At 35.9% G+C, this 144,179-nt stretch overlaps 1 protein-coding gene and 1 pseudogene across 1 annotated transcript; both read left to right on the forward strand.

Moving 5' to 3' along the window:
* The first annotated feature begins 24,368 nt into the window (after positions 1-24,368).
* On the forward strand, positions 24,369-95,669 carry LOC125752887 (uncharacterized). The gene is made up of 6 exons (XM_049096287.1): positions 24,369-24,415; positions 30,254-30,532; positions 66,104-66,183; positions 71,860-72,082; positions 74,015-74,131; positions 95,409-95,669. The coding sequence occupies exons 1-5, from the start codon at positions 24,369-24,371 to the stop codon at positions 74,061-74,063; spliced, it is 678 nt and encodes a 225-aa protein (XP_048952244.1). The 3' UTR covers positions 74,064-74,131; positions 95,409-95,669.
* Positions 62,109-63,832, forward strand: LOC112661464 (60 kDa heat shock protein, mitochondrial-like; annotated as a pseudogene).
* Positions 95,670-144,179: the final 48,510 nt, after the last annotated feature.

Consider the following 144,179-nt stretch of genomic DNA (forward strand, 5'->3'; position numbering starts at 1 on the left):
GGTCCAATAAAGAACTAACAGAGGGCCTTGTGGATGGGGCCATCGTGGGCCATGACAGCAGCAGCAGAACAGGAGGGGGAAAGAAAGTCAACCTCAGAGGGCGGCTAAGAGGCCTGTATTCCTGAGCACCTTTACTAAGTACCCTTTGGCTTATCTGGAGGACACTTGGGGAGGGTGGACTTGTAGAAATCTGCAGGTGGGAGCTAAACTGGATCACAGCATTTTGTTACTACTACTATAATGATATTTCACTCCCATTCTGGTGTGGATTGAGTCAAAGAAGTAATCTAATTTTAAATTTGTCTCAGTGTTCATTATTCGGAAACAAATTACTGTTCAACTTTTGGTTCTTCAGTGGATGTAATATGTTGACAGCAGGCTTGTTGCTTTTAATAATTGCCACTCACCTGCTTGGAGTCACATCCTAGACTCACCATTGTCCACTATTGTGGACATGGGTGGAATGAGTCACACACATACAGACAGTATCATATGTAGGACATCTGCCGAAGACAGACACACCTTCTTTCTTTCTTTTCTTTCTTTTCTTTCTTTCTTTCTTTCTTTCTTTCTTTCTTTCTTTCTTTCTTTCTTTCTTTCTTTTCTTTCTTTCTTTCTTTCTTTCTTTCTTTCTTTCTTTCTTTCTTTCTTTCTTTCTTCTTTCTTTCTTTCTTTTCTTTCTTTCTTTCTTTCTTTCTTTCTTCTTTCTTTCTTCTTTCTCTTTCTTTCTTTCTTCTTTCTTTCTTTCTTTCTTTCTTTCTCTTTCTTTCTTTCTTTCTTTCTTTCTTTCTTTCTTTCTCTTTCTTTCTTTCTTTCTCTTTCTTTTTCTTCTTTCTTTCTTTCTTTCTTTCTTTCTTTCTTTCTTCTTTCTTTCTTCTTTCTTCTTTCTTTTAAGATTTTATTTATTTATTCATGAGATAGAGAGAGACAGAGACAGAGACACAGGCAGAGGGAGAAGCAGGTTCCACGCAGAGAGCCCGATGTGGGACTCAATCCCCGGATTCCAGGATCACACCCTGGGCCAAAGGCAGGTGCTAAACCACTAAGCCACCCAGGGATCCCTTATTTGCTTCTTTCATGTTTGAAAAGTGAGTATTATTAGCAGATAAGATTTTTTCACATTCATAGAAAAGTACAATGTTTGCCTTCAGAGAAGAAAATGTTTGTAGAGAATAGCCTACCCTTGACTGTTATATGGAGGAAAGATAAACCAATGTATTTACCTGGTTTTGTCTATGAAAAAGCTTTTGACACTTTTCTTGCCAAAGGTATACTTTAAGGTTGAAATAATATGGTAATTGGGGCAAATTTTAGTTATGAGAAGTCTATTGGCTGAATCAAAGTCAGGGCAATCATAATTCTCTGGTTGTATATCCTTGGGGAAGTAATGTTAATGACAATCACCTTATATTACCTCTTTTTAAGGTGGTTATAATAATACCTTTTTAAGTCACAGGAATTTTGTGACAAATGAGATAATATGTGTTTAAGCACTTTGTAAGGAAAACAAAATTCTTTTAATTGCTTGTTAGTAGAAATTGAACTAATCATGGTAGAGTCCCTGAGAATTGCACCTGACTGACATTTATCCACAGTTTCTGTAACTGAACCATAAAAGAACTATTCAGTGATTTTCCAAGTGTGAGGATGATATAACTTCTTTTGGGTAATTAATAGGGTAAAATGATAGAGTATTCTTGAAGTTATGAACAGAAAGACAGATGAAGAATGTTTCTTTGGGCAAAGGTCCTACAAATATATATATAAAATGGTCATTAAACACATAAAGGAAAAGTTCTAGATAACATTTTTGATACAGATCTGAAATTGGTAAGCATAACAAAAAGGGTCAGATAGTAAATATTTCAAGCTTTGTGGGCCATATGGTCTCTGTCAAAACTACTCAGTTCTGCCATTTTAGTGAAAAAGTAAGCACTAGAATGATGAGTGTGGCAGTTTTGCAATAACACTTTGTTTATAAAAATGCACATGTCCAGATCTGGCCCATGGGCCATCATTTGCCAAGCCCTAGTATATAGTAAAAATAATGATATAATTCTGGACTATTTCCTGACAACTTTAGGCTAATAGAAGACAATGACATACAAAAGACTTTGATGGGCTGGCAAACTGAGGAACTCTGAGAAATTAAGTGCTTATATATTACCTAGGTAAGAAGACTTGCAGGACATGGGCTTTGTTTGCCTTCTGAGGAACAAACATGGGTTGCATGATGACTGGTTGTTATACTTCAATAATGCTATAATGGTGAAGAAAGTTTTTAAAGACCCAATTAGACTGATCAAAGGATTGGAAAGGTTCTTTATAAAGATACACTTAAATCATTAGGACTCACAATCTGGAAAGAATAACTAAGAGGTTATGTGTCTGAATTTAATAGAAATAACTTCATAGATGCTAATAGGTTTCATGTGGTTATTTATATGGTAAAGATAGCTTGGGGAGTCACTTCATTGAATGTTTTTGTGCATGCTACTTTAACAAAAAGACAACATTATAGCAGAAGAAGAAATAGAAGTTCTTTAAAAAATCATAGAGCTCAGATACTCAGCATTTCATGCTTTCCTTATGTATTGTCATTCAGATTTTTTCCGTACATATATATTTTTGCATTGTTCTCATAGCTGAGATATAATATTTTTCTCACTTACATTATAGTATATATTTTCATGTCATCAGTCATAATTCTATTCCATTTTGGTGTTCTCTTCTAATGCCTTTGACTTTTCACTCTTTAGTATTTATTACCATTTGATGTCTTCCTAATATATTTTATGTTTAGCAGAATTTTCTCTCCTGCACTCCAGATACTTCCTTCACTTGTCCATTGCATGTTCTTAGTCTACAGTTACTTAACATGTCCTGGAAAGAAATTACCATTAACCTTGCTCAGAGCTATTATGCTTCCTTTACTCATCATCTTTTCAAATGATGTCATAAACCAAACTCTCAAACAAGATTCTGAGGGTGAAGATTTCTCCTGCTCTGCTGAGTCCCTAAATGAATATATATTAAATCCTGTCACTTTTACCTCCTTGAAACCAACGTCTTAGACTAGCCAATAATTTTGTTCATTATTATTGTTGCGAACAACCCTTCCCTGTCTTCAGTCCATCTTCCATCCTGCTGCAAAAATGGTCATTCTATGTATACATCTGATTCTGTTCCTGGTTAAAATCCCTCAGTGACTCTCAATAATAATCCAGACTCTTTTAAACACAAATAACAGAAGTCTTACTTAAGCTGGTTTACAATAAATAAGACTTCTCTTGTTCACCAATTTAGAAGGATGTAATGGGCTGACGAGATCCCCGCTCAAATGATGTCATTTGGTGTCTTAGCTCTGATTCTCTGTTTGTGTATCTCTATCACTGCTTTCACTCTTTTTCTCTGCTTCATTCTTTCTCTCCCACCTTCCTTTCTCCAAATCATTTAAAGAGTAACTAAAAAGTTTGACATGTGTCTAAGTATCTCGGAGGAAAAGTGCATTCAAGAAAGAAAAAGAAACAGTTAATGTAGGGAAAAGAAGCCTAATGGTCTAAACATTGCTCATGCTAAACTCACGGATTTGTCTGGACCAACTGAAATCCCACTTGAGGGGCACCTGGGTGGCTCAGCTGTTGAGCATCTGCTTTTGGCTCAGGTCGTGATCCCGGGATCCTGGATTGAGTCCCTAAAAAAAATCGGATTCCTTGTAGGGAGCCTGCTTCTCCCTCTGCCTATGTCTCTGCCTCTCTCAGAGTCTCTCATGAATAAATAAAATCTTAAAAAAAAAAAAAGAAAGAAATCCCACGAGATTTAGACATATTACTAGACACACAAATGATTTTTATTTGAGTTATAATTTGTATGAATTAATGCATGTAATTTATTTCACCATTTAATTTATTCCAGTTCACTTTTGTTTCTGATTTTTTATTGAGCAAGTTAACTAAACAATATGCACCGATACTTTCTCCAGTCATATCTTATTAAATAAGAATATTAATAACAAAACATGAAAAGTGCTTTGGATATCTAGAATGTATAGACTGATACAAAACATTGAGAAATTTGAAAGTTGCATGTGTACACATAGATCCATACATACAACAAACTTTTTATTGTTTCATATATTCCAAACTATGTAATGGTGTTCAGTTCATGCTTTCTAAGTTAATATTCTTGAAACAGTAAATTGTAGGTGCTAATTATTATGGGAATCCAATACATCGATAATAAGGAAGAAAATAACAATTTTTAATTCAAAAGTATAGATTCAAAATGTTATTTATCACCTAATTTTTTACTCATAGTGACATCTGTAGATCTTTCATACCATATACTACTGCATGTTACAATGGAAACCAGTATAAGGAGGGCATTAACTCAAACTCTGGGGTGGTCCTCTGGGTAGGAACAAGGAGTATCAATTTACATATGCAGAAAGAGGTTTCAGGGCCTTTTTGCCTGCTGATGAAGATGGTTAGCTATGTACAGATGCAAGGAAGAAGGGTCTCCACAGCAGATCTCTGAGGTGAGTCTCCATCCTGATCAATCCACCAGACAAAGAAGGAATACTGCATTAGTAGATAGGATTTATTCATTCCCACGGTGATTTATGTATTTATAGACATGTGTTTCATTTTTTTAATTACTGAATCTTGAACCACTTAAAGCCAGACTATGCCAATCATCAACTACAGCTGTCTTAAATTTCAAATTTCTTGACAGTATTTTTAAAGTTTTCTTTTAAATTTTCATATACATAGATGCCCAAAGTCCCAACACTTGAATTCTCCCATTTAGAAGTTATATGAAAGACAATACTAATATTGTAATTCCTTATATGTATGATAAAGTTGTTATTTTTACAAGGGAAGAACATGATCTGTTATTTAAACTTTATTTTCTCTTTTTCAGGTGATTACTTTCCAATATAATTGAGACTGAATCATTAATAACTATCTAATGCTACATAAAGACATAATACTACATTAAGCATTATGAGTATTTACCTTTGATTATTATGTTAGTTTTTTATTATTTCTTGACTAATGATATTGAGATGAAGAAGGAAACATATACTTAATATATATAATTAGTCATCATATTTGTCAGATTATATTTTTTTATTTTTAAAGATTTAATTTATTTTATTCATGAGAGACACAGAGACAGAGGCGGAGACACAGGCAGAAGGAGACGCAGGCTCTATGCAGGGAGCTCGACGTGGGACTGGATCCCGAGTCTCCAGGATCAGCCCCTGGGCCGAAGGCTGCACCAAACCGCTGAGCCACCCGGGCTGCCTGGTTATATTTATTTTTAATAATGTGGAGGAGGTTATCAAAAAATAGTACATTAATATTTGCTAAGATTGGATATGTACAATAGAAACATTCTTAAATTTGACCATATTGCTAGAAACAAACAAAAAAGATAAGATCAGGTGATCATCAGATAACTTGACATGGAGTTAATTAACTCTGTAACTATTTTATCTATTTAACTATATGATAAGAAATCATGGGGGGGGGGTACAATATAGTCCTAAATATTGACTCTGAACTTGAGAGACTAAAAATGAATAGCAGAATTCACAGAAACTTTGATAATGGTAATAAATGTAACACCACATTAGGGAAACATACTATTTTCAAACCAAATTATCAGAAAGCTCTGGTATCTCAGGAGTAACTCAAGGATTTTGAACTCTTTGGCTTGGAACTTTATTAATAATCAATATATTTAAATACTTAAAGTTGTCTTAAAAACAAATGAATAAATTCCTCAGTTTGAATACATTAGAGAATACCAGGAGAATAAGTTTTGCTAAAAGGCACAGGCACTTGAATTCATTTTGGTGCAGACCTAAAACTAAATCTCTAAACCCACCTCAAAATGCAAAATGAATTTCTTGTAATGCATAATGGGTTTTCATCTGAATTCACATCTGCACACAGGCACCCATGTAAAATGTATGTCTTAGTACACAACCAGAACACATGTGCATCAGGTGCCATTAAATGCCTAGTATGTCTCAACTATGTGTCTGTGAGCACATCCTCATCACAGGGTAATAGTTTGTTTTGGGTTTTTTTCCCCCAATAAAAAGTAGGAGGCATAACACACTGTGCTGTGATAATTGCATCATTTTAACATTTAAAAATTTTAGTAAATATGTTATTTTGGTATTGGGGGTACCTGTGGCACAGTCAGTTAAGTGTCCTACTCTTGGTTTTGGCTCAGGTGGTGATCAAGCCCTATGGCAGGCTCCTGTTCAGTGGGTAGTCTGCTTGAGATTCTCTCTCCCTCTGCCCCTCACCCTACTTGCTCGTGTGCTCTTACTCTTTCCCTGACTCTCAAATAAATAAATCTTAAAAAAAGGAATTGAGAGCAGTTGATTAAATTCACACGCTTTAAGGTTTCTAGATCAATTTAGTTCACCAGCATATGGTATTGCAAACAATCAATCAAACTATGAAACAATGTCTGGTTACTATGCTTTAAATATAGAGACTATTTCTGGATGATACATAGAACAAACTATTGCCAAAGTTATTCTTTGTAAGAGATCCTAGTTCTGGGTAGGAGGGAAGATTAATTTTTTTAGTTGTATTCCATTGCAGACTTTTTAAAATAAAATGGTTATTATTTAAAAATTTTACTATGTGCCATCTGTAACTTTTTAAATTAATTGTACAGCAAAATGTGGTAAATGTTATAATTAGGAATTGTTTTTTGAAATGTCATTTGCAACTTCTTGATCGTGGGAATCCAAATGGTCTTGATTCTACGCAACCAATATAAAGTGAGGTGGAACTTTGAAACATAAATATTCTTGTCAATAACCTTTTCATAGGAAAATATTTCATATTTCAACTCAGGACATACTTTATAGAAATGCATTTGAATATTATTGTTTTTGTTGTTGAGCTACCACTAAAAATTTCATCTAGGGAAAAGTTTCAATTGCCATTTTTTAAAAAACCACTGATAAAAGGCTTGACTTGGTGATACATTTTTGGATCATTCAATTCTTACAAAATATATATGAAGTGAGAATTACTATATCCATATTTATTTATTTATTTATTTATTTATTTATTTATTTTTTACTATATCCATTTTTAGTGACAAAAATCGAAGCTCAGAAGTTTATAGCCTTCTCTAAGACCAAATGATTAGTAAATGTCAGAGCTGTGGCTTGATTCAGGTGTTCTAAACTCTGTATCCAGAATTTGCTCTTTTTTCTCACGATTTTTCACATGGAGGCATGATGTACACATTTTAAAAAGTATGTGGTTGAAACTATAAGACAAAGATATACAATAATTATAGGTGTTCCTCTTCAAGAAATTGAGAATTCAAAAAATGAGAAAGGAACGGAAATTCTAGCCCAGAAACCTTGTGAGGAGGTGGTGTGGCCTTAGTGCTCTGAACATCAGCGCAGATACCCATGGGAATCTCTGTCTGCATGTTGGCGCCCAGGTATCTGTTGGGTTCATCAGGCCTAAGTCCCTGTTTAAAGATTCTTTCTGCTCTCCCTGTTGCTTTAGGATTGAAACTTTGACTTTTTTTTCTCAGACTAGTGCCTGAAGTATAGTAAGTGCTCATTCACAAATTTCTGATGAATAAATTGTCCCTCTTTCCTGTCATCCACTCAGAAACAGCTTTTGTTTTCTTGAACCCAAAACTGATTATTAAGACATGATTACCTTTTGTTATAATTGTATAGAGCACCTAAATATTTAAATATTTAGAGATCTAAAGGGAAAAGTAGCAATATAATAGTAGTAGGGGATTTTAGCACCTCATTTACATCAATGGATGGATCATTCAGACAAAAATCAGTAAGTAAACATTTGCCTTAAATGACATGTTAGAACAGATGGACTTAACAGATATACACATAGCAATTCATCCAAAAGCAACAGAATGCGTATTCTTCTCAAATGTACAGGAAACAGTTTTGAAGATAGATCATGTGTTAGACCACAGACCAAGTCTCAGTAAATTTAAGAGTACTAAAATTATATCATGCATCTTTTCTGACCAGAAACTAGAAACTAGAAATTAATTACATGAAAAAAACTGGAAACTTCACAAATATGTGCAGATTAAACATTCTGCTGAATAATAAAGGGGAGGGGTGAAAAAAAAGAAATGTTTTGAGATAAATGGAAATATACCAAAATTTATGGGATGCAGCAAGAGCAATTTGAAGAGGGAAGTTCATAGCCATAAATGCTTGCCTCAAGAAAAAAGAAAAATCTCAATCTAAATTTACACCTCAAGCAACTAGAAAAAGAAAAAGCTCAAAATTAGGAGGAAGAAAATAAAAAGAGAAGAGACTAAAAAGATGAAGGATCGGTGAAATTAAGAACTGATGATCAGGACACCTGGGTGGCTCAGCGATTGAGCATTCGCCTTCAGCTCAGGGTGTGATCCTGGAGTCCCGGGATAGGGTCCCACACTGGGCTTCCTGCATGGAGCCTGCTTCTCCCTCTGCCTCTCTCTCTGTGTGTCTTTCATGAGTAAATAAATGTAATCTTAAAAAAAAAAAAAAAAAAAAAAAGCACTGATGATCTTGGAAAAGATAAACAAATTGACAAATCTTCAGTTAGATTGACCAAGAAAAAGGACTCAAATAAAATCATTAATGAAAGAGATTTACCGCTGGTACCAATAGAACAAAGGACTGTAGAAGACCACTATGAATACTTGCTTACACATCAACAAATTGGACAACCTAGAAGGAATAGAGAAATTCCTAGAAAGATAAAATCAAGACTGAATCGTAATAAAATAGGAAATCTTACCAGCCCAAATTCTAGCAGGAAACTGAGTCAATAATCAAAAACCTCCCAACAAGCAAAAGTCTTGAGCCAGATGGTCTCATTTCTGAATTCTAACAAACATTCAATAAAGGATAATACCAATTCTCAAAATCATCCAAAAAATAGAAGCAGAGGGAACTCTTCCAAATGCATTTTATAAGGCCTCCATTACCCTGATAGCAGAACCAGATAAGGATAGCACCTAAATAAGTAAATAGTCAAAAAAAAAAAAAAATACAGGCCAATATCTCTGATGAACATGCATGCAAAAATCCTCAACAAAATATAAGCAAACCAAATTCAATAATACATTAAATGGATTACACACCATGATCAAATGAAATTTATTCCAAGGATGCAAGGATGTTTCAACATCCACAAATCAGTCAGCGTGATACACAGCATTAATAAAATGAAAAATAAAAATCGTGTGTTCATCTCAACAGATGCAGAAAAGAGCACTTGACAAATTTCAAAATCCATTTATGATAAACACTCTAAACAAAGTATACAGAGAATGTACTTCGACCTAATAAAGGCCATATGTGACAAGCCCATGGTTAACATCATATTCAATGGTGAAAAGCTGAATGCTTTTCCATTAAAATCAGTAACAAGGGGGATCCCTGGGAGGCTCCGTGGTTTAGTGTCTGCCTTTGGTCCAGGGTGTGATCCTGGAGTCCCAGGATCGAGTCCCAGGTCGGGCTCCCTGTGTGGAGCCTGCTTCTCCCTCTGCCTGGGTCTCTGCCTCTCTCTCTCAATGTGTCTCTCATGAATAAATAAATAAAATCTTTAAAAAAATCTGTAACAAGACATAGATGTCTGCTCTTGCTACATTTGTTTGACTTAGTGCTGGAATTCCTAACCAGAGCATTGAAGGGGGGAAAATAAAGCATCCAAGTTGGAAAGGAAGAAGTTAAACTATTACTATTTGAAAATGACATCATATTATATATAGAAAACTCTAAAGACTCCAACAAAAATCTGTTAGAACTAATAAACAAATTGAGTAAACTTGTAGGATACAAAATTAACATGCAAAAATCTGTTGTGTTTCTTTCACTAATGAACTATCAGAGAAATTAAGAAAATCCTTTTTGTAATTGCATTAAGAATAATAAAATTCATAGAAATAAATTTAACCAAGCATCTGAATGACCTATATACTGAGAACTAGAAGACATTAATGAAAAGTTGAAGAAGACACAAATAAATGGGAAGCTATTCTATGCTCACAGGTTGAAAGAATTAATATTGTTAAAATGTCCATACTACCTAAAATGGTCTATAGATTCGATACCATCCCCATTGAAATTCCAGTGACATTTTTCACAGAAATAAATAATCCTAAAATGTGTTTGGAACCACAAAGGGCCAGAATAGCCAAAGCAATATGAGAAAAAAAGAACAAAGCTAAACATCATGATCTCTGATTTCAAACTCCATTACAAAGCTACAGTAATTAAAACAGTATGGTATCAACACAAAAACAGACACATAGATGGATGGAACAGAATAGAGAGCCCAGAAATAAGCCCACACACTTAAGGTCAATTAATTTATGGCAAAGGAGCCAACAATATACAATGACAGAAGGATGGTCTCATGCAAAAAAATGAAACCGGGCCACTGTTTTATGCCATACACAAATCAAGTCAGAATGAACAAAAGAATGTAAGACATGAAACCATAAAAATGCTAGAAGAAACATAGGTAGTAAACTCCTTGATATAGTCTTAACAAGGATTTTTTAATTTTTATTTTTTAAAAGATTTTACTTATTTATTCATGAGAGACGCACAGAAAGAGGCAGAGACAGAGGCAGAGGGAGAAGCAGGCTCCATGCAGGGAGCCCAATGCGGGACTCGATCCCCGGACCCCAGGAGCATGACCTGAGCCAAAGGCAGATGTTCAACCACTGAGCCACCCAGGTACCCCAGCAATGACTTTTTATTTTAATCTGACACCAAAAGCAAAAGCAACAAAAGCAAAAATAGGCAAGTTGGACTACATCAAACTTAAAAGCTTCTGCGCAACAAAGGAAACCATCAACAAAATGAAAAGCAACCTACCTAATAGGAGAAAAGAATTGCAAGTCATATATCTGGTAAGGGCCTGATATCCGGAATATGCAAAGAAATCATACAATTCATTAGCAAACTAAGATCCATTTAAAAATGGGTAGAAAAAAAAGAGCAGAAGATCTAAATAGCTTTTTTTGTTGTTTTTAAAAGAAGACAGGGACATGAAAAGATGCTCAACATCATTAATCATTAGGGACATGCAGATCAAAACCATAATGAGATATCATCTCATGCCAGTTAGAATGTCTATTTTAAAAAGAACAAAAAATAACAAGTGTCGGTGAGGATGTAGAGAAATGGGAATTTTTGTGCACTGCCAATGGGAATGTAAATCGGCACAACCACTATGGAAAACAGCAAAAAATTAAAAATAGAACTACCATATGATCCAGCAATTCCACATCTGAGTATTTATCTGAAGAAAATAAAAACACTAACTCAAAAAGACATCCGCACCCCCATGTTCATTGTAGCATTATTTACAATATCCAAGGCATGGAGGCAACCTAAATGTCCATCAATGAATGAATATGTATGTTCGTATTATTCAGCCATAAAAGAAAGAAACCTTGCCATTTGTGAAAAACATGAATAGATTTTGAGAGCATTATGCTAAGTGAAAAAGTCAGGCAGAAAGACATATACAGTATAATCTTTTTTACACATGAAATCTTAAAACAGAGAAGCTCATAGGTATATAGAACAGACTGACATTGCAGGAGGGGATGGGCAGATGGGAGAAATGGGTGAATTATTTTTTTATTAAGTTTAAATAAATTGAATAAAAATTTAAAGAAGACATGTAGAGACCTAATTCCACAATTGTTCTAATTCTCATGTTTTATTTGCCTTCTTGCATTATAAATCTTCAGCTATTCATTGGCCCCCATGTTCATGTTCAACTAACTAGTCAAAATACCAGAATATAACTTGTTATTTTAGGTTGTATTCTGAACCTCCCACCCCCATTCCACCGATGCATGCCAATTTGCCTTGCTAGGTATTATCAGGATCCCATGTTCTATCTTGTACTCCCAACCTCCTGAGGAGCTTGCAGCTTACGTCATTAACCAAGTGTTCATCCCACTTAGTTTATAAGTTTCGTTCCAGACCAGGCCTACTCCATAAACCCCCGCCTGTATATTTAAGTAGACTGTGTCCTGGCCTGAATCATCACACAGAATAGTATTTACCATGTTATTCTGTGCAAAGTTTCTTCTCTAGCAGATATTTGACAAAATGGGGACCTTGGAACATATCTTATGGTTCATTTATGGTGGTGTCACTAAGAATAAACTCAAGCTCTTGAAACTCCATTTTTTCCTCTCCTCTCCACTGCCATGTCTTCTAGTAGCTTTGCTCTCTCACGTCATCCACTACACTTCAGAGAAGCTTCAGCTCTGCAACTAATCTTAACCACTGTACAATACATATAAAGCCAATAAAAGCCATTTAATTCAGGCTTAAATATACGAATTTTTCTTTCAGTAAATTCTAGTTGATAATTTCTTTTCATCCACAAATTTCTTCCAATGATCTTGTTAACATGATTATTCTGGTATATCTCATTCCACTGTTTTCCATTCAGTTAAACGTGTTACTTTAGTTCTATATTTCATTTGGTCTTTGGAGGACTAGTGTCTTTTCTTTTATTTCTCAGTGTTTTCTTCCCAGTCTTTGTAGCATATTACAATGAATGGAGTTGGACTTTTGAGTCCAGCGTTTTAAGTCTTAGGACTGATTTCATCACTACACTTAGAACCTCATGTAATTTATTTTACTTCAGGAGACCTCAATTTCATTATCAAAAATTGGGAGTATTGATGTTGAAATCTCCAAGATCCCTGTTACATTACAATGTGACTATCTTTTGAAAGGTGTTGCTTTTAATGCTGACTCTGATTCTTTGGATTCACCAACCTATAGTATATTTTCTGCTATTTTTTTTGTCCCCATTAAGTATAGGTAAATCCACAAATTTTCTGCAAGTATACTCATGACTTCATATCACTTTAGGGAAGGATAATATTTTGTTACAACTGGTTGGGAAATATTTCAGGATTCTAAGGGGTTTTAACTATCAACTTCAGAAGAACTCATGTTGAACATGAATAATTGTATATTCTTTTATTTTTTTAATTTATTTTTTATTGGTGTTCAATTTACCAACATACAGAATAACCCCCAGTGCCCGTCACCCATTCACTCCCACCCCCCGCCCTCCTCCCCTTCTACCACCCCTAGTTCAATTCCCAGAGTTAGCAGTCTTTACGTTCTGTCTCCCTTTCTGATATTTCCCACACATTTCTTCTCCCTTCCCTTATATTCCCTTTCACTATTATTTATATTCCCCACATGAATGAAAACATATAATGTTTGTCCTTCTCCGACTGACTTATTTCACTCAGCATAATACCTTCCAGTTCCATCCACGTTGAAGCAAATGGTGGGTATTTGTCATTTCTAATAGCTGAGTAATATTCCATTGTATACATAAACCACATCTTCTTTATCCATTCATCTTTCGATGGACACCAAGGCTCCTTCCACAGTTTGGCTATTGTGGCCAAGGCTGCTATAAACATCAGGGTGCAGGTGTCCCGGCGTTTCATTGCATCTGTATCTTTGGGGTAAATCCCCAACAGTGCAATTGCTGGGTCATAGGGCAGGTCTATTTTTAACTCTTTGAGGAACCTCCACACAGTTTTCCAGAGTGGCTGCACCGGTTCACATTCCCACCAACAGTGCAAGAGGGTTCCCTATTCTCTGCATTCTCTCCAGCATTTGTGGTTTCCTGCCTTGTTAATATGCCCCATTCTCACTGGTGTGAGGTGGTATAACATTGTGGTTTTGATTTGTATTTCCCTGATGGCAAGTGATGCAAAGCATTTTCTCATATGCATGTTGGCCTATGTCTTCCTCTGTGAGATTTCTCTTCATGTCTTTTGCCCATTTCATGATTGGATTGTTTGTTTCTTTGGTGTTGAGTTTAATAAGTTCTTTATAGATCTTGGAAACTAGCCCTTTATCTGATATGTCATTTGCAAATATCTTCTCCCATTCTGTAGGTTGTCTTTTAGTTTTGTTGACTGTATCCTTTGCTGTGCAAAAGCTTCTTATCTTGGTGAAGTCCCAATAGTTCATTTTTGCTTTTGTTTCTTTTGCCTTCGTGGATGTATCTTGCAAGAAGTTACTGTGGCCGAGTTCAAAAAGGGTGTTGCCTGTGTTCTTCTCTAGGGTTTTGATGGAATCTTGTCTCACATTTAGATCATTCATCCATTTTGAGTTTATCTTTGTGTATGGTGAAAGAGAGTGGTCTAGTTTCATTCTTCTGACTGTGGATGTCCAATTTTCCCAGCACCATTGATTAAAGAGACTGTCTTTCTTCCAATGGATAGTCTTTCCTCCTTTATTGAATATTAGTTGACCATAAAGTTCAGGGTCCACTTCTGGGTTCTCTATTCTGTTCCATTGATCATTGTGTCTGTTTTTGTGCCAGTACCACACTGTCTTGATGACCACAGCTTTGTAGTGCAACCTGAAATCTGGCATTGTGATGCCCCCAGCTATGGTTTTCTTTTTTAAAATTCCCCTGGCTATTCGGGGTCTTTTCTGATTCCACACAAATCTTAAGATGATTTGTTCTAACTCTCTGAAGAAAGTCCATGGTATTTTGATAGGGATTGCATTAAACGTGTATATTGTTCTGGGTAACATTGACATTTTCACAATATTAATTCTGCCAATCCATGAGCATGGAATATTTTTCCATCTCTTTGTGTCTTCCTCAATTTCTTTCAGAAGTGTTCTATAGTTTTGAGGGTATAGATCCTTTACATCTTTGGTTAGGTTTATTCCTAGGTATCTTATGTTTTTGGGTGCAATTGTAAATGGGATTAACTCCTTAATTTCTCTTTCTTTAGTCTCATTGTTAGTGCATAGAAATGCCACTGACTTCTGGGCATTGATTTTGTATCCGGCCATGCTACAGAATTGCTGTATGAGTTCTAGCAATCTTGGGGTGGAGACTTTTGGGTTTTCTATGTAGAGTATCATGTCATCGGTGAAGAAGGAGAGTTTGACTTCTTCTTTGCCAATTTGAATGCCTTTAATGTCTTTTTGTTGTCTGATTGCTGAGGCTAGGACTTCCAGTACTATGTTGAATAGCAGTGGTGAGAGTGGACATCCCTGTCTTGTTCCTGATCTTAGGGGAAAGGCTCCCAGTGCTTCCCCATTGAGAATGATATTTGCTGTGGGCTTTTTGTAGATGGCTTTTAAGATGTTGAGGAATGTTCCCTCTATCCCTACACTCTGAAGAGTTTTGATCAGAAATGGATGCTATACTTTGTCAAATGCTTTCTTTGCATCTAATGAGAGGATCATATGGTTCTTGGTTTTTCTCTTGCTGATATGATGAATCACACTGATTGTTTTACGAATGTTGAACCAGCCTTATGTCCCGGGGATAAATCCTACTTGGTCATGGTGAATAATTTTCTTAATGTATTGTTGGATCCTATTGGCTGGTATCTTGTTGAGAATTTTTGCATCCATGTGCATCAAGGATATCGATCTGTAATTCTCCTTTTTGGTGGGGTCTTTGTCTGGTTTTGGAATTAAGGTGATGCTGGCCTCATAGAACGAATTTGGAAGTACTCCATCTCTTTCTATCTTTCCAAACAGCTTTAGTAGAATAGGTATGGTTTCTTCTTTAAACGTTTGATAGAATACCCCTGGGAAGCCATCTGGCCCTGGACTCTTGTGTCTTGGGAGGTTTTTGATGACTACTTCAATTTCCTCCCTGGTTATTGGCCTGTTCAGGTTTTCTATTTCTTCCTGTTCCAGTTTTGGTAGTTTGTGGTTTTCCACGTATGCGTCCATTTCTTCTAGATTGCCTAATTTATTGGTGTATAGCTGTTCATAATATGTTTTTAAAATCGTTTGTATTTCCTTGGTGTTGGTAGTGATCTCTCCTTTCTCATTCATGATTTTATTAATTTGAGTCTTCTCTCTCTTATTAATAAGGCTGGCTAATGGTTTATCTATCTTATTAATTCTTTCAAAGAACCAACTCCTGGTTCTGTTGATCTGTTCCACAGTTCTTCTGGTCTCGATTTCTTTGAGTTCTGCTTGAATCTTTATTTATTTATTTTATTTTTATTTATTTATTTTTTTAACTTTTATTTATTTATGACAGTCACAGAGAGAGAGAGAGAGAGAGAGAGGCAGAGACACAGACAGAGGGAGAAGCAGGCTCCATGCACCGGGAGCCCGACGTGGGATTCGATCCCGGGTCTCCAGGATCGCGCCCTGGGCCAAAGGCAGGTGCCAAACCGCTGTGCCACCCAGGGATCCCTGCTTGAATCTTTATTAACTCTCTTCTTCTCCTGGGTGTAGGATCTATTTGCTGTTTTTTCTCTAGCTCCTTTATGTGTAAGGTTAGCTTTTGTATTTGAGTTCTTTCCAATTTTTGAATGGATGCTTGTATTGCGATGTATTTCCCCCTTAGGACTGCTTTTGCTGCATCCCAAAGATTTTGAACGGTTGTAATTTCATTCTCATTAGTTTCCATGAATCTTTTTCATTCTTCCTTAATTTCCTGGTTGACCCTTTCATCTTTTAGCAGGATGGTCCTTCACCTCCACGTGTTTGAGGTCCTTCCAAACTTCTTGTTGTGATTTAGTTCTAATTTCAAGGCATTATGGTCTGAGAATATGCGGGGGACAATCCCAATCATTTGGTATCGGTTCAGACCCGATTTGTGACCCAGTATGTGGTCTATTCTGGAGAAAGTTCCACGTGCACTTGAAAAGAATGTGTATTCAGTTGAGTTTGGATGTAAAGTTCTGTAGATATCTGTGAAATCCATCTGGTCCAGTGTATCATTTGAAGCTCTCATTTCTTTGGAGATGTTGTGTTTAGAAGATCTATCGAGGTTAAAAAGTGCTAGATTGAAGTCACCAAGTATAAGTGTATTATTATCTAAGTATTTCTTCACTTTGGTTATTAATTGATTTATATATTTGGGAGCTCCCACATTTGGGGCATATATATTGAGGATTGTTAAGTCCTCTTGTTGGATAGATCCTTTAAGTATGATATAGTGTCCCTCTTCATCTCTCACTACAATCTTCGGGGTAAATTTTAGTTTATCTGATATAAGGATGGCTACCCCTGCTTTCTTTTGAGGACCATTCGAATGGTAAATGGTTCTCCAACCTTTTATTTTCAGGCTGTAGGTGTCCTTCTGTCTAAAATGAGTCTCTTGTAGACAGCAAATAGATGGGTCCTGCTTTTTTATCCAGTCTGAAACCCTGTGCCTTTTGATGGGGTCATTAAGCCCGTTCACATTGAGTTACTATTGAAAGATATGAGTTTAGTGTCATCATGATATCTATTCAGTCCCTGTTTTTGTGGATTTTTCCACTGGACTTCTTAAAGGGGAATTTTGAGAGTCCCCCTTAAAATTTCTTGCAGAGCTGGTTTGGAGGTCACATATTCTTTCAGTTCCTGCCTGTCTTGGAAGCTCTTTATCTCTCCTTCCATTTTGAATGAGAGCCTTGCTGGATAAAGTATTCTTGGTTGCATGTTCTTCTCATTTAGGACCCTGAATATATCCTGCCAGCCCTTTCTGGCCTGCCAGGTCTCTGTGGAGAGGTCTGCTGTTACCCTAATGCTCCTCCCCATAAAAGTCAGGGATTTCTTGTCTCTTGCTGCTTTAAGGATCTTCTTTTTATCTTTGGAATTTGCAAGCTTCACTATTAAATGTCGAGGTGTTGAACGGTTTTTATTGATTTTAGGGGGGGGAATCTCTCTATTTCCTGGATCTGAATGCCTGTTTCCCTTCCCAGATTAGGAAAGTTTTCAGCTAGAATTTGTTCAAATACATAATCTGGCCCTCTGTCCCTTTCGGGGCCCTCGGGAACCCCAATTAAACGTAGGTTTTTCTTCCTCAGGCTGTCGTTTATTTCCCTTAATCTATCTTCATGGTCTTTTAATTGTTTGTCTCTTTTTTCCTCAGTTTCCCTCTTTGCCATCAACTTGTCTTCTATGTCACTCACTCGTTCTTCCACCTCGTTAACCCTCGTCGCTAGGACCTCTAGTTTGGATTGCATCTCATTCAATTGATTTTTAATTTCTGCCTGATTAGCTCTGAATTCTGCAGTCATGAAGTCTCTTGAGTCCCTTGTGCTTTTTTCTAGAGCCACCAGTAGCTGTATAATAGTGCTTCTGAATTGGCTTTCTGACATTGAATTGTAATCCAGATTTTGTAACTCTGTAGGAGAGAGGACTGTTTCTGATGCTTTCTTTTGAGGTGAGGTTTTCCTTCTAGTCATTTTGCTCAGTGCAGAGTGGCCAAAAGCGAGTTGTATTGGGAAAAGGAGAAAAAGAGAGGAGAGAAAGAAGGAAAGAAAAGAGAAACAGAAAAAAGAAAAAAAGAAGAAAAAAGAAAAAAAGAAGAAAAAGAGAAAGAAAAAGAAAGAATGGGAAAAAAAAGGTGGGGGAAGGAAACAAATCAAAAAGCAAAACAAAACGAAACAAAACAAAACAAAACAAACAAAAAAAACACGGGGGAGCATCTTCTGATTCTGTGTACTTTAAGTCCCTTGACTTCCCCTGGAACTTGTCCGTCTCGCTGGTCTTCTGGGGGAGGGGCCTGTTGTGCTGATTTTCAGGTGTTAGCACCTGGGGGAGCTGCTCTGCTCCTGCCTGGTGCAGGGCTCAGTGGGGGTTGTTTACCCCGTGAGGCCGCAGGAGGAACAGCCCCAGTGGCGGGGCCAGCTCTGGAGCCCTGGAGTCAACCCCCGCAGGAACTCCGGAGCTCTCCGTCTGCAGGGCCTGGAGGCTCCGGGGCGGGGCCGCTGATCTGCTCAGCTGGGGCAGGAGCGTCCTCGCTGTCCTGGGCCCTCCCGGCCTCTGCCTGTCCCGGGGGAGGCGGGATCCTGGGCTGTGTCCTGGCGCCCTGTGCTCCCGGTCTGCACTGGTGGATTCGCTCTCAGGCCCCACAGCCCCCTCCGCGGAGCCGCCCCCCGAGCCCCCCCGAGCTGCTCCCGGCCGCGCAGCCCCCTCCGCACGGAGCCTCTTCCTCCGCCCGAGCCCCTCCGAGCTGCTCCCGCCCCGCAGCCCCCTCCGCGGAGCCTCCCCCGAGCCCCCCCTCAGCTGCTCCCGCCGCGCAGCCCCCTCCACGGTGCTCGGCGCACTCTCCCGGGGCGCAGGTGTCTGTTAGTGTCCCCGGGAGCCCGAGGGCATCCCCGCCCTCCTGGGTCCTGCTCCAACTCCCTGCGAGCCCCTTTCCGCCTGGGAAGGTCGGTGCAGCTCCTGCTTCTCTGGGACGGGGCTCTCCTGTCCTGGGGACACTCGCCCCGGCCTCAGCCCGGCTCCTCGCGGGGCCCCTCCCCCTTGGAGGCCTTTTGTTTCCTTATTTCTTTTTTCCCGTCTTCCTACCTTGATAGAAGCCGAACTCTTCTCACTGTAGCATTCCAGGTGTTCTCTCTTTAATTCTCAGGCCGAATTCATAGATTTTCAGGAAAATTTGAAGGTTTTCTAGGTAATTTGGTGGGGACAGGTGATTTGGAGACCCTACTCTTCAGCCATCTTGCCCCTCCCCCTCCTGTATATTCTTTGAATTCACTTAAAGTTGATTTGAGATCTTCTACAATGTTTAGCAAAAGGACAATTGCTAAGCCTTGCTATCTGAAAAACACTGGGGGGGAAAAACACGGTTTATGCTAATTGACAGATGGCTCACGGCCATAGGTTCCTTTTCATAAAACTTTATTTTTTTATCCCTTCATTTGGGATGAGGTAATCACATTAGTGAACTTTTCTTTTTCTGGACTTAATGGTTTTAGAGGTTTATGAACGACATCACATTAACTCCCGTGAGAAAATGCAACACATTAAGGCCAACACTCCCACTGGTGAAGTGATGTATGAAGTACAGATAGTCAAAGATGACTTAAATATTGCCCCTACCAATAAGAGTTTTTGTTAAGCAAGAGAAAATTTGTAAAGAGATATAATAAAAGGATTAGTACGATAACAGGGGATTTAGAGAAAATATTAAAATTTTGTCAGATTGTTTCCGGTTAGCTATGTTTTAATAACCTTGTTTTCTAATGTGCAAGGCTAGGAATAGATTTTAACAGTGTATTTATACAGTTTACATTACTTTTCTGAGGAATCTGGACTGTAATTTAATGTTGAATACTGTGAAAGTGGGATAATGTTTTGGCAATAAACTAGGCTTTCACATTAGCCCTTTCATTTTTTTTTAAAAATTTTGTTTATTTTTCATAGGAGACACAGAGACACAGGCAGAGGGAGAAGCAATCTCCTGAGAGAGCCCAATGCGGGACTTGCTCCCAGGACCCCAGGATCATGACCTGAGCCAAAAGCAGATGCTCAACCACTGAGCCCTCCAGTGCCCCTTAGCCCTCTGATTAACACTAGGCAACACACCACATTTCTACGTATGAGGCCAGCCATGGTTAAATGGAAAATGTTTCGTGTCGATGATAAATAAATTTATGGAACACTTACTACAGATCAGACACTAATTTTACTTCATTCACATAGTCCTGACAATAACCCTTTGGAGACTATCATGATACACACATCAATGAAAAAAATAGTGAAGAAACAGACACAAGACAGTAAAGGGAGTCACCTACTTAGGAATCATCACACAAGTGGGTTTACTTCAAAAGTTCACATTCTTAGTCTCTGCCTGTATGTCCCCTTCAGGTAAGAAAGCTGCATGATCCACTTCAAGGAGAAAGGTTCAGGGTCACAAGTCTCAGATATGAGCTTATAGGTGGAAAGTATGGCTGTAGGAGGGAGCAAATGGCTAGCAAATCACAGACTGTTCCTGAGACTGTATGAATCGTTTATTTTGATTTCTTTAGGAAATGAAGCCGAGAGAATATATGAAAAAAATATATATATGAAATGCATAGTTCACTTCTTTGAGTGAGGACTCTTCTTGCCTGGTGTTCAGCTTCTGCCCCATGGGTAGGAAGTACCAAGAATCGCATTAATAAACATAGATCTTACAAAGGCACATGTATTTAATTGGCATCTTTTCAGTGTGTGCATATGGGGTGCCTCACACTGAGAGATAAGTGCATGCCCCGGTGGCGGAAACATAGTTTGCAAAATAGTTGTACTGAAAGTTTGTTCTCTTACCATCACCTCACCATCAGAAATAGCTGGCATGATCACAGTATCAGAACAGCTGTGCTATTTAAAAGTGTTTTGATTCCTAAACAGCCTCCCACTATTACTCCCTGTTTTCATCCATTTGTACAAATGAGTTATTATTTGAACATGAAACAGAGCAGGAGAAAATATGAAAGAAATATGCTATGGTGCACATATTTTCAGGCACAGTGGTCATGGGTGCAACTGATTTGCTAATTACACTCAGTTTATACATTATTAAAAGATGATTCTATTACCAGGAAGCCAGAGTTGAGACAGTCCAGATTGGTCTGTGACAGTTTCCTTCTGTTTTTTTCTTTTTTGACATAATTTAATTCTGAGTCAACAAAATGTTTTTCTGTATCATGCATCTTGACAGTATTAATTGAATACTTCCCCTTAGAATTTGAATCATTGACAATGAAGCCAAAATTTTGTTTCTAAAGGTTAATGATCAGTCAGTAGTTTTCTTCGCAGGCATGGTTGTTCCCTATAAAAAGGATCTTATTATATTGTCACACAGTTTAATACTCAGCTTGCTGGGTGAGAAGGAAAACGGATCCATTGCAGGGTGAACGTAGTGTCATGATTACTGAGGTCAAATTTGCTTGTTCAAGAATCTGCTTTGAATTTTGGTTATTCAGCTGTGTTTACTAATAAACTATGCAAGCATATAAACAAGGATCCTAGAGACACAATGGCTAGACTTTCTGTTTCCAAAATATTGGCCCAAAGTGCAAAGTCCATTCACAGAGAGTACATTTCTGTTGGCTAAGCAAAGGATTGCTAAGCAAAGGAGATGGAATTATTCTAATTTTGTGGTAGTTTTGATGGCATATTCCAAACATCTAAGGCATATCCTAGGTATTACTACCAAAGAACAAAAATAGACTGAATCGAATATAAATACATACCTTTAACTGCTACTGAGAGCTTAAAGAAAAACAAAGGAGGTAATGATAACATCTTAGAACTCAAAGGGATTTACATTTCAGTCACTGACTCAATTTTCAATTAAAGATTCTTTTAAAGAGCTACTAAAAGTTCCTCATTTCGTTTGTAAATGAAGGAAAGAAAAAATGATTTTGAAAGATTAAGACTGACTGTTTATGGGAACTAGAATGGATTTTTCAGGAACATCCAGAAAAATGCCATTTTTACAGGAATTTTTTCCTAGTTTTATAACGTGGATCAGTGGTTCACTTCAGTATTCTCTAAAATTTCATGGACTCTGGGTTTTGATCCAAACATAAATATTTGGGGGGGTTAAATATTAGCCAAACCTTTGGAGAAGATTCTTGAATCTCCTCCGTATCCCCTTGGGACTGTGGCAAACCATTTTCAGCCTTGTGATAGAGTACCGCTGCAAATACCTCTATCAGTTTGCCTCTTTGAGGCCCATTCTAGTTTCAAAGCAGTGATGTGCTCAGGATTTCACACCCCCAGGGTCAACCCTTAACCAGTGGAAGATTTGGTGAGTGACAATTGGTGGATGACAGGCAAGCGCCCCATAGTTTCTCAGAAGGGAGTCAACAGAAAGGAGCATCATTTGCCACAGCAGAAACCCTCTCATTAATATACATTTTCCTGGCATTTCTTCCATTTCTGTCTCACTCATCTTACTGCTTCCCCATTCATGTATTTCCTAAGATCACCTAGACTCTATGCACATGAGTCCTTGTCTCATAGTTGACTTTAGGGATCACAAACTGAAACACATTGACTTCCAATTTCTATGAAGAGATACTTAAACATTTTCTAATATCAATAACCAAAAATTCAGTAGGACTCTTGAACATCAAAAACTCACTGAGCAATATTTTGATGAATTAAAGTTTAATGATTTAATGCCATATGACCCACTGCCTGTCTTTTGGTACAAAAATGAAATGAGAGTTGCTCCCACTTGTCCTAAATTTTTGGTTTTGGTGGTTTGTGAAACTTAAATGTTGCTTTACTGTTTATATTTGAAGAAAAAGGAGAGGAAGGAAGAGAGGGAGAGGAAGAGAATGGGAAGGAAGGAAGGAGAAAAGAAATATGGAAGAAAGAGAAAGAAGGAAAGAAAAAAGGGAAAAAAGAAGAAAGAGAGAGAAAAGAACTTGGCCAATTCTCTTACCATTAAGAGAACAACTTACATGACTGATGCCAAGAATGTGGAGATGTCCTCTCCAATAGAACATACGCCAAACCACTTATGTCCTCTGCGTTTAACATGATTTTTTTTAACTGAGTAATTCTAATTTTGTTTTTAAAAAGATCACAATTTTAGATGAACTATTTGCTTTATGATTCTCCTTTTTTTCCCTCAATAGTACTTCCCATTTACTTTAAAATATGAACAAAGTAAGCCTATCATACTATATTTGGTAAGAAATTAAATGAAATGGTATTATTTCTGCATCTTTTCAAGAACTACTAGCAGCCAATAAAACAGGAAATTCTCAAGTTCTGGAGTTTATATTGGTTTTCTTTTTTCTTTTTGTAGTGAAAATATATTAATACAGTATATAGGGATTTTTTCCCCTCAATTAAAATCCCGAAGATACTTACCAGTGAAAAAACAAACAAACAAAATCTCGAATTAGATGTTTGAGACAAATATAAATAATAATAGAAAAACATAACAAATAATCATTAAATAATTTAAATTTAATTTTATGTAATTAAGGCAACAAAAAAATCACAGGGAGAGGACTGAAGGAGACAGGTGAATAAATTGTCAGAAAGGCGATTTAGTCTGCCAAATCCTAAACAGACATAGATCTACCCAATCTAATCAAATGTCACTTGAAAACAGTCATGGTCTTGGGGCCCTGGGGGCTCAGGGGTAACCCCGGGTCCCGGGATCGAGTCCTGCATCCAGCTCCCCACGGGGAGCTGCCTCTCCTTGTGTCTGTGTCTCTCATGGATAAATGAAACCTTTTAAAAAAATAGTCATCAAAAAAAGGTGAAAGCTTTTTATAATTATACTTGTCTCATAGACAAATGAAATGGCTATTTCAGAGAAATTTTGTTTTCCCAATTTGTTATGTCTTCCTGTTGACATGCTCGTTACTTTATAGGGTCAAAGTGTCTCTTTGAAAAAACTTTGCCCTTTTCACATCCTCTCCCTTAAATACAGAACTTATACATTTTTAAAGTAGTATATCATTAAGAACCATAAATGAATTGAAACCTTTATGAAAATTTTCCTTTCCATATATTGACATACATACAATTCAAAAAAAGCCTGTCTGAGGCCATGGGGCTCTTCTGTTTGATGGTCGCCTTCCTCATCCTCTTCGCCATGTGAGGCTCCGTGAGGGTCACCTACCCGTCCCTGCTGCTTCGACTTCAGGCCATGCCTGGTGCTGGAGTGTGTTAAGCTTTACCATTAAACACAACGTTTCTCTAAAAAAAAAAAAAAAAAAAAAAAAAAAAAAAAAAAAAAAAAAAAAAAAAAAAAAAAAAAAAACAGACAAAAGTAAATCTTGCACCTTATCTAGCCTCAAGGTAAGAGTCATCACCCTTTTAGTTTGTAAATACATTTTGTTAGGCATTACATTAACTAAAAAAAATTAATATTGATTGATGGATAATTTCCAGCAATCCATATCATCACAAATAACACACTTATTATTTTTATGGTAACTGTATGGGCGTTCATCTGAATAGTAAATTTGCAGGATGACCTCCAGGCTCAGTTGAGACTAGCTTTCCTATCTCATTTTCCTCCCTAAATTCTTTTCTGCCTCCTCTCTATGATGAAAAAGGAGAGAATTACCTCTTGATCAAAAGCCAAGAATATGACTAAATTAAATGAAAGTTGTCCTCTTTCTTCCAAACCTTCTATATTTTGGCTAAAACACTTCCTGGAGACAGGAAGCAATTAATTACGTGTTTTGATTTTTTATCGTCTGCCTCTCCATCTGGTACTTGACTGCACATTATATATAGGAGGGTGTGAACAGAAGATGGTGACGATGTCAACTAAGACTAACACTTTTGCAGTATGGAAGTAAAGAAGCTGATAACATAATTATGACGTTGAAAGACAAATTATGGAAACATGCAACAATGAATAATTGGAAAATTGGCTCTGTAAGTTGGAGTATATTCTTAGTTCAAAGATGTGAATGAAAAGTCATGTGTAATGAATTTCTTTTCATCAAACAAAATTAGAATACAGTTTCTCAGCAATATTAAAACTAACATTTAGGCTTAATATTATTTTAAAAGCCGCAGCTTTTTAATTAATCATTAACCATTAATTTTTAATTAACCATATTAATTTTAAATAATAAACTATTAATTATGTAGATATTCAAATAGATCATTTCTCTATATATGAATATTAATTTCATTTTAAAGAGAAGAGATCTAATAAATAAAATAAAGCATTAGAGAAAGAAGGTATAGTGTGTTGACAGATGTCCTTTAAAAAAGCCAACACCATGTCCTACTCCTTGGAACTTGTGACCTCATTTGTAAAAAACCAGTCTTTGCAGATGTAAATAAATATCTCAAGTGAGACTGTACAAGACTATGCAGGTGGCCTGGATATCCAATGACAATTGACCTTCTAAGAGACAGAAGAGGAAAGAGAACAGAATAGAGGCCGTGAAGCATAGAGGCAGAGATTGGGGTTACTTAGCGAGAGAATACGTGGAATCCCCAGAAGCCAGAAAGAAGCAAAGAAAGATTTCCTTTTTAAAGTCATACATATTATTTTGCATTCGGACACACATGGGATGGGGGCAAGAGTTTTCATAATGTATTTTAGAAAACTGTCCGTATTTTCTCATGTTCATCTGAATAGAAGACCTAGACACAAAACAAGTTACCCGAGCACTCAGTCTTTTTGAACCCTGTATCCAAAAGTCAGGCCTTTCCCCCCCCTTCCTGTTCATAATCATTATAAACAGAGTCCATAGGCTTTAGAGACCTGCCATTCCTGTGACAAGGCTCTTGAAGACCCTGAAGCCTATGGTACATGAAATGTGGTGCTGAAAGGAAGTGCAGGGCTATTTTTTTTAGAAGCAAAAGGGATTGAGGCTCTTAGAATACTTCTTTGCCTTCTCTACTTACATCCACTGCCTAGATGCAAGCCAGAGTATTCATTTGTCCAAATCGAATACCCACTAAATAAATATATCATGGGCAGCAACTCGAGATTCATTTTGGCCAGTCAACAGGTTGAAATTACTAAGTGTCCACTGGTCACTGTGTGCGTTATAAGAGTATTTGCTGGCCAAAGATGTGGCCCTTACTGTGGTCCAGGTCATTGCCTCCAGGGACATAGAGCTTTTGAGGAGAGTTCAACACTAAACACATCTTGATTTTGGGCTTTTGGCTTCCAGGACTGTCAGAGAGTAATTTCTGTTGTTCAAAGGCACTGATTTTCGGTAATTTGTTACCACAACCCTAGGAAACTCTTAGAGAAGGTGGCAATGCATTTTTTTTTTTATAGTTTACGTCTTCAATTATCATTTATATAGTCAGTATTACATATTAGGAATTAAAACTTCTATTCTTTATATTCTCCAACACTAGTTAGTGTAATTCTCACAACAACCGAAAGTATGTACCAGGAAAGTAGAGAAGTGCAGCACACATGACGTCACTGGCTGGGGGTCCCGTGCCACCCAAGTGGTGGGACTGGGATTTCTAACCCTAGCTGGGCTCTGGGGTTTATGTGCTAAATTGTCCTCTTAGATGAATTGAGGCAAAAACAGGTGATAGAATTCAAAGTAATACTCCACAAAGATGCTTTCATCTTCTTTTGAATAAGACTGTGAAGACAGGGAATTTGAGTCTTTGAAAATCAGATGGGCCACACAGGAGGATAAACAAATATATCAGTAATGAATCATGGTGTTCTTCAGGTCTGTTTTCTCCTTCCTAACACCAAAGACTATCTGGCTTATGCTGGCAAAAAAATCCAGTTACACATCTGCATCTTTCAGGTTTCAGTGGATTTGGAATTATGCAATGAACCTTCCCAACTAAAACTGCATGGAAACTAAATGCTTTCACTTACCTGACTGTGTCATTACTTTAGCAGATTATTTTAACAGGTGTAAGGAGGAGAAGATACTTATGAATGCAAACAAAAATGAACAAAATATTTCAGCAGATTAGAGCTTGTTTTTATGTTTTCCCTGAAAACCCATAAATTTAAACCAACCTTACAACTTTCTCTTGAGGGACGCCTGGGTGTCTCAATCGGTTAAGCATCTGACTTGATCAGGGTCCTGGAGTCAAGTCCTGCATCGGGCTCCCTGCTCAACGGGGAGTCTACTTCTTCCTGTACCCATCCCTGCTGCGTGTGCTCTTTTTCAAACAAATAAAATCTTTAAAAAAAAAAAAAAAAAACCAAAAAATTTTCTCTTGAAAACAACCATCCATAATTTCAAGGCTGGTACTCATGCACACTCTCTCCATATATATAAAATATAATTTATAAAATATAACAGTTCTATATTCATAAAATAATATGTGTATACTCTAATATTTTTTCCTTAAAAGTTGTTTAACCATATTCTTGTTTTTAATACATAATATTTTGCTTTGGTTCTGTGGCCTAAAAATACAAAGCAGTGGATCTACCCAGTTCGCTCACTGATCAAGAAATTCAAAGCATAAGAAGCTTGCCAGGCAGAATGTTGGTGTATTATCCTAAATCCAATAACAATTGTCCTTTTAAGAGATAAAAGGGCATTCTGTCTCAGACATTTTCAAGAAGTAGGAATTTTTAAAATAAAACTCTTATGAACATAGGTCTATTTATTTCAAATCCATTTAAGTCAATATTGATTTTACATGCAATGTCCACTCCTGAAATAAACCTGTTACAGATGGTCTGTATACCTTTGGCATATGAGTTCTTTCATCTCTAAATTTTACTAACCATTTCTTATACTACCAGTGTGACTTTTTACGAAGTATTTACAAAGGCCTGGACTGATGAAATGTTCTCATGTGACTGTTTCTGTGGCTTCTCTGTCCATGTCCTGGCTCCCTGAATTGAAGTACTTACTACCAAGAATACCAGTCCTAAGCTGTTACCATATAGTGCAAGTAAGTGGTAAAGAATGAATTAATGGAAAAATATTTGATTTGTTGTATTTTTAAAATATCAACTGAAATATTTTAACAGTCATAAATTAAATACATATGTATCTTTTTAAAAGTTTTTATATGGAGTTTTACTTCTGCATTCTTTAAATAAAGAAGAGTGGATTTTTCCATTTTCTTTCTCTCCTTTTTAAATACAAACTTACAATATTGATGTATCAAAAACATGTAGCAGCTACCACAGAAAACAGTATGGGAAGTCTTCAAAAAAATTAAAAAAAGAACTACTATGTAAAAAAAAAAAAAAAGAACTACTATGTGATTTACAATTCCATTTCTGTGTATATATCCAAGAAGAATTGAAAGCAAGCTTTCCTTTTTTATGATTGTATTTATTTATTTATTTTAGAGAGAAGGTGAACTTGCACACATGTGGGGGAGGGGCGGGGGGACAAGCAGACTCCTTGCTGCGTCCAGAATCCCACGATGGGCTCCACATGAGTCTTGATCTCAAGACCCTAAGACCATGACCTGAGCCACAGCGAAAAGTTTGTCACTTAACTAACTAAGCCCCCCAAGTGCCCCAAAAGCAGACTTTCAAACAGATCCTGTAACTGCCATGTTCACTGTGGTACTATTCACAGTAGCCAAGAGGTGGGAGCAACCCAAGTAACCTTTGAGGGATGAATGGATAAACAAATGTGATGAATACATGCAATGGAGTATTAGTCACCTTTAAAAAGGAAGAAAATGCTGTCATGAACTACAGTATTGAAGGAACTTCAGGGCATTATGCTAAGTTTGATAAGCTATTCCAAAAAAAAAAAAAAAAACCCACTGTATGATTCCTAGAATAAGAAGTCTGAAAAAAAAAAAAAAAAGAAGTCTGTAAAGAAGAAATTAGAGTAGTGTTTACCAGGGACTAGGGCAGAGAGAGAGAAAGGGAAGTTGTTGGTTAATAGATACAGAATTTCAAATTTGAAATTTGAATGATGAAAAAGTTCTTGAGAACTGTTTCACTACTATTTGAATAAACTTAACATATTGAATTTTACACTTTAAAATGGTAAATTTTTATATTACGTGCTCTTTACTGCACTTGAGAAAAAACACGAAGAAGAAAATCTCTGAAGCAGAAAGATGATTCATTCTTATAATATAGTTCACATTGCAAAGTAATAAAATGAAGGTATATTTTAAAACATCTGCCAGAGGAATTTCATTTTGGTTCCTTAATCAGGTACTTCTTAGATACTATGTTAGATGGTAAAGTCTAAGGGAAAGTTTTTGATCTAATTCTTCATGAGGTTGGGCAGAAATCCTTAAGCTTAGTGAAAAACGCTATAGAAAAGAAAGAAACCAACAATGAAAAAGATTTGATTTGACTTGCTTTGGTTGCATATTATTGATCACCTGTCATCATGCACCTAGCATTCGTGGGTTAGCTTATTTATTTGAATGGAATTAAAACAATATTTATTGGTAAAATCAGTAATTTTTTATGTTCAGCTTATTGCGGAAGAAAGAAGTAACTCATAATCTTTTCAGGTGTTTTTCTATCACCTCAACTTTTAATATACAAATGCTTTCCATAATTGCTGAAGATCTGTAGGTGTTCCTGAGGAAATGAAAATTTGTTTATAGAGGTCAACTGAAAATCCTTGAGTGTGAACATAGATAAGCATTGTTAATTGTCACTCAGAGTTTTTTTTAGTTTTGATCATCTTTGTGTTTCAAATAATTTTTTTTCTTTGTAGAAAGAAAAATAAAAAGAGGCAAACAGAAGAAAATACTTAATGTCTCCACAATGAACCTCTATAAGACATCAGCGTATGTGTCTGTTTTCTTTCTTCATCTACATCTTATACCTCCACACACACATACATGGGCACACCCCCCCACACACAGCTTCTATGAAACCAAGCTATTGTGTAATTCATTCTCTTTGGCTTTATTTGTCAGGAAGTTGATTATTTTTTCTGCCCTTTTATTGATGGAGTTGCTCTTTGGTGTGCTCTTATTTTTGTTCTGATTTCATTTGCAGGGGTACCTGTTGCATTATCTGTAAAGAGAGTTGAAATTCTGGTGTCTAGAGTCCTCTCCTGACACAGTGATTCTAAATTCTATCCACAATCCCCAGCCACGACTACGGGGCTGCCTCTGGTTCCCTGGCCCACGTTACTGTGAAGGGCTGACTTCTCTGCGTTCCCGTGGCGACCTTACTCGTACAACCAGTGTGGTATCTACAGGGCAGCTGATCTCTGAAATTTGGACAACCCTAAGGATAGACCTATGTGTTATACTCCTTCGTGTTCAACATAAAGAGGATGCTCATTATCAACACAAAAAGTAATTCTCAGCTTTATGGTATTGTATTAGAAAGTCAGTGCCTGTTTCTTAATTAATTTCTTATCTTTCTCTGGGGTAAAATCTTTTAATAGAGTTTTCACCCAGGAGACTGATTTGAATGTAAATGAGAGTCAGTAAGTGTCATTTCTTTTGTTTCATCCCTTTCCCCCTTTGCATCCTCGTTTAGAAGTATTGTTTTCCTCACCAAAGAAAGAGCTTTGAACCAATAGATGTTTAATCATAGTCTGGAGATTTGTTAACACATAATTAAAATATGTAGTTGCTTGAGTTATTGAACAATAATGATTTTTTGATAGGTCTCAAGTTATCAGATATGCACTTAAGACAGACCTCAAAAACCCCTGTTTGCATATAGGTACATAGAGAATCATTAGTATAGACATGTGTTTGAAATCTAGCTTTGCTATTTATTTGAATTTAGAAAAGAAAATGGGGATCCCTGGGTGGCTCAGTGGTTTAGCACCTGCCTTTGGCACAGAGCCTGACCCCAGGGTCCTGGGATCTAGTCCCACATCGGGCTCCCTGCATGGAGCCTGCTTCTCCCTCTGCCTGTGTCTCTGCCTCTCTCTCTCCATGTCTCATGAATAAATAAATACAATCTTAAAAAAAAAAAATTTAAAAAAGAAAAGAAAAGAAAATGAACCATTCTGCAACTGTTTCATCTGTAAAATGGTAATGATAAGTAAGAACTCTCTTGTATTTTTGTTGAAAGGATTCCTTAAGATGAGGTACATAAACCACTTGGCATTTCTTGGTATAGAAAGCCTCAATGAGTCGTGTTGTTAGCATCCCCGTTATTGTCTAGAGTACATTATTACTCACCTTTAGCCATGGCTTGCTTTGGATTGTCAGATTAATTTGTTGTTGTTGTTGTTGTTGTTTAAGATTTCTTTTATTTATTCATGAGACACACAGGGAGAGGCGGAGGCGCGGGCAGAGGGAGAAGCAGGTCCCCGTGGGGAGGCGGACGCGGGACTCGATCCCGGATCCCGGGGTCACGCCCTGGGCCGGAGGCGGGTGCACAGCTGCTGAGCCCCCGATCCCTGTCCGACTAATTTGTGGGACCTCAATGGAAGGCGTGTGGGGAAGTAGAGGACCCGTTGAGCCTCAGATCACGGAGCCTGGGGCCTCCAGGCGGCGGGGACTCCTGGGAACACACACTTGCTCACCACCGCGCCTAACACACGTGCGTTGCACGGATGGGCTGAGGGAGGCCCCGGGGGCTGGAGTCAGTGCATCTGGTGACGCAGGCAGGAGGGCGCCGGCGCGGTGGAGAGGACACACTCACCTGAACAAGTCGGGGGCGGCAACGACAGAGGCCCCGAGACCCGGCGGGCACGGCTGTTGGCGGAGCAGCAGCCCGCGGCGGGGCCCCGTCCTGTTGTGGGGCTCCCGGGGGGCCCGCTCGGCTGGCGCTGGGCGGCGGGGACCAGGACGCTGGGGGGCGGGGACCAGGGTGCTGGGCTGCCGGGATCAGGATGCTGGGCGGCGGGGATCAGGGCCCTGGGCGGCGGGGGGCCAGGACCTGGGGCCGCCAGGGTGCAGAGCTGGGGCCGCTGGGGTGCAGAGCTGGGCCGCGGGGGGCCAGGAGCTGGGGCCGTGGGGTGCAGAGCTGGGGCCTCGGGGTGCAGAGCTGGGGCCGCTGGGGTGCAGAGCTGGGGCCGCGGGGTGCAGAGCTGGGGCCGCCGGGGTGCAGAGCTGGGGCCGCGGGGTGCAGAGCTGGGCCGCCGGGGGCCAGGAGCTGGGGCCGCGGGGTGCAGAGCTGGGGCCTCGGGGTGCAGAGCTGGGGCCGCTGGGGTGCAGAGCTGGGGCCGCGGGGTGCAGAGCTGGGGCCGCCGGGGTGCAGAGCTGGGGCCGCGGGGTGCAGAGCTGGGCCGCCGGGGGCCAGGAGCTGGGGCTGCGTGGTGCAGAGCTGGGCCGCCGGGGGCCAGGAGCTGGGGCCGCGGGGTGCAGAGCTGGGGCCTCGGGGTGCAGAGCTGGGGCCGCTGGAGTGCAGAGCTGGGGCCGCGGGGTGCAGAGCTGGGGCCTCGGGGTGCAGAGCTGGGGCCGCTGGAGTGCAGAGCTGGGGCCGCGGGGTGCAGAGCTGGGGCCGCCGGGGTGCAGAGCTGGGGCCGCGGGGTGCAGAGCTGGGCCGCCGGGGGCCAGGAGCTGGGGCCGCGGGGTGCAGAGCTGGGGCCTCGGGGTGCAGAGCTGGGGCCGCTGGGGTGCAGAGCTGGGGCCGCGGGGTGCAGAGCTGGGGCCGCCGGGGTGCAGAGCTGGGGCCGCGGGGTGCAGAGCTGGGCCGCCGGGGGCCAGGAGCTGGGGCTGCGGGGTGCAGAGCTGGGCCGCCGGGGGCCAGGAGCTGGGGCCGCGGGGTGCAGAGCTGGGGCCTCGGGGTGCAGAGCTGGGGCCGCTGGGGTGCAGAGCTGGGGCCGCGGGGTGCAGAGCTGGGGCCGCCGGGGTGCAGAGCTGGGGCCGCGGGGTGCAGAGCTGGGCCGCCGGGGGCCAGGAGCTGGGGCCGCGGGGTGCAGAGCTGGGCCGCCGGGGTCCAGGAGCTGAGGCCGCGGGGTGCAGAGCTGGGGCCGCCGGGGTGCAGAGCTGGGGCCGCGGGGTGCAGAGCAGGGGCCGCTCCCCCGGCCACTCAACCCTGAGGCTTTCGGTTCTGTAGGGGAGTTGACGACACGTCCACCCCTTGTCCAGGAACCCCGCCGGGTCCGTGCGACAGGGTTCAGCAGCTTGTCCACTTGATAGTATAGAAAACCTCAATATTCAACAGGGGAGAGGAGCCAAAACAAAGTCTCTTAAATGTTAATGGATTCAGCTCAATTGTGAAATGTCAGCATCACTCTGCCGTCTTGCCTTAGGACCCACAGCGCTACCTGCCTTAGGGCATGCGCCAAACTCTGCTAGGAAAAGGCCAGAGACACTCGGGGCTCCGGGGTGGAGCGCCCGCCTTCGGCTCAGGGCGTGACCCCGGGGTTCCGGAATCCAGTCCCGCGTCGGGCTCCCGCTTGGAGCCTGCTTCTCCCTCTGCCTGTGTCTCTGCCTCTCTCTCTCTCTCTCTCTCTCTCTCTCTCTCTCTGATGAATAAATAAATAAAGTCTTTAAAAAAAATAGAAAGAAAAAGGATCAGCATTTAAAAATATCTTCCAAAAAATAAAAATAAAAAAATAAAAATAAAAATCTCTTCCAATTTCCTAAAGCTGGATTAGAAAAATACACTGTCTTTGTTCCTTATTAGGCACCACTGTCACTAAGTGTATCCGATCATGTGAGCATAACCAGTTAGGCACCGGGGACTGACCGTAACCTTCCTACAGCACAACACAGCAGAAGACGTGGGGGCGCCTGCGGGCTCAGTCAGTTAAGCCTCTGCCTTTGATGTGGGTCCTGGGATCCAGCCCTGCTTGGGACTCCCTCCCTCTCCCTCTATCTCTGTCCCTCCCCCTTGCACTCTCTCAAATAAATAAAATCTTAATAAAAAATGTGTTGAAAATTATCACGCTGATAGGTATTTTATAAATTTGTATTTTACTTATATTTTATATATAGCTAAGAGTAGCAACTAGTAAAATACCCAGTTTTTTCAGTCTTTCTAATTACAAAATCATACAGATTATAACTGAAAAGATTTATATAGTAGAAATCACGTGACTATCTTATATCTGAGGTGAAATTTCCACCCCCCTCCTGAAATTTTTATTCTGTTTATTTATAAGAAGCCATTCTCACTGGCTTCTATAAAATCATTTACACCTAATTCTTTAAACATTAGTCATTTTCTTTAAAGATGAAATTTAAGATATCAAAACAACAAAGGGATGAATTTCTGAAATTTATCTTCTATCATAAAGAAGGCATTTTTTAAAAGCTTAATTCTTTGCAGTTTTCTAGCTAATTTTATATAGAAAAAATGAGCTTATCTCAGCATAACGTTATTAAAATAAGCTTGCTTTTGCCTCACTTAAAAAATTGATAATTTTTGCTTAAATTTGTCCATAACAAAAGGTGTTCAGTTTTTCTGTTCCATTGTAAATAAAGACAAACTTTAAGAGTGTTCTTTTATAAATCTCAAGACAATTGTATCTTAAAAAAAAAACCAAAAAAGCAAAAAATCCAATTTCTCAGTGGTGTTACAATCACTCAATCATGTCATAAGCACTGAAAGAAATTAGGCAAGAAATAAATAGCATTCAGTTCTGTCACATTGTAAAGGATAACGATCTCAACTGAGCTTGAGGGCTTGTTATCTCTGTTGACATCCATTGATACTATTCAAGATAGTATTGACATTAAATATTATTGAAACATTAAAATTTAAAGAACTATAAATGCAAGGCTATAGTTACAAGTGATGTTCCTGTGTATAAAATGTACTTTTCCTTTGTTTGTAAAAAGTCAACATTTATATACATAATATCAAGATTTTCTGTTTTCAAAGAAAGAAAGATTTTCTGTTTTACGTCTTTATTCCTTCAACCTTGGATGGCTTTCAAATGCCTTCATTAGCATAGGATTAGGCTGTTTCAAAATACTGTTTCCTGACCACGAATATTGGCAATGTGATGTACTAGGTGAACTTGTAACTCTTGACTGATATCAAGCCTTGGCTAATGTCCTCTTTCTGAGAGTGCTCTACTGCAATATTTTTGTGCTTTGTTGATTTTCCTAGTCAGAATAAGTAGCTAATGTAGGAAAAGTGGCTCTTGTTCACTGTGATTTTTATATTCATGTAAAATGTTCAGTATTATTTTACAGTCTTCTTAAATGCAATCGGAAAAACTAACAACACCACCAAGAAATCTGGTATTCTCGTGGAAGAAGGTGTACTAATCTTGGCTGTTTTTCCAATAATGTGTTTGGCACTTAGTGCTTATAATAAACAGCTTTCTTTCTGTGCTCTGAGGGAATCAGATCTTTCACTGAGCTAAGTATTGCCCCAGGCTATAGAGAAGATGGAAAGAATGTAGAAACCTCAAAGTTGGCTTCCATGAACACCTGGTCATTTATTTGAGACAGTAAATGGGAAGTATGGCAACTAAAAAATAATCCATTTCTAGACTACCATCATATATGTGCATTCACTTGTTTTCCTCCTTTACCACTTGGAATGATATTATGGAAGATAATCCTTCAGATTCTGGCTTGATTATCTAACTAAAGTACAGGATTAGTCACCAATCTTTAGACCAGATACCTAAAGAACTACCAGGTCATTAGGACTGGAAATCATAGTACATGGATAACTTAGGGAGATTTTGAAATCTTAGGGAATTTTTGAGCTCTTTGAAATTAGTCTTATGAATTCTTTTTTTTTTTTAATTTTTTAAAAATTTATTTATGATAGTCACAGAGAGAGAGAGAGAGAGAGGTAGAGAGACACAGGCAGAGGGAGAAGCAGGCTCCATGCACTGGGAGCCCGACGAGGGATTCGATCCCGGGTCTCCAGGATCGCGCCCTGGGCCAAAGGCAGGCGCCAAACCGCTGCGCCACCCAGGGATCCCTTATGAATTCTTTTAAACATTAGGTATATTTGTGATTTTTTTAGAGATGTGGAAACATATTTAGCATTGAGACTCATCTCTGTCCCTTTTTGTTAGTTGCTATTATGGCTGTTCATGTTCCCTGAAAGGTAAGAAGAAAAATTATCCCATTGTCTTTTAGAGTAAAATTAACCACAAATAATAGTTAATAAAATATGCTATCACATGACTTATATTAAACTTTTGTAATAATATTATTATTATTATAGTCTTATTGATTAGAAAGTTTAGGCTTAGAGTAGTTAAATGATTAGGTGCCCAAGGTGCCCAGTTTGCAAGTGGTAAAACTGGAATCCAGAGTCAGGTGTAATGATTCAGACTTTGAGTTCCTATTAGCTGCTACATTATACACTGAATCATTGGGCTGTATTAAGACATCCAGTATAACCATTATATTTGTAACTATGCACAGTCAGACACACTCCCCTGGAAATGAATATGGGTATGACAGGGACCTCTTTTTCTTCTCCTATCTTTATGCTTATTGGAAACTTTCCTAAAAAGTGAAAGGTCAGGGGCACCTGGGTTGCTCAGTGGTTGAGCATCTGCCTTTGGCCCAGGCCGTGACCCTGGAGTCCCACATTGGGCTCCCCCCCCGGGAGCCTGCTTCTCCATCTGCCTCTCTCTCTGTGTCTCTCATGAATAAACAAATAAAATCTTAAAAAAAAAAAAAAAAGTGAAAGGTTCATCTTATGAGAATATTTTCCATAAATTCTGAATATTTGCATATGTCATGTTATCATCAATACAGAGCTCAGTGATGAGCATGGCTTCACACATTGAGATCTTTAATTTCCATTTAATAAACAGCTCATAGTTTGTTTCCAAGTACTCATGAAACACAGGTCAGGGTAGATCTTACCTTCAGGCAAAATCAGTAACTTGCTATATATGTAATTGACTTCAGAGGTGCCAGGAGAGATATCCTGCATCATCCTTCCCTTTTCACTTCCTTCTCCCACTCACCATGGACTCCTCACCTACTTATCACTAAAGTCTGATCTACCATGATGCCCTAAACATGAAAAAGCCCCCAGTGGGGAAAGGATTGGTAGTTGGAGGTGACTACAGGTTTGGGGCTTGATGTACCCCCATTCACAGAATTTAGGACAAGGCAGTCTCTCACTGGAGAAAAGTTATAACAAAGGCAAAAATAAAACTATGTGCCTTTAAAATTCTAAATGATGTTAGGGCCTAGAAAATGGGATTCTTTTCATCAATATCATTATAGAATTTCATAAAATTAGCTATATGGAAACTTTAAAAAATCTAATCTGATCCTTTCATTTTCAGATACTATTTTAGAAGTGATGTTTAATTTTCCTCATAAGATTTTGGTTGGAGTCAAAAGAAAAATCAGAAAAAATATTTTTAATGCTATTATTTTAAACTCTTTTTTTTTTTTTTTTTTTTTTTTGCTTTTCTTCAAACAATTCTATTGTCACTCCTATGGTAAATTACAAACATGGCCACAGATCTTACACTCCCTATGCACACTTACTTTTGCTATATACCTTTGTTTCTTGTTTTGTGGTAAAAACATTTAATGGAAAAGCAGCCCTCTCAATAAATTCTTAATTACACAATAAAGTATTGTTAGCTATGAGCACTATGTTGTACATCAGATCCTTAGAACCCAGTCATTTTGCATAATTGAAACTCTACAACCGTTGGACAATGGCTCCCCGAATGCTCTGCCCCCAGCCACTGGCAGCTCTACTCATGTTTGAGAAGTTCCACTAGTTTAGATATCTATAAATAGAATCATGCGGTACTTGTCCTTCTGTAACTGGCTTGATTTCTCTCAGCAAAATGTCCTCCAGGTTCATCCATGTTGTTGTACATGGCAGGCTTTCCTTTGTTTTAAGGCTGAATAGCATTTTGATTATATATATATATATATATATATATATATATATATATGTATATATATATATATATGATATAGTGTGTGTGTGTGTGTGTGTATCAAATTCTCTATTGATGGACATTTAGGTTGTTTCTATACCCTGAATATTGTGAATAATGCTGTGGTAGTACAAATATATCTTTGAGATGCTCATTTTAACTCTTTTTGATATAGACTCAGAAGTGGGATTCCTGGATCATATATTATCTATATTTTAATTATTTAAAGACCTTCTATACTATTTTCCATAATGACTATACCAGTTTACATTCCCAAGAAGTATTTCAATTTCTTCACATACTCTCTAACACTTTATTATCTTTGTGTGTGCATGTGTTTGATAATAGCTATCCTAATAGGTGTGAGTTGATATTTCATTATAGTTTTCATTTGCTTTTCCCTGGTGGTGATTAGTGACGTTGAGCACCTTTTTCATCTATTGGCCATGTGTATGTCTTCTTGGGAAAAATGTTTATTCAAGTCCTTTGCCAATTTTAAAATCTGATTATTATTATTGCTATTATTATTTTTGATTAACCCTTTATCAGACATAGAATTTGCAAGTATTTCCTTCATTCTAAATAGTTGTTTAATTTTGTGGGCATCTTTTACAGTGCAGAAGTTCTTTAGTTAGATGTAGTCTCAATTGTCTATTTTTGGTTTTGATTCCTGTGTTTTTGGTGTGATAGCCAAGAAATCATTGCCAAGACCACAGTCAAAAAGCTTTTTCTTTATATTTTCTTTTTGGGGTTTTATAGTGTGAAGTCTTAAACAAGAGGTGAAAGACTTGTATATTGAAAACTAAAAAAAATTTTTTTTTGAAAAGTAAAAACTATTGATGAAAGACATTTTAAAAACAAAAATACATGGAAAGACATCCTAGATTCATGGAATTTAAGACTTGATATTGCTAAAATGTCCATACTACCCAGAGTGATTTTCAAATTCAACACTATTCCTATCAAAACCCCAGTGGTATTTTTTATAGAAATAGGAAGGAAAAAAAAAAAAACCTCCTAAAATTCATATGGAACCAAAATCTGGACAAATAAGAACAAAGTTAGAGACATCACAATGATTTCAAAATATATTACAAAGGTACATAATCAAAACAGTATGGTACAGGGCATAAAGACAGACCTATAGGACAATGGAACAGAACAGAGAGCCCAGAAATAAATCCACACATAGACCGTCTTCAACAAAGATGCCAAGAATACACATTGGGGAAAGTATAATTTCTTCAACAAATGGTGTTGGGAAATCTAGATATCTAAATGCAAAACAGTAAAACTGGACACTTACCTTACAACATAAACAAAAATCTCAAAATGGAGTTTAACTTCACATCTTTTCTAACTTGCAACTCTTCCATGGAGAGAGAGTTCATTTTCCTTCCCTTGATTCTTGTTCTTAAAATGTAACTTGCTTTTAGTAATGGAAACTTAGTAAGTATAATGCAAATATTCAGAAACTACCTATACATTGCATCTTGCTCTCTTGCTGCTCTTTGGAACCCTGAGACTACCCAAAGCCCAGGGTAGCTCTGGAGAATGAAAAACCTTTCTGCATGAGGACTCTGTAGACCAATCAACTTGGTAACCATCAGACACGCAAATGAGACCATTCTCAACCATCAAGCCTTAGTTGAGCCCACTTAGAGAGGGACAACTGCCTAAGAAGTCCAAAAAACCTTAAGAAGTAAAAAATGCTTGTTGTTTTAAGCCATTACATTTTAAGGTAGCTTGTTATATTGCAAAAGCTAATCTATGCATTTCCTAGTTTCCCTTTGTTATTGTTATTGCAAATACACATCTTTAAGGAAATCTCACAAGTACTTCCTAGAATAAAGAAAATATCCGGGAATATAAAAATATGAACTTCCACTCCAGTCAGTAATTCTAGGAGAGAATCTGATTCAGAAACACAATAAATGCCATTGCTCAGTTCACAGAGCAAAGCTAGTTCTCTCTGTGCTGCCAATATTATATGTGAAGAAAATAAGAAGTACAGTTCTGTTTGGGTTGACACGTCTTCATTGCAAGGTTAAGCATTTGATTTGTTTATACTGTCGCCCACTTCCCTGGTTGAGCCGCACTGTCTGGGTTTTAACAGGCTTCAGTGTTCCTCCATTCATTGAGACAGTGTCTGAGTTAAGGATTAACATTTGTATAGTTAAACATAAATGCTTGTGAATTGTATATAATATTTTAGCAAAAGATTAGTTTTACCACTTTTACAAATTTTTGGTCAAGCAAGCAGCCTTTTGTTATTCCCTTAGCAGCCCAATTTGATGGCTGCTAGCAATGCATTAAGAAAAGTAGATTCTTAAAAAGTCTGTAGATCTAAATAGGTAGCCGCTCTATGCTATGAATTAAAGAGAATATTTTTTACAGTTTATCTTTTCTTATTTCTCTTTTTCCTCCATCCAGTATGCCTATCTTAACAAATGAATCTAAAATGTTTAAGTAACGTTCAAATAAGTGTATATCCTGATCAAATTAAGTAAAAATAGTACTTGAAAAGTTTTTTTTTCACTACACAAACAATTCTATATGACTACAGCACATTTTTTTTCCATCTTGTGTATGTAAAGTTTGTTTCTGAAATCATTTAGTTTCCCTGTTTTGCCCTTATTTCATTCTCCTGGAGTAACCTCTTCCTGTCTTCAGAATCCAATGACCTAAATATATTAGAGCTGGAAGGAACTTAGAATTTCTTTGGAGTCTATATTTAAAATAATTTTTTCCATATGCTTTTATAGACCCCCCAACTTACTTTATAGTAAGTTTCACAAATTACTTAATAGTCAATGATGCTTGCAATCCTATTATTCCCTGTTTGTTCTCTTCTAACTGGTCTCTTAATGTTAGTCCTCAGTTACTAAGTTGATTTCATCTTTACTATTGGATTTTGACCTACTGATGGAAAAATTCCATTCTCTACTAGAAGGAAGAAAAACATCCACAGCTTTAGATGTGAAATGATGTAATCCCTTCTTCTTACCTCTCTATACTCTTTTCCTAGCAAAGAAGAGATTTGTCCCTACAGACTTCAGTCCATTGGCCAGAACATCTCATGAATCTTCTACTCTTGGATCTCCTTTTCTTTGATTTCTTGTTTATTACTTAGGACTCCCGAATTGATTTAGTTTATTTCATCTTTCTCACAGTTCTGTGTCTTGTCACTCTGTGCTCCTCAAACCCTGCTACAAACATACCCTACCTCAAGATACTCAGGCTCTGTTCTTTCCTAGCTCATGTTTATATTCCAGTGACTGTGCTCCACTTTCCTGCTCTTGGACACCACTCCTTATGATCACAGCCCTTACTTACCTTTGTCATCCTGTGGAACCCCAAGCATATAGGAATGATTTAGAATGCCTGGGATCACCAATGGATAGCAAGAATGACTTCCAAAAAGGAAGAAATGAAAGATATTACCAGAAGAAATGGGTCCCTCTACTGGTAGAAAACCATTTTCTTTATTTCATTAACTAATTTTTGCCCTTGAATACTTTTTTGTCACTTTTCCAGATAAATATCACACATTTAAATTGAATAATTTAAAATTTTACAAATTTTCCTTGGTGAGAAACAAGTCAGGTTACCTTTCATGTATAACGTGAAGCCCAGTCTCTCCCGACTCCCAGGGCCCTGGCTCAGGGAAGGACAGATCTTGCTTTTCTGTCTCTAGTGTCTGCTCAAACGTAGATACCCTCATGGCTATGAACTTCCCCAGCTTCTACTTTCCTTTGTCTCTCCCACACCAGGCTGTGCAATCTATCATTACTCCCACTTATCTACTTCCACTTTTATGAGAAATGGAGTAATGCTTCTTTCAAACCACAAGGTATCCACTCTTGCCAGGCACATCCAATTAAAGTGGGGTAGGTTTTTGAAATGATCAGGTTTCCACCATTATTTACAGGGCTGCTTACCCATAAGATGAAGATGCTGTAATATTGTCCAAAGAATCTCACTGTGGAATGAACTGAGTATCCTTCTCTTGAGATCTAAATCATCTCCCCTTACTTTCTTCTTTGCTCCTCACCAACCAGAGTTCTCAGGTACTGAGTTTATCGACCTCAGCTAGACGTAGATAGGAGGCAAAGTAGAGGGTCATTGGTCTCTGTAGGAAGGCTCCTGTGGTTTAGTAGTTTATGAAATTATATTTCTAACTGGTAGACTTCTATGGGGAGGAAAGAAATTCAGTCAGTGTGGGTTAAGAAAATGCTTGAGTGACAATAATCTCTATGTTTGATAATCACCACATACATTTTCTTATGCCATCCTTTTGTTAGCCAGATTGCATACTGATTGTTTCTATCACTTTTTTTTCACAGTAGAATAAATCACACAGTAATATGGTATCTTTCCTGAAAGCCAACATATAAATTGTTTTTTGATCCTTTTATCTGAAGAATTAACTCAAAGTTTTTCATATTGGAAAAGAAAGCAAAAAGTAAAATCTAGTCTTAAATAAAAGAACAGGTGGATATCCTGAAACTTGTAAGACTCCCCCCCAGCCAATGCAAGATGGAAAATTATAAGAGCAAGCTAAACACAAATGCTGCCAGACAATGTTCCCTAGACATAATTTGTAGGGCCTCGTACACCCAGTACAAAATTAAAAAGGTTTCATGTTCAAATATCATTAAAAGTTCAATATGGCAGTAGCAGACCATTACACCAAACTCAGGCCTTTCCATAGATCCTGAATTTAAGCAGGTACTTGCACAGACCATCCACCTGTAAAGCCAGCTCTGTCCCTAGAGCTTTTCCTGAAAATAGACTGAAAGCTTTCAGTCCCTTCCTCACCTGTTTCCTTCATTGCATCAACTAGTGTCTCTTCTATGTTTCACAGACAGACTTGTGAAATGATGGCCTAACTGCTAATAAATATTGCTGGAAATTCAACAAATATTTTTGAAATAATTGAATAAAAGTTATAGAATTACCAGAAAAAATACTGCTGGAAAAAAATATATATGAACACATGTGGAATAAAATAAAATGAAATTTTTACTTCATTACTACTTTTTAACTACTTTAAATAGTTCTAAAAGGATTCAGGACTGAAAGGTGAAAATATAAAAGTTTTAAGAAGTTATAGAAGACAATAGAGATGATGACTTTAGCTCAGGGAAATACTGTCTGAAGAATGTGCTCCCCCCCCCCCAAAAAAAAGGTAAGATTGGTACATTTAGCTATATTAAAATTTAAAAATTACTTTAGGAACACCTGTGTCACTCATTTGGTTAAAGTATCTGATTCCGGCTCAGGTCATGATCTCAGGGTCCTGTGTTCAAGCCCCTCGCTCAGCGGGGAGTCTGCTTCTACTTCTCCCTCTGGCCCTCCTCCCTCGTACTTGCTCTTTCTCTCTCAAATAAATAAAATCTTAAAAAAAAAATTACTGTAAGTTAAAACATGCTTTAAACAAAATGCAAAGACAAGCTATAATCTGAGAACATTATCTGTCATACATATAGCTGCCAAAGGATTTTATCACATTATATAAAGAATCCTTTTAAAAGGGCAATGATACATTTTAAAAATACAATATGAAAAATGAATAAATTTGAATGGTCAATAAGCCTATATGAAAAATGTTCCTTCTGAGAGCATGGAGAGGTACCATTTCACACCTCATACTCCATATCCTCATCTCTTTCCACAAGTGCATATATGCCAGCAGCCTTGGACACAGTCACAGAGCTTCTGATTCACCAGGGTTGGGGTGGGGCCTTGGAAAGTTAACTTTGAAAAAGCTCTCTGAGGGATTCTGATGTGTACCATGGTTGACACATAATTTCCCGAATTTCTACAAATCCTCGTCCAAAGCAATCAATCATCATATCCTAAAATTGTAACTTCTAGACAGTTTTTCAGTCTGTCATTTCCTCTCCATTACTTATTTCAGACAAGTTTAGAAAGGGACTTTGGTATGTAAAAAGAAGTTAGTCTTGAAAGCCATTTAGCAATGTGCTCCAGTTGTACAGGTGGTGTAAGGCCATCAGCCAGAGACTCCATTACCACATGGGATGAGGATGGTGTTCATGAGTCTCCATCTATGTTTTCTTTCTTAGATGTCAATATTTTCCTCTACTCTGTTTCTCTGTAATTCTACATTTCATTAGAGAGATTTGAATCTCTGAAACTCCACAAGAGCTCTGTCTCACTTGTTGCCTTCCTATTCCCAATAGATAGAGAGAAGGAAGTATGACTTCTTGGGAGAGAAACAGGGAGTCTGCTTCTTCCTCTGATCCTGTGCAAGTGCATGCTCCCCCTCTCTCTCCTTCTCCTCCCCTTCCTCTCAAATAAATAAATAAAAACTTTTAAAAGATTTTATTTATTTAACAGAGAGAGATCACAGCTAGGCAGAAAGATAAGTAGGGGGAGAAGGAGAAGCAGATCCTCCACTGATCAGGGGTCCTGATGTGGGTTTCCATCCCAGGGCTCCGAGATGATGACCTGAGCCAAAGACAGACACTTAACTGACTGAGCCACCCGGGTGCCCCAATAAATAAAATCTTTAAAAAATAAAATAAGAAGCATTTTTCTGATAACAATAACTTCTGTATCACCTAGATCATAACAGGAAGTTCACATAGCACCTTACAAAAATAAGTACTAAGTAGGTGTTAGAAATAATGAGAAAAAAAATTGTATAAATTAATGAAGAATTGGTATCTAGTCCATATTTTACAGGTAAAATCAAGGTGCAGATGTTTAATAACTTAATAAGCTCTCATGTGGGAAAACAGATAATTATCCATAAAGAACCAAGAAAAGGATGAACCAGAAACTACTGAAAATGCTTATTTACAGTGGATGGGAGGGAAAGGGTGGAGTTGGACATAAAATTTTTAACATAATTAAATATTTACACATAAAAATAATATCAAAAGTAAAAGGAAGCAAACTGCAAATTGTAATCAAAATAGAAAAATGAACTAACTATATATTAATAAGATAACTATATTATAAAAAATACTTCAAGTAACTTTTTAAAAAAGATTTTATTTATTCATCTGAGAGAGAGAGAATGGTGCATAAAGACAGAGAGAGAAGGAGAAGCAGACTCCCCAGTGAGCAGGGAGCCTGACATGGGGCTTGATTCGAGGACCTGGAGATCAATGACCTGAGCCTGAAGGCAGATCTGACTTCAAGTAACTTTTGAACACAGTGCTCTGACCACCCAATCTTAATAAGATCTATTCTAGGAATAAAAAATATTAGGAAATAAAAATCTAAAGATATTTATTAAGTACATTTATTAGTAGTAGTAATCTGGGACATTTCTAGTGTTATTTATTTTATGTGTGTTGTAGACAAAAATAAATAGGTTAATGTCATTAAAAGGAAGATTTTCACAGACAAAAAAAAAGGTACAAAAATAAAATAAAATAATGTAGGAAAAACTTAGTGTTAAATTTTTGTTAGAAATAATAACTTGGGAGCTCCTGGATGGCTCAGTCAGTTAGGCATCTGCCTTCAGCTCAGGTCATGATCTTAGGGTCCTGGGATCAAGCCCTGATTGGGGCTCCCTGCTCAGGGGGAGCCTGCTTCTCCTTTTCCCTCTGCCTGACACTCCCCCTACTTGTGCTCTGTCTCTGTCTCTCTTTCTCTGTCAAATAGATAAATAAAACCTTTTTTTAAAAACATTTTTATTTACGATAGTCTCATAGAGAGAGAGAGAGGCAGAGAGATAGTCACAGAGAGAGAGAGAGAGAGAGAGAGGCAGAGACACAGGCAGAGAGAGAAGCAGGCTCCATGCACCGGGAGCCCGACGTGGGATTCGATCCCGGGTCTCCAGGATCGCGCCCTGGGCCAAAGGCAGGCACCAAACCGCTGCACCACCCAGGGATCCCCAAATAAAACCTTTAAAAAAATAATAGATTGAACTCTTGATTAAAAATACTAACAGTGAGTGGCTATATCCATACACTTTAAAGGTGTAGAATGAGTAATGATAGCTGCAGTGAAATACCTAGCACTGAGATCTTAGTTTCTAAATTCCCTTTTTTTTTTTTTAGGATTTTATTTATTTATTCATACGAGACACAGACAGAGAGGCAGAGGCAGAGGCAGAGGGAGAAGCAGGCTAATGCCAGACTCAATCCCAGGACCTCAGGATCATGACCTGAGCCAAAGGCAGATGCTCAACCACTGAACCACCCAGTGCCCCTCTAAACACCCTTATTGATGAAACGAAATGAATATGTATTATGCCAGTAAAAAAAAAAAGTGCTAAAACACTAAAAGAATTCTGGAAAGAAAAGAAGGACTCAACACTGACCTAAAGGAACTTACACTATTTTGGTTAATTTGAGAATCTAATAGGATGACAGATTTAGATTATAATTCCTTTAAAAATGTAAGTCCAAAAACATTTTAAAAATAAAAGAAAGCTCTTTTTTTTTTTTTTTTTTTTTACAGAAGAATGTCAACTAATGACTGTAGAAGAAATGATGAAATTTGTGAACTAATCAGTTTGTCGCTCCCAATGTAATAAACTAATTTAGGCTTTTACTACAAATAGATGCTAAAGCCATTGGCTAAAAGATTGTTAGAGGAGATAATTTTTTCTTGGTTGCAAGTTATCATCCCACAAATTACTAAATATAAGGGAAAACATTAAAGCAAACAGGTATTACGATCACCACCCTTAACCCCATGATCAAGCTGTCTCAACAATAGTGAGAAAATCTGATAAGATCTTACCTCCTTATGCAGTGCTATAAAAAGCACACAGAATCACACCTATGTGCCATTCTTGCTAAACACATTTTATGTGAATGTAATTACAAGGAAATAAAATAAGACAAATCCACAAAGTGGACCATTCTATGAGACAAATGGTTTGGACTCCTCAAAACAAAATGCAGCCAAAACAAAAAACAATGAAATTGTGGAAAATAAGATAAAACAACAATAACAACAACAGGAGAGTCTGCAATAAAATAGACTAAAGAGCTGTAACAATCAAATGCAATGTATGAAATTTGATTGGAGTCTATATTAGGAAAAAAACTATAAAGGACTTCTGAGACAATTGGGGATGATGATTGTAGACTATATTTTATGAAATTATTTTATATCTGATAGTGTGGTTATGCAGGAGTATGCCTCTATTTTTAGAAGCTGATGTTGACATATTTGTGAACTATTATGCCTACATTCTACTTACAAACTGGTTAAAAATATACACAAATATATATAGAGATAAAGTGATAATGAAAGATACGGATACTTGGTAAATCTAGGTGGGAGGTTTACAGTTATTCATTGTAGTACATTTTTTCAGTTCTCTATAGAATTGGCTTTTTTAAAAGTATAAAGTTGGTGGCAGAGTAGGAAGAAATTTCTATTTTTACCTTTTGCAATGTATTCTGCAAACAATATCACTTCCCTTCCCATATGGTACCAAAAATCCCTCATTAAGCAGCCAAGCTATAGCAACAGTAGCCACACCACTGCACCCCCAAACTGATTGTTTGCACATTGTCCTTTCACTTCAGGGAGCCAAGGCTTCTTGCTCTTCCTGCCTCTCCCCACACTGTCTCTAAAAGGAAGAAGCCCAGCTAAACAGTGACCCAAATTTATATTAATGTATAATATATATGTATACCTGGTTTCGATTTAAGGTAATTTTGTTATTGTTATTGCTGTTGTATTTGTCCATTCATATGATTTTCCCCAAAAAACAAAAGGACCATATGAAACTGGGATTTGTACTTTCTAGCTTTAGGAAAACTACAATTACCTAAAATCCTCTCAACATGCTAAATTATATGGGTTGATAGGATATCCCCACAAAAATTTCTAGTAGGTAAATATTCACCTCCTGAAATAGTCATCCTACTTGTCATTTTTTTCCTTCAATATCAGTCTTCACTCTTCTTTTAAAAAAAGATTTATTTATTTATTTAATTTTATTTTTAAAAAGGTTTTATTTATTTATTCATGAGAGACACAGAGAGAGGGAGGCAGAGACATAGAGGGAGAAGTGGGCTCCATGCAGGAAGTCCGATGTGGGACTCGATCTTGGGACTCCAAGATGACGCCCTGAACCAAAGGCAGAACTCAACCACTGAGCCACCCAGGCGTCCCTATTTATTTATTTTAGAGAGAGTATGTCTATGTGAGTGGGAGGGCAGAGAAAGAGAGAGAATATCAAGCTGACTCCACAGGAAGCACAGTGCCTAAAGCAAGTCTCAGTCCCAGGACCTTGAGATCATGACCTGAGCCAAAATCAAGAGTTGGATGTTTAACTAACTGAGCCACCCAGGTGCCCCTCATTCTTCACTCTTAAATTACATCTGTATGATGTCTAAAACCTATGAATGTTTAATAAATATATGGTGAATAAATCACTGAATGTGTAGTGACTTGGAGACCAATAGCAATAAGCAATAGATCAGTCTGTGAGCATAAGAGAGGTCTTCAGAGAAGATGAGTTGAGAGAAAAGAAGGCAAATCGAAAAGGAAAAAAGGAAATGAAAAGGAGAAATTGAGGAAATAAATGCAGACAATAGTGATAGTGGGTAGCATAACCAAAGAGTGATATCTCATTGATATTCTTTATTATTCTCTCAACCTTATTTTAAATGTGCTCACTAGCCACATGTAGCTGAAGGCTACCATGTTGGATAGTGCAGTTTTCAGAAAATTCCCTTATTATGAAAAGTTCTATGGGACATAACTGGTTGAGAAAGTATAGAGCGAAAAAGGGGCAAAGAAGTAAAATCTGAAAATATAAAAAATGTATAGATTAGAAAAGTATGTAAGGAAGGATAAATAAAACTAAATATTCAGTAGAGGAGTCTAGAAGAATATGGTATCAAAGGAAACTAGGAAAGTAATATAATCAAGAGTGTTCTTCAGAGGTCAGCTTCCTCGAACATATTTACTTGCTGCTTTAGGGACATGGTGGAAGAGATCACAGAAATCCATTACGGAAGTAACCTTTCCAATTAAAATTGCCAAGTTTGAAAGGCATGAAGCAATATTTATGCTCCTGATTTTATATTCTATTAACATATTAAGTTTGGCTTCTAATAGATTCTTACTTTAATATTTCTAAATATTACAGGAAATAATTCACATTAACATTAAAAGAGATAAAAAAAACATTAAAAGAGATAATAAAGACTCCTACAACCAGACCCTCCAAAATTGTGTTTGCTGCATACAAAATAATCATTGCTGTAGCAAATGTCTCAAAAGCTAAACTTGAGGCACTCCAAAGATGTGTGATGGAAAGAGAGGGGGAGTTAAGTCAAGAAACAACAATTAAGGAAATGTCTTAAACACCAACTCTATTTTGGTTTTCTCTAGCCTTTCCACTGTTCCCACTTGTGTTAGTCACTATCCCACAGTTTCCTTTCATGTCACTGAAGCAAGTCAAGTCAAAAAATAAAGAGTCATCTGTCTCGGAGCTTCCACGAATCTAAAAACAACTTGCATTGCCCACTACTAAGGCAAGTCTAGTCATACTCATTTTATTCAAGTACCTTTCACTGTCTGCTCAGAATAAACAGTATTGGAAAAATGTGCTCTTGTAATCTTATGAGAGTCATTTCCCCTTCCTTGAACTCAAAACATTCCTTAAATATGTGAGCAGGGCAATCCCAGTCATCACACTCAATGGGATTTCACTGAATCCTCTGACAGTTCAGATAAACTGCTAAAAGAATGTTTATTGGAAGCATGCATGAAGGCGATACATTATAGGGAAGAAACTACTTGAAGAAGTTATTCTACCTGTAAACAAGATTGCCTAGATGGATTTTATTTCATTCCTAGAAAAATGCCATGACTTACATGGAAAACTAAAGAGTATGTCACCATAATTTTGTTTGGCTGAATCTGCATCTTGTATGCCTCTTCCCATAGATTTTGATCTTGGCCCAAGTCAACACTTGACAACAAACTATGCATTTTGCTGTTCCTAAACATCATGACTCTTGAAAAAAAAACCACACATTATCAGCTGCAGTGATCACAGGAGCTGATGAAAACTAGTGTGTGTGTGTGTGTGCATGTTTGTGTGTGTGTGTAGGCCATTAAGTATGTGTGTATATTTACAGCAGTCCTAAAGGCTTTCATGAATACTGTGCTTCTCACTAACAGATCTCAAAGTTTATTTTAACTGTCATCATTAAACCCAACAATAGCTAGAATTTACCTTTATTTTCAATAATAGTTTTAACATAAAATGTAACACTCAATATCAACATCTATATGATACCTTTAACTACTTTAAGATTTATTATGTTTTTATTATCAAGATTCTACTCAAAAGAAAAAGTAAGATCTGTTAAGAATCTAGATAATTCAATATGTTATTTTATAATAATCTAAAAAATAGCATGGCTAACTAGAAAACCATGGCCATGAAAACATATACAGTCAGAATAGAAGTGAAATTTGTGTTATATTGGACTTTGGGCATCCTCAGATGACTCTATACATGATCCAAATTGTTCATCATAATACTATAGCAATGTTATGCATACATTCACAGTTATTTAATTTAATGGCTTATCTTGTCATTTCACTCTGTAAAAAAATGCACAAATAATGCCTTTTTTAGGTAGTGTGAAGCATTTGACTAAGCAAAATATTCCTTTATATCAATACCCAAAAGAAAAAAATCAAAGCGACTCATGTCACCAAAAGAAACAGGAAAGAAATATTCTTTAAAACCTACTCACAGCTGTTACCATAAACTATTGTAGACTTACCATGTAAGATGGAAAAACAACCATAAAATTACATAATTGTCCTGATTTTTATTTCCTTCCCCCTGGGAAAGTGACCCTTACTGGACAGTGAAACTTTTTTCTATTTCAGTGCAGGTGAAAAGAAAGGAGGCTTTGGTGTTTGTGTTGAGTTACTGTCATTCTATAAGGATACTCTAAAATATATTTTCATATTAATCTCAAAAATTCTAAATTATAAATTCTAAATCAAAAATTCTAAATCAATAAAGATAAAATGCAACAATTTTCAAGTCATGTAGAAAAAATAGAAACTTTCAGATTAAAATTATATGTATATACCACAAAAGACCCTGAATAGCCAAAGCAATCTTGGAAAAGAAAAGCAAAACTGGAGGTACCATAATTCCAGATTTCAAGTTATACTACAGAACTGTAGTAATCAAAACAGTGTGGTGCTGGCACAAAAATAGAAACATAGATCAATGGAAGAGGATAGGAAGCCCAAAAACAAACCAATAATTATATGGTGAATTAATTTTCAACAAAAGAGGCAAGAATATGCATGGGAAAAAGTCTCTTCAAGAAATGAGGTTGGGAAAACTGGACAGATACATGCAAAAGAATGACACTGGACCACTTTTTTTACATCATATACAAAAATAAAATAAAAATAGATTAAAGACCTAAATGTGAGACCTAAAACCCTAAACATCCTAGAAGAGAGCACAGGCATTAATTTCTCTGACGTTGGCCATAGCAGCATTTTTCTGGATATGTCTCCTGAGTCAAGGGAAATAAAAGTAAAAATAAACTATTGGGACTACATCTTCTATACACTGAAGGAAACAATCAATAAAACTAAAAGACAATCTACCAAATGGGAGAAGATATTTGCAAGTGAGATAGCTGATAAATGGTTAATATCCAAAATATATAAAGAACTTACAAAACTCAACATCCAAAAAACAAAAAATCAAATTTAAAAATGGACAGAAGACATGAACAGACATTTTTCAAAGAAGACATCCAGATGGCCAACAGGTACATAAAGATGTACTCAACCTCACTCATTGTCATCTATTAGAATGGTTAAAATCAAGAGCACAAGAAACAGCAAATGTTGGCAAGGATGTAAAGAAAAAGGAACCCTCTTGCACTGTTGGTGTGAATTTGAACTGGAGCAGCCACTCTGGAAGACAGTATGTAGTTTCCTCAAAATGTTAAAAATAGAACTACTCTATAATCCAGCAATCACTCTACTGGATTTTTACCAATACAGAAGAATACAAAAGCATTAACTTGAAAGGACATATGCACCCCTATGTTTATTGCAATATTATTTATAATAGTCAAACTATGGCAGCCCAAGTGTCCATTGACCGATAAATGGATAAAGAAGAAGATGTTGTTCATCTATAAAAATTAATGAAATCTTGTCATTTCCAACAACATGGATGGAGTTACAGAGTATAATGCTAAGTGAAATAAGTCAATCAGAGAAAGACAAAATACCATATGATTTCAGTCATATGTGAAATTTAAGAAACAAAATAAAGGGGGAAAAAAAAAGAAACAGACCAAAAACCAGACTGTTAACTATCGAGAATGAATGGTAACCAGAGTGGAGGTGGTGGGGGGAATGGGTGAAATAGGTGAAGGGAATTAAGAGTACACCTATCATGAAGCACATTGAGTAATGTATAGAATTGTTGAATCACTATATTATACACCTGACAGTAATATATCACTGCATGTTAACTGCGTATATTAAAAACTTAAAATTATATATATTTGTATACACACACACACACACACACACATATCTCCTATTTATTCTGTTTCTCTGGAGAAACCTAACACAGTACTCAATCATACATTACACATAGCAAGTTGTTACTACTCAAAAACTGTTAGATGAATAAATAAACACAAATCAATTTTCGAAATCCTATTCTATATAGAACAGTACTGCAGAAGAGCGCAAGGGTGTGCCTGAGGTGCAATCAGTAGAGTTCCCAACACAAAATTTAATATGAACTTATTAAGCAGAATTTATGATAAAGGGTTTAATAAGTAAATATTAAATAAATACATGGTTTTTTAAAAATATATATATTATGGCCCCTAAAAAGGAGCACGGGAATTTGTACCCATTACACAATAAATATTTGTTGGTGTGAGTTGATGTAGTTTGAGTTAAAATGCCTCAGTTAATTCCATTTAGCTTAAAAAGTTCTGTTTTGGAAAGGGTTATTTTTCCAGTTAACAGGCATCAATGACAGTTTATTACCACCACATCTTGTCACAAGAAGACCATGTTTTGACAATGGCCTCAATCATAGTGCTAGTGTATTCTTTTTTTCTGAAAGCAGCACCAAGCTGTAATAGCCACCCACCCCCAGCAGGACGCTGTGCTCTGATTGGACGGTGAGCTTGAAGGTGGGCCTGCTTAGACTCTGACCACACCAACTGCATTCCCCAGAGTTGTGGTCATGAAATTGGAAGCCACCTTTGTGAAGCAAAAAGCCTCAAAGTAATTGCTATGTGCTGTAACCTTCCCTCTCGTTTGGAAAACAGAAATAAACAGTGCGTTTTCTTCATGAACCTACTGTATTTACCAATATTGTTTATGGGGTATACTTTGCCAGTTGACATTACTTTAGTAAACTTATTATTATATGGTCAACACCTGCCCCATAAATATAGAATGGAGAAGTTATATTATATTTGTGTTTGGTGAAATGAAGTGTTACCCAAACTCTGATGTGGGGAAGACCTTTGGTGCTCTCTGTATTTATGGGAGCTACATGCCACTTAACATATACCAAATCGGGTAAGCAAACATGCTTGACTCAAAGTTCAACTTTACATGATCTCTGTGACCGGAGATTGGGTCATTTGGTTTCTAATGTATAGTTTTAACTACTTTAGGATGCTAAATATGTTTTTAAATTAGCTTTTTGAGTTTTTATTGAATAGCTGTATATTGAACAAAAAGAAGCCATGTATACCATGTTGATGGGTTTACGTATTTGCATAGGAAGCCATTGGAAGTTTAATCCAAGATTAGATAATCCTTAAGAAGATATAATTAGAAAGTACATAGCCTTATCTTTTTGTGAAGCAACACGATATAATGGTGAGAGAGGCTGAAGTCAGAGAGATCTGGACTTGCAATTCAGCTACTCACTGCAGCTGTGTGTGCTTCAATCATTCAACTCTCTGAACCCTGATTTCATTATTTAAAAATACACACCCTATCCTGAAAGCTGATTTAAGTGTCTAGAGATAGCTCATGCAAACGGCCAGTCTCTGATAGAGAAAACTATAAATATACATATTGTTGTGCCTGTTTTTAGTACACTACTCTTGTACTTTTATTTTTATTTATTTTTTTTACTCTTGCACTTTTAGAAAAATATTTTATCACCTCATTACCCATAGTTATTTCCACTTGTCTGATTGTGAAGGCACCAAAAAACTGTTATCAGCACCAGTAACCACAAAGATATTATTGAATGTCTACCGTGTCCACTTGTTGCTAGACAACAGGGCTATAAGAAATAAAAGATAAACACAACTTTCCAGCCTCTTTCCTCAAGTCAGTTTTCATTGCTATTGAAAAGGAATTTGGTCAGAACCTTCAGAAGAAGTTATGGTAATAGAATCAGGAGTCCTAATCCCTTGAATTAATTAACAACAATTTATTTTTCAGATAGGAATAGAGACATATAGAAATAAAGTGAACTAATAAATAAGTGATATATTTTTAAAAATATTTAACCCAATTACCTTCAGGTGTGGCTAAGTACCAAAGCACAAGGGAAACGTCAACCTTGAGTTCTTGTAAGTAAATTGTCTACTTCCCTCAGACTGAAGGAAATGACGCTATCAGGTGAAAAGGTAGTGAATGTCTATCCTGCTAAGGATACTGAAAATTGTGGATTGGAAGATAAAACAGGGTAATATCCGTTAAGGAACTTCTTACATTGAGAAATATGGCAGGTTACTAGTTTCTCCGTTGAATACAATGTCCATTGTCCTGCTGCTTCTTTTACTTAGGAGCAGAATTTGGGATTCGAAATATGCTGCAGTGACTACTCTTGCACATATATCTTGGCCCACATGTGCAGGTGTCTGTGGCATGCCTTCCTGAAGCAGAATAAGAAGGTCTGAGAAAATACTAATTTTTAATTTTGATTGAGAGGACAAAGTTGCTTTCTGGTGGATTTTGTTCCCTATTTTCCTGGTGCTAAGAAGGCTTGGGAGTCTCTGCCCATCAGTAGGAAGAACTGACATGCGATTAGTCATGTTTCTATACAATGGCATAGACTACAACCATTTGAAATAATTGAAGCAGCTTTATATAAAGTGAATAAATCTTAGGACATGTTAAGAGAATAGAGCAAAGTTTAGAATGAGAATATAATTCTATCTTTTTTTATTCTGGAACTTAGCTTAATTTCATTTTTTAAAATTGTGGTAAAAAATACATGACATGAAATTTACTATCTTAACCATTTTAAAGTTGAAAGTTCAATAGTGTTAAGTATATTTACATTGTTGTGAAACAGACCTCGAGAACTTTACTATCTTCCAAATCAGAAACTCTATTGGATGTATAATGTATGTGTACATGCATACATATATGATATATATACATACATATATATATATATAATTTAGCTCACACAGAAAAGGGTTTTAAGAATAGAGCAAAATATCATCTTAATTCCTTACTAAGAGAATATTATTATTCTTCCCAAGATATAAACACTCTTATCAGTTCAGTATATATCCCAATGATTATTTTAAATAAACTTTCAAATGTATATGTATGTATAAAAGTAGGACTATATATTCCATGGTATCGTATTAATTATTCTGCTATGTTCTTTTTAAATATAACACTCTTTTGGTGTTATACTTGTGTCAGTAAATAGGACTCTATTTCATTCATTTTAACTCTTGATTAAATATACGATAATTCTTGATTATGTGCAATGCTTCCACTTCTACCTTTCTTTTAGCTATTTTTGAAGTTTCATGCACATATAAAAAAGTGAACATACTGGTCAACATTTCTAGCCAACCTTCAGAATAACCACTATCCTGATTTTATGAGCATAGATTAGTTTTGCCTCTTTTTGTACTTCATGTAACTGGAATCATATGTAGCATTCTTTTTTGTGTCTGGCTTTTTTTCCCCACTCGGCATTGTGTTTGTGATCTTTATACCTACTGCTGTAAATAGTGGTAGATTTTTCATTCTTATTGCCATGCATCACATTGTAAGAATATAAAAATTTATTATTCTACTATCATTTATTTTTTAAAGGTTTATTTATTTATTTTAGAGAGAGAGAGAGAATACAAGTTGGGAGAGGAGAAGAGAGAGAATCCTCAAGCAGACTCCCCAGTGAGTGTGGAACCCAACACAGGGCTCAAACCCAGGACCCTGAGATCATGACCTGAGCCCAAATCAGGTGTCCCTACTTACTCTGTTTTTAATAGGAATTTATTTTTTTTTTAATTTGGGGCTACTACAAATGGTGCTGTTATAAACAATCTCATTAATTTCTTTTGGTACACATATGTACACATTTCTGTTAACTCTATATCTGAGAGTAGAATTGTCCATTCATAGATTTAGCAGATTCTAACAAATCATTTTCCAAAGCACCTGTATTAATTTTCAATCTGGTCAGTAGTGTATATATAGATAATTTCTTGACATTAGTGTCACATTTAACACTTTTGATCATTTTTATTGTAGTCACTTGGGTGGGTGTGCAGTGGTATCACACCGTGACAGACATACACAGGCCATTATAACCATGGGCCATTTCTGGCAATACCACATAGTACTTTGGTGATTGGCCCCAGGGACCTAGAATTTAAGTGAGCTTTATAGGAAGTATTACTTTTCACTGTGTATTCTTTGAAATTTTTACCATGTACCTGCATTACCTCTTTAAAGTGTTCTTTCATTTCAGTTCAGTTTTCATTTTTAAAAGAACAGTTATGTGAGCCTAAAGTCTTCTCACCTATAGTCTCAGTCTGCAAAGCATTCAGTTTTGCCTCAAAGACACCAGGAGTAGGATAATCATGTCCTTAAGGAAATATAAAGCACTACATTTTTTGCCAATTCCTAAGTTGAGGACAGTTCAGGGAGATAGGATACAGGTCAGGGAATAAGACTGAAACCCTGGAGGAACATAGACAGTCAAATATCCAGGGCCTTCTGAAATCTCTCTTTCTGTTTTCTCCTTTACCTGATTATAGATGCTATAAGATTACACACACACATACATACCATCTCCAGGGAGCTGGTTGAGAGTTGTGAAGATGAATGCATGTCTCTGCCTCCTCCATCCTGGTTGGCAGATTCATACTGACTTGAGAGGAGGTCAAGGGAAAAGCCACTGACCTAGAATATAGGGACTGGACTACCACCTCACTGTTGTTAAGAGGCACAGAATGCAAGGGCAAGATAGACTTAAAAAGCATAATATGACAACATTTTTGTTTTTTATTACTTCTGGATAGAATTACCCTGTAGGACTTAATAGATTGATGACTATTTGAGAGAATTGTACTGTTTGGAAAATTCGTCCTTAGATGTTAACTACCTGTAATTGCCCTGAGAACCTATAGGACCAAGGCTAGTACCCTATGAGTGTGACTGTGGAGATTACTCAACAGGAAAGTGCCTCCCAGTGGGTCAAAGCGATGAATTTGTGCCACTAGCAGAGAGGTCTGAGCTCGTGATTATTCCTTTCTGCTTTTCAAAGAGGAATATTTATTGTACTGTCTTTATTTGTCCTAACACTGTCTGTTGTGTAAGATGGAATGGTTATATTTGTAATTAGAATTTTGTTATAGTACTGTGGGGACTCACATCTGGATTTGATTAAGAGAAATGCATTTTACCCAGAGAGGCCAGCCTTAGAACAGGATGACTTAATGTGTCTTTGAGTTGTGCCCTTTTGGGAGAGGATGAGTACATTTTTATGGTAAGTGAAATAATTATGTTAGGTGGAGTTACTCATCAGATTGTTTATATGCGTGTTATCTGGGCATCTAAGAGATGAAATCCAAAGGACAGAATTTTAATACCTTTATTTCTCTGCATTTCATGTATTAACAACCAACTCTATCCTTTCTTGAGGAGCTTTTTGGTGGGACCAGTGTCATGCCTGCTTCCATATCTTTTTCTCTCTATAGCTAGTGAAATATCTGGCATCTGTCTGACTTATAATACACATCACTCTAGCCACAGTCATTGGCCAGTGATGGCAATAAAACAAACTCTTTATTGGCATCTAACATGTAGATGCTAGAGTGGAAAATAGCATATTCCTTTGAGTTCAGTAAGCTTTGCTAATAACAGTCTTGCTCCTTCTGTGGACATAGTATTACTACTTCCTCTCAGTTGGAGAAATTTTACCTTTGGCAAAACTATGTGACCAATAGAGAAAAAAACAAGAGCTGAAAAAAACAGGAGACAATGAATCCCAAAGTCACTAAGTACTGTGTGGCCTCTAAGTAACCCCAGAATCAGAACTTTCTACAATTCTACAGCAAAGCAAGAACTAATCAAATAAAGATATCGTGGATGAGAGGCAAGCTAATTAAGTGATGGTAACCTAACTCTGAATCAACCTGAATCATAAGAATTTGATCATTTGTTTTGAATATTTAGAAAATCATGATAATAATAAATCTGAAAAAGCTTTATGTAAAGAAAAATGGTTGCTTTATGTAAAGAAAAAACTCTAAAATTCATATATTCATTAGTCAAAGATGAATATTTATATAAGTATGCAACTTTATGTATTGCTTGATGTATGGTTTTCCACCCAGTTTGTCTAGCCTATGAATCAAACACAGTTTAAGTGAATATTGAATAATTAATTAATTAATTAATATTTAAAATTATTAAGAAATAATATATTAAACATATCACATTTTTATCAAAACAGACACATTAAAGGCATAAATCTATTTCATATTATGCATAATATGTGGTTATGATTGTTAGAGGTGAAGCAGAAATATGCTCTTCTTACCAGGTATTTAACACTACCTAATAATATATATAGAAAGATAAACACTCAGGAAGAAATAAAGATTTATGTTCTGCTATAAAGCATAATTTTATATTTTATTTAAGATTGAGCCTTACCAAAAAAAAAAAAAAAGATTGAGCCTTACATTGATATTAAAAACTGTGCTTCATGGTTGGAGCATAAAATTTAGTTCATACTATATTAAGCCAATTTAGCAAAAATAATCCAGTAACTTAAATATATCACATTTTTTAAATGATGCATTGGAGAAACAGATACCTTGCTGCCCTAATAATGGTTTGTAACATGAAGCACTGTAAAAGTCTAATCCCTTCAGGATATTGCTTTTTCCATTTTCTCAGCTGAAATGATCAAATGAATCTTTCTGATTCATGTTTTGAATGAGTTATAATCAGCAGTATCCTGTGCTCAGTTAACAGACTGTACCCAGAGCAAACAGGTGTGAGAGGAAACAGAATGTGACTCATTATTTACCTGGACTTCAAAAGACTGTCTTTTCCCTCACACACTGTCAAAATCGGATGTTGTATCATAAAGCTGAGCCTTCTTCTAAACCGTGTTTTAAGCCACTTAGCTATATATTGACCTTGTGAAGCAGTGGCAAAAAGGAAAGGATATGCATTGATTTTTTTTTTTTTTTTTGTACTCTGCTGATAGACAGGAAGAAACTGCTTGCTTAAGCAGTGTAATTGGCAGACTTTAGATTTGCTAAATGATAAATAACTGTAGGCTTTAGAGATTATAAATAAGTTTACCTATTAACTTATCTAATATGATGAGATTATTTTCAATACAGAATGCATATTTTCTATGTTTGATTCATGAACTACATGAGGTTATTTACCTATTACCTTGTTAAACTATCCATGATGAAGACCCAATCCTATATATGTTTTTTAAATGGATATTCATTAAGAAATATATTAATGGGGCACCTAGGTGGCTCAATTGGTTAAATGCTCAGTTTTGGCTCAGGTCATGACCTCAGGGTCATGAGATCAACCCCACATTGGGCTCTGCACTTAGCACAGAATCTGCTTGGGATTTTCTCTCTCTCCCTCTCCTTCAGCTCCTTTCCCTGCTTTCTCTCTCTCGTATAAATAAATAAATAAATAAATAAATAAATAAATAAATAAAATCTTAAAGAAAAAAATATGATATTAGTTTATACTCTATAATGATGAGTGATTAAATAACTGGTTATTAATTGCTCAGACATGGTTAAAAATGTATATTAACTAAATATGGGCTTTACAAATTTTTTTGAGCGTACATAGTTTGTGCTCTCAGTGTATTGAAGGTACACAGGGTGGGGTATTATTCAGTGACACGGTTAAAACTAGTGCTATTTTATAACAGAGAGGCCAAAATTTCATGGGCTGGGCTAAGATTGTGTTAGAGGAATTCAGCAAAGTAAAGCAAAATTTTTTTATTTGTTTTTCTCAGAAATTATACAAATTAATGATGCAAGGCTCCTTGGAAAATTCTTGCATGTGAATCTAAAGAGATGCTAGATAGTTTCTTTCCAAGATATTAAAATAAGACTCTGCTTGGAAAGAGGTTAGATAAACTTTGGAGGACCCTCGGGTTCTCGAGTCAGTGATTCTCTGCTGTAAGCAAGTAAGACAGTATGGATTTGAAGTGGATATGTTTTAGCCAAGTCTTTTTAGAAGCCAAGCTAGTCATCTGGTTTTAATGAGGCCCCTTGGAATGCAAGAATTTTAATGTTTTGCTTGAGGGCACTTTAGTTTTAATTACTGGTATTTGACATGTGTTGAGCCTCAACTAAGCACTAGTAATTAACCAAAGACAGCACTTGGGCAATGCCAGCCTCATTTAGATTGAACTTTAAAATGACAGCATCTTTCAGGTAGAATAAGGGTTAAGAAATATAATGATAGGGCATTGGTATTTCCAATGAAGCCTGAAAAAATTCAAAATAATCTAGGGTTAGCATGACCTTCTGTCCACTTTTTTTTGTACATAGTCTTTCCAAATATGTAAAAAAATAGTCTGAATCATGTAACTTAAATGAGAGGATTGTGACTATTTGATCATAACCAGATGTCTTCACTCTCCACTAACTACAGACAAAAGGACAGAAGATTATAGACTGCATCAGTTAAGGACAGTTACTTCACTAAGGTGAAGGAAATTAGTATCTACACCTTTTCAAGTCTGAAGACCTGATTTTTAACGTGAGCATGTTTTGTAGATATCCGCTAGGGAGTAAGTAGTGATGCTTTCAGCAACTTCTGATTAGGATAATGTGTAACAAATTATCATGTGGTCAGTGATATCTTCAAATAAGTTTATGATTTAAAAATTGTATCATGGGCATTTGAAAAATTAAGTATGATATGGGAGATACTGTTTACTGAATCTACAAAATCATCCATAATAGATTTTCAGACCCCTTGTTACTACTCTGAGAACTCCTTGAAGTTTCCTTCATCTCAATAAGATTTACTTATTAGAAACTAATCTGTTTAATATCAATTTACTATTTAAATGAAGAAATCCTCATCATGCAGGGGTGCCTGGGTGCTCAGTCTGTTAAGCACCTGATTCTTGGTTTCTGCTCAAGTCGTGATCTCAGGTTTATGAGATCAAGCCCCACATTGGCCTCTGCTCAGAATCTGCTGGAGATTTTCTCTCTCTGCTCATATACTCTCTCTCTCTTCTCTCAAATAAGTAAGTTAAATCATAAAAAAAAATCCTCATCATTTAAGCCTATTTTCAGAACACATAAAACTGTATAAATACAAACTAAAAATAATAACTGAGAAACAGGGAATATACAGTTGACCTTTGGAAAACAACTAGTTTGAACTACATGGGTCCAATTATACATGTTCTTTATATATATAAGATAGTACAGTACTATAAATGTATTTTCTCTTCCTTATGGTTTTTTTAATAATACTTCCTTTTCTCTTTCTTCCTTAAGAATTCAATATACAATAAATACACAAAGTATGTGAGAAATGACTTCCTATATTATTGGTAAGGCTTTTCTAGTTCGCAGTAGGCTATTAGTAATTAAGTTTTGGGGGAGTCAAAACTTATATGTAGATTTTCAACTGTGCAGCAAGATTGGTGCTTCTAACCTCCTCATTGTTCAAAGGGTCAACTGTACTTTGGAACATAATGGGTATATATCATAGAAAAAGTTTATTTTTTATCAGTTTTGATAAGCCAGTCTATGTTCTGCTAGCCTAAATTAGAAGCAAATTTAGACCCTCACTCACCTCCTATGGCCTGCTGCACCGCCTGAACGCTCTGCCACTGTCCCACAGAAATGCTTCGATTACCTGCAGTCCTCCCCCAAATTAGGCCAGTGTCCAGAGTGCTGGCTCCTTATCTCGCTTGGGCCTATGCCAAAGATGTAAAATCTTGTGCAGATGCCCAAGCCTTAATGCTTCAAGGTGTAGACCTTTTAGCCAATGCTGTAGCCATTACTATGGGGCCAAAGAGAAGAACAGTGATTATTGAACAGAGTTGGGGAAGTCCCAGAGTAACAAAGGAGGATGTGACCGTAGCAAAGTCAATTGACTTAGAATATAAAAATATTCTCACTAAACTTGTTCAAGATGTCGCCAATAACATAAATGAAGAGGCTGGGGAATGGCACCACTACCGCTACTCTCTGGGCATGCTCTATTGCCAAGGAAGGCTTGGAGAAGATTAGCAGAGTTGCTAATCCTGTGGAAATCAGGAGAGGTGTGATGTTAGCTGTTGATGCTGTAATTGCTGAACTTAAGAAGGAGTCTAAACCTGTGACAACCCCTGAAGAAATTGCTCAGGTTGCTACTATTTCTGCAAATGGAGACAAAGAAACTGGCAACATCATTTCCAATGCAATGAAAAAGGTTGGAAGGAAGAGTGTCATCACAGTAAAGGAAGGAAAAACACTGAATGATGAATTAGAAATTACTGAAGCCATGAAGCCATGAAGTTTGATCGAGGTTATATTTCTCCACCTTTATTAATACATTGAAAGGTCAGAAATATGAATTCCAAGATGCCTATGTTCTGAAACATAGTGAAAACACTGAGCGAAAAGAAAATTTCTAGTGTCCAGTCCATTATACCTGCTCTTGAAATTGCCAATGCTCACCATAAGCTCTTGGTCATAATTGCTGAAGATGTTCATGCAGAAACTCTGAGTACACTCATTTTAAATAGGCTAAAATTTGGTCTTCAGGTTGTGGCAGTCAAAGCTCCAGGTTTTGGTGACAGTAGAGAGAACCAGCTTAAAGATATTGCTAATGGTGGTGCAGTGTTTGGGGAAGAAGGATTGACTCTAAATCTCAAAGATGTTCAGCCTCACAACTTAGGAAAAGTTGGAGAGGTCATTGTGACCAAAGATGATGTGATGCTTTTAAAAGAAAAATGTGACAAGGCTCAAATTGAAAAACATGTTCAAGAAGTCATTGAGCAGTTAGATATCACAACTAGTGAATATGAAAGGGAAAAGTTGAATGAATGCCTGGCAAAACTCTCAAATGGAGTAGCTATGTTGAAGGTTGGTGAGACAAATGATGTTGAAGTGAGTGAAAAAAGACAGAGTTGCAGATGCCCTCAATGCCACAAGAGCTGCTGTTGAAGAAGGCATTGTTCTGTGAGAGGGTTGTGCCCTGCTTCAGTGCACTGCAGCCTTGGATTCAATAACTCCAGCTAAGGAAGGTCAAAGAATTAGTATCAAAATTATTAAGAGAATATTCAAAATTCATGCAATGACCATTGCTAAGAATGCAGGTGTTGTAGGATCATTGATAGTTGAGAAAATTACACAGAGTTCCTCAGAAGTTGGTTATGATGCTAGGCTTGGAGATTTTGTGAATATGGTAGAAAAAGGAATCATTGATCCAACGACGGTTGTAAGAATTGCTTTATTGGATGCTGCTGGTGTGGCCTCTCTGTTAACTACAGCAGAAGTTGTAGTCACCAAAATTCCTAAAGAAGGGAATGGGTGGAATGGGAGGTGGTATGGGAGGTGGTATGGGAGGCGGCATATTCTGATCCCTAGAATAGTGCTATAGCCTTTACAAATTTGATTGTATCAACAGCACAAACTAGGCTATATTTCTATGCATCACTATATTAAGAGGGGCTGACAAGTTATTCACTGACCATTTCCTTTTTCTTCTTTAGTCCAAGCAGATCAATATCTTAGAGCTGTCTATGCAATTCCATAAGCAGCAGAGTTAATAGATATGGACTTCCTATTCACAGGTGGTGACCAATTGGGCAGATTAAATATTTAGAGCTGGCTGATTCTTGCTTGGTCATGTCATATAGGCTACCAGAGGTAACATGATGAAGGCTAGATTATTGAATACCGGAAGGAGAATTCAGTTAAATGCTTTAGTCTGTTCCATAGGGTTTCCTGGGGATACAGAAAGTGAAAAGCAAGAAAAAAAATGTCTGTTAATAGTACGTTCATAAATTTTATCAGCAAAATTATTTAAGTATTTCCTGTCACCCTTAGCTTAGCAAGTGACCACTTCATCTTGCTAATTTTGAAAGTCAGAACTTTCATGTTATTTCTGACTCTGGTTTTTCTCTTCTACCATATGTCAAATTCATCAGCAAATTCTGTCATCCATGGATTCAGAATCCCCGTGCGATTTACATATCCTCCAAGTCTTTATGTTTACTGCCTTGTTAGGGTGCCACAGTCTTTCCCTTGAAGTACAGCAATACCCTTCTCATAAGCAAATAAAGTGCTGAGGAAAGTACACGCGTGCCCAGTCAGGCAGAGAATCACAGCATAGTGGTTGAGACAGAGAAAAACTTAAGGTGGTATAAGACTATACATATATATATAAATTATTATAATCATTAATATATCAGCATATATTATGTATGTATATTTGTATATGTGTATATGTATATATTTATAAATATGCATTTCTATCAGGTGTGTATTTATTTTAAACATACATAGCTTTACAAAATATAGAATAAAGCAAAAAACCCTCCAATACCATGAAAATAATACATATAATTGAAATGCTCTAAATATATATACTCGTCAGTAATCCTCAGTGCTGCCACGATCTACAGTGGTTCAGTCTGTTCCTCCAAGTCCACAAAATGTGGTTATCAGAGCTTCTGAAGTCCAAGTGCTAGACTGGCTTAAATATCAATCTTGAATCCTGTCTATGGTAGATCATAAATGCTGATTTTCATTCTTTGGAAAAAAGTATATTATTTATTCTCACTAAAGTATAATCATCATTCTATCGAAACAATGCATATGCCAAATAATTTTAGATTTTTAATTTGTATTTATAATACAAGCTGAAAAAAGTTGATCTTATGGAACTAGTAAGTATAGCCAAATAAGAAATCCAACAGAACTATTACACGTTCAAATCTGGTAGGTGGAATTTTACTCAGTTTTTGTTTATTACTTGTGTCCTAGTTTCTAGGCATTGTGCTCAGTCCAGGAATCCAGTAATGAATAACACAGAGGCTCCAAACTCAGAGTTCACACTTTACTTTCTATGATGTTCAAGAAAAATCATCCTTGCCATGTATCTGTGTGGTTCTTTCTCTTTGTTTGCAGGAGTATAGATAACAACTGCCTTATTTATCATCACTTGAGATGACATAAAACATTGTGCCTTATATATAAATATTAAAAAATAAATTATTAGATATAATTAGCTTATAAAATTGTTAATTGTGTGCTACATTTTACAATTTTAATTTCTACTATCTGGGTTTTTATTAGTGCCATTAAACATAATAAATACTTGTTTTGCTTAAGAAAGTTCAATAGTATTCTTGATACATTTTATAATAAGCTAACTGTGGTTTTCCATATGACTTTCCCTTTGTATATACAATATTATTTAAAAATAAGTTTTTGTAAAATAAGCCAAATGGTTTTTATTTTAATGTATATATTATTAGTAGATTGCTTATTTCCATTTTATATGCCATCTACTAAGTTTATATTTACCAGGAAAATAACTACTTTGGTGACTTAAGTCATGTCTTCTTCAACTTCTTCTTATACTTGGCAGTAAGTGTAGGCGTGTGTCTGGGCCACTCGCCCAACTGTACCAGTGGTTCCCTTTCATTTCCTTTCCCTGATTCAGCAGCCAGTATGAGTGACAGGATGGTCACCAATCTTCTAGACAAAAAATAGTTTGACAAGAGTTGGTGTTTCCACTGTGTTAGTCATATGGGAGTCCTCTCTGTGGTCAGTACCTGTATGGAAAAAGAATGAAAAGTGTGTTTTCACTGATAACATTCCTTCAAATATATTTTGTTTCACAGAACAACAAACCACAAAGATGATTCCAGTCAAGACATCCAAATGTTTACTCTGAGTCATAGACCGGCTACCACAAACCGAGGTAAGGGATTCCCTAAGTAGTATCTCGGTTTTCTATAGACACTAAAAGCTCTCAGATATGGATTTGAGTGGCCAAGTTTTATTTAGTTTGCTGACTTTAAAATTTCACTCAGTGACTTTTTTGACTACTCTGGGCAAGACACGGAGCTATATTCTGTAATACATAGAAAGTGGAATAAAGAAGAGTTCCCACAATGAGATAGTTTATAGGTATATCAGATGAGTGTAAGAAAATATAAAAGTAGCATCGTTAGATTATAATTAGCATCTTAAAAGAGCGTTTGGGGGATTTAGAAGAAAAAAGGATTGCAACTTTTTAGTAATACCAAGAAGACTTCATACAGGGTAACATCGTCAAATCTATAGAATTTCAGCGCTTAATATGATGGTGACTTTTTAGGGAGAAGGGACATCACTGAGTACCTGTTTCAGGAAGAGAAATGATACAGTTGGATTGGCCTGTTGGATGCAAGTAGGGAATTACTAGGGCTAAAGCTGAAAATTAAGTTGATGTTAATTTTGTTTGCTAATTTGAATAAACCATATTTAATGTGGTAACCATTTTTTTTAGTGTAATAACATAATCTAAGTGTGACTTAGAAAAACTAATCTGAATTATTCATTAGAATAAAATGATGTCAGAAAGACTATAGAAATGAGACCAGTGAAGAGATAGGAGTAAAAGAAGATATAGTGTAAGGTAGAGAAATAGGAATCAGAAAGGCCGAGTTGACAAAGTAGGGATTATATGATTAGCTGATTATGAGAGACATTTGATAGAAACCAAAAATTTCATTATTTTTACTTTGGAATAAAACCCAATTGTTTTTCACAGATTGAAGGATATGCGAATGGATTTGGCTTTTCTTTATAGAGTTTGAATCCCAGGTATTTCACTAGGTAGTTTATATAGTGGATGGACAATTGACAATAGGGAAGGGAAGTCGAGAGAAAATTGGATATCATTCAGTTGGAGGTAATTATGACAGTTACTAAATGACAAGCTAAAGACCTTTATTTTTGACAATACTATGTTATATTCAATATGTACTATGATTAGCTTTATGCTATATTTTCCATTGACTTCATCTTGATTTTTCTTCATTCATGGGTTCTAGATGAAAATGCTTGGGTGTACAGAGGCTGATGGAGATTGTCATATTGGCCATATCCACTTATTCTTTCCCTCTTTACTCAGCCAGTAGTAATAGATTTTATGTGCTCAACAAGGTAGTAATTATAGTGTAATATAAAGATGAATGAAATCAAGTTCTTGCCTTCACAGAGCTAAGTTTGGTTGAGCAGAGTAGGAAGTCATTGCTAGTAAGTCTGGTTTTAGAATCATCAGTTCATAATTTCCATTATACTGATGAATTTGTTGTCAAGGCTCACTTAGAAATCAGTTAGCAAATATATTTATCAAAAATATCTAAGAACCATGTAGCAAGTGGCTATGAGACAAAGAATTATTTAAGAGTCTGTATTCATAAGAAATAAAATCATACTTTGGCAATAATTGCCTTGCTGTGGAAAATCATCTTTTTCAGTTTGGCATACAAAGCAATTTGGACAACTACTTGTTTATAATAAAAGTGAAGTTTTATACTATTTAAATCATACTTCTGATTCTTGAACTTAATATGCTACTGTCTAAATTTGTTTTAATATGTGACATTAGATTTATTTCATTTGGAATGTGAAGACTGACTTTCATGTTGCCAGGTATTTATCTGTACTTTTTTCTTTTGTTTCTTTTCTTTGGTTTACTTTGCTTTGCTTTTTATTCCTCTCTTTTTTTGTCTTTTCTCTTTTAATTTTTTCTTTTTTTTTCTTTCTTTTAATTTTTTCAAATGAACTATGAAACTGAGATTTTATGTCTGCATCTGCATATATAAAGAGCTGTAGAGCCGTATTGTCATTATGGCCCTACTAATACACTTAATGTTTTGTTTAATTTACCATAGTCAGGGGATCCCTGGGTGGCTCAATGGTTTGGTGCCTGCCTTTGGCCCAGGGCATGATCCTGGAGTCCCGGGATCGAGTCCCACAGCGGGCTCCCTGCATGGAGCCTGTTTCTCCCTCTGCCTGTGTCTTTGCCTCATTCTCTCTCTCTCTCTCTCTCTCTCATGAATAAATAAAATCTTAAAAAAAAATAATTACCATAGTCTTGGTGGACAACAATCATTGGATGAACTATAGAAAGAGGTACCTCTTGACCGTTTAAGTACACGTCACCAAATAAAGTTAATTCTGTCAAATTTTGTTACCTGCAGTGGTGACTCCTTGGTAACATTAGCAATTTTGCAAGCCCCCAGAAATAAGGTATTCTTTTTGCAGGTTTAAAACTCCAAACCTCTATTTTTAAAACTATTTTTGAGCTTCTGAAAACTTTTCCTTAATTCCAGAATTCCATTTCAACTTAAACAATGTATATCTAAGTACATTATTTTTCAATGTTGATATTTAATTTCCTGTCCATTGTGCTTAAAGAAAAAAAGAAAAATCAAGTAATACTACTACTACTAGTAATGATTACTTTTTAAGCATGCCACCTCTACCTGGAAATAATAGATTAGGTAATACGGCATGACATTCAATTTCCATTTTCTACTTGGTCACCTTTATTTTTCTGGATTACCTGTGATTGTGAATATACAAGAAAAACTTTGGATTTTTAGAACTCTAAGGCCACTACTACAGTTAAGGGGAAAAAAAAGACATAGCTCTTGCCATTACCTTACTTTTAAGGCTTATTTGGGAAGCTAAGGTTTACTAGGATGTCTTTGTCTCCTCTGTAATCCTCACAAATGAGATTTTTTAGAAACCATCACTAACTTGGTGAGAGTTTTGTATAGTGTCTGAACAGTGACTTCAATGACATCACAGAAAGTGAAGTAGCAGAAAAAAATTTCCATTAAAAAGGAATATTTGGAGCACTTCAGAGTAGGTGCAGAGTGTTGTTTCTCTGTAAGTTTGTTGAGTTATATCTCTAATTAAGTATCTCCAAGTATTTTGTGTACACATAACATTGTATAATACCATACCCTAACTAGTTCCTCATGCAAAGATCAAAGTTTTTGAAAATATAATGGTTTCTTTTTACTGGACTTACTTTTATCCCCTTCTTTTTCCACTTTTTCCATTGGGGATACACTCTCCAAAGTTGTTTAAAAAGAAAAGAAAACACCTTTAGATCTTTGGGTCTCCTTATTCAGCCAAGGAAAACATTGAATATGAACATCAAATGCTCCAGTAACATTTCTATGATTTGTCATTAAACTATTTTCCTTCCTTTGAATTTTTTTTTAAATAGTGTTTAAGTCTATAAAAGATCATGGTCCCCCAAAAGTCAACAATTTGCTTTAAATTAAATTTTTTATTAATTCAGTTCAGTCTTTTAAATTGGAAATTGAACTTTGATGGTTACTCTATCTATACAATATTAGTGTTCTTGCATTATGAAAGTTCCAAAAGTTATAAAGGAAAATGGTAATAAAGTTTTTGAAAGAAATTTCAAATGTTTCTGTAGAAAAGTATATATAATTGGGTCAACATATAACTGAAAAGGTTCAGAACTTACTAAAACAATTTCCATTGAAATGAATGTTCTGTATCCTTTCTTAAGATATTAAATTTAAAATGTTACATTTAAAATACTATCTGTATACTGTATTTTAAAATGAAATAGGAGTTGAGTTCAAAATTGTTATTATGTATAAAACTAAAAGTAAAATCTCCAAGAAACTAAACTTCTCTTTTTTAATTGATTTATTGAAGATTTTTAAGTAGGAATTCCTTATTTAGCTAGTATATTTGGCATCTATGTGCTAAATCCATTGGTAGATTTGAGGAAGAAAAGGTAAATAGGTAATTGATTCTATCTTGGAAATGTCCACTCAGGGTTAGGGGGATAAAAATTACATTATATCAGAAATAAATGGCTATTTTTCCTTGAAAAAAAGTTCATGGACATAAAAATGTTAATGGAAATAATAAGTAATTTTCTACTCTTAGGTGACTATTTTTATCTATATGAAATTTTACTAGCATTATCAAATTGAGTTAATGCTTTATCTATAAATTAAATACTTATTATATTTAAATTTTTTTTTGAAATGTTTTATCAGATTCAATTCTGTAACACCTCAGTATTTCGCAGTAATGGGAAGGAAATTCACCTCCATCAGGTAGATAGCAGTGAAGTTGAAAAATGGTGTAGTTTTAAAATGCTTAGAATAAGTCAAATGAAAAGGCTGCACGATTCATGTTTTATTTTTATCTTTCAATGTGTAGTCACTTTTTGCATCACTGATGGGTAAAGCTTGAGTTCATTTATCCAACTTATTACTAAAATGTTTTATATTATAAAGATTGAAATTATGATTATTAGAGATAGTCACAAAAGGAAAAAATATATACTCAATGTACTAATATATTTTGAGATGTTTTCTATCATAAGATTTTGTTAACTCACATATTAAACTGTTTTTAGAAGTAATTGGTAAAAGGCTAGTGTACTAAAATCCATGCCCCTTCCCTCCTGCAGATTATAGATTTTAGTTATAGCCATTGTGTATCTCTCTGATGTGTGTGCTCAGCAAGGATGGAGGATGGTTTTCTTTTATGGGAACATGACCTGGCAATCATACATTAAGTTCTGTGACCCTTTGATAACTGAATAGCAAACTAAAAATGATATAACGTGCTCTATATTTACCTTTAGGGTATATTTTAGTATAAAGTAATCAAAGAGTAAATGTTTAATTTGCATATCACAGTAAAAGAACAATTTCCCCTTTGGGTGTTGACAAGACTCAGAGTGAATTGCCTGGTCTATTCTTTTGGTGGTTTTTTACCGAATGAACACAAACTTACCATTATTTTGCCTTTGTCTTTGATGTTGAATGACTGAAGATTAAAGATTTTTTTTTCTTGACATATGGCATTTCTTTAGTGACAATGTCCCCCTCACCCAACACCTTTTTGAAGTACTGATCACGTGAGGACATGACATAAAAGATTTCATTTGGTATTTTTCACTCTAAAATTTCCATTTGGTTCTTTCTGATCATTTTAATTTCCCTTGTAAGATTTCTTTTTTTTTAGTTACAAGCATATTTTCCTTTGTGTCCATGAACGTAATTATAACAGCTGCTTCACGATTCTTGTCTACTACTTTTTGCATCTGGATCATCTCAGATTGGTTGCAGTTTCTTGAATACGGGTCAAATTTTTGGTCGTGTCCTGGGTATTGGGAAGGAAAAAATTGTAGAGATTCTGCTTTGGGTGATAGTCTTAAAAAAGATGATTGCTTTTTCTTTGTGCTAGTACTCCATTAAGTGGCTGAACTCAAACTCAAAACTCCCTTCCTGGGGCGAGCAGACTCAGAAATCTGGAAGTTCAATGCTTCTAGGCTTGCGGGCTGCTAGTGCCCCCATGTCCACGCGTGACTCGGGCTGGCCAGGGGTTCAAGCAGAGCTCGTGAGCAGACTTGGAGGCGTTTAAAACAGGAACCTCTCCTTTCTCGTCTTTCCTGCCTCCTCTCCGCTTGCTGCGATGCCTCAACACATCCCTGTGGCCCATCAGGCTCTAAGCTCTCTGGGCTCTTGTGACCTCACGTGTCACAGACCGGAGCCCAGTTAAGGGAATGTTCTTTTTTTTTTTTTATTTTTTTTAGGGAATGTTCTTAAAAGAAAAAGGGGACAGTCATCCAGTGACATTTCCATCCTCCAGATGGTGACTACTCGATACCTTCTGCCTGCTTTTGGCGAATCTCTAGTGCTTCCAGGTGATCATGTATTATTTTTCTGTGTCCCCCGAAGATGGTACCTGAGGTCTGCTAGAGGAAGTCCCACCGAAGCCCTCCTATCCCGGCTACGAGCAGGAGGTCCTCCACGAATGTTTGTATCTGATTTTCTAACAAATTTATCTCTAGCAGAGAAGAACTGTGTCATTAAATTCATGACAAATATGTGTCTCTTTTAAGAATCATTATCTTAGGGCAGCACGCAGGACTCAGCGGTTCAGCACAGCCTTGGGCCCAGGGCGTGACCCCGGTCCCGGGATCCAGGCCCAGGTCGGGCTCCCTGCATGGAGCCTGCTTCTCCCTCTGCCTGTGTCTCTGCGTCTCTCTGTGCCTCTCATGAATAAGTAAATAAAATCTTTTAAAAAAAAATCAAAATACTGAAGTTTAAGAAACAAAAAAATACCACTTTTTTTTCTTTTAAAGAATCATTATCTTCAAAATAACTTCAACTTACTGCCCAATACTATGAAGAGGAAATGTTTTATTCATTATAATTACTGTTAAAACATCTGTATCTTACAACAATATGCAATTTCTATCAATATTTACCGAATTTCGTGCAACCACCTCCACATTGAAAGAGTGGTAAACCTGCCACATAAAACGGGGCGTATCAAAATATGTATGATAACCATACACTTAAAAATCACTTTAAAATATATTGTATTTTTACATTTTTACATCAACATATCCATTTGTCTAATAGTTCATGTGTTTTGTAATAATTGGCAGCATTTTTGGATATCTTGGTGGCACATACAGTAATGGCAGCTATAACTGATGATGTTTTTGATTTTAGGAAATAATTTAAATGCTTTTCATACATTCATCTAAAATGAGGGAATTGTAAACTGTTGTAGAAACTGTACCCTTTTGTGTTATTTTAGATTTAGAAATATATACTTTAATAATGATGAATCAAAACTAGTACATACTTCATTCACCTTTATGCAACTTTTTAAAGTATGTTACATAAAAAATGCACTTAAAATGTTAATCTGTTTTTTTTTCTATTTGCCATCATGAATGTGTCTCTTTGTGTAGAAACAGAACAATAAACATTAAGTAATAAAATAGTATCTTCTAGAATGACAGAAACTAGCACAGCGCTATAAACGCAACACGCTAGGGGTAAAAACCCAAGAAAAAGATCATATTCACATGGGTTCTAAAATAAGGCATAAATATCTCCATTTTTCCAGATAGAGAAAATTTCAGCTATAAAAATTAATGACAGAGAAAGCTTTAAAAAAATAGATAAAAGGAATGTGCTTTTGAAACTAGGCACTTTGCCAGTTGTGATTACTGTCTAATTCTGCAAATATGTTTTAAAGCCAAGCTTGTCAAATGAGCTTGAAAAAATTACCAGAATTATGAAATCTTCTGTACAGACAACTGTCCTGGGATCCCTGGAGACTCTCTCATAGTAAATCTTGTATGGTGGCCAAAACCAGTCAAAACATTCTCTATTCAGATTTTCTTCACTTGGTCTTTTCATCACAATTTTAATGTTAGAAGGATGTTAGCACTGGGTGCTACAGATCCTAAGCAATTAACTTATTTATCTACATTTCCCAGTTATGTGGTGGAGCGGGGTGCTGAACTATTGACATGCTTTTGGAAGAATGGATGAGTCTAGAAAAGGAAAGAAATGAAAAAAAAAAAAAGAAATGTAGGAGAGTAAAGATTCACTAAAGCTTATAGATACTTCATCATAGCAATTAAATTAGAGCCACATATTAAGGAATTATCAGCATTGAAAAATAATTGATAGATTCTAGTTTGGAGTCCCATGTTTTAGCAGACTATTTTCTCTCAAAAGAAATATTTGAATCCTTTTTGTGTTTGTAGACTGTAACATTTTATTAAAATTTGTGATAGATACATACCTGGTATTTGACAACATTTGATATGCCTTGTTTTTCAGTATAAAGTTATGCTTTTATTAAAAAATACTTTTAAACATATTTAGAGAAATCTTTACTTATTTTGATTTACATATATATATATTTTTTTTCTTGTGAAGATTTCTCTTACAGTTGGTTGGTACATTCCTAGAGATGAGACCCTTGTGATGTGTTCCTCTCTGCAAGGTCTGGAGTATGCATTCAAAACTGAACTAATTGCATCCAGAAGTCTTCAGGTACCCTAGATTCTTTTGGTATTATTCCATTTTTTTGGTATTATTCCTAATTAGGGAGCATTTAAGGAGTCTTAGCCCAACAACTGAGCAGCAGATGACCACACAACACATGGCTCACATTGGCATGTTTTCAGCTTTACTAACTGATTTCCAGCATTTTTTCCTGCTTGTCATTTCTCAAAATTGAATTCCTGTGGGGAAAATTTTTGCCTTGATTTTTGTACTCTTTTTACTGGACTCAACCTTGGCATCACAGTCCAATTTCTGGTCCTTCCATTCAATCAACAAATATTTACTGAATACATTTTATGTGCCATGCACTAGTCTAAGTAAGTGCTTCCTATATATGCCGGAAGCGAACACTGAGGGCTTCCCTTATATAGCTTAGATTCAAGCAGCAGGGAGTGGAGAGGAAGACCATTAATAAGCAGGAAAAAAAAAGGAACATGAAATCGTATGCTAGAATGAAGTAAGTGCTAAAGGAAAAAAAAAAAAAGCCAGAGTAAGGGGTATCTAGAGTAAAGAGAGCTGAGAGTTCCTTGCATTTTAAGGAGGCCGGTCATCGAGAAGGTGATGTCTGAGTGGAGAAAGGAAACAAGGTGGAGAGAATTGTTCTTCACAGAGGGCCCACCAGCATGGAAGCTTTTCTCAGATTCATGGAGAGGCAGGAGGCCAAGAGCGGAGCAGGGGCGATCTGAATGAGAAAGGGAGCCAAGGAGGATGAGGTCAGAGAGGTAGTAGGGGGAGAGTCCAAGCATGGTGTGCTCCATGACAAGGATTTGTTTTCATTCTGAGGAAATCTGGGAGTCAAGGCAGGATTCTGCTCAAATCTTCCAACCACATACTAGTCTCTGTCTTTACGTCCCCTATTCATAACAGAAAGTGTTGAAATACCTCATAATAATAGTAGATTTGTCTGCTTTCCCTGTAGTCTTATAAATTTTGCTTTAAATATTTTATTAGGTGAATACAGTTAGGAGCTGCCACATATTTCTGGTGAATTCAACATTAAAAAATTATTATATCGAGCTATTTCTAATAAACCTGTTTTGCATTCTAAAATCTGTTTTGTCTGAGAGTAATATATAGCTATTACAGTTTCTTTTGGCTACTATTTTCTGGTGTTTTTTTTTTTTTTTTCTTTTCCTACTTTATTGCTTCCAACTTTTCCCCAGCTATTCATGGATATATCTCTTAGAAGAAACAGAGATGAATGTTTATTTTTTCCTTGTTTTCTTTATTCCTTTTATAATCTAACCTGATAATCTCTGTCTTTACATGACACATTTTTTTACATTTGTAGTTATTGTGATTTTTAGACCTTTCATATTTTTATGCTGTTTCATTATCTTTTTTAATTTTACGAGTTGATTAATTTTTGTTATTATTAACCTTGAGTTTTATTCTTTTCTTTTCTTTTTTAAGATTTATTTATTTATTCATTAGAGATACAGACTGAGAGAGAGGCAGAGACACAAGCAGAGGGAGAAGCAGGCTCCATGCAGGGAACTTGATGCGAAACTCGTCCCGGATCCAGGGATCATGACCTGAGCCAAAGGCAGCTGCCCAACTGCTGAGCCACCCAGGCATCCTTATTCTTTTCATTTCATATACTGATTTGAGAATTACACATATAATTTCAGTGTCTAAAGTTTATTTTTGAACATCTAGTATACTTATTCAATTAATTAATGAATATGAAATTATTAGCTTAGTTACCACTGGAAAACACCAGGGGAAAAAAATTTTCAAATTTAGCTAATATACATTGGACCTTAGGAAATTCAACTTTGATCCCTTTACTGTTAGTACTGTATAGTACTCTAGTTGTGTTCTTTTGTTAGGTAGAAGCTAGATATGAGCAGTAAAAGGAATGCCCATAAGCAAAGTCCCAAGTCCTTGAAGGGGACTGATAGAGACCAGAGCTAGAGGCACAGAAGGTGATAAATAGGTTATATACTAGAGGCCAAGAGCACAGCCTGACCTCGTGGCTTCCAGAACCCTGGGACTAAAAGACCAAGAGCCAGAGGTGCAGAGCACGTGCTCACCTATTCCACCTCTGCCCCAGGGTAGCCCGTAGACTCATCATAATGAGTCCACATTGTGGTTGCAGCCCCACTCCCCTCCATGGAGAGAGGTTGCCATGACAGTTCTGGTACAAACCTTGTGGGGTCAAATCCCCCCCAGCCCCAAACTGTGGAAGTAGCTCCCCAAATGACTGGAAGCAGTCTCCACTAGAGACCTCCCTGTCCGTGACCCAAGACCCTGCAGACGCAAAAGGAAAGGACTCCTGTGGCCTTAGGCCCCTCTGGTCCTACGTGCTCTCCCACCTTGAGAGTTTACTGTCCTTAACAGCCTGCTCTGTGCTTGCTGCTTTCTTTCTGTCTTTATTCTAGTGCAGATCATCACCTAATTGTTTGGTGGGTTCCATTAGTGGGCAAACTAAGAACCAAGACTTTTTTTCACACAATGCAGACTCTTCCATGGGTAACACTTTTTTACAAAAGTGATTCTAAATTAAAACATCATTATGAATTTATTCATGTTTTATAATAGCATTATTTTATGCAAACGTTATTTTGAGGATTTGTGCACTTGTTTAACAATTCTTGGGGATCCCTGGGTGATTCAGCAGTTTAGCGTCTGCCTTCGGCTCAGGGTGTGATCCTGGAGACCTGGGATCGAGTCCCGCATCTGGCTCCCTGTATGGAGCCTGCTTCTCCCTCTGCCTGTGTCTCTGCCTCTCTCTCTCTCTCTCTCTCATCAATCAATAAATAATTAAAAAAAAAAACCCACACAATTCTTTGTGCATTATTTCATTTTGCAATGCTTCCTTTCTTCGTGGTGGAGTTATTTTTCCTCTTCCTACTTCATATCTTTTGAAAACTTCTTTATGACAGATGGTTAGTGGTAAGCTTCTTCCCCTTAAGCTATATTTCTCCCTCATTCTTTTAGTTCAGCTGTGCATATAATTTCAGTTTGATAGTTACCTCTATTTTTCTGAAACTTTTGAAGGTATTCATTTTTTTCACTTCCATTTTTATTTTGAGAAGTGGCTATTATTTTTTCATGGTTTCTTTGTAGGTGATCTCTTTTTATTTTGACCCATTATTAAGATCCTCCCAATACCTTTGGTTACCTCCTGCTTACCCACACTGTACCAGTGGATATTTTTTATTCATACCAGTTGGTATATGTTATATTTTCTTTATCTTTACATTTGTGGAGGTTTTTATCCATTCTTGAAAATTTCAAGCATTTTTTCTCAAATTTTGTTTCACCTTCATTTTGTTCTATTCTTTTTTGTTTAGATGTATGTTGGAAACGCTCCATATCCCTTATCTTCCTTCATCTGTTTTACTTTTCTTTCTGCACCTTTTGGACTTAGATCTTAACATCTGAGCTCCAATTTAAATATGCTGTTTTCATTGGATTGATTCTGTTGTTCTGTTGAATTGTAAGTTTCAAAAATGTATTCTTTTTCTTTTCTAGAAGCTAGATTTGTTTGATTTTATTTTGTTGGTTTTATTTTTTATTTTTGCTCTGCCCCTCCCCCCTCTCCATCTGGTTATTTTTATAATGTTTCATTACTTATTTATTTTAATGCACATTTAATTTCTTAAAGCAAATCAAAGATATTATATTTCTTTAATAAAGAAATTTTCAAATTTACCCAGTATACATTGCAGCTTGTTCAAGGCTTAAAATAGCCTGATATTTTGTTGATACTGGCATTTGTCCTCAAGTGAGCTTACCCTTTATTTTTGTTCATTGCTTAGTATTCCTCGCTAGGTGTTTGGTTTTTTTAAAAGATTTTATTTATTTATTCATGAGAGACACACACACACACACACACACAGAGAGAGAGGCAGAGACCCAGGCAGAGGGAGAAGCAGACTCCATTCAGGGAGCCCGACATGGGACTCGATCCCAGCTCTCCAGGATCACACCCCAGGCTGCAGGCATCACTAAACCACTGCACCACCAGAGCTGCCCAGGCTTTAGTTTATAATATGCTTATGATAAGTTAGTTGTGTGTGTGTGTGTGTGTATTTTTTTCTTAGTTGTATTAGAAAGTTCTTTTCGCCTTTTACCTTGGTTACAGATAGACATAACATTTAGTACCGGAAGAAGAGAATGTTTACTTGCATCATTTTGACATTATGTGTGACTGTCTCTAACAAATTGACCAGATGTTAATCTCAATGTAACAAAATTACCATGTTATTCAAAACAATAGGCATTTAAGTTATTTTTTAAAATCCAACTTGGGATCCCTGGGTGGCGCAGCAGTTTGGCGCCTGCCTTTGGACCAGGGCGCGATCCTGGAAACCCGGGATCGAATCCCACGTCAGGCTCCCAGCATGGAGCCTGCTTCTCCCTCTGCCTATGTCTCTGCCTCTCTCTGTGTGACTATCATAAATAAATAAAAAATTTTAAAAATAAAAATAAAAAAATAAAATCCAACTTGGGTGGGTTGGTTAGTTAATTAAATTTGTCTCTAAAATTATTCAGAAGAAATGATACTTATTTTGTTTTATAATTATTCATGATAATATGGGAAAAATGACAATTCTTTGTTACTATATTTTTAGATCCTCTTCATTGTGGTGATTCCAAGGTTCAGAAAGCAAAGTCAGATAATATTATAAGAGAACAGCTTTTATGCATATGTGCTGGATCATCTTTTCCTTATAATGTATATTAAATTTCCATTGTATCCATGTTTTGAATAAAACATATAGCCTAAATTTTTTAGTCTTTCAAGTCAACTATTTCTCAGAATATTATTCATCTTTCTGTGTCATTTAGTGGGCTGGGCTTTTAAGCCTATAGTAAGATATGAGCTTATTCATTTTTGATGTAGCTATTTTGACACTCTTTTTTAGGTATATACATATTTAGATTTCTTATGTCTTCTTGAAGAATTGTCCACATTATCAATATGCAATGCTACTCATCATATTTGATTGCCTTTCTTATTTTGAATTACATTTTGTCTGAAATTAATATAGATATTCCAGCTTTGTTTTGATTTTGTGTCAGCATTGTATACCTTTCCCCATCTTAGCTTTTTTAAAAAAAGATGTATTTATTTATTCATGAGAGACATACACAAAGAGAGGCAGAGACACAGCCAGAGGGAGAAGTAGGCTCTATGCAGGGAGCCTGATGTGGGACTCGATCCCAGGACCCCAGGATCACGACCTGAGCCAAAGGCAGACACTCAACCACTGAGCCACCCAGGCGTCCCAACCCATCTTAGCTTTTAACCTGTCTGTGTTTATATTTAAAATTCACTTATTGTAGATATTGGGGTTGGGTCCTGTTTTTGTTTTTGTTTTTGTTTGTGTGTTTTTTATGATAGAGACAGAGAGAGAGGCAGAGACACAGGCAGAGGGAGAAGCAGGCTCCATGCAGGGAGCCCGATGCAGGACTCTATCCCGGGACTCCAGGATCAGGCCCTGGGCCGAAGGCAGGCGCCAAACCGCTGAGCCACCCAGGGATCCCTGGGTCCTGTTTTTCTTAATCTGAAAATCTTTATGTTTTAATTGGTGTATTTAGATCATTCACATTAAAATAATTATTGACATAATTGGATTAATATGTACCATTATTGTTCATTGCATTTTCCTCTGGGTTTTTTTCCCTCCTTTTTGCCTTATCTAGTATCATTTGAGCACTTTATATGATTCTATTTTGTGTCCCCTCTTAGTATTTTGATACTTGAAAATTTTTTCTAGTGGTTGCTCTAGAGTTTACCACATACATTTTACATGGATCTAGGTTCAACTTCAAAGAGCATTATATGATTTCATGTGCAGTACACGTACCATACAACAGAGGACTCAATTCCTTCCTCTCATCTTTTGCGACACTGCTGTCATTCATTTCATTTACATGTATGCATAGCCACCCAGCACATTTATTACTAGTACTGCTTTGAACAGTTATTTTATTTATTTATTTATTTATTTATTCATTCATTCATTCATTCATTCATTTATTTGAGAGAGAGTACACAAGCATGCACAAGTAAAGGAGGGACACAGAGTCAGGAAGAGGAAGAGAAACTCAAGCAAACTCTCCCCGGAGCACAGAGCCCAAGGCCAAGCTCTGTCTCATGACCCTGAGGTCACGACCTCAGCTGAAACCCAGAGTGGGCCCCTTAATAGTTATTTTTAGATCAATTAACAATAGTGAAGTTGTTTTAAATTTATTTTATCTTTATTTATTCCTTCTCTAGCAGTCTTTCCTTTTGTATAAATCCAAATTTCTAACCTATATTGTTTTTCTTCTGCCTAGGAATTTCTTTTAGTATTTCTTGTAGGTGCAGGGTCTGCTAGAAATAAATTCTTTCAGTACTAATTTCTTTATTATCTTTCAATCTTGAAGGATCATTTACCAGACTATAGAATTCTAGGTAAAGCTTTCCCAAAACTTTAAATATTGTACTCCACTTTCTTCTTGATTACATAGTTTCTGGTAAGATTCCAATGTAGTTCATATTATAGTTCCTCTATAGATAAAATATTTTGATTCCTTTGACTTGCTTCAACATTTCTTTTTTGTCATTTCATTCCTCATTTTAAATATAACATGGAAAAGTTATGAAGTTTTTTTATATGTATCCTTCCTGCATGTTCTCCAAGCTGGTTTGTGAATTTGTGGTTTGGTACTTGTTATAATTTTGTAAAATTCTTGGCCGTTATTTCTTTTTAGTATTTCTTTTGCTCTGTTCTCTTTTCCTTTTCCTTCTGGTATTCTAATTACATACATATTATACCTTTTGAAACTTTCCCACAGATCTCCAATGAGATCTCTGGGTTTTGGGGTGGGTTTTTTTTTTCATACTTTTTCTCCTTGCATTTCAGTTTGGAAGGTTTCTGTTGACCTTTCTTCAAGTTCGTTGAATTCCACTTGTGGCACATTTACTGATGAGCCCATCAAAAGCATTCTTTATTTCTGTTCTTGCATTTTTTATTTCGGAAGTTCCTTTTGATTCTTTTATGGTTTCCATCTCTCTGCTTGCATGACCCATATGCACTTACAGTGTGTCTATTCATCCCATTAGAGCCATAATAGATTAATTACAGTTAGTTCAAATTCCTTTCTGATAAATTCAACATCTGTGTCACATTTGAATCTGGTTGTAATGATTTCTTTTTCTCTTCAGACTATATTCTTTCTTGGCTTTTGGTATGTTTTGTTTATATTTGTTGAAAGCTACATAGGATTTTTCAGGTAACAGGAATTGAAGTAACGGGCTTATAATGTGATGATTTATATCATGATGATATAGACAGATGATTTAATCTGACTGGAAGCTGGGATATATTTAATGTTTCATGGAGCTGTAGGTAGTGTAGGCTTCACATTCTCCCAGTAACCTTATTTTTGTCTTCTCTCTTGATCTTAGGCTTCCTCATTCAGAGTCTGTGTCTTATAGCTCTTTACCTACATCTACTATTATTATACTGGGGTCTTGATGGCAATATGTGGGAGAAGGTGAGCGTTCCATAATCTTATGGTTAAACTTCAGTCTCTTAATGTCTCTATCTGAAGACTATGACAGCATTTTTCTTCCTTCCTCCCAATCTCTTCCGTAGTACAGCAGATTATACATCCCTTTCCTTAGAACTTTCATTTCTGTTTAATGTGTGCTTGATTTTTTCACTTAAGTGAGAGAAAGGAATAGAAGAGCTGGGAGTGGGAAGGAATTATCTTCCTCTTGTTGAAATAAGAATTCAGAATTATGCTATGGCAGAGTCCTTTCACCTGAAGAGTAGGTCTTTCTTCTGAAGAAGGCTTGGCGTATATTCCTCAATGCTCTTGGTATCTCCATTCCCATCTCTGCATCAAAAGACCCCCTCAACTTTCTACTATTACTCATCTACATCCTCTACTCATTCTGTTATAAGTTCAGAAGTTTTTTCCTAAATTTCAAGCGTTCTGGTGTGGTAATAGCTGTAGTTTAGCACATTTTTTTGAAAAAATTTCCTTTTTAATGTAATTTTTCCTGCAACTTACTACTTGCTTTTATTTGTTCAACAAAACTATATACTTGCAGTAGGATAAAATCCAACACATATTCATGATCAAAATTCTCAGTAAAGTAGAAATAGAGAGAAACTTTCAACCAGATAAAGACTATTTACAAAATACCTGTAGCTGATATTATACTTAACGGTGAGATACTCAAATCTTACCAGTAAGGTCAGATATGAAGCAAGGTTATCCTCTTTTGCCACTCTTTTTTAACATTATCCTGAAAGTCTTTGCTAAAAGAATAAAGCAAGAAAAGAAAAAGTATACAGATTAGGAGAAGAAAGCAAAAAACCATTCATATATGACATGATTGTCTATGTAAAAAATCCAAAGGAATCAACAAAGAGCCTCTTGGAACTAATGAATTATTATAGCAAGTTTGGAAAATAGAAGGTTAATTTGCCAAAGTCACTTGTTTCCCTCTATACCAACAATGAACAAATGGAAATTAAAACCACTGTACCATTTGCATTAGCATAAAAAATGTAATATTTAAGTGGAAATATAACATAATATGTGTAAGATTTATATTAGGAATACCATGAAGCTCTGAATAACAGAATCAAAGAAGAAATAAATAAAGTGATGTTCCATGTTCTAGGATCAGAAGACTCAATATTGTCAAAATTTCAGTTCTCACCAACTCGATCTATAGATTCAGTGCCATCCCAATCTAAATCCCAAATTATTTTATGAATATCAACAAATTGATTCTAAACCTCATGTGGAGAGGCAAAAGGCCAGCATAACCAACATAGTATTGAAGAGAAGAACAAAATTGGAGGACTGACACTGCTTGACTACAAGATTTACTATAAAGTTACATAGTATTTAAAAGAGTATGGTTTTGCTAAGAGAATAGGTGAGTTAACCAATAGAACAGAATAAAGAGCTGAGAAATAGATTCCCATAGGAATGCCTGGGTGGCTCAGTGGTTGAGCGTCTGCTTTTGGCTTAGGATGTGATCCCAGAGTTCTGGGATCAAGTCTCCCATCGGGCTCCCTGCATGGGGCCTGCTTCTCCCTCTGCCTGTGTCTCTGCCTCTCTCTCTGTATCTCTCATGAATAAATGAATAAAATCCTTAAAAAAAAAGAAATAGATTCCCATAAATATAGTCAACTGATCTTTGACAAAGGAGGAAAAGCAGTAATGGAGTAAAGATAATATCTTTAAACAAATGGTTCTAGAACAACTAAATGTCCAGTTGTTAAAGAAATGAATCTAAATGGAAAGCTTACACCCTTCACACAAATTAGCACAAAATGGATCATAGGCTTAAATTACAATGCAAAACTATAAAATCCTAGAAAATAACATGGGAGAGAAACTGTGGTGATGTGATTTTACATACAAAATCAAAGACATGATCCATAAAAGAAGTAATTGATAAACTGGACTTCATTACAATTTAAAAAAACAGTCTGCTCTGTGAAATACAATATGAAGAGAATTAGAAAACAAGCCAGAGACTGGAAAAAATATTTGCAAAGCACACATCTGATAAAGGACTGCATGCAGTCCCTTGCCATAAAATCTAACAATCACACTTGGTATTTACTGGACAGAGTTGAAAACTATGTCCACACAAAACCTGGCATAATAGATTTTTATAGTGGCTTTATTCATAATTGTCCAAACTTGGAAGTAACCAGAATGTCCTTCAATAGATTAATGGATAAACAAACTGCAGTATATAAAGATAATGTAATGTTCTTCAGCATTCAAAAGAATAGAGTTATCAAACTATGAAGACATGGGGGAAACCGAAATGCATACCGAATTTTTACCAAGTGAAATAAGTCACTCTGAAAAGTCTACATATCATATGATTTCAGTTATATGACATTCTGGAAAAGACAAAACCAGGAAGACAATAAAGAGATCACCGGCGGCCAGGATTGGGAGGGGTGGGGAGAGATGAATAGGCCAAGCAAAGGTGATGTTTAGGGCACTGAAACCATGTGAGATGATGGCAGTGTAAACACTTATACATATACCCAAACCCATAGAATGTACAATACTAACAGTGAGCCTGTGGGTAAACTATTGACTTGGGGTTTATGGGATTATGAGGTGTCCATATAGGCTTCTTCCTGGTAAAAAAGTGTATAATTCTGTGAGTGTGAGTGATGTTGATAGTAGGAGTATAGGGGAAACCTCTGTACCTTCCTCTCAATTTTGTTGTAAACCTAAAACTTCTCTGAAGACTTTATTCAGAAGATTTTTTAAAACCCAAGCAATTAGTAAATTGATTACCTATGTTGTACTTGCCACTTTCATAAGTGCTAAAAGCCTCTAAAAGAATAAGATGAACACTATTCAAAAGTCATTTACATTTTATTAGCTGCAAAAATAATATGATTAATATATAAAAATGTAATTTAATACATTTAATAATACATACTTGAATAAAATGTAGGTGGTAAGATACTTTCTTTTTCAAAGTTAATTGAAAAAAGTAATAATCAACAAAAATTTTAAGAATGATCTAACACTAAAAAAATGAGAAGCCCACATGAATACTCTTATAATCATACCTCTGACTTTGGAAAAGAAACTAAAGTATCTTGGGATAATAAATATTCTTTCAGGTTTTACACAGAAAATATTGACTTTTTCTTCCTGATGTCCTTTTGCTATATCTTTTTATGACTTCTTTCTTTGTTAAACAGAAGATCCACAGTGTATTTGAGGCCAGTTTCCTGTAAGGATTTTTTTTTCCTTTACTTTTTCTGTAATGTTGAAAAAATGGATTTATTATGCAGAGACATTTTAAGAGTTTACTATTAATCAAATTGAATTTTAAAAACTTAAACTTACATAAGCTCATAACGTAAAAACAAAACAAAACAACTACTCCATACCAAATCAATAATGAACATACTTCCTTTTAGAAAGTAAAATAAACAGAGATTCCAAATCTCAAACTCAATTACTAGAAAAAACAAAATGAATTCTAATTTATTTGGGGAGCACTTAGAATATTTTTACGCAAACAATGAACAAATAAGTTAGCTTTCCAATTCCTACAAGACTTATGTACCTAAATTATTCATAGAAAATTAAATATGTGTTCTAAGCAAAATACTCCCTTCTTACACAAGGGATGGCATAAAAATAATTAACCTTTATTTGAGACTTTAACTTGAATTTTTGAATATATAATATGTTCCATTTGGAACACAAATGTTTTGATGGGCCACTCTGGCAGCAAGAAAACAATCACATCCATTTCCTTCTGCAAGAATTCATAAATAAAATAATTTCTTTTAAGAAACAAAACTGCACAGTTTCATAAGAAAATAGAAAATTATCTTAAAATCAAAATAACTTCCCATATTCTTGTATTGTATATGTGATATTTGTGATTGGACTATGAAGGAAGGAAAATATAGTGGATCATAAAAGGTATCATTCTTAAGTATGATTATTTCTAATCTTTTGTAGCAGGGTTTATAGAACTACAGTGAGCTAGAATCCAGGAATTGACTATGTCCCAGTGGTAGTACTGGTCAGCTACTAAGTAGATGCGGGTTGGGTTGTTACTATTTCTAGACTTCAATTTCTTCACACATCATTCAGCTATCAGTAAAACCTTCTAAAGACATTAAGAGCAGCTATCAAGTAATTCTTCTTCATACTGTTGAAAGGGAAGTATATTGTTCAATTGGATTAGATTTGCATTTAAAAAATACATTTATTTAATGAAATATAGGCACAGGGTTCTACTTAAGTAGATATAATTGGTCAGAGTTAATCAAAATTTTGTGGCAATATACGCTAAAGGAATCCAGAATGGCATATACCTAGAAACCCGGTATTATTATAGTTTTGGCACCATTATTGAAAAATAATTCCTAAAATGAAGTTAATCGATAAGTTGAATTTGCCAAAATAATATACAACATGCCTTGGACAGAAGGATGTGGAAATAATGCAGCGATACTTTGTTATATTGCATATACCAATAAAATCTGAAAAAGCCCACACAAATTTTCAGAGCTACCATTTGATATCTACAGCCTATACACATTTCGTATGATCTTAGTAGATTAATTTGCTTAAGCAGAGAAAATTTAATTGTGGGCACTCAATGAAACTAGCTTGCAATGTGTTGAGCTGGAAATAAATGACTATATGTTTTTGAAGCTCAAATATTTGTATGCCGCGTTACTGGCTTTATTTACTAAAGACTAATAAATAATATCCTATCTTAATGGGATCCTAGTTGTTAAATTAGATTTAAAATCTATCTGCTTCCAGAATTTACAAGCAAGTCATTTGATTTTTTTGTTACTGTCTTGTACTAGACCATGCTAGCAGAAAGAGCAGTGTAGAGAAAACAGGCCTTCAGTCCCATTGGAGCATGAAGATCTCTGCACTTACAGTTATACATGTTATAGTAAGAATTCTTGATTTTTTTCATAACACAAAACATCAATTTATGATTTTATAATTCATAATAAAACTATCAAGGGGCTGAGTTTTCAATTTATAAGGAAACATGTTATTTATCTATAGAAAAGTCTACCCAAGTAGCCAAATTCTAATTGTAAGGGAATGTGGATGGTTTGAAATAAGAGAAAGTAGCTGTTACAAAGTTCAACGAAATTGCTTCTGCTTTTTGCAAGCAGTTATCACACTATAGTAGTTATTGAGCCATAATTGCATATACTTTTGTTTATCTATTGCATTTTTTATTTACCAGACCATGTATTTCATGAGGACCTTGTCTGTGTTTCCACTCAGGATTTCGGAGAGCCCTCAATATGTGAGCAATAAATATTTGTGGAATGAATAGATAAACAAATGACTGGCTAGTAATGTCTATCTATGCTCTTAGAGACTTTTTAAAGTAGTAATTGAAACTTTAACCGCCAAAAGAAAATAAATAAGATCATTTTTAAGAGTATTTTCAAGCTGGTAGAAAAATAGGAAACACATTTAACTCGCCTCTGTTTTCTTCACAATTGCATAAATGTGTATCATCTCTTTCCTGTAAGCTTGATTCTGGTTAATTGATTGATTGGTTGATTCTTCCTTCTGGTTGCAATTATGATTTACATATATATCTCTATGTATATAATAATAATATAAATAATTATGCATATATACATTGAACTTCTCAAGAATAAATTGCAACCAAGGAAAAGATTAAAGCCCAGGCACTGAAATTTAAAAATATTTCTTGAGCATTATTCACAACAGTCTTCAATAAAAGACTGCATTATAATCATACACAAATATGTATGGTTCTCTCTGCAAAAAGAAAAAAATGGATTCTCTCTTTTCTAAAGAAAAAAATGAATTTAGCCATCAACAGTTGGCCTGAAACTTTTACTTATCTTCTATGCTCTGCATGGTTGCAATGTCTTGCCAACTTCCAGTGAACAGAATTACATGGGTTTTTAAAAGCAAATAAATGAACGTAATCTTACACTAAGGGAAGAGGGAAGGTCAGAAAGAATTCTGTTGTATAAGCACTCAGTCTGTTTGCCATGTGGCATGTTTCCACTGTGATAAAGACGACTACCAAATTCTAAACTGATAGAAATGTTTTGTATGTGCCTGCAGCGTATTTCTGTGCCAGCACTCGGCAGCACATCTAGACCTGAAGTAGAAAAGCCCGCAGAGAGTGAGGCTGTGAAATCCCAAACCTTCATTTTCAGAAGAAGTTTTGCACTGGTAGCAATGTTTTCTTCAGTTGGAAAAACTACTCTCTGTATATTTGCTTCTTTGTGGGTGTATTTGCACACAGATACAGAACTTACACGACCCAGGCCAGACACAGGCATGTAGATGCCGCAGGCAAGCTAATAAATCGGCACTGCATCAAACCAACATGCTTTCACTATTTATTCTGTCTTCATGGAGAAGGAGGTCAACTTCTTTATAGGAGAAAAGGAGAGAAGGCAACTTGATCTCTGATCTCTTCCTAGGTGCTCGGTTTGTCCCTGTCCCATGTTATACTAAGCAAAGCGGTAATCCTGCAGTGAATGGTGCCCATTTTTAGGCAGGCAGTGTAGTATTGTTCTCTTGATACTTGATGACTTACCAGTTTTTTACTCATCTGTTTAAATAAATTATCAAAGAATTCCCACAACGTTATAGAAAAGTATCTACTAAGCATAATCTCTCTGTGTTTACATTTGCGTGATTTTTCAGCCCTTTCTTGAATGGTCTGATACCGAAATCAGGTCATGACCCACAGAGCTGTGCAGCCCACCCAGCCAAAAATGAGGTGGAAGCAACACTCAGGTTTCCATCGTTAACAACTTTATCACTTCAGCACCATCTGTCTTCATCCCCTTTCTCTTCCTCCTTTCTTCTGGAGCCTCCTGCCTGTCCTTTTCTGATTCCTCTCACTCTAACCTCCTTTGCCTTCTTGGCAAAAACCTCATATCGGCCATGTGTATATATTGGAGCAGGTGAGTAAGTATTTTCTCCTCAAATATCATCCATATTCAAATACTCCCTCTAGGTGCCTAAACAGCTTTGTTTCTTTTCAACTATACTGTAAAAATCTAAAGACAAGGGAGGACAGGATTTGGTGAGTGGTACAGAATGCCTATGGTCATACTGCCTACAGAGGTACTTAAGGGATTTAGTGGGTTTTTTTTAAATCACAATATTTCATTTCATGAGTTAAAAGTTTTACAGAGTATCAAGTTCAGTGACAAAGGCATAATTTATTTTAATGTGGCTAACTTAATTTCCAAACATAAATAAATGGAAGCTAGTTTTCATATATTTCTGCTAGACACCAGATGTTGGATTATAAGTGTATATAAATGAACATATACATAAGAACACATCCGTGTGAGCACACACACCGAGTGTACACACACAGTATGAACAATCTCTGGAAGCCAAAGGGATAACAAGCTTTGACAATATTACATATTGATCGCTTTCCCTGAGATACACAAATATACACATATGCACATTTACTCATAATCAGAAATCATACCTGAATAAATACTTTTTATTCTTTTTAGGTAACTAGGATAGGCTTAAAAGAACCTTTTATTTTGAAGTATAGACTCAAAGGAAGTTGCAAAACAGTAGAGACTGCAATATACTCTTTACCCACTTTCCCCCAAGAGTGGCATCTTACACAGCTGTAGTATAATTTTAAAACCAGGAAATGACATGTTTCTACTGAGTAGACAATAGTATTTTCACCATTTTTAAATCTGTATTTATTTGTGGAAATATAAAGTTCTTTGCAATTTTATCAAGTGTATGGATTTGTGTAACTGCCACCAAAATCAATATGTAGAGCCATCCCCTCACCACAGAACAATTCCAACATGCTGTGTCTTTGTATTCATATCCACAAACCCACCACACACACACTACCTGTTCCCTGGAAACCACTAATATGTTCTCCATCTTTATATATTTATCATTTTGAGAATGTCATATAAATGGAACAATACAGCTTGAACATTTTAAGACTGAGATTAAGATTGTACTTCTTCAGCATTCCTATTGTGTTCATATTTTTTATTTACTTTCTAATTGGATAGCTTGTTTTTCTTCTGTTGAGTTTGAAGAGTTCTTTATATACTCTAGATATAAAACTTTTATGTTAGATACATAGTTTGCATATATTTTACCTGGGTTCTGGCTTGATTTAAATCCACGTTACATAGGGCCTTTTGCATTACATGTTTTTAGTTTTGATCAAGTCTCATTTGTTAATTTTTTTCTTCTCTTGATTATATTTTCAGTATCACGTCTAAGAACTCTTCACCTATCAATGAGATTCACAGGATTCTTCTATTTTCTTCTGAAATTTTTATAATTTTATATTTTAATATTTAAACACAAAAATTATTTTGAATCAAGTTCTCTTTTCTGTTCTTTTAATCCGTAGGTCTTTTCCTCTGCCAATACCACAGTACCTTGATTACTGTAGTTAAATAACAAGTTTTAACATTTGGTAGAGTGATTTCCCCATTTATTCTTCTTTCTAAAATTTGTTTTAGTTATTCTAGTTACTTTAACTTTCTGTATGAATATTAGAATAAGCTTGCTTATGTGTATAAGAAATCTTGCAAGGATTTTGATAGGCCTTGATTTAAGCTTATATATTTATGTTGGAGAAGATTGACAACTTTACTGGATTGAGTTTTCTAACCCATTAACTCATTATCTGTCCTTACTTTTTTTGATTTTTTATTATTTCTTTCATCGGTATTTTGTGATTTATAGTGTATGGTTCCTTTATGTGTTTTGTTAGATTTGTAAGTCGGCATTTTGCTGTTTTTGGAGAAATTATAAAAGGTTTTGTGAGTTTAGTTTTGGTTTCTACTTGTGTGTTGCTAGTACGCTAGAAGCATGGTGGGGGCAGGGGGCTTTATCTCGTGCCTTGCTAACTCACTTACTGGTTCTGAAAGTGTTTTTTTGTTGTTTGTTTGTTCCTTCCTTATAATTTTCTATACTGACAATCAATCATGTCATCAGCAATAAAGTCTAAGGAGCAGTTGTATTTCCTCCCTTTCCTGTTCACATGTCTTTTATTTCCTTCCCTTATACATTATTGTGCTGGCTAACACTTTCAGTTTATTCTGAATGGTCAAAGGTATTATTGGTTTTTTTCCTTTGATTTTAGGGGAAACATTGTCTTTCATCACTACATATGATGTTCGCTGTAGTTTTATAGATGCTCTTGGTCAGATTGAGGAAGTTTCCTTATCTTAATTTGCTAGAAGCTTTTTATAAAATTATTTATCATAAATGGTTGTTTGTTGAATTTTGTCAAATAATTTCCTTGTATCAATTCCTATGAGCAATGGCTACATGCCAGTTACTAGAGGATGTGTTAGTTTGCTCCATCATTGAAACCACATTAGTACAACACCTGCAATAGCAGTCACCCTGTAGTGAAACTGACAAAAGTCCACTGTTGTTCTCTGAGATCCATCTGTCTTCTGCACAGACTAGATAGGAAATGTGATAGGAATTACCACTCCTACAACTTTCATGTCCATTATGGTGACACTAATGTCTAATGATCCCTCTAAGAATATGGTATTGCTTTTGGTTTACTATTTTCCTAGGTAAAGGTAGTTCTTGTGGCTTGATCCAACTTCATTACTTCCGTCATTATCCCAGAGCCTTTGAATCTGTTTCTATGCCTGTTTCCCAGATATCTGTCTGTATCAATTAAAAAGCTCAAGTTGTTATTTTTGATATAGTGCATCTCACCATGGGTCAAACTTTGGGTCTTACCTTTAGGGAACTGCTGAAATTTTGGTCTAGGCACTATGGGATAGACAAAGTGACCAATGAAAAAAAGCAGATTCCAGAAACAGTTTTCAGAATTTAATTTATGATAATTATGGTAGGATAGATTGGTAGCTGAAATAATGGAATTTTCAGTAAGTGATACAGAGATAATTGGTTAGTCATAAGAGTAAAACAAGGAAATGATGGGGGAAGAGAGGTGGAAAGATTGGATTCTTGCTTCATACATAATCAAGGATACTGTCCAGGCTGATTAAAGATCTAAATGTGAAAAGCAAAAATGGAAACTTTTACAAAGCAACATAGATTTTATTATTCTACTTTGGAAATGGGGAGAATTTCTTAAGTCACAAAAAAATGAATGAAGACAATAAAGAAATGGATTGAGAAATCTGACTAAGTTAACATAATCATTTCTGTTTATAAAAATTAAGAATGGGAAAAGACAAGCTGTGATGTGGGAAGAGAGAATTGCAACATATATTATCAGTAAAAGATTAGTATCCAGGATATAGAAAGAACACCTTTGAATCAATATGAAAAACTCAAGCAACTACATGGGGAAGTGGGTAAAAATTAATTCAAATGCACATGATAGGAAATATTCAGGGTGCATAATCATGAAAAGGTGTTATCTTTAATTAGTAATCAGAAAAATTTCAATTAGATATTATAATGTTAAGTGCATGTACACACATACACATGCACACACACAAATTAGCAAAAAAAATCAAGTGGGCAAGGATATGGAGCAAAGAAAATGGTATCCACTGCTGGTGGTAGTTAAAATTGAGTACAAGCTTTTTGGAAAACTGGCACTACCAATTAAGGATGAGGATTTCCATATATTATGGGCCAACAATTCCACTCTTAGATAGATATACATATGTTAAAGCATAAGACTGGATTACTGCATATGTGATCCAGGAGTCCTGTATAAAAGCTGTGGCAATGTTCATAATTTAAAAAAAGACTGAAAAATCCCCAAAAGAAGCAACAACCCAAATGCATATCATCAATACAATATACTAATGAATTACTTAATCAATTAATTTATTTGAGAGAGAAAGAGCACACATGTGGTGGGGGAGGGGCAAAGGGAGAGGGAGAGAGAGAAACCAGAGCAGATTCCAGGCTGAGTGTGGAGCCCTACACAGGGCTCAAGCTCATGATGCTGAGATGAGACCTGAGCCCAAACCAAGAGTGGATATGCTTAACCAACTGCTCCATCCATGCACCCCATAAATGATTTACTTTGTAATGACACATTGGATGCCATTGGTGAATTGGATGTCAGTGGTAAAAATAATAAAATCTGAGAGTATGACCATGGATAAATCTCAAAAAACATACTATAAAATGGAATAAGTCACAAAAGAATATGTGCAGAATAATCCCATTCGTTAAAAGTAAAAATAAAATAAAGGCAAATAATAGATTTTTAAGAAGTGCATAATAATATATTCACAATTTTTTCAGGATATATAATAACATTACAGAAAGATAAGGAAATGATTAACAAAATATTCAAGAGTGAAGCTTACCTCTTCGAAAGTGACTAAATCTGATCCATCCAGGCATCATTTTTACCAGCAAAATTCTATTTTTTAATTGAATAAGGGTAATACAGTGGTTATTTATTATTATTGCTTAAACTATACTTATAATTGCATACAGTATTTTTTACATGTGTTGAGTTTCCCAATAAAATAACATGAAATAGAAAAAAATGGTACTGCTCCATTTTATTTTACTTTAATCAGCTACTCTAGTCTTTTCTCTCTGATATGGATACACACGTACACACAACTCCCTTTTGCTTTTTGCTTCACGTTCTCCACAACTTAACTTTATGTTTGATGACCTTATGAACTAAATAAATAGAAGAATGTGTTTTTTTCTTCATACAATAGTTTTTTTTTTCAGCACAGTTGCATTTTAATCCTATTTCTTGTACTCTAAATATGATTCATACATTTGAATATTGTCAGAGCTTCCTGTGGAATGTGGAAGGAGGGGACAACCTAAAGATTTTAAAGTCAGTTTTAATTTTTAAAAAGCTTCTAGGAATTTTATAAAATCTGGAATTTTTAAGGATAAAATCAGCCTACCGTTTTTATTTATATGTCATCTTTATGTATCCATCTGCTTAATAAGCTGCTAGATAAGCTGCTTTTCATATCATTGTAACTGATATAAACCACATAATCAAATACTGAAAATACACAGGCATTTATCAGGAGAAAAATATGTCCTGTTCTCCTTTAGGAGTTAGATTTATTTTCTAATCATGAATTAACATCTTTCCTTGTAATTCATTGGATTTTATTGTAACTCTCCCTGGGTTGGGCCCCAAATAATCCTAAATCTATCACTCAGACTTAAATTGTGCTATGCCCCAGGTGAACATGTCCTAGCACACTGCCAAAGTTAATATCTGTCCAACTGGTCATGTACTTGCTGACCTTAGAAAAGTGCTTATCTGTGTGATATCAAGGATGATAGGAATAACAACTGTGATATTTGTTTAGAGTACTTTGTAGTTCACAATGGGATATAAAGTATATTATTATATCCCATCCTTGGACAAATAAATGACTGATGCTATTATTTTACAGATTAGGGAAGCAGGCTCAGAAAACTTAAGAGACATGCCAAAATTCCACAACATTTTAGTTTTGGGCGATAGCTCTTCATGATGTGTTTATCTTGTAAGCTAAGGCATTAACTGCTCTTTGGCTCTGGACTATCATTTCAAGAACATTTTTGTGTATAGAATAACTGTGTAAGATTAAGAGAGCGTCTCTTCCAGAGCAAAGGTCAGTTTGCTTACAGCCCATCATAAAAAAAATTTGGGTTCCTTTAGTTTGATATTTCTTAGCTGTGATGCAAACCTACTGTGTTGCCCGTTCCTGTGGGATCTTTCACTTTGGTCCTTTCCAAATTGGGAACAAGGGGAACTGACATGAAAATGAAGCCACGGATAATGGAGTCCTTTGTCTCTAATATAGAAGTCTTGTGTTTTCTGCCAGCATCCATAAAGCTGGCCAACTGCTAGTTTGAAAGTATGGTAAAATCTCTGACCTGTCACAGTTCTTGAAAAGAAATTGTAGAGTAGAGGAGCCAAATACTTCTTTACTTTCATAGTTGAGTACACATTGTATATAGTACCATGAGCCCCAAGACCCCAAATCAATATATTCAGATCCCCAGGACCTTTTATTTTTGGCAAGATATGGGAGGATGCACGTTATTGCTTCCAAACTGAGCTAAGTATCTCATATAAACCACTTTGATTTTGGGTGTTTGTGTGTATAGGCTCTCTCTGGAAGGATACAACCAGCTGGTGGCAATGGTAGCATTCAGCAAAGGCAGCTACACACTTGAAGATGTGACGCAGTTTTCTTGTTAACCATACTTATATTTATACTTGATGAATACTGCTCTTTGCAGAAGGCCGTATACTATAACATTCAATAAAACCAAGCTCTCTAGGTTTATATTCTCAGCCAATTGACTATAATACATTTATCAGGTTACTTGAAATTAATTTCTATATGCTTCAACTTCCTTATTTGTAAAATTGTGCTATTATAGTAACCACCTTACAGGTTGTGAGGATTAAAGGAGCTACTACCTAAAATGTTTTAACATTGTGCCTTAGAATAAGAGTTCCACTGGGACGTCTGGGTGGCTCAGTGGTTGAGCATCTGCCTTTGGCTCAGGGCATGATCCCGGGGTCCCTGGATCAAGTCCCACATCGGGCTCCCTGCGAGGAACCTGCTTGTCCCTTTGCCTGTGTTTCTGCCTCTCTCTCTCTGTGTCTCTTATGAATAAATAAATAAAATCTTAAAAAAAGAATGAGTTCCAGTAAGTATTAGCAATAATGATTCAAAGTCATTTTTAAATGATTTTCACATTAATGTTCTCCTAAATTAATTTTAAATAACAGTATTTCTTTACATGAATCCAGGTTGCAACATAAAGTGAAATTACTGATAAATAAACAAACCTGTACAAACCAATGGCTTCTCCTTCGTGCTGAGATGCAAATGACGGATGGTAGAACCTACACGTTGACTATGTGCTGCTTGAGAAGAGGCACGAGAAGAGCACTGGATACACCACGATGGGCTGATCATGAGTAGATGCGGTAAAGAAATTGTGCAAGGGACTCTCAGCGTTGAAAACACAATATTTTCAGTGACAAATTTGTCCCTCAGATGAGCACTGGTCCAATAAATGGTTACTAATTAATCCCATTCCCTTGAGTTTCTTATTCACTCATTGATTCCTTAATTCAACAGCTATTGATTTAGCAGCTTCAACCTTTCTCCCAGGCTAGTGATGAAAAGAAATGTTAATCAATTAATACATGATCTGTGATAAGTATTATTATTATAACCATATAACACGTGAAGACTGAGGCTTAAAAATGTTGTCTACGTTGCTGAAAACCACACAGCTCAGTTTTCTTATTCGTCAAATGTTGATTTAAAATGTTACCAAATTTTTGAGGTTTAAGTGAGGTAATAATAGGAAATCACTTACTCCAGGGCTTTTGACACTGATCTCAGACACACCATCATTCTTGAACAGTCTCCCAAATGCCAGGAATTAACTCAATCTAGTATTGCCTTTTTTTTTTTAATAATAAGTAACAATACCACTTATGCAGATAATTGCCATATTCCTATAACATATCTGTTAATAAATTTTTCCTTTCCCTTAAGTGATGGAGCATCTCTGAAATTAAAATTCTAGAAGCTCAGCCTGGGCCCTGGCCTGGGGAGAATTCTCTCTTCATTGCATAATTACTAGCTGACTGTCCGTGTTGAGTCTTAAGACTCATTTTTTAATGTCTTAAGACCCCATTTTTTGATGACCTGTCTCCTTCTCAACTTGGTACATGTTAGCAAGGTGTGCTTACCAGGCATGAATTACAGTTGGGAACGATACAAAGTTTATCATAACCTAAGTCAAAAATGAGAGGCAATGCCATTGGAAGGTAAGTCAGGGGAATCCCTGGGTGGCTCAGCGCTTTGGTGCCTGCCTTGGGCCCAGGGCGCGATCCTGGAGTCCCGGGATCGAGTCCCACATCGGGCTCCCTGCGTGGAGCCTGCTTCTCCCTCTGCCTGGGTCTCTGCCTCTCTCTGTCTCTCTATCATGAATAAATAAATAAAATTCTAAAAAAAAAAAAAAGGAAGATAAGTCAGTTCTACAAAGACATTTCTTAAGCAGGAGATCTTGGAATTTCAAAAACTGTATCTTTTTAGATAATCCACCACATTTCTATTTGCCTAAATATTATAGGCATACAGAGGCAAAATTCTGATGGCTCCTGAGATTCCCAGCCACTGGTGTAAATCCACCACCTTCTCCCATCCCAGTCAGTTAAACTCTGATCTGGGTGCATCTGTGAAGGGGCTTTTCAGGAGTAACTAACAGGCCGAATTTGTTGGTTTTAAAGAGGGCAGGTACCATCTGAGACTCACCCAATCATGTGTGCTCTTAAAAGGACCTGGGCTGTTCCCAGTGACCGAGATTTTCTCATGGAAAGGAATTCCACGTGCAGGAGCTCCACTGTTGCTGGTTTTGAGGAGGCCAGGGTCACATGACCTCTTGGAGATAACAGTGGCCTCCAGCTGACCGCCAGCAAGGAAATGGAGACCTGAGTCTAACAACCCCAAAGACCTGAGTCGGGTCATTCTGCTGCATCTGGCTTTCAAGCTTCAGCTGAGAATATGGCCACCGGTGTGAGACCCCGAGCAGGACCCCAGTCGCACTGCCCCGGGCTTGTCACCTGCAGAACTGAGAGCTGGGAAGGAAGCGTTGTGTCAAGCCGCCAAGTAATCGCACTTTCTTACTCAGCAATAGGAAAGTAATGCGCAGCCTGGCTGTGCTTGAAATGCAGCTTTATTGTACCATTTGCTGCTTCGAATTCTTTCTAATCTTCCCTCTTCTGCTGGGTAACTGGATCAATGGGAAAAACTCCAACGGGCTCTCTGACAGGTCACAAAGGTGGAGGACATCTCGAAGAGCTTGCACATGGGCATACACATAATAAATGTCCTTGCCAACATTTGGTAGAACAACATTTGTCTAAGTGTACATATCACCACAACGTTGAGCAGATAGCTGCTTACTTGCAACAGAATAAACAGCTTTTTATCCTCCTTGTTGCGAGCTCAGGAGCTCTACTTGGTCTTCTTTGGCACCGTTTACCATCTGGGAGTCTTACATGTCTATAGGCAGTTATACCAGGCTGAGGCATTTCTGTCTACCCACGTACCACTCCAAGATGAGTTTTCTTTAAACTTTCCATGACTGGGGCACCTGGTGGTTCAGTGGTTGGGCGCCTGCCTTCGGCCCAGGGCGTGACCCCGGGGTCCCAAGATCGAGTCCCACATCGAGTTCCCCGCATAGAGCCTGCTTCTCCCTCTGCCTGTCTCTCTCTGTGTGTGTCTCTCATGAATAAAAAAAATGAAATCTTAAAAATAAATAAATAAATAAATAAATAAATAAATAAATAAATAAACTTTCTATGACATGACAATCTTTCATTTATTTCTCAGTTTCCAAGGCATTTCAACCACACTTCAAACTCTTCCCACCCTGGCAACAGCTCTGCTTCTTGGCAAATAATCAGCTGTTTAAAGTTGACACTGGGTTGTATAGGCTGCATTAACGTCTACCCCGAAACATCACTGTGATGATGCCACTGATGCCTGTGATCCCCAAAGTGAGAGGGATTCGCGTTTGTCATCCCCCTTAATAGAAAATTCTCTCCTGCACACCTCTCGTGGGTAGTTGTCTCTGTTGCTGTGGAGGAAGTGGCCCCAAGTGATTGCTGGCCCCAGTTCCAGCCCCGCCCCCCGCCTCCCGCAGTAAATAGTGCCTGTACTCTGGAATGACAGCACAGGTACCCCCTTGTAGTTTCTTGTGTTGGTGGCTTTAGCCATGCTATGTGAGGTGCTGTCTTGTAGTTTAATTTGTATTTCCTTGATATCAGTGATATTGAGCATCTTTTCATGCATCTGTTGGCCACCTGTATGTCTTCTTTGAAGAGCTGTCCATTCATGGCACCTGCCCATTTTTTCATTGGATTATTCATTTTTGGGGTGTTGAGTTTTGTAAGTTATTTGTATATTTTGGATATTAACCATTTGTCACATATGTCATTTTACAAATATCTTCTTCCATTCAGTAGGTTGCTTTTTAGTTTTATTGATGGTTTCCTTCACTGTACAGAAGCTTTTTATTTTGATGTAGTCCCAATAGTTTATTTTTGCTTTTGTTTCCCTTGCCTCAGGAGACATACCCAGAAAGAAGCATCTATGGCTGATGTCAAAGAGATTACTGCCTGTGTTCTCCTCTAGGATTTTTATGGTTTCCTGTCTCACATTTAGGTCTTTCATTCATTTGAGTTTATTTGTGTGTATGATGTAAGAAAGTGGTTCAATTTCATTCTTTTGCCTGTTGCTATCCAGTTTTCCCAGCACTAGTTGTTGAAAAGACTGTCTTTTTCCCATTTGATATTCTCTCCTGCTTTGTTAGAGATTGACCATATAGTCGTAATATATTTGTAATAGTTTCAGAGTTTGTTTCATTGACCTATGAGTCTATTTTTGGTTCTAGTACCATATTGTTTTGATCTCTATAGCTTTGTAATATAACTTGAAGTCTGGCATTGTGATGCCTTCAGCTTTGCTTTTCTATTTCAATGTTGCTTCAGCTATTAGGGGTCCTTTATAACTCCATACAACTTTTAGGACTATTTGTTTTAGTTCTGTGAAAAATGCTGTTGGTATTTTGATAGGCATTGCATTAAATGTGTAGATTGCCTTGGATAGTGTAGACATTTTAACAATATTTGTTCTTCCAATCCATGAGGATGGAATGTGTTTCCATTTCTTTGCGTCCTTCAATTTATTTATCAGTGTTTTATAGTTTTCAGAGTAGAAATCTTTCACCTCTTTCGTTAGGTTAATTATTAGGTATCTTATTGTTTGTAGTGCAATTGTAAGTGGGATAGATTCCTTAATTTCTCTTTTTGTTGCTACATTATTGGTATATTGACATACAACAGATTTCAGAACATTGATTTTTATATCCTGCTACTTTACTGAATTCATTTATTAGTTCTAGCAATTTTTGGTGGAGTCTTTGGGTTTTCAACATAAAGTATTATGTCATCTGCAAAGAGTGAAAGTTTGATTTCTTCCTTGCAGATTTGACTGCCTTTTATTTCTTTTATTGTCCGATGGCTGAAGCTAGGATTTCCAGTACTATGTTAGACAACAGTGTTGAGAGTGAACATGCCTTTCTTGTTCCTGATCATAGAGGAAAAGCTTTCAGTTTTTCCCCATTGAGGATGATATTGCCTGTGGGTTTTTCAAGTATGGTGTTTATTATGTTGGAAACATGTTCCCTCTAACTCCACTTTGTTGAGGATTTTTATCATGAATGGATGTTGTACCTTGTCAAATGTTTTTTCTCTACATATCTATTTATTAAGATTTTATTTATTTATTCATGAGAGACACAGAGAGAGGCAGAGACATAGGCAGAGGGAGAAGCAGGCTCCCTAATGGGAGCTCACTGTAGGACTCAATTCCAGGGCCCCAGGATCATGCCCTGAGCCCAAGGCAGATGCTAAACCCCTGAGCCACCCAGATTTTTTTCTCTACCTATTTAAATGGTCAGATGGTTCTTTTCTTTTATTAACCTGGTATGTCACATTGATCAATGTGTAAATATTTAACCACTCTTGCACCCCAGGAATAAATCCCACTTAGTCATGGTGAATGATTTTTTAAAATGTATTGGATTCAGTTTGCTAGTATTTTACTGATATTTTTTGCATCCATGTTTGTCAAGGATATTGGTCTATAGTTTTCATTTTTAGTGGAATCTTTTTCTGGTTTTGCTTTCAGGGTAGTCCTGGCCTAATAGAATAAATTTGGAAGTTTTCCTTCCTCTTCTATTTTTTCCAAATAGTTTGAGAAGAATAGTTATTAACTCTACTTTAAAGCTTTGGTAGAATTTGCCCGTGAAGCCATTTGGACCTGGACTTCTGTTTGTTGGGAGGTTTTTTAAACTTATTATTATTGATTCAATTTCTTTGCTGGTTATTGGTCTGTCCAAGTTTTTTTTTCTTCTTCTTCTTCTTTATATTTTGGTAGTTTATATGTTTCTAGGAATTTATCTATTTCTTCCATGTTGTCCAATTTGTCGGCATATAGTTTTGCATAATATTCTCACAATTACTTGTATTTCTATGGTGTTGGTTGATATTTCTCCTCTCTCATTTGTGATTTTACTTGTTTGGGTCCTTTCTCTTTTCTTTTTGATAAGTGTAGCTGGAGGTTTATCAATTTTATTATTTTTTTCAAAGAACCAGCTCCTGGTTTTATTGATCTGTTCTATTATTTTGGTGTTTCTATATCACTTATTTATGCTCTTATCTTTATTATTTGCTTCCTTCTGCTGGCTTTAGGCTTCATTTGTTATTCTTTCTCTACCTCCTTCACTTGTAAGCTTAGGTTATTTATTTGAGATTTTTCTTGCTTCTTAAGGTAGGCTTGTACTGTTACTATACATCCCTCTTAGCACCATTTTTATGGCATCCCAAAGGTTTTGGACCATTAAGTTTTTTATTTTCATTTGTTTCCATGTATTTTTAAATCTCTTCTTTGATTACTTGGATGATATACTCATTGTTTAGTAGCATGTTGTTTAGTAGCATACCCTTCATGTATTTGGGGTCTTTACAGTTTTTTCTTGTGATTGACTTCCAGTTTCCTAGTGTTGTCGTCAGAAAAGGTGCATGGTATGATTTCAGTCTTTTTGTATTTGTTGAGGTCTGATTTGTGACCTAGTATATGAACTCTTCTGGAGAATGTCTCATGTGCTTTTGGAAAGAAGGTGTATTCTGCTGCATTAGGGTGAAATGTTCTGTATCTATCTGTTAAATCCATCTGATCCAGTGTATCATTTAAAGCCTTTCCTTGTTGATTTTCTGCTTAGATGATCTGTCCATTGCTGTAAGTAGAGTGTTAGAAGTCCCCTACTATTATTGTATTATTATCAATGAGTTTCTTTATATTTGTTATTAATTGTTTTATATATGTGGGTGCTCCCCAGTTGGGGGCATAAGTATTTACGATTGTTATATATTCTAGTTGGATTATCCTCTTTATTATGATATAGTGCCTTTCTTTGTCTTTTGTTACAGTCTTTGAAGTCTACTTTGTCTGAGGTAGCGCTACTCCAGCTTTCTTTCAACATCCAATTCCGAGATAAATGGTTCATCGTCTCCTCACTTTCCAGCTATAGGTGTCTTTATCTAAAATGAGTCTTTTGAAGGCAGCATATAGATGAGTTTGTTTTTATTCATTCTGACACCCTATGTCTTTTGATTGTTTAGCCCATTTACATTCAAAATAATTATTGATATATATGTATTTTATTAATTTATTTAATAAAACAGATTTTATTATCTGTATTGTCATTGTTTCTGGAAATTTTCTCTGATGCTTTCTTGTCTTTGTCATCTTTGGTTTTTCCTTTCTAGTCAGAGCCCCCCCCCCTTTTTTAAATATTTTATTTATTTATTCATGAGAGACACAGAGAGAGAGAGGCAGAGACACAGGCAGAACAGAAGCAGACTCCATGCAGGAAGCCTGATGTGGGACTCAATCCCGGGACTACAGGATCATGTCCTGGGTCAAAGGCAGGTGCTAAACTGCTGAGCCACCCAGGGATCCTGCAGAGTCCCCTTTAATATTTCTTGCAGGACTGGTTTAGTGGTCACAAACTGCTTTAGTTTTGGTAGTCTGGGAAACTATCCTTCTGTTCTGAATGGCAGCATTGCTAGTTAGAATATGCTTGGCTGAAGATTTTTCCCCTTCAGCAGTTTGAGTATATCATGCCACTGCCTTCTGGCTTGTCAAGTTTCTGTTGGGAAATCTCTAGTTAGCCTAATGGGTCTTCTTTGCAAGTTAAAGACTTCTTTAGTCTTGCTGCTTATAGGATTTTTTCTTTATCACTATATTTTTCAAATTTAACTACAATATGTCTTGATGTTGGCCTGCTTTTGTTGATTTTGATGGGAGTTTTCTGTGCCTCCTGGATCTAGATGTCTTTCCATCCCCAGATTAGGAAAGCTTTCAGCTATTATTTCCTCAAATACATTTTCTTCCCCCTTTTTTTCTCTTTTCTTCTCTTGAGACTCCCTTAATATAAGTGTTACTACATTTAACGGAGTCACTGAGTTTCCTAAGTCTGAACTTACATTGCATAATTCTTTTCCTCTTTTGTTCAGCTTCATTATTTTCCCTTATTTTATCTTCTAGGTCACTAATTCATTCCTCTTATTTTTTCACTCTACTGTTTATTGCATCAAGGCTGTTTCCAATCTTGTTTATTGCATTCTTCATCTCTTACTGATTCGATTCTTTTTTAACTCTTTCATCTCTGTGGAAAGAATCTCCCTGGTACCTTTTATTCTTTTCTTGAGTTCAGTGAGTATCCTTAGGATGTATTAAATTCCCCATCAAGCATGTTAACTTAGAACAGTTTTTGCTTAGATCTCTGGCTATGACCCCATCTTGTTTTTTTATTTGGGAAGGATTTTTCTGTCTTTGCATTTTATTTAAGTCTCTCCTGCCTTCTCTGTATTAGAAAAGCCAATTGTGTTTCCTGTTCCTGAAAGTAATCACATTGTGAAGAAAAGGTCATGTAGTGTCCAGGGCCTGGCACTTCACGGAGTGTCTCTAGTGTGTGCTGCATGCACTCTGATGATGTGTTTTGGCTGTTCTATCCTTCAGACCAGTGGTCTGCAGAGGCTCTCCTTGCCTGCTCTGGGCAGTGTTTGGTCCTTGGTCTGATTGTGACAAGTTCTAACTGGATGTGTCTGATTTGCTTATGAAATGAAACCTGACAGCACTTCCTGCAGAACTATCTGGTCAGGACACAGACCTGTGGGCAGGGGTTGGTCTGCCTTTGGGTTGTTCAGCTGCTTTCTCTCCAAGAGCAGGGCAGTGCCTTCCAGGCTCTATCTTAGCCAAACCCCCTGATCTTTAAGACTCCAGGCTTTATGAGGTTCAGCCCCTCTCCATTTCTAAGCCAATGGCTTTGGAAAATGTTCCCCTTGTGGGTTCCCTTGTGTGCTCCCCTCTCCCACGATTCTCCATGGCTCACCTCCACTGCACTTGCGATCTGTTTCTCCCTTAAACCATAACTCCACATGTCTTACGTTCTTTGATGTGGGCTCTTCTTCCCCTTTAGTTGTGGGGTTCATTCTGTCAATCTTCAGGTTGATTTCTAGGGTATTTAGAATGATTTGATAGTTACCTAGTAGCATTCATGAGATGAAACGAGCCTACAGTCCTCCTGCTCCACCACCATCTCCCTCAACCAGGCCCAGATAAATGTACTCTTAATTCCCTCCACCTATTTTGCCTGTTTCCCACTACTTCCTCTCTGGTAACCACATGTTTGTTCTTTATAGTTAAAAGTCTGTTGCTTGGTTTGTTTCTCTCTCTTTTTTCCCTTTGTTCACTTGTTTCATTTCTTAAATTCCACATATGGGTGAAATCTTAAGGTTTTTGTATTTCTTTGACTGGCTTATTTTGCTTAGTATTATGCTCTGTAAATCCATCCATGTTGTTACAGATGCAAGATTTTATTTATTCTTATGGCTCAATAATATTCCACTGTATCTATATTTTGTATCTACCATGTCTTCTTTATCCATTCATCTGTCAATGGACACTTGAGCTTCTTCCATTGTTTGGTTATTGTAAATAATCCTACAATAAGGAAATCTCTGGGTTGCTCAGCAGTTTAGCGCCTGCCTTTGGCCCAGGGCCTGATCCTGGAGACCTGGGATTGAGTCCCACGTTGGGCTCCCCGCGTGGAGCCTGCTCCTCCCTCTGCCTGTGTCTCTCCCTCTCTCTCTTTCTATGTCTATCATGAATAAGTAAATACAAAAATCTTTTTAAAAAATCCTACAATAAGTTAGGGATGGATATATCTTTTCAAATTAGTGTTTCTGTATTCTTTGGATAAATAATACCCAGTAGTGTGATTACTGGATCATAGAGTAGTTCTATTTTAACTTTTTGAGGAACCTCTATACTATTTTCCACAGTGGCTACTCCAGAAAAACAGGTAAAAAATGAGATAAATTAGTTTTCTGAATAGGTTACAGATTTTGTTTGAATTAGAATATATATGTAATTAACAAAAAATATAGTAACATTAAATAAAATACAAATAATATGAAAGAAAAAATAAAGTATATATAAAATATATATTAAATATAAATGGTATATATTATATATGATAGTATATGTATAATTTCTACTTTATTGCTACTGTTTTGAATAATAACACAGTATCTCTTTACCCATGTATTTTATATATAAATTCATTATGATATATATAAAATTCTCAGGGGTATGACTGTCACAGCCAGTCATACCAGTAGCTAAAATGTGGGTTACATCAGATTTATGAAAAGCCAAGTAGAGAAAGCGGTTAGACAAATATTTGAGAAATCTGTTTAGACAGAGGAGATGTGAATCAATTAGTTTAGTTACACATTTCATCAGTTTTAGAATAGATAAATAATAAACCCAATCTACAAAATTCAGTTCCATATACCCTATTAGTGTTGTCATAAATATCCTAAAAATAACTTAGAAAGTTATGGATGGATTTGTAATTTGACTAAGCTGTCTATCTTAATGGACTTTGTAGCAATCTTTAACATGTAAATATCATTTTAACCATGCCACATTTTCAAATATCATTTCTTTTTATTTTACTCATAAAGTATTTTTTATAAAGATTGACTGCCTCAAAATGTACAAACTTGCCAAATAAAAATAATTCTCCCCAAAATGTTTTGTATTACTGCTTATGGAGCTCATGGTATCCACAACTGTAAAATCATTACCAGTCTCTATGTTTTGGAAAACTCTGTTTTTCCAAGCTATACTAACACTCAATTCATTTGCTCTCATTTTATGGAGAAAGAATGCATAATTAATTTTCAGTATTTCTTGGAAGCATTCTTTAACTTTTTGGCAGGAGGAGATATAGTTATACGTTTGTAAAAATACTCTATTATCAGAATATCTATTAATCTCTAAGCCAATAAGAGAACTGGGGAGGGGAGAGTTATCAAGATTCTTTTCTCTCTCTTTTTTAAAAGATTTTATTTATTTATTTTTGAGAGAAAGAGAGAGAGAGCAAGTGAGCACAAGCAGTGGGAAGAGGCAGAGAGGGAGAGAGAAGCAGACTCCCTGCTGAGCAGCAAGCCAGACACAGGGCTGGATCCCAGGATCCTCTGATCACGACCTGAGCCAAAAAGGCAGACAGTTAACCAGCTAAGCCACCCAGGCACCCCAAGATTCTTTTCTTTTTATGTTATTTTAGAACAAACTTTTTTTTTTTGTAAAGAGCTGGGGTTTTGCAATATGTCTAGAAAATTTTCAGAAATGTTGTCATTTGTTCACTGCTTCTCAAAGAAAGCAAATCATCATAGTGGTCTTTTCAAATATTTTAGTCTTTGGCCAATATGGTCTGAATATTCTCTATACTTTTTTCAAAAATGTGCTTAAGAAAAAATATGTTTAAGCCTCCAAAAACTTCCTAACATTTCTAAATATGGAAGTTTACAACTGTGTTGTAGCTGTTTACATTTTTATGATTTTCTACTTAAAAGATTATCTCTATCCAGACGATTTTTCTACTCATCCCATAAATATTGTTCTAAGTATTATCTTAATATGCTGATTCCCAAATTAACTTCTTTGGTTCTGACCACTTATCTGAATTTCATATTCTGTATTTAACAGTTTAATATTTTATGTATATTTATAATAGGCAGTACCAACTTATGAAATGGTAAAAATAGAATCATTAACTTCAACCAACATCCCTGAACCTACTTGCCATTGTCTTTCCCATAAAAAAAAAACAAAAAAAACAGCATCAAATAAATACCTAGAAGTTTTCTTGGATAGTCTATGTTTCTCAGTACCCATATCTATTCTCTCAGCAAGTTTAAAAACTATCTGAGATCTACCCACTTCTATCCACTTATACTATGATCATCTGTGATTGGGGCCACAAACTTTGTTGTCTGGACCAATTAAATGGTTTTCCCACTCTTGAAGTTCTAGAATCCATTCCCTGATCTTTAGTAGTATTTTTTAAAGTACTAGTTTGATTAAATCACTTATTAAACAATTATATCACTTACTGGAGGATTTTAAAACGCTCAAATAGCTTATAGCAAAAATCTCAGTCCCTGTAGGACCTGGCTCCTTCCTATCTCCCTTCCACTTTGCCTCTTGTTCTCTCTGCTCCAGTCACAAGAGTGATCTTCCTGTTTTGACCAAGCCAATGGGCTTGACCTTTGGGCCTTCACACAGCTCTTGGTTCTGTCTGTGATGTTCTTGTGCTTGATTTTTGCTTGACTGCCAACTCTCATTCAATTTCAGTTTGTCATCATTTCTGAACATTGAAACTTTTTTTGTCTTTGTAGCAACAATTGCAATCTAATTTTTTGTTTATTTTTTATTTAATAAAACATAAGTTTACTGAGTTTATCTTGTTCACTATTATATTTTTAGTTTCCATTATATATAAGACAGGAAAAAACGAGGTAACAATTTTTTAGTAAGAATTAGTGTGACAGGATAACTTGAATCAAGAAGCATTATTTCAACTCTGATTTATTTGACAAAATTGTGACAAAATCAGTTAGAATGCAAAGGATTAAAACAGAGTAGAAGCATTGTTTGAACAATATTAATTTACACAGTACTTATGGGAAGTTATTGATCTGTTACTACATCTTATTCATAAGTCATTTTTAGTTGGCAAATTATCCCAAAGTATTTTAATATACATTTTGTCTTTTGCCTTGGAGAAAGAAAGCACCTCATGATGATACTATTATGTTATGAGTTTATGGCTTAAGTCATCTCATTGTACAACTTTATTAAAACTTTCCTAATTTTGGGAGCACTTGGGTGGTTCAGTAGGTTGGGCATCTGCCGTAGGCTCAGGTCATGATCCCAGTCTCCTGGGATGGAGCCCAGCATAGAGCCCTGCATTGAGCGGGGAGCCTACTTTTCACTCTCCCTCTATACTCTGCTCCCCATGCTTATTCTGTCTCTCTGTCAAATAAATAAATAAAATCTTCTTAAAAATTAAAAAAAAATCTTCTCATTGTTCCCTTGTCTGGTGGAAATTTCAGATGCATAATTTATTATTTTGTCTTATACTCCTTCATTTACATTAGCAGCCAGAATTCATGTTGTTCTTCTCCCAAGAGTTAAACATCCTTCAGTAAAGGCAGGATGCTCTCCTTGCTTAAGAATTTTTTCATTGCTTTGATTTAGTTTTACTTATAGGCAAGAATGAAAATGTGACAGCCTTTAACAAGCTGCCCTAAGACAGAACTTGTAAATATACATATACTTACATTTGCATGTGCATGCATACAACACACGCAGACAACCAACACACAAAACACACACACACATATATTTGTATGTATGTATGTATAACAAGTGGTAAAACAAACACCCATTTCCATTGTCATAGGATTCATGTGGGGTCTCATTCTTTTAATTCAGTTCTCTATTTAAGAAGAATTTTTACTGAATTTGAGTTAACTAGTAGAATAAAAAATATAGCCATTGGGATGTTAGAAATAATGCTCAGTGCAGCAAATTCTTTGTGGTATAATTAGACAACATTTTTAGGATGCCTTAAATATACTGTTCCCATTCTTTAAGTGGCTACTTGTATGACATTGTAAAGTGTCAAATATTCAATGTAAATTGTTTACTCTAGGACTTCCTTTTTTGGTACTTTTACATAAAAATGTGTACAGTAAAGCATAGTGATAATGATGGGAGAGAATGAACAAAGTGAAAAATGGCAAACACTTAACAGTGTTAAAGGTATGTGAAAATTAATTTTCATTTTTTGTGAATACCAAATGCCTCAAAGATTTTCTTTACTTTTTGCATAATTCTAATATAATATAGTAAGACACAAGTATTTTAGGTTTAGATTTTATTAAGTAAAGCCTGTATGAATTATAACTTAATTAAATTTTAACCATCTACTTTATCTTGTCTGAATCTTACTTGAAGTAGCTAACTTTGTCTTATTTTGGTGTTACTTTTGTCCCTTTATAATCTGAAGTCCATTTTTCTGTCTCATTAAAATCTCAGAAGCTACTACATTTGCTTTTTTAAAGGATGTTACAAAGGAAACCCCTTGAAAGCACACCATCTATACTGTACTGTTGTGTATGTGTTCATGTCACTATCAGTAAATATTTGTTGAAGGAATAAACTTGAAACAAAGAAAGTGAAGGATTATGCATAATTATCCTACATTATAAGGTCAATTATTATGTCTTATTTTACTTAATGTAATGCTCTCGTGATCCTTCCATGTTGCTACAAGTAGTCAGATTTCCCTCTTTCTCATAGCTGAACAATATTCCATGGTATGTATGTATATGTGTGCATATGTATGTATACATACGTACTTGTACATACACATATATACACATAAACACCTCACATCTCAATCCATTCATCTGTTGGTAAGTAGTAAGATGATTTTTGCTTCTTGCCTTTTGTGAATAATGCTGCAATGAACATGAAAGTGCAGTTACCTCTTTGAAATTCTAATTTCATCTCTTCTGAACATATACTCAGAAGTGGAATTGCTTAATCATGTGGTAGTTTTGAGGAAACTCCATACTGTTTTCTGCAATGGCTGTACCAATTTGCATTCCCACCAATAGTATACAATGGTTGTATTTTCTCCACATCCTTGTCAACACTTGTTGACATTCATTATCTTTGTTTCAATAACAGTCATTCTAACAATTGTGTGGTTATATCGCACTGTGGTTTTCATTTGTATTTCCCTGGTGACCAGTTATATCAAGTATGTTTTCATGTGCCTTTGACCATGTGTATATCTTTTTGAGAAATGTCTGTTCAAATCGTTTGCCCATTTTTAAATGGTGTTATTTGTTTTTTAGCTATTGATTTGTATGAGTTCCTTATATATTTTAGATATTAACTCTTATCAGATAAATAATTTGCAATTACTCACTCCCATTCCAGACATTGCCTTTTCACTGTACTGTTTCCTTTGCTTCCAGATGCTTTTGTGTTTGAAGTAGTCCCACTTGTCTGTTATTGGTTTTGTTGCCTACACGTATGGTACTATATCTAAGACGTCATTACCAAGACCAATGTCAGGAAGATATTCCCAGTGTTGTCGTGGGTTTTAAGTTTTCAGTCTTCAATCCACTTAGAGTCGATTTTTTGTATATGGTGTGAGATAAGCGTTCACATTCATTCTTTTCACATGTGGTTCTTTACTTTCCCAGTACCACTTATTGAAAAGACTATTCTTTTCCCATTGTGTGTTTGTGGCACCCTGTTGAAAATCACTTGACTATAGATTTATTTCTAGGGTCCCTGTTCAGTTCCATTGGCCTAAATGTCTGTTTTTATGCCAGTACTATACTGTTTTTTTATTTCAAGTATAATTAACATACAGTATTATATTAGATTCAAGTGTATACTATAATGATTCAATAGTTCTATATATTTCTTAGTGTTCATCAAGATAAGTGTACTCAATTAGTACTATATTGTTTTGATTACTGTATCTTTGTAATGTTTTGTTTGTTTGTTTTTAAATTAGGAAGTGTAATACCTGCAACTTTGGTCTTCTTACTTAAGTTTTCTTTTTTTTTTCTTTCTTTTTTTTTTTTTTTTTTTGCTGTTTAGGTCCTTTTATGATTTCATATGAATTTTCAAATTATTATTATTATTTAAAGATTTTATTTGTTTGAGAGATAAAGCATTCAAGAGAGAGCAAGAGAGAGTAAGAGAGAGCATAAGCTGGGGGACAGGCGGAGGGAGAGGGAGAAGCAGACTCCCCGCTGAGCAGGGAGCTGAGCACCATGTGGGGCTTGATCTCAGAACCCTGGAATCATGTGAGCTGAAGGCAAATGATTAACCGACTGACCCAGCCAGGTGCCCCTAAATTACTTCTTTTTTATTTCCTTAAAGAGTGCCATTGAAATTTTGGTAGGACGAGGATGTGGCCATTTTCAGTTTTTGTGCTCCAGTGCATAGCTGCAACATGTGTATTGTGTTCCAGAGTTCTTGCAAAGCATTTTTGCACTGAGTAGCTGTTAAATCATTGTTTTTGTGAAGAAACAAGTGCTGGGATCTCCTAATGTTCTCTCCTGTTCATGTCACTCTATTACTTTGTAATTAATTGTTTTTGTGTCCATGTCCTTGAATTTTAAAAGCAGTGTTATATCTAATTAATCCCCAGCACATTCCATATACACAGTGGAATTAATTTTAAATAAATCAATATTCAGACTCATTGCAAAGATTGGAAAGTCAGTGCAAGAGTTGAGAACTCATAAAGAGTAACTACATAGGTACCTAGTTACATTAGATTATTGAGGATTAAAATAATCTTCTTACTACTTTTCCTAGTGAATAACATATTTATATACATAGCCTTGAATTTAAGACCCACTAATATTAACTACCATGGCCTTTGATCCAATTATTGTTCACTCAAACACAATGATTAACGAATTAATTACTGAGATTTTCCAAATGTGGCTTTTGAAGATGTATTTTAAATGCTGTTTTCTATTAAAAGCATCTTACCTGTGTTTCCTGAATCTCCACTCTTATAAATGATGTTATACGCACTGTACTAGTAGAAAATCATCCTTGGTATTTGTATAAGAAAGAGCAGAGTCTTGTCTTCGGCACTTTTTTTTTTTCCCAAAGGTTTTGTTTATTTATTCATGAGAGCCACACAGAGAGAGGTAGTGACACAGGCAGAGGGGAACCCAATGTGGGACTCAATCCCTGGACCCTGGGATCACACTCTGAGCCAAAGACAGACACTCAACCACTGAGCCACCCAGGCTTCCCTTCTCTTCAGCACTTCTGCTTCAGTGGTCAAACTGTGCCCACCCTTTTACCCATCATATTCTTGTTGTGTTATGTATGGTTGAAGGAAGTTGTACTTAATCAAATATTAGAACTCAAAGGACAAGAAGCATATCCAAATAGTGCTGAATCTGTGGTTTTAGTTATAACTGTAGAATTATGTGTAGGCTAATTACTCTCATTGAATCACACATAGACATAGCTTAACCCTAAAGGGGAAACTTGGTATTAGTTTTGGAATACTGTTTTTTTAGGTCAAGATAACTATATAGTCAAATGATATCCATAATCATAGGAAAAGTAGGATTAACTGTGTAAATGATAGTTGCATTAGTAGACTGTATGCAGGTTTTGATAATGAAAGTATAACAAGATTGTTAGGAAACTATTCTTTCAAAAAAAAACAGCTTAAAAATACCTGAAAATATGAAATACCAATTATTACTTTGCATGCTATCTACACATGTATAATATATGGGAAAACACATACTGCTTTGATTTTGGTATAAATTTAAACTGTAATACATAAATCATAGTAAAACTTTGGAAATGTCATTTACCATGTATTGTACGCCCAATGTGTGTCAGATACAGTATCAAGGATTTTACATATTTCATCTAATCACCACAGTTCCTACATTAACCAGCCTATACTATCTCACATTGCCAAAGGAAGTACCTGAGGCTCTGAGCAGTGACTTGACAACTGGAAAGTTCAAGATCAGTTCTGTGTGTCCCACCCTATAGCTGTCTCAAATTCAATAAACTTAAGGGTCTTTATATTCAAGAATGAAGCCTCACTTTCAGGAAGGTGCATAATGTCTGGCAGCTGAAATACTTGGGTTGTTTCTCCAGTGTGCTCTTCTGTTTCATCATCTGTTCCATGTGTCTACAATAGTGCAGCATCAGTGGAACTGGCCTCTGTCTCAGGCGCTCCCTGTTTTAGTCTGTTTTGCAAAGCACAACTGGCTGATGCATCCTCCCAAAGCATCAGGGTAAACTCTTTGAAGATGGGAACTAGGTTCTTGATGATACATCATGTATGAGAGCCACTGAGTAAATCTGTGTGGCCTCTTCCATGGATCATAAAGTCTCTTTGCTAGAAAGGCTCCCATATGGAGAAACGGGGCCATCTTCATGATCTTTTTTTGTTGTCACTGTTTAAATCATTCAGTCTGGGGAGAGATATCATGGACCAAAAGATTCTGCTCATCTAGGCCAGCCAGCAGCCATTGTGTATTTCACTGCGGACTGAGTCTGCAACGTAACGCAGATGTTAAACTCTTTCTAGTATCACCTTTTGTACATGATATATCACATATATTTATATATAAACATATTTTATATATATACTTAGTGTTAAAAAGTACATTGGGAGAAGGTTAAAATGAAAATTACACACAATAACAAGTGTTGGTAAAAACATATGGTGTTTGAGATTTTCATTGTAGCTGGGGAAAGTGATAAGAGGTACAAGCACTTTCAAAAATTGTTTGACAATAGCTATTCATCCAAGCGATTCACAAATCTAGGTTATATACCCAACAGAAATTCATATATAGACGTAGATATGCATCAAAAGATATGTATTATAATGTTCATAGATGCCCTATTCATAGTAGCCCCAAATTGGATAAAAAATTGTGGTACACTCATTCAATGAAATATGTGGCAATGATGATGAACAAATGACAGCCTGGCTGGAACTCCACAAATATTATGTTGAGTGAAACAAGCACTGAAGCCTATATACTGTGTAATTATATTTATATAAGTTCAATAAAAGGCAAAGCTAATCTATCGTATCACAGAAGACAGGGTGTGGTCACCTGGATGCAGTGTTGGAAGTAAGCATTAGGCAACCCTGGCATGCTGTTATTTTCTATTTCTGGATCTTATTGCTGGTTACTTAAGTGTATTTATATTGTAAAAAGTACCATCAGTTGGGGATCCCTGGGTGGCTCAGCGGTTTGGCGCCTGCCTTCGGCCCAGGGCGTGATCCTGGGGTCCCAGGATCGAGTCCCCTGTCGGGCTCCCGGCATGGGGCCTGCTTCTCCCTCCTCCTGTGTCTCTGCCTCTCTCTCTCTCTCTCTCTCTCTCTCTGTCTATCATGAATCAATCAATCAATCTTTAAAAAAAAAAAAAGTACCATCAGTTCATATCATTTGATCTGTGTACCTTTTAAAAAAAAGATTTAATTTATTTATTTGAGAGAAGAGAGAGAGTACGAACAAGGGGAGAGGCAGAGAGAGAAACAGACTCCCCTCTGAACAGGGATCATGACCTGAGCTGAAGGCGGATGCTTAATCGACTGAGCCACCTAGGCGCCCCTGATCTGTGTACTTTTCTAAATGGGTGTTATACTTCAATATAATTTACAAAAAAAATTTTAAAACCCACTTTATTCTTCTGAGTATGGGATTTCAAATATGTTTAGCTGACATGTCTTTTAAAAATCTATTGCATTAATGCTTCCTTGTTTCTTTCCCACTTATCCATGTAGCCCATCTCTCTAAGTCAATTGAATGGAAAGGGTCAAAAATGCTTATCTTGGTGTGAGTCACACTATATCTGATTTAGGTTGATCATGAAGTGCATTTTATCACTTCTGGTGTGACTTCAAGGTCTATTGAGAAAACTCATTTGTCTACAGACATCTTCCCCATTTATTTGGTGTGGATCGGAATTTCATCCTTGGTCTTTGTTTTATGTAGGAAGCTTTATGTTTTAATGTACATTTACCTAGTGGATTAATATTTTGGTTTTTTTACATTTCAAAGTATTTTCTAAGAATAAACATGAAATTCTCAGAGCTAGAAGGTAGGAAAGATACTCATGAAAGAGAAGTCTAGAAAACTCAGAATTTCCACTTGTTGATACTTCTCCACCTTCTGAGGTTTATTCAGAGCCTTGGTTTGCAAACCATCCCTTCTAGTAGGATGGAGGCAGACAAGGCCTCTGAGTCTAATATTATCCACTTTGAAGTACATTTAAGACACTAGTAGCAGCTTTTGGGCAATTGCATTTGTTAATAGAACTGAGAAGTAACAGTATGATAAGCAGCAACACATTTTCCACTCCCAATGCCTGCAGGCTTGGACTTCTTTCTTGAGCAAAGGAGCTAGTAGGTCAGCTCCATGTTTTTCAAAATACTTTATATAGCAGGTTTGCTCTAAATTAAGAACCCACAAAATCTGCATGACTCTAAACTGCAAAAAGTACTTTTTATTGAAAAAGAATATACTTACAGTGCTATATTCATTTTTGTTCTCTCCTTCCCTATTCACGTGTTTACAGTACATATTCATGCTTTTAAATAAGATATGTGATACATAATATGGAAACATGCAGATAAATACTTTCACTTAGGAGAAAAAGTAAACAAAACAAAACAGAGACTTCCATGAATCTAATGTTAGTAGAATGCTTCTTACTTTTCTTCACTGTCCTTGCTCTAATATTTAAGTTACTTCTACTCAGCAATGCTGCCTGGCCTGGAAACTTCTATACTGCTATTCTGATGACACATGTTATACAAAAACCACAATCATGACCAGGGACAGTGAGGAGAGAATGCTAGTAGGTTCAGTCACCTCTGACCTTCGTGCTTAGTTTTAAGGCTAAGAGTGCCCCCCCCCCATCAGTTTAGTTATTACATATACATCCAAATCAGTTTTTTAAAATAGGCTTAAACTCCTACCAGTTTTTTGAAAAGATATGATTTCATTATTTAGTCACCATAAAGAATTTACATTACTACATTTCTATCTGTTTCTATTTCACCCTTCCTTATTCCTCTACGTACATATATATATTTTAACACAAAGTTGTTTGTGCATGTTTGTGCAAGCTGGAGAATCCGCCAACACGGAAGCAGCCCTGAGAACGTGTCCTGGGGCTCCCCAGGTAAACCCTTCATAGGAGCAGAGGAATCAGGCAGGAGTCAGCCGGAACTCTTACTTCCCTGGAAACTCGGATTTTAGACTATATTTAAGACTTCATGCATTTCAAATATGACAACCATGTACTCGTCCTTAGGAAGATAATAGTGAAGAATTTCAAAAGAGGATTTTATCATTTTCCCTGAAAATGGAGCTCTAAGTGGGTGCGCACCTCCTCTGTTTGCAGATCTTTCGGATCCACCTTCGTTTACGTACTGCCACCTGCTGGTCGCTGCGTGTGTCTGCCCCCAGGCGGACCTAGATGCTGATTTCCACAGGATGTGATTATTCCAGAGCTTTGGATTCCGAAAGAGTTCTTCTGTTAACTACGAGAAAAACAAATTTTTATCGACATTTAGATAAAAGGAAACACTAGCTTCTTATACAGATTTTTTACTTTACGTTAAATCAGTTATTTTGCTTTAGACAAAAGCAAGCAATACTAGTGAAATATACGATCAGCATTTCAGACATACATGGCACGGGATCAAGTGATTCCCAGTGGCCTTTGGTTACTACCATCATTTTTTATGATTTTTAATGTATATATTCATTAAAGTTAAAATATCTGATCCAATAACAGTTACTATTAATATTGACAGTGTAATTTAGCATAATTATATATATTATCTCTTAATTCTTACAACAGTATTATGAGGCATTTACTAGAAATCATCATAAAGATGAGTTCAAGGACATAGATCTGATAAGTGGTGTAGAAATAGATCACTGAACATTACTAACTATTGGATGAAACCTCTTTTAAATGAAACTAGTTTTTAAACTGGTTGATCTAGATATTGATCAGCTGTTAATTCTCCCAAACCTGCAAACCATTTTATTCTTTTGTAATAAATCTCATTACAATTCTACATTTAATTCTAAAGGACTCTATGTAGAGAAAATGGACATGAAATCTATGGCTGCTTAAAAACACAAAATAGAGCAATTAAAATATGTCATTAGATAATACTTCATAAAACCAATATGAGACTAAAAAGAAAATGCAGACATTTCAAACGAGGGTCTGGAACTATGGATGGAAATGTGGAAAACAAAAATGTGGAAGACATGTTTATAATAATTGTACATATGCTGTTATATAAATATGAGATTTTTTTCCCCAAATAGATCCTAGCAATTGGCTGATTTAATAAAACAGAAAATATACCTATTTAGGTATATTTAGGGGACACAGGTTTTTTGTTTGCTTGTTTTAGTCACACATTTTATTTTGAGAGCATTGTAGAATCACATGCATTATGAGAAACAAAGCAGAGAAGCCCCAGGTATCCTTCATCCATTTTCCCCCAGTGGTAACATCTTGCAGAATTCGAGTGAGGTATCACCCCGGGATGTCAACACTGATGCAGTCCAGATACAAAGCATCCTGTCATCACAGAGATCTCCCCTGTTGCTCTTTCTAAAGCCACACTCATCTCTTGCCCCACTCCCTTTTTAACCCTGGGAACCACTAATCTGTTTTCCATCTCTGTAAATTTGTCATTTCAAGAATGCTGTATCAATGGACTTATACAGTGTATAGCGTTTGGGGATTGCCTTTTTTTCACTACTCATAATTCTCTGAAGATTAATCCATGTATAGAGTGTATTTAGTTTTCCTGTTAATTTCTGGGGAGTATTTTATGATATGAGTATGCCACAGTTTGTTCAGTCATTCACCCATCGAAGAACACCTGGGTTGTTTCCAGTTTGGGGCTATTACAAATAAAGCTGCTATAATCAGGCATGTACAATTTTTTGTGTGAACAGACATCTTCACTTCTCTGGGATACAATGCATGAGTGATCTCCAGTTTCTCCACAGCTTCACTAGCATTTGGTGTTTTCACTACTTTTCATTTTAGCTGTCATGATAGATATATTTTGATCTCTCACTGTGAATTTCCTAAGTGGCTAATGATATTAAACATTTTTTAAAAAGATTTATTTATTTATTTATTTATTTATTTATTTATTTGAGAGTACCTGTGTGTGCACCTGTGTGTGTGCATGCAGGCACATGCCCATGAGTCAGGGCAGAGTAGAGGGAGAGAATCTTCAAGCAGACTCCCTTCAAAGTCCTGGAGGGGCCCTCACCATCCTGAGGTCAGGGGCACCATCATGACCTGAGCTAAAACCAAGGGTTGGACATTTAATCCACTGAGTCACCACCTAGACACCCTATGATGTTAAACATCTTTTAATCTGCTTATTCCCATTTATATATCCTCTTTGATGATGTCCTTGCTCATTTTTAATTGGATTTTTTTTATTGTTGATGTTTGAAAGTTCTTTACATATATTAGGCCCTAGTCCTTTGTCAGATATGTGGTTTCAAATATTTTCTTTTACTCTGTAGTTTGTCTTTTATCCTCTTAAAAGTGACCTTTGAAGAACAGGGGCACCTGATGGCTCAGTCCATTAAGCATCCAACTTGATTTCATCTCAGGTCATGATCTCAGGGTTGTGAGATGGACATCTGAATTTGGACCTATTTCTAGAGCCCCTGCATCTGTCCCTCCACCAACATCAGAGAGTCTTTATTAATGTAGCTATCTAATAAGTCTTGAAATTGGGTAGACAAATTCCTTTGTTCTTTTTTTTTTATTTATTTTCATTATTGTACTTTCTCTGTATTTTCATGTAAATTTTACAGTAATCTTATCTATATCTATAAAATACCTTGCTGAGATTTTGATAGGAATAGCATTAAACTTGTATATCACTTTGGGGAGAATTGGCATTTTCACTATGTTGAATATTCCAACCAGAACACAATCATTCTCTATATTTATTTAGATCTTCCTTGATTTCTTTCATGAGCATTGTGTAGTATTCAGCATGCAGGTCTTGTGTATGTTTTATTAGATTTATACCTAAGTACTTCATTTTTAAAAAAAGATTTTATTTATTTATTTGACAGACAGAGAGAGCACAAGCAGGAGAAGCAGGACAGAGAGAAGCAGGTTTGCTGCTGAGCAGGGAGCTCAATGTGGGGCTCCATCCCAGGACTCCAAGATCATGCTCTGAGCCAAAGGCAGACGCTTAACCAACTGAGTCATCCAGCTGCTCCTAAGTACTTCATTTTTTGAATGATTGTAAATTGTAGTGATTGTTTTTCTTTAGCGGTGAAAACTTAAGAAGCCTAAATAAAAATCTCTGATTCAAAGGACTTAAAGTCTAGTTGGAAAGACTTATAAACAAATAATTACAATGAAGTTTAAGTTAATAAAACTTTGTTCTCTTTTCTTTCCTCATTTTTGTCTTCCAGAAATACTTATTGCTCATTATATTTTTAATTTTTTTTCTTTATACACTGTGACCTCCTTCACATATATCTCCCACCTCCATTCCCCACCTTTCCCTTGGCAAGCACCAATCTGTTTTCTGCATCTGTGAGATGAATTGTTTGTTTATCTGTTTTTAGATTCCACATATAAGAGTAATCATATATCATTTGACTCTATCTGACTTATTTCACCTCCTTAGGTCTATTTATCTTGTCACAAATGGTAATATTTAATTATTTTTGTGGTTAAATATCCATTACACACATACACACACACAGAATATGATTCCTTTTACATTCTTAGATTGTTTCCATATCTTGGCTATTGTAAATAATTTTGTGATAAACATGGGGGGGTAGAGTTTTGAGTTAGTGTTTTTATTTTTGAGTTAGTGTTTTTATTTTCTTCAGATAAATATCCATAAGTGGAATTGCTGGGTCATATGGTAGTCCTATTGTTCATTTTTTTTAGGAAATTTCATCTTGTTTTCCATAATGGTTGTACCAATCACATTATTGGTTTTCTCTTTTTTTCTCTCTTCTCTTCTCTTCTCTTCTCTTCTCTTCTCTTCTCTTCTCTTCTCTTCTCTTCTCTTCTCTCTCTCTTCTCTTCTCTTCTCTTCTCTTCTCTTCTCTTCTCTTCTCTTCTCCCTTCCCTTCCCTTCCCTTCCCTTCCTTACCCTTCCCTTCCCTTTCCTTCCCTTGCCTTCTCTTTCTTCCCTTCCCTTCTCTTTCTTCCTTCTTTTCTTTTTTTTTTTTTTTTGTTTTTTTCTGCTACTGAGTTGTAGGAGTTGTTTGATATTTTAAATATTAGCCCCATATCAGATACATGATTCACAAATATTTTCTCCCATTCAGTAGATTGCATTTTCATTTTGTTGATGGTTTCTTGCTGTAAGGAAGCTTTTAACTATGAGGTAGTCCCGTTTATTTATTTTTGGTTTTGTTGCTTTTGCTATTGGTGTCAGATGCAAAAAAAAAAAAAAAAAATCATTGCCAAGATCTATGTCAAGGAGTTTATAACCTATGTTTTCTCTAGGAGTTTTGTGGTTTTAGGTTTTATGTTTAAGCCTTTCACCCATTTTGAGTCAATTTTTGTAGACGGTATAAAACAGTGGTTGAGTTTCATTCTTTTGCATGTGGATGTCCAGTTTTTCCAATACCATTTATTAAGGACACTGTCCTTTCCCTCTTGTATATTCTTGGATCCTTTGTTATAAATTAGTTGATCATACGTACATGGGTTTATTTCTAGAATCTCTATTCGGTTCCATTGATCTCTGTGTCTGTTTTTATGCCAACCCTATACTGTTTTAATTACATTAGCTTTGTTAGATGACTTGGAATCAGGAAGTGTGATGCCTCCAGCTTTGGTTTTTCTCATTATTGCTTTGACTATTTAAGTTTTTTGTAGTTCCACACAAATTTAAGATTACTTGTTCCATTTCCTTGAAAAATGCCACTGGAATTCTGATAGGGATTGTACTGTATCTGTAGATTGCTTTGGGTAGTATAGACATTTTAACAATATTGATTTTTCTCCTTCATAAGCATGGAATATTTTTCCATTTACAGTTGACCCTCAAACAATACAGCGATTAGGAATGCATAGTTGAAAATCCACATATAAACTTTGACTCCCCCAAAACTTAATAAGAGCCTACTATTGACTAGAAGCCTTACTGATAACATTAACAGTTGATTAGCACATATTATGTACATTGTATTTATTAGATATTGTATTCTTATAATAAAGTGAACTAGAGAAAATAAAATGTTATCAAGAAAATTATAGGGAAGAAAAATTACATTTATAATATTGAAGTATATTTACTGAAAAAAAAAATCTGTGTGTAAGTGGACCCACAGTTCAAACCTTTGTTGTTCAAAGGTCAACCATATTTGTGTCTTTATCATTTTCATAGATGTTTTGTAATTTACTTTACACAAATGTTTTACCTCCTTGGTTAAATTTATACCAAGGTATTTTATTCTTTTTTTTTTCTTTTTTTTGTAATGCAATTATAAATGGCCTTGTTTTATTTTTCTTTCTTATAGTTTGCCATTAGTTATAGAAATACAACAGATTTTATTGTGTATTTTTTTTTGTATCCTACAGTTTTACTGTATTCATTTATTTGTTCTAGCAATTTTTTATGGAGTCTATGGTTTATTATATATAATAGACTGTCAGCTGCAAATAGTCTCGATTTTACTTCCTTTCCAATCTAGATATCTTTTATCTCCTTTTCTTGCCTAATTGCTATGGCTAGGATTTTTTGTTGAATAAAAGCAATATGAATGGTCATTCTTGTCTCATTCCTCATTTTAAAGGAAAGACTTTGAGTATGATGATAGTTGTGAGTGTATCATATATGGTCTTTATTAATTTGAGGTATGTTTTCTCTATATGCACTTTGTTGAGAGTTTTTATCATAAATTGATGTTAAATTTTGTCAAATACCTTTTCTGTGTCTATTGAGATGATTGTATTATTTTTTTATCCTTCTTCTTGTTAATGTAATGTTGACTGATTTGCAGATGTACAACCATCCTTACACTCATATAATAAAACTTGATCATATTCTATGATCATTTTAATGTATTGTTGAATTTGATTTGTAATATTTTATTAAGGAGTTTGCAGATATGTTCATCAGAGATACTGGCCTGTAATTTTGATTTCTTGTAGGATTTTTGTCTGATTTTGATATTGGTGATACTGACCTCATAAAATGCAATTGAAGGGGTGCCTGGGTGGCTCAGTTGGTTAAGTGTCTGACTTTGGCTCAGGTCATGATTTCGGGGTTTGGGATTCAAGCCCCACACCGGCCTCCCTGCTCAGCGGAGAGTCTACTTCTCCTTCTCCCTCTGTCCCTGCCCTCTACTCATGTTCTTTTGCTCTCTCTCTCTCTTTCTCAAATAAATAAATACATAAAATCTTTTTAAAAAGTAAAACAAATAAAATGAAATTGGAAAACCCCTCTTTTATTTTTTGGAAGAGTTGAGTAAGTTTGGTAGAACAATTTGATAGGGTTCATCACTGAAGCTGTCTGGTCCTGAACTTTTGTTAATTGGAAGTTTCTCATTACTGATTCTATTTCCTTACTTATTTATGATTTATTTAAAATGTATAATTTTATTTAATAAAAAAACAATCAGTCTGTTAAGATTTTGTTTCATCACGATTCAATCTGAGTAGGTTGTGTATTTCTAGGTTATTTATGACAAAGATACATTAATCTACTTTTTGAAAAGATTCTCATTTAAATACTGAATGTATCCACCTACATAGATGTGAGAGCCAAAGACAATGTTAGAATGATGAAAAACCTGATTTGTTTTACCATGCTCTGCTACAAGACACAGCTTTAGATTTAACCATATTAATAGTAACCATATATTCTTTATTTACAGGGGCAATCAGGACATCATATAATTAGATGCTTTTCAATAAAGATGGCCAATTATACTTACAATTAATATGATTACAACTTTAGAATTGTAGAATATATTGTTTAAACTCAGTACACAACAAAATGTTTCTATTGGATGTGCTCAATTTATATTTGGTGAATATAATTATTCTTTGTATTAATAATCTTTTTAGAAACAAAGGACTTTGTATCAAAAAGGAAATATGGATTATGATCTTTCATTTTCCAGTATGTCTAGAAATATCCAGCTTTATTAAAAGATGCAAAATGTGATTATCTGTATGTAGTCAGATTTTAGGATTAACTAAGAGCCTATGCTGATATTGCCCTTTTGCCTACCTCCCTAAGTTGTTACTTCACCTTTAGGTGTGTATTCTTTTATTCAAAGTAAACATAAACCTCATTATCTTAAATAGAATTACTTTGTAACAATCTCTGTGTATTCTAAGTGTCTGTATAAATGGCTTATATTATTTTATAGGATCATGTGTCATAGAAGCTTGGGAAGAGAGTTTAATCCCAAAGAAGGAAGCAAACTTCATCTACATTACTGTTATCCCTATCTATATGATATAATGGCATTTTTAAAGAGTCAACCTAATGTAAAGCCTACTTTTCATACTCTGTCAATGAGTCCATAAATCATGGACTCCAGTTCCAGATTATTATAAGACTAAAAAAAAATCCATTTTAAAAAGCTTATATTTTTATCCAGACTGTTGACATTTACGTTTAACAGTTGTACTGACTTTATAACACATTCCACATAGGTTTTTTTCCCTCAAATTTAACTATTGTTAAAAAAAAAAGTTTTTTTTCTCAAATTTAACTATTGTCAACCCCATACATAGATCAAGTCATGCTATCATTGTGAATGCCATATCACTTTTCCCTGTGTGCTGAAATTTTTTTTCTGACTGTCTGTTAATTAAAAACACATTTCTTATGGGGCTTCAATGAAACCACCACCCACTGCCACCACAAAGAGGACACATATATGGACGAGGTAGAGTCTTATCTTCAAAAGTTTTATAGCCTGATATATTGATAGATGCCCAACAACCAGCTCTCAGGGGAAAGAGAGAACTTGCAATTGACAAGCATTCACCAATATTTATGGTGCATATTCTCCCTTCATGACTGGTTTTAAGCTAACTTGAAGTCACTGAACTAGATATTAGGAAGAGGAAAAAAAAAGATATTAGGAAGAAATGTGCATATTTCACTATTGCAACCTGGTGAAGGTTAGCTGCAGCACACGGTTGGTTATGCAGACATCATTTATAGTCCCATGTGATAAATGATTTGGTTAGGGCATGTGACAATGCTTAGGAAACAAAAAATTGGAAAGTGGGTTGTCCACCAGAATCAGTGAAGTCTTTCAATAGTCAGGCATTGGCACAAACTGTATCATCTCAATACTTCTTCAACTTGTTTCTCATCCTGATGTTTGTTCCTATACAAACATACATAACAATATTTTTTCAATTACACATCAGTCATGAAATTCTAGATTTGCTATCACTTTTTCTTATTTTTTTTTCCACCACAGCGCATCATTTACTTTTGGAACCCCATTACGTCTACTTTTCTTAAAACATTGATGTGGATCCCCCAACATTATGTTCTATTCATTGCTATATCCTTAAGACCTAGCATAGTGTCTCAAATTAGGTTATTCTCAATAGATATCAATTGAATAAATATATTTTTTAAAAAATATACTTATTGAGGTATTGAATACATTATCTTATTTCTTTTGCTGTTCTTTAATTATGCTTCCCATCCATTTCTACTTCAGTTTTTATTTCCTGAAGCATGGTTCTGTTTTACCTACCACCACATTCATCCTCCCCGCTCCTAACAAAGGTACTCACGGTGGCAACATTCGCAACTAAAGGACCATATTTGTTGACCTCTTTGTGGCTGGGAGTTGGCCTCTTTGTGACTAGTCCCATGCAATGATATGTAATTAGGAGTATTCTGGGATAGTTTCAAGAAGTCTCTCTAAAAAGATGGAGGACTTTCTCCCCACTTCCTGTTTTCTTTTGCCAGAATACAAATATAATGGCTTACGTTCCAACAACCATGTTAGAACATGAAATAACTTTAAGAATGGGCTCTGAAAATCACTTGTTTCCATCATACACTGTATCTTCAGCTTGGGCCTCCAAATTACTTACTGTTTAAAGATTCTTAAGGCCCCAAACAGAATTTTGGGGGTCTTGTGCAGGTTTTGAGGACTCTCCGAATATCAAGGCCATAGCAAATTTGTTTGCGATTCCTGTTTGTTCCTGATTTTTGAAGTATCTCTCAGCCATATCCCAGAAATACCCAAGTTCTCTAAGCCAAAAAAGCTCATACATTATCTTACAGATGATAAACAGTCCATCTAGCAGAATTTGTCTCTTGATTGTATTTCTCTTTCCCGGGTTTAGCCTTTTTTCAGCTATAGGTCACTGGAATTCGATATGAAAATATCAGAATCTGTATTTTCACTTTAGAAAGAATGGAAGTTTGGTTCACCTCTTAAGAGACATAGCCCAAAATATTATGGTGTAAGTAGCTTTCTGTCACCACAGATGTGGAATGGAAATAAATTAAACATATGTAATTCTTTATAACTCACAAAGTCTTTGCATCAGTTATCTCATTGGAGCTTCACAAGACCTAGTGAGGAAAGGATAAGCATTACTGTATGTTGCAGAGGAAAGGATTGAGAGTTAGGGTTTCCTAAGAAATCAGAAGTAATTAAGTTCAGTATAGGCATGCATTTTTTATTCTAAATTGCTTGATTCTCCTCTTTAATACCTCTTTGGGCTTCTATTAAGCCATATTTGAAATTACAACAAATGCTTTAAAAGGCAATTAATGAACTGTTCAATTGCCACCCTAGGCAAGTTTCCCAAACCCTATTTCAAATATTGTTAAAAACAATTAGGACAAAAAGAAGCCTCAAAAAAGACTGAGTCAGAAGCTGTGGGAAATTGTGGTGAATGAAGATACTTCCAGGAAGTAGAAAGAGGGCAAGGATTACCGGTTGCTCTGATAGTACAGTGCCTTCAATATATTTGCTCAGAGAGATTTCAGAATTGCTATGGATCAGAGATTGCCAGTTGTCTCACATTTCACCACTCTCCGAATGGGAGCATTTATCCCAACCTGTGGTCACGTTCTGCAAAATAAAAGTGTGTGGGATCGATAATTTATGTTATGTTTTTATGTCTCCAAATTTAAGGGAACTGCATCTGGGTAAAATAAATAGACTACTGTGCATCACCACATGCTACCTAGAAATCCTCTGCTAAGAGCTATGTCTGGACTCTATGGTATTGTGAATTCCCTTCCTTGAAGGAGTAAATTTATGTTTTAGGCTGAAAGAGAATTGAGATACCTATTTTATGATCAGAAGGCAACCAGAAGGGGATACTGTGATAGACATTAATAGACATTAAGTATGTTACGTATGTCTTTTCTGTACTTATACACCACTTGACATTAAGCATGACCACGTCTTGTTTGTCTAATGACATGTGAACAGAATTGTCATTTGAGACTTTCAGTGGTTCTTTAAGACCCATATATATTCTTGCTTTCATAGCCACTTATCATATTTCATATGACAGAGGATTAATTAGCTTTGATTGCCAAATGAGAAAGTGTGATAGAGCCTCCATGATGGGTATTTTCTGGAGCCAGGAATAAATTGTTGTTGTATGCCACTAGGATTTTGAAGTTCTTAGCTACTGCAGATTAACCTAGTTCCTTTTGGCTGACAAAAGTCTTTAACAAATAAAATTATAATGCTAAGCACTATGAATGATATGAGATGAATAATGAAAAATAGGCACTGATTAATTATTTAATCAAAATGTTTCAAGGGCATGGGAATTATAGGTAAATGTATTTGAAACACTTTTAAGTATGTTCATTATTTTTCATTAATAAGTTTACTTTTGTTTGAAGAGAAGTCCTATGTGGTACACATCACTGTCTAATAAAAAATATTTGCTTTGATTCTTCTTATCCTTGATGAAGGTGGAGTCACAATGAATATTACAGAGGCTCTAATGAAAACCTGACCGTTTCTATCTAACTCCTCAAAAGTAAGCTTACAGAAAAAGAAAACTCTTAACATAGTAGCTGACACCAGGCCTGAACATATTCATGAAACTATCTTTGATTAAATACTGTGCAGGGCCAAATTATGGTACCATTTGCATTTTCTTATATCTACGTATTTTTGGTGCATATATGATATTAATATGTTTATCTCTTCATAAAAGTGACAGTAAAATAAGTAATAAACCCAAAAATAATAAAATAAAATAAGTAATAAAATGAGAAGTACTAGGATGAAGAGAATCACTTAAATTGTGAAGTTTTGTTTCATGTCAGCAAAAGCAACTCAGATTTTCCCTATGGGCTATAATTTCATTAAACAGCATTTTTAAAAATAATCCCTATTTTTTTTTTAATTTATTTATTCAGAGAGAGAGAGACAGACTGAGAGGCAGAGACACAGGCAGAGGGAGAAGCAGGCTCCATGCAGGGAGCCTGACATGGGACTCGATCCTGGGTCTCCAGGATCAGACCCCAGGCTGCAGGCGGCACTAAACCGCTGCGCCACCAGGGGTGCCCCAATAATCCCTATTGTTAATGAACATATTGTATTTAAAAATTAAAATAATCTATTTATAAAAAATTCTTTTCCTGAATTTTGCTTTTAAATCAACTTAAAATGGTTAAGATATTGCTTTTGAATCAATTTAATTCGCAATTCATCATTAGCATCAATTAACACTATAAGCATTTCATCTGATCAGTGTAAGACATACTTCACTTTATTTTCACTTAAATGCAGATACAGGCGGAGGATCAGTCTCAGTTCCTGAGCCTGCATAGGGAAGAAAATCGATATGGTACCTTCAATATCTTCAGTGTATGCTCAAAATTTTATGGTGTTAAGTGTCATTATCTTCAATTAGTATTTAAGGAACTTTCCCAGCATCTGTAGCCAGGCAGAGACAGAGCTAACATTTTAATTCTAGTCTGTCTTATTTCAAAGCCCAAGTTTATTCTGATCTATCAGGTAATCCCATTTCCACAATTGATGTAGTATAGTCTAATCCTTTCTTCCCTAATCTTGGTATTTACCTGGTTGAGATGAACCTGAAGTACTCAACTATACTTGGAGTTTCACATCTGCTACTTTTGCAGAGCTCATGTAACCTGGTTTCTATTTGGATGAATAATTGCACCCTAGTTATCCTTTCGAAATAGGAATCTTAACATTTTTCTAGCCCTCCCTAGTAAGGGCAACCCATATATTTCTAGACTCCTTAAAAATAGAATGTGGTAGGGTAGGCAGGGTTCCAGTATGGTCCCCAAGATTACTGCCTCCTTGGCTTCCATGCCCTGTATAATCTCATTCCCTTAAGTATAAGCACATCTATGAAAATGATGGGATATAACTCTCATGTATATGTTACATTATTGGGCAAAAGTGATTTTCAAGATGTAATTAAAGGCCTTAATCAGCTGACTTTGAGTTCTACAGAAAAGAGATATTCTGGATGGGTCTGACTCTTAAAGAAAGTCAGGAGTTTGAAGCTGGAAAAACTCAACTGCTAGCAGTAGAAGCAAGGTGCCATGTTGTTGAGACGGCCATGTGTTAGGGAATGATGGGGATCCCTAGGAGCTGGGACCTTAGTCCTACAACCCCAAAGAATTAAAATCTGTCAACAACCTGAATGTTCTTGGAAATGGACCCCAAGCTCCAAAATGAGAACACAACCCGGTTGATACTTGGATTTCAGTCTTGTGAGACCCCGAGCGGAGAATCCACTTATACCAAACCAGTGCTTCTGATCAACAGAAGTGTGAGATGATCAATGGGGGTGGCTTGTGGCAGCAAAATTCATGGTAACTTATTACACAGCAATAAAAAGCTAATACACAGAGCATTGCACTTTCTATGTTTCCTAATGTTTGGCTTTTGCTCCAAAAAAATGAGCTCTCTTAAACAGAGACACTGTCACACGTCTGTTAGTCTTAATACAATATAAAAATGACAGAACTCTTGTCCGCCAAGTCACGGAGCTGAGTGTTCCAGCTGGGCTAGGAGAGACCGAAAGGGGCCACATCTCATGAGGACTGGCTTCAGATGCTGCGGTTTTAGATAAAGGTTACTTTTGCTGTCACATTGAACCACTTAACGCTCTGCCCTCTGCTTCTGGAGTCCTCCTCCTTCCAGGGGCCATCAGTGAGATTCCTGTCTCTTATAGAGCAAAGCCAGGAGGAATTTCATCAGACATTCTGTTAAATGGATTAAAATATCCTGTACTAAAAGACGTCAATGAAGCTGCCACGTTTGAGTTGGTTGTTAACATCCGTCAGATCTCTAATAACATACTCCTCTGAGTGGGAAAAAAAATGACAGATACAGATTCTGTGAATTCAATGACACTAGCAGCAGGGCTGTCTATTTTCTAGCATTTTCTTTGTTATGATGTAAAGCCATGTTTAACTTTCACTTAGTTTCGTACTTCTGATCAGACAGGTACTCCGCCCTTTGGTTTCATGTGCTGACCTCTCCCTGCCATCTGCCCGAGTCGCGGCTACTTCGAGTGTATATACATACATCTGCCCGGCTCTCACCGTGTTCTTTGAAATCTGCATAGTGCTTGAATTCCTTTAAGCCCATCTGTACTGCACACCTCAGTATATCATGTCAATAGTGGAAAGTTCATCCCGAGAACAGAGATGATGAACAGGACACCACAGCAGGAAACTTTAAAATAAAAGAAAAACATGTTTATTGGCATGAGCCGTAAGAGGGTGAGAGATGTATGCGGTGCAGGGAACTTACTGCCAACTCCTCACTTTTAACTCCCAACAGCCCTCCTCCAAAATAGAAAGAATTCCTCCCCATCTAATGTAAATTCCTTTGCAGCTAGAAGAATCTGCATTGGACACAAGGGAAGAGATAGGCATGCTTTCAAGAATTCATAGAGGTTAGCAGGAAATTAGTAAAGACAAAAAACAGCCAAAGAGTAAAGTAACTTGGCATTTCGGGAACCTGTGGAACAAATCCAGAGCAAGGAAGGGCACTTTAAAAGCTGGGCAGCACAGCCCCTGATAGATTTGATTTAAATTAAAACTACATGTCTCTTCCATTTTTAAAATGTGGATCTTGCTTTGTAACTAACAACAAACAACACAGTGGAAAGCTGGCAGCCGAACTGCTAAACTGGAGTTTGGCCCTGCCTTCAATTTAATCTGCAGTCTCGAGTTAAGTCACTAACCTGTCAAAGCCATTGGTTTGCAGATGTTCAAATGACTGAAATAATATTTACCTAACTCACAGGGGCACTTTGAGGGTTTCATTAATTCTTATTTGCAAAATGTCTTTTTCTCTTTAAAACCTGTAAGTGAAAAGTACTGAGATATATAAAGTAATATTATCATTTCCTTTTAACTGACTGATTGCAAAAATACAGTCATGTGCTAGTTGTCACCAATAAGAGTCAGGTCAAAATTTAAAACTGATTATGTCTTAAATCTTGTCCTTTTTTTTTTCTTGATGAAATGTTTCAGGCTAAATGTACAACATATCTTAAATATATGGCAAGAAAAGAGGTAAAGACAAGTCCATGTGCATGTTTATCTTACTATATTCAGTAGACAGGCATTGGTCTCAAGGTAACAGATAGTCGTTATCTCAAATATTTGAAAATAAAACATTTGGGGAAAAAACGCACGATTTATATACCCTTGTGGTTTAATGCATTATTTCAGAACAGAACAGTGAATTGTACTGTGACATCTCACTTTAGGAGTCTTTTATAGTTATGTTGAATAGCTTTCAAACTGCTCTCAGAAAATATATGTATACGTACATACAAACACACTACAGGGTCTTATGATAGACAGTTTACACTACTAACTATTATGGGAATCACAAAGAGTGTAAGCATTCATCCCTAAATGAACCTAAATTTTACATTGGTAGGTAATATTTGTAAACATAAAAAGTTACTGAAAATATAACTAAAATACAAAGCACAACAACTTCCAAGTGAGCACTAGGAAAATTAAGTACGAAAATGATAATTGCTCTCAAATGCATTTCTTTTTAAAAACAACACCGAGATCACAACTTCTCTTTCAAGATTGATATTATTATTTCCATGTAGAAACAGACTCACAGAGTTTCAGAAGCTCTGGAGTCAAGAACAGGAGAAAAAGCATATCTAACTGTCCATGACATCTGCAGGGTAAGGAGTCTAAGCTGACTGGAGCATTGGGGTCTGATGGAGAGAAGTAAAAATGAGACTAGAAACAAAGGCTATGTAGAAGGTTTTTTTTTTTTTTTCTTAAAAACTTAGGTTCATTATTACATGAACACACAAAATGTCATCTAAGACAATAGAGTTTTGCTTTTCATTTTTTCAGCATTGTCTTCTTGTTTCAAGTAGACAATATTTCTACTGGTCAATATGAGTATAATGGTGCAGTAGTTGATGCTTTTTTATTTTACCTTTTTTTTTTTTTTTTTTTTTTTTTTTTGCAGCCCAGTATCCATTAATTCTTCTGACATTAGCCACCAGTTCCCACTTGAGGTCCCATACCCGCTTCAGTCTCCATGGATGGGGTCTGCTGACAGCATTCCCACCCCCAAAGATGGCACAGAGGGATCCCTGGGTGGCGCAGCGTTTTAGTGTCTGCCTTTGGCCCAGGGCGCGATCCTGGAGACCCGGGATCGAATCCCTCGTCGGGCTCCTGGTGCATGGGGCCTGCTTCTCCCTCTGCCTGTGTCTCTGCCTCTCTCTCTCTCTGTGACTATCATAAATAAATAAAAATTAAAAAAAAAAAAGATGGCACGGAGTAAGCCTTATGCCTCCTGGAACAGTGATTAGATAAATAAGAGAAACAATTCGAGCCAAGCCAATGAAAGCCAAGGAAAGTAAATTGAGACTTTTATTTTGATTAAGAGACACGGCTGTATTCTTTAGTACAGAGCTGAAAAGGATGTGGGTTAGAGCCGTCGCTACATCCATCTTGACAAATTGAACGAAGTAGAGCTGAGGGGAATCCAGGAGATTAAGAGGGAAATACGGTCCTGAGGGTAGCATTTATGAAGGTATTCTGGATGGAACGGTACTTTGCTGGCTTTGAAGATGAAGAAGAAACGGGGCCATGACCCGAGAAATGTGGGCAGCCCTTAGTAGCTGGAGAAGACAAGATGACAGATTCTTCCCTAGAGCTCCAGAAAGCAACGCAGCTTAATGGCACCATGATTTTAGAGAGACGCGTGTCCAGTGGCTAGCCTGGAGACCTTCAGGATAATAAATTAGTACATGTTTAAGACACCAAGTTTATGGAAATTTATTACAGCAGCAATAGGAACTACAGTGAACAACACATAAATGCTGTCCCCTGACTCTCACACACCTGTTTTTTTCTTTTTTTTTCTTTTTTTAATTCATTTTGGGTCAAGTTTTCTTTCATTTGTAGTTGAATTGAGAAGATACATTAAAAGTTTTAAAATAATTGAAATAGATTTAGGGCATTGTGACATGGCCCAGAAACTAAATAGAATATCCATAGTTCAGCAATTTGATCATCATTTTGAGAAACTGAAGCAAAATCTTATTTCTGGGACAAGCTAATTCTTTGGAAAAGTAATATTGGTCCAGAAAAGCAGAGTGAGCTATTAGGTAAATTTTATGTTGTTATCAGTTTTGCTTTAATGCCATATAGCATTATTACTTTCATAAGAATCTTTACAAAATCTGTTGTCAGAAGTAAGAAGTAACTACAGGGTTATTAGTTTTAATTTAATAATGCAATGTAATTTAAGTAAAATGAATTTTCTATATATAATCAAGGGAAAATTGTATCAATTTAAAGTAACATAGGGGAATTCAGTATTGCATTTCATAAATTATTTCTATGAAGTATCTGTTTTATTTACTACTTATAAAACTGTATTGCTCATGAAATGTGGTTAATCATCCACTCACATCTTGGGAAATACAAAACAAAATGTTATCCTATATAGAAACGATGCAGCCATCTCATTTAAAAATACCAGCCACATAGTTTTTTTAACTGTTTTCCAACTCATAATGTGTCTAAGAGTGTTAGTGGATTATAGAATCCCAACATATGGTTTTTATTCAGTTGTGGCTTGGCACCTTTGGAGGAGCTCTGCAATTCAATCAAGTAATTTGCAACCATGGTTGAAACATGTGAGTCTCTTCCTTTCTCTTTAAAGTTGCATATTTTGTGTCTCTACACAGGTACTTAACAGCAATTGTGCAAATCATTAACAATTATGAATTAATTTAAACTTGATATGTACGCTTAAAATGAATTTATCTATGATAATTTTATAGCTGTTACTAAAAACAAAAGTGAATGCAATATTTGAAAAAAAGTTTAGTGGACAGAAAACCAGGCTTACCGCCAGATTGGACAAACCTAAGTACATTTTGTGGTCCTAACCCAGAGACCACCAAGAAAGTTATGCGACTATCTTGAAAACTTCTAATCTGTGAGGCATGCAGGAAAGCAAAAAGAAAAGCAGTTATTCCAAAAGGCCTGTTTGGCTTCATTTTGACCTGTTGATAATGGAAGCAAAGAAGAAAAACTAAGGATCCAGACAAATCTCCAGTTCCTGAAAAAATCCATGAATGTCATCCACTTGTTCTCTAGAACTGGATAAAACAATGCTTATTAAAGTGTTGAGTTGACAAGTCAAGATCATAAAAGAAGAACTATGTTGAGAAGAAGAAATTAACGGTTTGAAATTTGGACCAAATTCTTAAGCCATGTATTAAATAAAATACTTAAGTGAACAAATCTCTTCTTCACTTAAATTTCTCCCCTCTCTCCCCCAACAAAGAAAGAATTAACTTCACTTAATGTTACATAGTAATAGGCTCCCAGAATAGCATTTTTAAAACACTTGTAAAATTTTATTATGGTTATACCTTCTGAGACTATTTTCTATTAATAGAAAATTTTGGGCAACTTACTGAAAGAAATAAATAATTTATGGTCACACATTTGATCCATTATTGGTTCTTCAAGCACATGTACTTGTGCAGAAGAAATCTCCATAGGGTTGTCTGCACAAGTAAGAGAAATCTTACTCGGCTGTCTGCACTGAGGTTTGTTCATTATATGTGTAGGAACAATCATGTTTCCTCATGTCCCCGAAGATGCCATGTAATGCCAGTGCTACATAGTTGCAGACATTTGCTGCTCTAGGAACACAAATCAGAATCTGAGTATAAAAGTCGTCATGAGAGAAATGCTATTTTATTGCTAGAATAAACCTTAACAGTATGCTGAATCAATTATCCTTTTGGAAACCATTCTAGTATTATAGTGTTGCCCAGGATATATTGGCATATTGCATTTCTGGCTTGCTATTTAGAAAAAAGAAATGAATGTTTACTGATTTCCACATTCCTTTTTGTGTATAAATGAGTAAAGCAATTATATTTGGTCCTAGCCAAGTCTAAAAAAAAGGAGTATTTCATTTATCATGATAAACAGATCATATAAGTAGGGTAAGAATAGTAATAAATAGGATAGAAAAGCATGTTCTTAGAGCCACCAATACTTACTAAATTTTATAGGGAAAAAAACTCAAGGAAACAATTTGCTATAATAAAATAATAATAAAATAAACATTTACTGTATATACAATTTCTGTAATCTGTCATTTCCTTCCCGTCCTTACCATGTTGCCCTAATTTAGATTATTATCTCTTCTCCCCTAGGTTGTTGATCTTTCTCCCATGCAGCTAGAATGTTCACACTGAAACATAAACCACAAGATCTCCATGCTTAAGTTTTTTCAATGGCTCTCTAATGTCTAAATCTATTACTTAACCCTTACTGAATGGTGGTTTCAGTCCTTGTCACTCTTTCTTTTATAATTTAGTAACACAAATTTTACTCATTGGAGTTCCACACCTACATTCTGACAGGCTTTCTTGCCTTGTTCATATCCTTGCCTGAGTCACCTGCCTATGTCTTTTTCACCAGGATAATTTTAGTTTATCATATATGAATAAGTTTAAATGGAATGGAGTTATTCTCACAAGAGTATTTATGCTCCTTTAGAACCCCTCTCCCTTGTACATCTCTATCTTAGCATTTATCACCATATTTTGACATTTTTTGTCTTTCCATCTCTTTAGACCCTAAATTCTCTGAGACCATTTTTGTATCCTTAACAACTAGCATAATGCTTGACATATAATTAACTCATCATCAATGTTTGTTAGGAAGAACTGAATTAAGTTCACAGAGCTTGCACTATTACTTAAATAATTCTCCTGCAAATATTTAAAGTAGTCACAACTAATATTATTATTCACATTTTATATATGAGAAAACCGAGGCATAAAGAGTTATACTGGCTGATTCCAAACCACATGTTGAGTGAGAGGAAATGCTGAGACTAAAATTCAGGTCTTTTGCTATTAGACTTGGTTATCTTTCCATAATATTCCATTGCTTTTCTAGAATATAGACACCAATGAATTAAAGTTCTGGTCTCAACTTTTACACTAAACTCACTAGATGGCATTAAGCATGTCAGGTGAGCTCATTTGGTTTCAGTTTTCTCTTTTGTAGAATTTGAGCATAAAACTAGACCCTAGAGTCCTGCCCTTTTGTTTTATGGTCTACTGAGGCCAAAGTAAACAGTTTTTGCACAGCACCACATTATTCTGTTTTTTTACTTCTACTTAGTTTTTTCCATAATTTTAACATTTTTAAAGACCTAACTTTTTGCTCATATTCAAATGATGCCTTTGTGTTAGTTATTGGGATATTGAGAGACTCAACTCAATAGCTCTACTCCTGTTTTCCTTGGGTTTGGACCAAATGAGTATAAAAGAAGAGTTAGCAGATAGAGAAAGAAAACATTATTATTGAAACAGGCTAAATTAGAAGATATAATTTAGTGTGGCTGTGAATATAAGCTAAGTCCTGTCTCTCAGGATAGACTCTGGAATAACCCAAAAGCACAGGCTTCTACTGCTCTAAGTGAATAAGCAAAAAGCAAAAGCCAAAAATGAAAATAAAAGCAAGCAAACAAACAAAACACCCGAAACATAACGAAACAGAAAATCTTTGAGGAGCAGATGATTTATTAATTATTCCTTCAATCTACAAACATGACTAATAGCAATCATCCCTAGTCAAATAACTCACTTCTATGCTTTATCTAGCTGTTATGTAACTCTATCAGTTAACACTGTGTAACAAACCATGCCAAAACTCAGTGGCTTGAAACAAGAAGTATTTCTTTAGCTCATCAAATGTTGGCAACATATGGAGCTCAGCTAGAGGATTCGTTTGGTTAAAACTAGATTGCTTTACATAGCTGGGATTTGATTGTCTACTGATTGATATAGGATGATCTTATCTAGGACTGCTTTGATGACTGGGACAATTCATAATGGTTTTCCTCTCTCCGTGAGATTCTCACATCTTTTAAGCAGATGAGTCAGCATGGTTTCATGATGTGACACAGGTACGAGAACAAGCACGCCAAATTGTTCAAGAAGGAAGCAGAAATAGCAAGTGTTTTTTGAGATCCTGAATAAATTATATTCACTACTATCCACAGAAGGTCACATGGTCAAGCCCACAGTCAGTGTGAGAAGATATAGCTACAGAGATGTAAGAAATGGAACCTTTAATCAGCTATACATGGGGAGAAATAAGGAGCAGGAAACTAGGTCAGAAGTATTTAAAAATTCATCATCTTCCTGGAAATGAAAAGACTGAGCTAAAGGATTATTCTAATATGCATATAGGTCATAATAGCTTCATACCAAGAACTGGTTGGATCATTGTTTTAAGGAAAGGTAAAGTCATGAGTTCAGTAAGTGTGTGAACCAGCAGGTTTTTCATAGAATATACATCATGGTTTCAAATATACAGCCAAGTCGCTAATATCAGCTCAAAATCCTGAAACAGACCAGCTAAGAGACTGAAGTCATCTCAGTTAAACTCAGCACACCTATTCGTATAACAAATAAAACATATTTACCTTCACATCCTTTATACCATGAGGCAGCAATTACATATGAAACCATGCATAGATGCAATTATGTATTCAGAAATAGTGGGTAGCTCTTGTCAGGCAAAACTTTAAGTAGATAATAATCATAAAATGTGGACAAAATATTAAAAAACAACCACCTTGAAGGCATTGGAGAGTGACCAAGAGAAACAGAACCCAGTCAATAGTAAAAAGGTAAAAAAAGCTACTGATACACAGAGCTTTAGGCGGAGTCTTTCAGAAAAGAGCGCGCACTACATGATTCCCTTCATATGCGGTTTGAGAACAGGTACAACTATTTGCTAGTGGGAAACAATTAGAAGTTATTGCCTCTATGAGAATTTAGACTTACTGGCAAGAAGGAGGAGGGGACTTCTTAGAAGTGTGGTAATATTTTGTATCTTGATAGGACTTAAGTTTCAGAAGTTTCAGATGCTTTTTCAACTTGTGCATTTCACTTACGAAAATTTTACCTAAAAATAAACTAGGAATAAATATTGAACTCTTGTTGCTAATATGCATGGTGAAGTACATAGGATGAGGTAAACAGATATCTATAACTTTGAAATAAAGTCAAAATAATGGACTCATCGCATAAAAGCTAGATGGATAGATATCTAAGAAAGCAAGTGTAGTTAAATGCTTGTTACAAAATCCAAATAGTATGTAGATAGGTGCTCTGTGTATAAGTATTTCTAGTTTTCTATAAGTTTAAATGTTTATAATAAAACAATAGATAAATGGAAAGTGTGAGTATATAACATAAATTACATATATATAAAATATTATAAGTAAATGTAAAATATTTTGCCATGGCACATCAGGAGGCAGTTAAAAATTGAACTCAACTGTGCTTCATTGGCTCCTGATTCTGATTGCTATTGCAATCTCCAGTCTCCAAGAAAAAAATTAAAAAGAAAGAAAAAGAAAATAAAGGAAAGAAAAGAAAAGAAAAAATAACTATGGCCCGAGTGTTTGTAGGAATACCATTTCTTATAGATATGTGGTTGCTCCTGACATCCATGGAGTTGACTTGACTCCGACTGTAGATTGAGGATAAATTCTTTATTATTCCCCTCATCTCAATGCAATGGGTAATGATCTAAGAAGGTCCAATTAGAACGAATCCCAATATGTCTGCTAAATAGCTGTGGAAGACGTTCCCGCTCCCCCAGATGAGGACACGATGCATACACGACACTCTTGCTCCCTGAGTAGAGCCCATCTGACAACAGAGCAGAGCCAAGAGAGCCACTGGGAACTGCAGTTGTAGTTCCCCAAATATAGTAGCCTCTGGATCAGAACAACTGAGACTAAAGTTATCTCTGGTTATTCAACTTCCATACATTTTCACGTTGTTTTAAGGTATTTTCAATTACAATTTTAAGTAATCTTCAACCAAAGTCATATCACTATTGCACAAGCCTATGCCTTATATAGATTAAAAAATATATATCCTGTCATCTGAAAAGTGATATTCCTCCTTTCGCATATTCTCATCTTCTGCTGTGTTTGCCACGTCTTTTGGGCACTGAACAGGGTGCTATGCTAACAGACCTGTTATCCATGCCTGGTATGTTTAGTCCCACATGCCTTCCCACCTCGGTCTCCTACTTGCTGCCTCCTTCTTCTTCGGCTACTCCAGTGGACTAGAGGCGTCAGATGTGCTCAAAGACTAGGATATTGGGGAAAATATGTTTCTTCTCTGTAATGTTTAGAGCAGAGCTGTTTGTGCTCCTCGGTCTCAAAAAGATTTTACTGAAACAGATAATAGTTTTGATTTCTGGCAATCTATCTACTTAGAACTGAGGCATGTGTCTATGGGTTTTGGATCCATAGAAAAATGAATGAAAAAAAAACAGATATTAAATGACATACAAAACCTCTTCTCTATCCCAATTTTAAGGCTTCGGTATTCCTTGGAGTTTGCCATAATTGAGTTTTTTTGGTTTGGCTGAATTATTTTGGAAGGGCCTTCAATCAGTTGTGCAAATAGCATTCTAATGCTACCAGTCAGATATCCCTGATGTGGCTGAAACGCAGTCACTTACGTCCTTACCACGTAAAAATTTCATCACCCTGAAGGGGAGGCAGGACCTTTTGTTTAGTGGTTGGTCTTCCTCTCATTTAGAGTCACATAGCTTTGGTATGAACATGAGATCAGCCTTTTTTTCTAATTTTGTAATCTTGGGTAAGTTTCTTAAATTTTAAAGGTTTAAAACTGAGTTTCTAATCCCTATAATCTGCATTATTTGTTATATAGTTGCAACTAGCAACATGAGGCTATCAGGCACTTGACTGTGTATTTTAAGTGTAAAATACATACTTTGGGGAGATTTAGTATTAAGAATATAAAATATCTCACTAATATTGTTAAATATTGAATATATGTTGGAACAGTATTTTGGTATATTAGTATATTAGGTAAAGTAAATCCAGTTAACATTAATTTTATGTTTCAGTTTACTTTTTAAGATTGTATTAGAAAATTTTAAATTGTGTAAGTTACTTATAGTTGAAATAATCACTCAATAATTATAAATGAGTAAACAGTGAAATACTGTTACATTGTAATTCTATGGGACAGCATTATTGCTGATAATAATAACATATATCATAAAATTATGGCAAAATTTAAGAAAAGTTTGTGAAGTCATTAATGGAGTTAGCATATAGTGAAATCTTAATAAACATTAGGCATTTTATTTCTTTTTTATGAGTAATGTACATTAGTAGTAATTGTGAAATTAAAATGTTTGTATCTAAAGTACATAAAACTTAAATTACATAAAGTTTGTATAAAGTTTTAGTTAATTCTGAAAAACCAAACTCTGATATTTTTCTAATATAGTTACTTCGCTATTAGAAATAATAAAGCTTAAATTAGTAACTTGCTTATGAACATTTTATAAATGTTGGTCCCATAAACAACTGTCATTATTCTAAAAATAAGCTTATAGTTTATTTTACTAATAAAATAATTTTAATGTTAAACTTTTAATAGTCTTCAATGTGATAATAAAGTCAACTCTATTTTTAGTTTATTAAAGAGACCAAGAATCTCAACTCAGATTGTTATAAATTTCCACCTCGGTGATTGACAGCTAAGCAATAATTCCCCTAAGCTACATCTATTATTATCATGGGTTATAGGCCATGGTATTTTTTCTTCATTCTTAACACTTGCTTGCTCACTTTTGTTCAATCTCTCTCTGACACAGATTAAAGGAGATCAAATTGAAAAATGGCAGAAATTAAACTGTGGAAGGAGCCTCGGTGTCCATCGACAGATGAATGGATAAAGAAGCTGCGGTCTAACGTATACAATGGGATATTCCTCAGCCATTAGAAACAACAAATCCCCACCATTTGCTTCGACATGGATGGAACTGGAGGGCATTATGCTGAGTGAAGTAAGTCAATCGAAGAAGGACAAACATTATAATGTCTCATTCATTTGGGGAATATAAAAAATAGTGAAAGGGAATAAAGGGAAAGGAGAGAAAATGAGTGAAAATATCAGTGAGGGAGACAAAACATGAAAGACACCTAACTCTGGGAAACGAACAAGGGGTAGTGGAAGGGGGGTGGGCAAGTGGTTGGGGTGACTGGGTGATGGGCACTTGACGGGATGAGCACTGGGTGATAGCTATATGTTGGCAAATTGAACTCCAATTAAAAAAATATTATAACGTACAAATCTATGATAATTGAGATAGTATTGTACTGACATAAAGACAAATAGATAAATGGAACAAAATAAAAAGTCCAGAAATAGATGGACATGTATATGAACAAAAAAATGATAAATTCATTAAAATGATTTTTAAAATGGCAGAAATTTAAAAGAATTCCTCAAAACCCAATCAATCATTTAATTGATTTATCTAGATGCTTAAAAGTGAAATTGGCTCAGTTGGTTAAGCATCTGCCCTTGGCTCAGGTCATGATCTAAGTAAGGATCCTAGGATGGAGCCCACAACCTCCTTCTCCCTCTGCCCTTTCTCCCTGCTCATGCTCTCTCACATTCTCTCTCTCTCTCTCTCTCAAATAAATGAGTGAAATCTTTTTTTAAAAAATGAAAAAAGTACAAGTTCATACATGCCTGGCCCAATTAATTTCTTTCTTTTCAAAGGTGACATTGTCTCTGTTGTAATTAATCCAAAAGCTTAGGGTTTCTCTATCAGAGAGCATGTTATTTAATTTTTCCTTTCTTAGTATTCAGGAATTAGTACAGATTCACTTGATTGTTTTTTAAATTTTTCATGACTATATGTGCTTGAGAGTCATTAAAACCGGATTCCTAAGGCTTGGAAAGGTGTATTAGGCTCAAACAAAAGGCAAAACACAGATATTGTTAATAAGCGGTGTGTATTCCTGCTCTGGTTCTTGAAACAGAATAAACTGTGCTTGAATCTGTGCTCTGTCAACTGTGCCTTTTGGCCAGCTACAGCTAAGATCTCAGTTTTCTCATCTATAAAATAGCACCTGTGTCAGGGCACCTGGGTGGCTGGCCTGGGGTTCAAGTCAGGATGCCAGGGTCCTGGGATGGAGCACTGAGCCTTTGCTGGGGGCTCTCTGCTCCCTGCTTCTCCTTCTCCCTCACCTCTGCTCTTCACAGCCCCCTCTCTCTGTGTGCTGCTCTCTTTCTCTCAAATAAATGAATAAAGTCGTTAAAAAAAATTAAAATAGCACCTATGTCATGGGCTTTTTATGGTAATTAAATGAAAGAATTCCTAGAAAAGTCTACTTACTCTTTCTTAGAATACAATGTATACTCAATGCATATTAGTTGTTTTGTTATTATACTTATTATTGACAAATATGGTAAAAAATCACAGCCCCAATGTTTTAAGTCATTGAATTATGTCACTAATAGTAGAATTCAAAGTGAAAAAAAAGAAGGATGAATGAGTTCACCCATTTATTAGTATCTGATCCTTTGAAAATGACTTACTCTCTGAGAATTGCAATCTAAGATGAACAATACCTACCCTGTAGCAATAAATGAGAAATATTGTAGTGGTGCTTAGGAAAGCAATGGATACATAATAGAAACTCAATGAATGGTAATCCTCTCCCTTTTTAAATTTTATTTAATTTCATACCTGAAAAAAAGATGTCATTCCTTTAAATAGAGGTCTTTCTGTAATGACCGTGGGGCAAAACGTGGTCTCATGAATTCGAACCACTGTCATTTTGAAAAAATAAAAAACTAGGAATGATAGAAAGACTCATAAATATTTTTAAAATTCTAATATACATATATTTTGCTAGCAAATAACACTATAAGGTTTATAGTAATTATGTGATAGCTTTTTGAATATCTTCTCAAGTGCAGTGAGATTGAAACTGGGATAAGTGTCTGAGGGTGCCAGTTTTATTTCTTTATTTTATTATTTTTTTTAAAACAGCTTTTGAGCAAATAATATTATTTATCAGTAATTCTTCATGACATTCATATTCATAAGCTTAATCAGTTGGTTCTCACTTAAAAGAATTGCTTGGTGATGATTTTTAGGTCAGGAATTTTTTTTTTTTTTACTTCTTAAATTACTTTCTAAATTAATTTCATTTTAGGTTTTTGACTAGGTTTGGATGGACCAGGATAAAATTCTCACAAACAGTATGTTCCACCGATGGCCAAATACAAGGAAAGTTTATTTTAAAATTTTTAGGATAAAACATTGATTTTCCTATTTATTTATTTATTTATTTATTTATTTATTTATTTATTTATTTTTTATGATAGTCACAGAGAGAGAGAGAGGCAGAGACATAGGCAGAGGGAGAAGCAGGCTCCATGCACCGGGAGCCCGACATGGGATTCGATCCCAGGTCTCCAGGATCCCGCCCTGGGCCAAAGGCAGGCGCCAAACCACTGCGCCACCCAGGGATCCCTGATTTTCCTTTTTAAAGAAATAAAGATTTGGTGCAGTGTCAAAGAACTCAATGTTTTATGTTCAAGTTGGAAAATAAAAGTTTTAATTTGCAAAATTATATTTCAGTTTGGGTATAAAAATATGATATATCCAAATGTATACAGGGAATATTCCTTTTGCTTATTTCTTTTACAAATCCATTAATCTCAATCTTACCGAATCATTGGACTTGTAATTTATAATGCCTATGATTTAATTGTTAAAAACTTGAATGGATAAAAAGGAAAAGAAAATAAATTTAGTCAAGCATAACTTTCTTTTTTTTTCAACCTGTACTCCCTTAAGCAATGATTTTGTGCCTTTATACTGCAGTACTTTAAGCATAATAATAATTATAATATAATTAATTATAGATTATTTCAAATATTTTATAATATTCATATTTTTTCAAAAATTCTGGTTAAGTTTGTGTTATTAATTTGTGTATTTGAAGAGTTTAATGTTCAGAAAGTGTAACTAAAATGAAAAATTTTACACAAAATAACCTTTGAAACATTCCTTCAAATATCCATACAACATAAAAGTATATATATATATATATTCTTGCCAAAAAATTATGTAATACAGAGATGGGCTTGGAGTAGATTTAAACTTCCTGACATGCTTGTTATAGTTAGTTGGCTGTTGGGTTGTAATGGCAGGAACAGTTTCTCTCTTTTTATCCCTTTCTTTCTGCCAACAGCATAACACTTAAATGTATAATTTTTATACTTCTGTAGCAGTAGCTCTAGTATCATGGGTTTTGTGTGTGTGCTATTCTAGTTGTTGCCTAAAGGTTGTGAATAAGCATTTATACCAGGAATGCCTGGGGAGCTCAATCAGTTAAGGATCCAATTATTGATCTCTGCTCAGGTCTTAATCTCACGGTTGTGAGTTCAAGCACCACATTAGAAAAAAAAAAATAAAAGAATTTATACCAAATTTCAGAAAGCAAGATAAAATCTAAAAGTAAATTAAAAAAAAATACAGCTGTTTGCTGTCCTACAAGATAATAGCCCTGATTTTGACACTCCTGATGGTCTGCAGGAAACTGAGTCATTCCCACTGATAAGATATACATTCTTAGTTCTATAAAATGTTTTGCTTGTTTGAAAAGTTAATTTGATTGATATTAACATTTGTGACACGTTATGCTCAGATGCATCCTTAAAAACCTTGCAACTAAATTATTCTGACCCTATGCATCTTTACTAATTATTCATTTTCATGCAAAATGTCAGAAATTATTTGAGATAACATTCGCCATATACTAGAAGTGTGTTCTGAATATATCTCCAATTAACCACTTCAGTAATATGACGATTGAATATGTGTTTAGATGATTTTGGAAACATCAGATGAGTCTGTTCATTCAGAGAAAATATTAGTAAGGTTTGGGGGGAGTTTTTGCATTCTATAGTTGAATAAGCACTTAAGACTATTTTATTTCTTCAGTCCATTGTAATTGTGTCCACACTAAATATCTGAGATAATATAAAAAACAAATGCCATAGTGTGTGTGTGTGTGTGTGTGTGTGTGTGTGTGTGTGTGTGATGATGTGGGCCTTTAAAGGGGAATCAGTCTGTTGCAACTGATGATCATGTTCCCAGATTCCTCTCCCTTCTAAACAAAGAAATGGACTTCAACTTCCAACTAATACTTTTCTAATGCCTTTTTTTGTGTCTAGGACTTACAGATGCTGAAAATCAGCAGTAAACAAAACAAAGTAAGAACAACAAAGAGCAAAATAATTACACATGTAAAAATAAACATTGATTAAAATTCTATTCTTGATTTAATTACTTACACCATCATGGGGCTATGGATGAAATTTTTAATGGTTGAATATAATAGTTTATTTTATTTGGCATTTATCTATGCAAAACTCTAATTTAGACATGAGGAAAGAACAAGAGAAAATGGGTAAGATGAAGGGGAAGGAAGTGAAAAACAAATAAAGAAGGAGGAGGGGGAGAGGGAGTTGAGGGGAATGAAAGGAAACTA

This window comes from Canis lupus, chromosome 18 (genome assembly GCF_003254725.2).
Source record: "Canis lupus dingo isolate Sandy chromosome 18, ASM325472v2, whole genome shotgun sequence".
Classification (NCBI taxonomy): domain Eukaryota; kingdom Metazoa; phylum Chordata; class Mammalia; order Carnivora; family Canidae; genus Canis; species Canis lupus.

What these genes read in the sequence shown, in the direction of transcription:
- LOC125752887 (XM_049096287.1), top strand. Translation starts at nt 24,369, where the DNA reads ATGGGGCTCTTCTGTTTGATGGTCGCCTTCCTCATCCTCTTCGCCAT. An exon ending in TTCCTCATCCTCTTCGCCAT is followed by an intron (nt 24,416 to 30,253) that starts GTGAGGCTCCGT and finishes TTATCTGTAAAG; the next exon opens with AGAGTTGAAATTCTGGTGTC. An exon ending in GCTCATTATCAACACAAAAA is followed by an intron (nt 30,533 to 66,103) that starts GTAATTCTCAGC and finishes TTTGTTTCACAG; the next exon opens with AACAACAAACCACAAAGATG.